At 42.5% G+C, this 144179-nt stretch overlaps 8 protein-coding genes across 10 annotated transcripts in view; 5 read left to right on the forward strand and 3 right to left on the reverse strand.

Moving 5' to 3' along the window:
* usp34 (ubiquitin specific peptidase 34) overlaps positions 1 to 5639 on the forward strand; it is a 50918-nt gene extending 45279 nt beyond the window's left edge. Inside the window, 10 exon segments of the mRNA XM_029435365.1 lie at positions 534 to 641; positions 811 to 915; positions 1006 to 1100; positions 1102 to 1131; positions 1711 to 1834; positions 1916 to 1995; positions 2474 to 2614; positions 3253 to 3393; positions 3701 to 3857; positions 4034 to 5639. Coding sequence (XP_029291225.1) covers positions 534 to 641; positions 811 to 915; positions 1006 to 1100; positions 1102 to 1131; positions 1711 to 1834; positions 1916 to 1995; positions 2474 to 2614; positions 3253 to 3393; positions 3701 to 3857; positions 4034 to 4761 — 1709 coding nt within the window. The 3' untranslated portion in view covers positions 4762 to 5639.
* Positions 5640 to 6052: 413 nt separating this feature from the next.
* On the reverse strand, positions 6053 to 18639 carry LOC115014888 (cadherin EGF LAG seven-pass G-type receptor 2-like). Its single transcript, XM_029442011.1, has 20 exons — positions 18632 to 18639; positions 18572 to 18599; positions 15940 to 16095; positions 15645 to 15825; positions 14615 to 14748; positions 13465 to 14415; positions 12709 to 12834; positions 11957 to 12208; positions 11776 to 11874; positions 11302 to 11474; positions 10779 to 10930; positions 10265 to 10572; positions 9830 to 9940; positions 9458 to 9649; positions 8839 to 8936; positions 8448 to 8609; positions 7884 to 8069; positions 7160 to 7237; positions 7049 to 7076; positions 6053 to 6472 (listed from the first exon to the last, which is right to left on the reverse strand). The coding sequence occupies exons 1-20, from the start codon at positions 18637 to 18639 to the stop codon at positions 6356 to 6358; spliced, it is 3540 nt and encodes a 1179-aa protein (XP_029297871.1). The 3' UTR covers positions 6053 to 6355.
* A 26073-nt stretch (positions 18640 to 44712) lies between these two features.
* Positions 44713 to 48997, reverse strand: LOC115012005 (uncharacterized). 2 transcript variants are annotated; one of them, XM_029437389.1, is made up of 3 exons: positions 48941 to 48997; positions 48528 to 48637; positions 44713 to 46210 (listed from the first exon to the last, which is right to left on the reverse strand). In XM_029437389.1, the coding sequence occupies exons 2-3, from the start codon at positions 48635 to 48637 to the stop codon at positions 45166 to 45168; spliced, it is 1155 nt and encodes a 384-aa protein (XP_029293249.1). In that variant the 5' UTR covers positions 48941 to 48997; the 3' UTR covers positions 44713 to 45165. The 2 variants fall into 2 exon arrangements, with proteins under 2 accessions (XP_029293249.1, XP_029293240.1); XM_029437380.1 differs by lacking the exon at positions 48941 to 48997 and adding an exon at positions 48784 to 48920.
* A 9277-nt stretch (positions 48998 to 58274) lies between these two features.
* Positions 58275 to 78827, reverse strand: LOC115010294 (uncharacterized). The gene is made up of 4 exons (XM_029434884.1): positions 78676 to 78827; positions 60416 to 60493; positions 59968 to 60083; positions 58275 to 59162 (listed from the first exon to the last, which is right to left on the reverse strand). The coding sequence occupies exons 3-4, from the start codon at positions 60081 to 60083 to the stop codon at positions 58565 to 58567; spliced, it is 714 nt and encodes a 237-aa protein (XP_029290744.1). The 5' UTR covers positions 60416 to 60493; positions 78676 to 78827; the 3' UTR covers positions 58275 to 58564.
* On the forward strand, positions 67337 to 69394 carry LOC115006961 (uncharacterized). Its single transcript, XM_029429596.1, has 3 exons — positions 67337 to 67533; positions 68286 to 68878; positions 68931 to 69394. Exons 1-3 carry the CDS (start codon positions 67424 to 67426, stop codon positions 69392 to 69394), a joined length of 1167 nt encoding a protein of 388 aa, XP_029285456.1. The 5' UTR covers positions 67337 to 67423.
* Positions 78828 to 79253: 426 nt separating the features above from the next.
* commd1 (copper metabolism (Murr1) domain containing 1) lies at positions 79254 to 86265 on the forward strand. Its single transcript, XM_029439039.1, has 3 exons — positions 79254 to 79467; positions 80487 to 80777; positions 84308 to 86265. Exons 1-3 carry the CDS (start codon positions 79294 to 79296, stop codon positions 84413 to 84415), a joined length of 573 nt encoding a protein of 190 aa, XP_029294899.1. The 5' UTR covers positions 79254 to 79293; the 3' UTR covers positions 84416 to 86265.
* A 145-nt stretch (positions 86266 to 86410) lies between these two features.
* b3gnt2a (UDP-GlcNAc:betaGal beta-1,3-N-acetylglucosaminyltransferase 2a) lies at positions 86411 to 92737 on the forward strand. The gene is made up of 3 exons (XM_029439026.1): positions 86411 to 87258; positions 87929 to 88056; positions 90453 to 92737. Exon 3 carries the CDS (start codon positions 90471 to 90473, stop codon positions 91665 to 91667), a length of 1197 nt encoding a protein of 398 aa, XP_029294886.1. The 5' UTR covers positions 86411 to 87258; positions 87929 to 88056; positions 90453 to 90470; the 3' UTR covers positions 91668 to 92737.
* Positions 92738 to 93570: 833 nt separating this feature from the next.
* Positions 93571 to 99371, forward strand: LOC115010987 (uncharacterized). 2 transcript variants are annotated; one of them, XM_029435916.1, is made up of 10 exons: positions 93571 to 93725; positions 93806 to 93836; positions 94649 to 95224; positions 95925 to 96357; positions 96490 to 96531; positions 97085 to 97185; positions 97294 to 97355; positions 97643 to 97809; positions 98613 to 98768; positions 98933 to 99371. In XM_029435916.1, the coding sequence occupies exons 3-10, from the start codon at positions 94649 to 94651 to the stop codon at positions 99295 to 99297; spliced, it is 1902 nt and encodes a 633-aa protein (XP_029291776.1). In that variant the 5' UTR covers positions 93571 to 93725; positions 93806 to 93836; the 3' UTR covers positions 99298 to 99371. The 2 variants fall into 2 exon arrangements, with proteins under 2 accessions (XP_029291776.1, XP_029291781.1); XM_029435921.1 differs by having other exon boundaries at positions 93572 to 93725; positions 98994 to 99145.
* Positions 99372 to 144179: the final 44808 nt, after the last annotated feature.

Raw genomic sequence — 144179 nt, forward strand, 5'->3', positions numbered from 1 at the left:
CGGTGAACTTACACCCTGTACGCACAGTCAGTGAGCTGGAGCCGGTCAGGAGAGTCGTACATCAACGAGACAAAACTTCATGACTATTTACTTATTGTTAAATCCGATTGTAAAGTCTATTTTATAATAATAAGCTGCTCTGTCACATGACGGGCAGCTCTGTCACGTGACCTGCAGCTGTGTCACGTGACCTGCAGCTGTGTCACGTGACCTGCAGCTGTGTCACGTGACCTGCAGCTGTGTCACGTGACCTGCAGCTGTGTCACGTGACCTGCAGCTGTGTCTGGTGAGTCGAGGTCAAAGTAAAATGTTTTCTTGACAAAAGAAACCAAATATTAAATTTGTATTTCCTCCTAAATTTCTCTGAATGTTTTTGTTTCTGAATTTTGGTGCACGCTGTCGGACTGAGCTGCTCTCTTGTACATATATTATGTTATGTTATATACTTCTAAATATTTATCTGCACTTATTTCTGTCCTGAGTTAAGTTTAAGATATTAATGATGTATTGATGTTTCTGCGTCTGTCGTCCAGATGTGAAGCAGGCTCTGATCCAGTGGCAGGAGAGGATCGACTTCGCCCACAAGCTGCTCACACTCCTCAACTCCTACAGCCCGCCTGAGCTCCGCAACGCCTGCCTGGGTAACACACACACACACGCACACACGCGCACACACACACACTCTTAGTGCTTGTTTTGAATGCACTTAATACACTCCAGTTTACAACAGCTGTTGAACTGAGCAGCTGTAGGAACATGTAAACATGATCTCCTCTGACTGTCGTGTTCTCTCTGCTCTGGCTCCTGCAGACGTTCTGAAGGAGCTCGTTCTGCTGAGTCCTCACGACTTCCTGCACACTCTGGTTCCCTTCCTGCAGCACAACCACTGCACCTACCACCACAGCAACATCCCCAGTGAGTCTCCTCCTCATCACCTTTTAAATCCTTCATAATTAAAACCTGATATTAAGAGCCGCTTCAGTGACCGCGTGTTTCTGTCCACAGTGTCGTTCGGTCCTTACCTGCCCTGCCGCGAGAACATCAAGCTGATGGGAGCCAAGAACAACATCCGACCTCCGAGACCCGAGCTCAACATGTGTCCTGCTGCCGTCCATGGTGGAGAGCAGCAAGGTACGTTCACTTGTCGCATGACCTGCAGCTGTGTCGCATGACCTGCAGCTGTGTCGCATGACCTGCAGCTGTGTCGCATTATCTGCAGCTGTGTCATATGACAGGCAGCTGTGTCACATGACCTGCAGCTGTGTCGCATGACCTGCAGCTGTGTCACATGACCTGCAGCTGTGTCAGGCAGCTGTGTCACATGACCTGCAGCTGTGTCGCATGACCTGCAGCTGTGTCACATGACCTGCAGCTGTGTCGCATGACCTGCAGCTGTGTCGCATGACCTGCAGCTGTGTCATATGACAGGCAGCTGTGTCACATGACCTGCAGCTGTGTCACATGACAGGCAGCGGTGTCACGTGACCTTTGAATTTGCAGATTAATCGATGATGAAAATAATAGTTTGTTGCAGCCCCTACTTTCTTTCCTTTCTTCCTTTTCCTGTGTTTGAAATAAAATTTAAAAGCGACAAAACGTAAGAATTTATTTTAAAAAGAATCTTCACTTTGGTTCTTTAAAACATACATACATGGAGCCTGGTGCTAGAAGTAAACTGTGTGTGTGTGTGTGTGTGTGTGTGTGTGTCAGGGTAAAGACGAGGTGTACGACCGGATGCTGCTGGATTACTTCCTGTCCTACCACCAGTTCAGTCACCTGCTGTGTCGCGTCGCCATCAACTGCGAGAAATTTACAGAAACACTCGTCAAACTGAGTAAATATAAAACTGTGTGTGAACTGAAAATAAACTATAATAAATACAAAGTCAGATATTTACATTTGAACTCTCTCTCAGGTGTATTGATTGCGTATGAAGGACTTCCTCTTCACCTCGCCATCTTCCCCAAACTGTGGACGGAGCTCTGCCAGTCTCAGGTTTGTCAGTTTCAACTTTGGAGGTTTGATAAGCGGACAAATGATTTAATCATCCAGCAGCGTATTGGGACCATTATGTAAACAATTAATTTAAAAATGTTTAATGAAATGCGGAGCCTGAGATATTTAGAGAATTTCTAAAATGATCAATTTACACGAGATTTAAGAGGAAAATTCACAAGAAAGAAATCACAAACGGACAAAAAGAAAACTTTTCTGAGATCAAAGTCTGAGAGAAACGACAAGAACAACATCGTTTACTTTCGTGCAACTTTATGATTTCATTTTTATTTATTCAATTTGTGTTTTTGTTTGTTGTGTAAATTTACCATTTTAATATCTAAATGTTATCACAGAATACATTTATGGCTTTAATCTATAAAATGCAGAATATTACTCCTCTCTCTCGCCGTGTTATGAGCCGTACTCGTCCAGTTCCCGTTTCCTGCACTGATGTCGTTGTTGTTGTTTCTCTCAGTCTGTTCTGGCGAAGACGTGTGTGAAGCTGCTGTGTGAGGACCCGGCCTTCAGCGAGTACATCAAGTGTATCCTGATGGACGAGAGGACGTTCCTCAACAACAACGTGGCGTACTCCTTCCTCACCTGCTTCCTGCACAAGGTACAAAAAACGCTTTTCTCTAAATTATATTTCGTGGTAAATTTACTAATTCTGTTTTCCACAACAATCATTTATTTTGGTGAAAAGAACATTAAATGAATTTCTGATATTTAGCATCTATAAACTGTTTGTTGCTGTAATACTCATTTCAGCCACAAGAGGCAGAAGTGCACCACGCCCCCCTGTTCTAAATATCATGTTGTCTCCATGAAGTCTAATCACAAGGTGTGTGTGTGTGTGTGTGTGTGTGTGTGTGTGTGTGTGTGTGTGTGTGTGTGTGTGTGTGTGTGTGTGTGTGTGTGTGTGTGTGTGTGTGTGTGTGTGTGTGTGTTAAATAACATTACTGTTGAAATCATCTTCTAATCAGCACATGGGGATGTGGTGCACTGCAGCCTCGTGTGGTCCAAAAGAGTATTACAACAACAAACAAGAAATCACCTGCCACCTGCTTTCACAGATTTAAAAATATATATTATTAATAATATCCTGATTTGTCTTTAACCTGTTTGTGAAACAGAGAAAACACTTCGATCACTCAGTAAATGCATCACCTCTTCAGTAGATTATCCTGTCTGTGGGAACATTTGTCCAGATGATGGCGCTATATCAACCCTGTGTGTGTGTGTGTGTGTGTGTAGGTCCAGGTGCTGTCCGGTCCCAGCTGCTCCAACCTGATTGGTGTTCTGGTGACGAACCTGCTGAGTGAACAGAGCAGCCTGCAGCCCGAACTGGCAGCTCACCGCCTGGAGCTCAGCAAGACCAGCGGCCTGCTGAACGCCGTACGAACACACACACTCCAAGACACACACTCCAAGACACACACCTTCTTACCTTCTGTTTAAGAATGAAAACTCATTCAAATAACTTTATTGACACGACCATAATGACGCACCACCAAAGCATTTACATTTCCAACAAACCTCTCTACATGATGTATATGGATACATCATGAATATACATCAGGTCACACACCTGGCACCTGAAGACGTATTTATCTGCCAGCGATGCCTTGATACGTTTATCGTCCTCGGTGTAGCCGTGAGTGCTGGTTTAGATTGTTAATGTCATTATATTCCCACGTGTCAGGAGCTGAGGGCGTTGGTGTTGCTGCTGTCCGTCCAGCCGCCGCAGGCCGTCGACCCGGCGCTCTGCCCCGCCCTGCAGGAGCTGCTGGGTCGCTGTCGTGTTTGTGTCCAGCAGCGCAGCGCTCTGGAGCTCGAGGCCAAGGACCACAAGGCCAAAGGTAAAAGTTTCTTCTGATTTATGGAGCGACGCAAAGACGCATCACAAATCCCCTCAACTCTTGTTTTCACATTAACTTTGATCCTGGCGTCCTCGCTCCACGCCTCACGCTCCACGCTCCACTCACCTCCGTTACAGTTAAAGATGAAACCAACATGTGTTTTCTTTGTGTGTCAGCGGAGGACGAAGGGGCGACTCCGGTGAAGCGGCGGAGGGTGAGCTGTGATGACGACAGAGCCGGTGACGCAGCGGTGGCCTCCACGTCTTCGGCGCTCCCGCCCTGCAGCGAGCAGAAGCCGGACCACCAGGAGGCGCTGACGCCCACCAGCACCTCGGACACGGAGACACGAGACTCGTCCTCGCTGATCGACCCGGGCACCGAGCAGGACCCGCCCTCTCCGGACCCCGGACACGCCTCCTCGGGAAACCTGGACTCTTCCCCTAAAGAGGAGAAAATGGAGGCGTCTTCATCGTCCTCTTCCTCGTTCTCCTCCTCCTCGTCCTCCCTGCTGCAGGAGGCGGGGGAGGGGTTTGTGCAGGGGGAGGAGCCTGACCTGCCGCGACACGTGGCGGCAGGTGAGGATGAAGAGGTGGAGCAGCGGGAGGGGGGGAGGGGCGAGGCGACGTCTGCCCAGTCAGAGGAGGTGCAGGTAGAGAAGGAGGCGGGCTCTAAGAACAGCGGCAGCTCGGTCCCGCCTCTCTCGGAGGACGCCGCCTACCCATCATCCCTTGGGCTGGTGGGGGAGGGGCCAGAGGGCTGCAGTAGCCACGCCTCCTCCTCTTCCTCACAGGCGTTTCCCAGCGCCGGCTCCCCACCTGACATGCTGGACATGCTGTACAGGACGGTGGAAGCCACCATCGCCATAGTTACCAAACTGTCTGTTAAAGGCCCGCCCTCTTCATGACATCATCAACTCACCGCCGCCATGAGATCTTTAACAAAAAACTTTTTCTCCTTTTTTTTTTCCCTCTCTTTGGAAATCTGAATTCTTCTTCTTCTGCTGTTTGTGTGCTGCTGTCCGTTGCCTTCTGCTGATGTTCAGTCGGTCGGTTTTTCCAGCTTCAGTGGCGCTCGCCGTGTCGTTTCGCTCAAAAAATAAATAAACTCCACGCACAGCCGACCCCCCCCCGTTTGACAAATAAAGAAGAAAACCAGAAAAAGTCGTACGAGCTATAGCACATGTTTTTCAAAGGGCAAAAAAAAAAAAAAGGATTTTTCTTTTTGTTGTTTTTTGTGTTTTATACTGATTTGAATTTGTTTTGAAAATGATTTTATTTGTTTGAGGTTTGCTGTAACGGGGAAAGGTTTACAGAACTTTTGTCTCCTCTGTATGTAATTTAATTTTATTGCATTTTTACTGTGTATAAAAATGGTCGTCCTCTGTGCCAGTTTTGTACTTTATGAACGAGGCAAAAGAAAGTTGCCTTGACTTCTTCTGTGGTTTAATTATCCAGAAACTACGTTTACCTGTAAATTAAGAGAACCACAAGAAACTTGATTCTGTAAAGAATCCTCTCGAGTCATTGCCTGAAGGTGTATATGAAAACTATATAAATATATATATAAATATCTTTATATATATATGAATATATAAAAGCGGTGCTTTATTTGACTGTGGTTGTAATAAAGCCCCCCCCATGTTGGACCAGCTGGAGCTTTTATTTTCTTTACTGAAGTACATTCCATAATCTATTGTTTATCTTCTGCTGTTCTGATTCTTTTCTGATTTTATTTTAATAGAGAATAAATGAATAAAGCAGTTTTAATATGAAGAATAATGAACTGCGATGTGAAGCTGTGAGCTTTTTATTTCCCTCGTAGACGTTTGAAATGATTTCAGGCTGCAGACGTTCACAGCAAGGTTTCTGCAGAGGAGACGAGCCGGACGCCACGTGCATCAAAGCCTGGAGCGCGTGAACGTAAGTACAGAATTATTTATATCGGGGGGGGGGGGCTGTTTATAACATTATTATTGCAGATTTTATGGCTTTAAGTGAAATGTTCAGTCGCAGCTCATGACAGTTCTGGAGATGACCTCACTGTTTTATATATTTATATTTATTTCATGTCGACGTGTGAAGAATGTCAGGAAAGTTTTGAGTTTTTATTTTTATTAGGAGCAAACATTACATCTAGAATCATTCATTTAAAAATACAAGGTATTATAAGAAATAAAACATTATTATTTACATTTCTGCTTAACGTGCAAAGATGGAAAATAAAGTGACATTTGAACATTTAATTTCCGTTAAATTATAAACATGAAAAACAAACGAAACGTAGGAAGATAATTTGTCTCTCACAATAAAGTTTAAAGTGTCATTTAACTGGTGATCGAAACGCAGCAGCTGATTGTTATTATATATATTATAAAATCAGTGCTGTGATGTTCGACCACGGGAATCATTTAAAGTAGACTTAAAGCTGCTCGACGAAGAATCAAAGCGCCTGCAGCGTCTTCACTATTCAGATGATTATTTTAGTGTCACTGCTTCAGATCAGAGAGCAGTTCGGCTTTCAGTCCTGTCGCTGTCCTCCGTCTGCGTGTCCCGTTTAAATCTCACGTTTTTATCGTCCGTCCCCTGCTGCTCGTCCTCCGCTGGCCTCGTCCGTCCCTCAAACACAAATGGAGATTTACAACTTTACATTTCTCCTCCGCTACATCTCAGAGGTAAATATTATACTTCTCCTGTCCAGTGTGAAGCCTGTACCTCCAGATGTGTGGAGTGTTTGTGATACACTGTGTGATGAAGTGTTCCTTTATGTGTTGAGAAGATTCCTCCTCCTCCTCCAGATAAATAAAGTGTTTAAAAAGCCTCTTGGATCAGCTGTAAAATGCATCGTCACAAAGCTGAAAACAGGCTGTTTTTGTGAGGAGCTCATGAAAAGTAGACTTTTTAGAGACACGTGGTTCTCACAGGACAGAGACGCTACAAACATATGATGATCTTATAGAATATGATGCATTGATGGAGATTACACTACCAACAGGATGTAAAGGAGGGAACATTAGAACAACCTTAAACATGTACAGCAGTAACACACAACACACACATTAATGCAGCAGGAATATTAATCCAGAAGCATCACATGTACTGAACCTCACAGGGAACATCTCACTGACGCTGTGGTGCATTACAACTTCTGAATCCTGATTGTATTCTTTTTATACTGACGTTTATTTTCTTTACCTGTTCAGGAATCTCCTGAGTCGAGTTCCTGAAAGGAAACCAAAGCATTTCCATTAAAAAGCGTCTTCAAGCTTGGAGCTGTGGCGAGAAGGTGAAGTTCAGACGACTCACGTGTAACCTTCAGCGTGTCGGTCGATGTCGAAGCTCTCTCTGTCAGAATCCTCGGGATGTTTCTGACTCCTCTTGAACCTGAGAGACAAACACGTGATGTTGAAGTCGTCTTCAGTACAGCTGGTTTGTAGAGCACTTTTACTTAATTACTAAGACTCTTCATTGTTATAACCTTTTATTTAAACATTTATATTCTGATTTGAACGATTCTTTATTATTTATTGATCGTTTTAGAGAACACAATATTCACAACAAGACGTATTTTATAAGTAATAAGAGTCTAAATGTAACAGTCCTGAGGAAACATTAAGATTGTTCTCAGTACACAGAGTGAACACCTTAAAGGGATAGTGTGGGGGTCGTATGAGGAACTTATCCGTGTGTGAGCGGCGAGATGTCTTTTAGTCAGACTCCTTTGTAAACAAAGCTTCACTTCACGAGGTAGACTGGGACGTAAAATGACTGTTTTTGTGAATGGAGTCTGGTGCTTCGAAGAGAGAAGGGTAACGCTGACGCTGGTAAAGAGGTTAAATATAGCGTACATCAGAGGGCCCAAAAGGGCACATTCACATTCCCTCCTCCGCTCTGACACACACACACACACACACACACACACACACACACACACACACACCTACAGTCAGAGGCAGAGCGGAGGAAACGTTTTGTGAAGAAAATACTGAAAGTTAATAAGATAAACTTGTGAGTGTCGATGTTTTCTCACCTGATGATCAAGGCAACAGTAACCATCAATCCCACCATGCTCAGGACCAACATGACGCCCAGAGCGATGACCACAGCCTGGTCGGAGGCGGCGCTCTGAGGCTTTATCTCCACGTCGAAATGAAGCCCCTCCCCGAACACTTTGACCAGCTCCGCCCTCACAGCGGCCGACTGACTCCGCAGCTTCCTGATGGAAGCGGAAGAGTTTCAGCTACGACTTACAAATGTTACGACGGCTGAGAGGAAGACGCTGATCGTGTGTGGGAGGAAGAAGTCAGACCCTGAAGTATCAGGAACATGTACTGATGTTTATCTGCAGGTTATCTCCATTGATGGGGAAACAGCATTACTCGTACAGTGTAATCATTAAAAGCTGGAACCATGAAATGTTTCGATCCTTTCGGCTGAACTTGTTTAAACTGTTTAATTTATAACAAAACATTATTATGTTCCTCAAATCACTAAGAAGTATGACGGCAGGCACGGAAAGTGAACACTTGTTTACGTCCCACAAGCTTTAATATAGTGAGAGGATCTGTCGACGTCGTAACATGAAAGCTCTTACTCTGTGACCTCTTCGGAGGAGACGACCTTTCCTCCGTCTACAGTGATGAAGCTGACCAAAGTCTTCACGCCGGCTCTCGGCGCTCTGGACTCGGAGGATCCTCCGTCAGCGCTCGACACCTCGATGATGTTCACGGTGAAGCCCAGAGCCGCACCCAGAGACCTGAGGGCACGAGATATAAAACCATTCTCAGCAAAGTGACCAAAGTGTGTGTGACTCTTGTGTTTCTGTATTTGCAGTGTGTTACAGTCTTATGAAATGAAAGCTGTGTGTTTGAACGGCACGAGTGGAGAATGAGCTGTGAACTCTGTTTATTGGGTCGATGCTGGACTACGTCGTCCCTCGTCATTAAAAACTGGAAGGGTTGAATCGAGAGATAAACGTCGCTCACTTCTCCAACGCCGGGACTTTCTTCTCCACGACGTTCGCTGGCTGGTTGAGGGAGATGACCACCACGTCGCCGCTGCTCGCACTTCCCTGCACGTCCACCTGGGGGCAGAAGAGCGGTAAGTATGTTCTTTAGTAGTTCACGTACAGTGCATCCTGAGAGCATCGATGTTCAGGACTGTACAAATGATGACGGTGGAAAAGCTCTTCACTTTAAATAAGATGAAGATGAAGAGGAGAAACGATGAAGTCAGGGAATTTAATTGAGTTAAAGGAATAATTGTCTTGTTGTGTAAGAGTACAGTGAGAATTAAAGTTGTTTAGGACGGATGTTAGAGGGTGTAAGTGTGTGTAATAATACAAAAGGTTTTCTGCACGTCCACAGAGGTACATATCTTTAACAGTATTTTGTCATATTCTGCTTGTATATTTGTTTTCTATAATAATTCTAATTATAGTTTATATATATTTATATTTTAATTTCTCTTCCTGTTTGTTATGCAACATTATTCACCAAATCAAATTCCTTTTTTTTCTGCTGGATGTTGATTTGCATTTTCTGACTTTTCAAAAAGCAAAGTTTATAATGTTCTCTCCGCCTGATGAAGAGGCCGCGCCCTCACCTGCACCGTGGTTGTAGCATGAAGTCCTCTGGGGTCCGTGACCTTCACCTCCACTGAAGCCGTCTGTCCAGCCAGAGCCCCTGCTGACACCACGTACAGCAGACCGGAGGACGCGTCCACGTCGAAGGAAGCGCTCTGCGCTGGCAGACTGTACACCAGACGACCCTCCTCCCCAACGTCGGGGTCTGAAGCCTGCGGGAACATCTTCCATCAGTGATTCAAAGTCCTGCTGTCTGTGTGTTTCATACATCTACAGATGCATCAACGTTCTCACACGGCTGGTTTGTTGTTATGTTACTGTGAAATTCTTTATATTATAAATAAGAAAGAAAATGACGTGAAGGTGAACTGACAGAAGCTGCGTGTGTTTACCTGGACTTGGACGACGGGGGTTTTGTACGGGGAGATGCTGAACACGGAGGCTTTATAGCCCTCCGAGGGAAACTGTGGAGCCTCGTTTACGTCCTCCACCTGAACTCTGACCTGAGAGGGAGAACAAAGGTCAAAGGTCAACACACTGAAGGTCATTCAGCTCAGGCTACGATTTCAAACAAACGTACCGGGACAAATTATTGTTGGATAATATTTAGAAAGTTTTTACTTTTTTACACATAAATGACAGATTTGAGTAACAAATCTTTATTAGAGAAGAGAAGGGGGGGGGGGCCTGAAAGACACCCCGGGTCTAGACAGCGGAGGCTACAAGACAAAACGTCAAAGCGCGCAGGTTACAGTTTCTTCAGTAATCAGAATCACCTGAAGGCAGGTAAACCCGTCTGTAGGATGAAGTTAAAAAGCAGACCGTACCAGTGCAGTGGCTGTCGTAGGGGGGGTCCTCGTGTCCACCGCCGCCACATCCAGGATGAACCAATCCTGCTCCTCCTTGTCCAGCTGAGCTTTGGCCAGGATGGCTCCGCTGACGTCGACGTCGAACAGGTCAGTGTGTGTTTTCAGAGTGTAGGCGACGTCGTAAAGGTCACTTCCTGAGGAGGCCATGACACTCCCCACCGCCGCCCCCACGGGCTGGTTCTCAGGCAGGCTGAAGTTGTAGGAGGAGCTACTGAAGGCCACGCCCTCCACCAGACTGACGACCCTCAGATTCACCACGACACGAGCTGCGAGACACACATACGGCACGTGCAGGTACTCGAGTAGCAACACAAGGATCTTTGTTCAACACTGGGACATGAAGTGATGAGCGTCACGTGAACGGAGAAGTTATTAACCTCCTGATCAGCGGCCGGACTTAAGACAATAAAGGCTTCAGTTTCTGACAGAACAGGAAACACAGAGTTGTAAAAGCACTCGCCGTCAGACGGACCTGTGGAGTTGAGAGGAGGCCGGCCGTGGTCTGCAGCCATCGCCGTCAGCACGAGCTCGGTGTCCTCTATGACATCAGCGACGTCAGAGGTCAAGGTCACTGCCCCGGTCTCACTGTTCAACGCCAAATACGGAGAACTTCCTGCACGGAAACTAGAACAGCAGAAAGAAATGACACGTTTTTATCTTAATAAATGAACTGACGGATACAAAGATGGAACAGTTTACGGAAAGTTAATCACGTTATGAAAGCGCAGACGAAGACGAGTGAGAGGATTCATAAAACCTAAAAAACTTCTCAGTAAACTGCGAAGCCATCGTGCGATGATATATAGTTAAAGGGATTCTCATTTTTAGAATTAAGTTTGTCCTAAATATACGTTTATTTTTATGAATTTCAGTGTCATGAAATGTAAAGATGTTCTTAAAGCACCTGGTAAACAAAGAGTCCGTTCCTAAATGATCTTAGAGACGGGAGTTCGAGCAGAAAGCGTTTATTCCAGCGTCGTGGTCTTAAGTCTGACCTGTAGGTGATGAGCGAGTTGTTCCCGGCGTCTCTGTCGATGGCGGACAGCGTCAGCAGCAGCTTCCCTTTCTCTGCGTCTTTCAGGAGGACGCTGCTGACGTAGCTGCTGGAGCTGAACTCAGGTGTGTTGTCATTGACGTCGACGAGGCTCATTCTGATCGTGGTGAAGGTCTGGTGCACAGAAGTCAGTTTACAAAGATTTAGATTGTAATTTGTTTTGTATAATTAAATACAATATAAATGATGTACATGTATTGTTCCTCTTGTTCCTCTGCGGCGTCAGTCACTGCTCCGATCAGACAAACAAAGCAGCGCTGATCCAATAAGAATATAGATTCTGTTGCTGCATGTCCAGCCTCAGATGTTTTCAGTGTCCTGTTTAGCTTTAAAATGAGTTATATTTCATAAAGTTACCAACTGTTAGCTTTAAGTTAAAATATCAGCAGAAACATATGACCGGTGTGTGTCTGACCTCCCTCTGTGGGACGCCTGCGTCTGACGCCTTCACAACCAGGTCGTACGTTTCCCTGCTCTCCCGATCCAGAGAGCCAACAGCCAGCAACGTCCCGTCCTGCAAGACAACTCGTGATCTTAGAGGCCGACACACAGCACAGGTTCAAAGCGTTCCCCATAGTGCGCTCTGTGGGCCTCACCTCTCTGAACCTGAAGAGTGGGTGAGGGGAGGGGAGGGAGAGGGTGACTTCTCCGTTGGGGCCGAGGTCGGCGTCGGTGGGCACGATGGTGAAAAGTTCTCCTGGAGTTTCCTCCGAGTAAACGCCCTCAGGGATCAGTAGGGGGTCGGGGATCCTCGGGAACTGTGGCACGTTGTCGTTGTAGTCGAGCACGGTGAGGTTGAGCCGAGCTGTGGCTCTCAGACCGTCACTGACGTGATCCACTGCCACCACCTGAACACAGACGCAGAGAACATCAGGAGTCCGCAGAGAAACTCTGTTTTATAAAACAAAGGCTTCTTCAGCGGACTTCCCCATCGCTGTGTCATAAGATATCGTACATGGCACAACATCGATCCTTTAAGTGTAAATTCAGTTGTGGTCACGTTTAAAAAGTTTAGTACAATTTTAAAGCAGAGTATTTTGGACGTTTATATTTAAGTTGTTGAACTCAATGCAAACTGTTACTGGAGCTGTGAAAAACCTCCGACTGCAACGTATGAAGACATTTATTTACAATAAAGATGGTTCAGAGGCTTCCTGACGTTTATATGTGAAACACGAGAAGTGGTTTCATGTACACAACTAATAGTTTGTGTAAAAGTGTCTTACTGGTGTCCTATTTATTTCAAACTGTACATTGTTTTTGTTGAAGATGTTTTGGAGAGACTGTCAAGTGTTTCATCTAAACAGGCAAAAAGCAGCAACACAATTGAATCCTGTAATGTTTGTACCTGAAATATGTAGCTGTCCTGTGCCTCTCGGTCCAAGGTGACGTCCTTCCTCAGCGACACCACGCCTTGTTTGTTAATGTCGAAGGTATCGTTGGTATAGAGGAAGTAGCCATCAGAGAATCCACCCTGAAGCAGAAGACGAGGTCAAAGTGTGAAATGACTCCGCTGACGTCAGCAGGTATCTGAAGCAACAAGTAGAATCTGAGTCTTCATAAATGACGATCATTTCCAAAGAGCCAAAGTCCAAACTGGGAGTTTATCTCATCTGTGTTTTAATCCGATACAAGTTTAAACATATAAGATAAAGAAACATGAATATTACAGCCGTCCTGTGGGAGCATACCAAGATTATCTGAAGGGGTGTGTTTATTTAGCATTTATGAGATCGACAGATAAGGAGGCCGCAGAGAATATAATAAATGAATACTTCGCAAACATTTTGGTTCAAAGGTTCTAGTCCGTTAATTAACAGAGATTTATGTTTCAGATATATTGGAACAATAATTGGATTTGGTTTATACTGTACTTCTTATATCCCTCCCCATATTAAAGGTACATTCCTCATAGTAGCGCTGTGGAGCAATGTTTCTGTACTCAGCAGCTACAGTTAGAGAATCACAGAGCTGGTAGCAAAGATGTCCTGCAACTGTACTGATTGTAAAGTAGTACAGAATGTATCTTCAGTACACGTGAGGACACGACTACACACAGTGTGATCTTATAGAGTTCAGAACCAAATCATTTGGTTCAGCTCACCTCATCCCTGTCAGTGACCTCCAGGGTCAGGATGGACGCACCGCTGGCCAGGTTCTCAGAGACGACCACGTCGTAGCTTTCCTTACTGAACTCGGGCGGGTTGTTGTTCACGTCTTTCACCTTCACCACCACAGAGCCGTTCCCTACCAGAGAGGGAATCCCCCCATCAGAGGCCTGAAGCTTGAGCCTGTACACTTTGACCTCACTGTAGTCCAGAGGCTGCGTCAGTCGCAGAGTCCCGCTGGAAGAGTCCAACTCAAACACAGAGGGGTCTGACGGGGGACTTTGCTGGAAAATACTGAAAGTAACTCTCCCATTTTCTCCTTCATCGGGGTCTACAGCTGAGCAGGTGAGCACGCTCGTACCCGCGGACACCATCTCTGAGACTTCCACCTGATACTCAGCCTCTGAGAACTCGGGGACGTTATCGTTGATGTCGGACACTTGGACCAGCAGGGAGGCTGTGGCCGACCGGGCTGGACGACCCTGATCTTCAGCCACCACCAGCAGGTTGTACTCGGCCTTAGTCTCCCTGTCGAGTGCACCAGCCACACTCATCATCCCAGACACAGGATCAACAGAGAACCTCCCCTCTCCTCCTCTCAGAGAGTATCTGATCTCCTTGTTGAAGCTGCTGTCTTTGTCTGTAGCTGGAACAACAGTGACGTTGGATCCTCTCTCTGCGTCCTCTGATACTGATACTGTGACAGAACTTGAGGTAAAGACAGGACTGTTGTCATTGATGTCAGTGACTTGAACCTCCACGACTGCACTGTCACGGTCGACTCCGTTAGAGATGGAGATGGTCACGGAGTAGTTGTGTGGAGCCTCATCGTAGTCCAGCTTCACTTTAGTGGTGAATTCACCGCTGGGGGAGATGGAGAACTTGTCGGCTTCTGTTTCAACAAGGAGAGTCACAGGAATCTCAGCAGCTATTGCGAGGAAGTCCACCTGAATACAGAAAGATTCAAGAGCAGGCTGTAAAACTGATTTCACTACTTCGTGGAGCATCAGAAGTTAATCATCCACTTTTTGAACAACAGTGAAAACCTAAATACAATCGACGTTAGACGAAGAGGTGTTTGGTTAAAAGATCTCTGACATTTTGATGTGGACTTGACCGTTCATAACAACTTAGTGAGAAACTTACCCTGAGAATCGCGACTCCTGAGTCCTGCTCTTCTTCGACGTTGCCACGATACAATGCTTTTAAAAACTGAGGTTTTGAGTTTCCCGGAGCTCGAATGTTCACCTGTGCCACGGAGGAGCGGGATATGGTGCCGCCTACATGAGAAGTGTGGAAGAATATCAGACTTATAATATTGATTGTGATAAATCTTTCTTTACCTTCCGTCTCTGTAGTTACATGTGTTCAGAATGAGCAACTGAGGCTACAAGGCTGGTGTGTGTTCAAGGAATCTTTAACACTCAGCTTCAAACTAACCAGGTGGTCTCGTCCAACAGCGTCTAAAGTAGTGCTGATTATTTCGTCTTAGTCACTTGACATTTTAGTCTCATCTTAGTCTGTAAACTAACTGTTTTAATCAATGAAAACATTATATTTTAGTAATTTCAGCCAAACTATCACCTTGTTTCTTTCCCCTCAGCCCTGTTGTTGTCATTGTTAACTTTAACTTCAGTTACTCCTGACGGTGCTCATTGTGTGTCCTGATATGGTGCAAAAAAACAACAGTCTATAATAATTTGTGTCCACGAAAATAAAGCAAGACTTTGGTAAAGTTTCTATTTTAGTTTCATGGTTTTGTCAAAAACATTGCATGTTGATATAACACAGTTCGTGTTTGGTGGCGTCTCGTCATCGTCTCGTCTTAGTCAAGGAAAAAAAGGTTGTTGACGAACATATTTAGTCCTAGTTTTGATAACGACTTAACACTCGTCTAAAGTCAAAATGTTCATGCTGCTCACAATGATCCCACTCACTACATCCCATTGCCTTTTGATTATGGATTAATCACACACACACATGGGGATAACACACTCTTTCAGGCACTCATGGCCTTGCAACACCTGAACAACCACAGTGTAAACTGTGGGATTGTTGGATTGTCTGTTTTGGCTCTTTTACGATAACTGAATCATCACAATCAGGTTAAGTGATTCTTGACTTTCTGTAACGCTGTAGGTCATGCGGGATACTCAGACATATTGTTCAGATCTACCATCTCTGGCTGTTATGTAGAGAGGGAACTGCAATATCTTGTTTTCCACCAGGGGAATGATTTTAGCCAGCGTGATGTCTCCACTGTTTTCTTCGAGTGAGAAGTAGCCGTCGTTGTTGCCAAAGTCAATAGAGTATGTGATTTGCCCGTTCTCGCCAGCATCTGGATCTTCGGCTTTAACCTTCGAGTTAAATAATACAAATGATCGTTTTAACAGCACTTCGAAAAACGTCAAATGGAAACAGATTCAGTACACGCTTGACTAATATTGAACAGAACTGTTGTAGTCACTCACCTGGACCAGCGACATTCCCTCCGTTTGATTAGCAAACACCTTCCCCTCGTACTTGTTACTGGTGAACGCAGGACTGTTGTCATTCTCGTCCAGAAGAGTCACCCTGACTCGCACCACTATAGCATTGTTGGGTGGATGAGTCTCGTTTGCTTCAATCTGTTAATTTACAAAAGAACAGCAAAGTTAAGCATACAATGTAAACAGGTCTGTTTACCATACATTTTAAAACGGTTGTAGCAGGATGAGCCTGGTGATATTCAAGGTTGTTTCTTATCAACAAATCCCACCAAAAGACCTAAACTGAGTACTGAGTGTGTATCACAGCTAATGTGTCTTATTCCTCTGTGTCAAAAACTATTAAAACTCATCAGTGAGCTTCACTGCTGCTCTGACATCCATCCATTGTCTACCGCTTATCCGGGGTCGGGTCGCGGGGGCAGCAGCTCCAGTAAGGAACCCCAAACTTCCCTTCTCCGGGCCACATCCTCCAGCTCCGGCTGGGGCATCCCGAGGCGTTCCCAGGCCAGTGAGGAGATATAATCTCTCCACCGAGTCCTGGGTCTTCCCCGGGGTCCCAGCTGGACGTGCCTGGAACACCTCCCTAGGGAGGCGCCCAGGTGGCATCCTTACTAGATGCCCGAACCACCTCAACTGGCTCCTTTCAACGTAAAGGAGCAGCGGCTCTACTCCGAGTCTCTCCATGATAGGCTGAGCTTCTCACCCTATCTCTAAGGGAGACGCCACCCGTCTGAGAAAACCCATTTTGGCCGCTTGGACCCGTGATCTCGTTCTTTCGGTCATGACCCAGCCTTCATGACCAAAGGTGAGGGTAGGAACGAAGATCGACCGGTAGATCGAGAGCTTTGCCTTCTGGCTCAACTCTCTTTTTGTCAGCAACGGTGCGGTAAAGTGACTGCAGTACCGCCCCCGCTGCTCCGATTCTCCAGCCAATCTCTCGCTCCATCGTCCCCTAACACGCGAACAAGACTCCGAGGTACTTAAACTCCTTCACTTGGGGTAAAGGCTCATTCCCTACCCGGAGTAGGCAATCCACCGGTTTCCTGCTGAGAGCCATGGCCTCAGATTTGGAGGTGCTGATCCTCATCCCAACCGCTGCACACTCGGCTGCGAACCGATCCAGTGACTGTTGAAGGTCACAGACCGATGATGCCATAAGGACCACATCATCTGCAAAGAGCAGCGATGAGATCCTCAGGTCACCGAACTGCAACCCCTCTCCTCCACGACTACGCCTCGAAATCCTGTCCATGAAAATCACGAACAGGATTGGTGATAAAGCGCAGCCCTGGCAGGAGGCCAACATTCACGGGAAACGAGTCCGACTTACTGCCGAGTATCTGGACACAACTCTCGCTTTGGGCGTACAGGGATTGGATGGCCCTCAGAAGTGACCCCCTCACCCCATACTCCCGCAGCACCTCCCACAGTATCACCCGGGGGACCCGGTCATACGCCTTCTCCAGATCCACAAAACACATGTAGACCGGATGGGCGTACTCCCAGGCCCCCTCCAGGATCCTTGCGAGAGTGAAGAGTTGGTCTGTTGTTCCACGACCAGGACGGAATCCGCATTGTTCCTCTTCAATCAGAGGTTCGACTACCGGCCGAACCCTCCTTTCCAGTACCTTGGAGTAGACTTTACCAGGGAGGTTGAAACGTGTGATACCCCTGTAGTTGGCACACATTCTCTGGTCCCCCTTTTTGAATAGGGGAACCACTACCCCTATGGCACCCCTAGGCACTGTCCCAGACTTCCACGCAATGTTGACGAGGCGTGTCAACCAAGACAGCCCCTCAACACCCAAAGCCTTCAGCATTTCTGGACGGATCTGATCAACCCCTGCGGCTTTGCCACTGTGGAGTTGTTTGACTACCTCAGTGACTTCCGTCAGGGAAATTGACGATGATCCCCCATCAGCTTCCAGCTCTGCCTCTACCATAGAGGGCGTGTTAGTCGGATTCAAGGAGTTCCTCAAAGGCGCTCCTTCCAGCGGCCGATAACCTTCTCAGTCAAAGTCAGCAGGGTCCCACCCTTGCTGTACACAGCTTGGATGGTTCCCCGCTTCCCCCTCCTGAGGTGCCAGATGGTTTTCCAGAAGCACCTTGGTGCCGACCGAAGCTCCATAGCTTCTCCTAACTTCTCACACACCCGCTGCTTTGCCTCTGACACGGCCGCCCTTCTAGTCCTTCGGTACCCTGCAACTGTTTCCAGAGTCCTCCCGGATAACATAACCCGGAAGGACTCCTTCTTCAGTCGGACGGCTTCCTTGACCACCGGGGTCCACCACGGTGTCACCGCAGCTTCAGCAATAGAGGTTTTGAACATCACCCACTCAGGTTCAATGCCCCCCACCTCCACAGGGTGCTCTGACATTATCAACACTCTTTAGTTTATTTTGACTCAATCCCACACACACACCGTCCTGCTGCACCAAATACTCACTCCAGCACCAATGTGGATTAATCCATCGCTGAAAGTAGTCCCCAACAAATGTTTTATTCCTTCCGTTTTTTAATGAAACTATATAGTTGAGACCTGTTTTTAAAGACATATGTCTTCAGTAGGAACCTGATAGTTTGTGGCTCATGTTAAATCAAACATCTAGTTCACCTGAAATGTGATGCTTTCAGTCTTCTCTCTGTCCAGAACTGTGGAGTTCTTCACTTTGACCGTCCCATCATAGTCAACAGAGAAAGGAGCAGATTCTGGAAGGATCCGCAAAGTTCCCACAAATCCTCCCTGGGGAACGAGGATCATGGAAGAAATTACTTAATAATAATTATCACTTCATTTATGATTGTGGTTTAATAAAGTCTACCTGGTCCAGGTCGGTGACGACGGCTTTGAACAGAACGGCATCCACAGGAGAATTTTCCAGAAGAGTTAAATCATAGTTGTTACGGTCAAACTCTGGAGGATTATCATTCACATCCTCAACAGTGACAGACAACACCGCATCAGCCGTCTTCGAACTGTCGTCTGTCTGGGCAGCCTGCAGAGGCAAAGTGGGACAGATCATCATTGATTAAGAATTGCTGTAGATGAACTGTGTTCTGTAAAACTCCAGATGAAGGCCACGTGTTGATGCATATTCTCATAATGCATAAATAAATGTCGCTTTAGTACCTTGAGGCTGACGGAGATCACACTGATGTTCATCTTCTCTCTGTCAAAGGCAGTGCGCACAGTCACAACCCCACTGCTGGAGTCAATGTGGAAGTTTCCCCGGTACTGGTCTGGAGACACTAAACACACAGAGACCATGTTAAATATTCTGTGTTTCGTCTCAAAGGTCAGATCTGAATTCAAAGCTTTTATTTCTTGTTATTTACCTGCTCTGATGCTGTAAATTAAAGATATGTTGATCCCACTGTCTCCGTCCTGAGCTTTTATCGCCTCTGGCTCAATGCTCTGGAAAGGCCCAATCTGAAATATATTATATAAAAAGGGATTCATATAAAGAATTCTGTAGATCAAATTCAAAAGCTACACTATATACCTAAATAATAATAATAATAATAATAATAATAATAATAATATAAATAATTCTTAAAATAAATGAATATTTAATAGTTACGATCAGGACTGATGTTAGTTAAAAGATTTAACTCAGTTTAAGTGGAAAATAATATATAATTTTCTGGCAGTTTTTTTGAAAGGATGCTCAGCGTTAAGAGACTCACCTGGTTCTCTTGAATGGGGGCCTGGTACACGTTGTGGCTGAAATACGGATTGAAGTTATCAAAGTCTTCTACGTCGATCATCACAGCGGCCGTGTCGTTCAGCCCCCAGTGATCCTGCAGGGACACAACACGGATCCATCAGGTGCTCATGTCGTCACGGCTCTGAATAATTCTCTCTGAGTCGATATGTTCACTTACCTGGGCCGTCACGATGAAGCTGTACTTTTGGACTAAATTGTAGTTCAAACGTCTCTTCAAAATAAAAGCCCCTGAGCTGGTCACAACAAAGTCCTCTGAAGTTGGTACCTGATGAAAGAAAGTCGACATCACAGATTTGTGTTCATCATCGAGACACTTGTGGAAGTCGAGAGAACCAACGATGACTCTTCATTTGATTTCATGTTCCCATTCCCATTATTTAGAAATCTTTTGTTTTCTTGTAATAATCATCACTGTTATATTTGTTTGTTGAATGAATAATTGATTGAATTTAATCTTACTTAACCATTTTGATTACCGGTACATGTATTTTTTGTATTTTTTATATATATATATATATATATATATATATATATATATATATAGTTTAAATAATTGTTAACAGGTGTTGGGTGTTTAGCCATTATCTCCAGTACAATCTGAATCATGCTTCCACATTGCTTAAACTGAAATAAACATCTTTAATCCATGTTCTCATGTGGTTGATGTTTTCAGTATTTGTAGTGTCTCCTGGAAATATCACTTTTTGTGACTTTCTGTATTTTTTGTTTTGTCAAACTGCTGCAAGTTGCTTGTGTTTCTGTATTTATCTTTCAAAGTCATTGTTATTAAAACACTTCAGGTACTCGTATTATAGGTGTAAACGGAAACTTTTGGATATATTATTATTACAATGGAGTATGTGACTCTGTTGTTTGCTGGGGAGCTGTCTCCGTCCACAGCTGTCACCGTGAGCACCGTGCTGTCCACACTTTGCGTCTGAAAGAAGACGAGACAGAAATGAGCCACAGATGGATAAATACACACATGTTGCTGCTGTTATTACAGTGATCTTCTGTCACGCTTCCCCTGCAGCCTGCTTCAGACACTGCCAGCTGCATGTTGGGTAAGTGAGTCCACAGCTGGTAGGTTTCAGTGATTTACCTCAGAGACGAGAGCGCTGTAGGTCTCCTGTGAAAATATCGGGCTGTTGTCATTGAGATCGTGGATTTTCAAAGTGCGTGTGTTGTTGTACTGCAAAGGTAAAAAAAACCAATGTGAAATATTTTATTAGTGAATAACAAACGTTGCATACTGTGACTTTAAAGTGTTACCCACCTTAATGTGGCCATCACACATGACGGAATAATACAAGGTGGCGTCAGACTGGAAGACATGAGCACAGTGTTGAGACGAAGACAAAGAGGGAAACTGAAGATGTGTTCGTTAGAATTTAAAGATCTATAAAGTCCACTAACTCAGACTGAAGCCTCACATCAGTAATCTCTCTGGCATGGAGAGAAGCGATAACGGCAACAAAAGTACTTCAGTTAAATATTAATAAAGTAATAAATCAATGTTGACCACATCCTTAACAAATACATAAACATAAAACATTGTAATAAATTCTTATGTTTGTACTTAATTTGTACTTTTCTCTCTGTGCTGTGTCTCTACTTATTTCTGTTCTTGTGCTGCTGGAACACGTGAATCTTCCCTCAGATCTCATCTTAGTAACGTTTCATGAACTTCATTCCCATGAGACGGGGTTTCCCAAACTCACGTCCGCCAGTTTGTCTGCGTCCAGCGGCTTCTTGGTGCGAACAGTCGCGTTGGTGTCGCCCAGCGTGAAGTTCAGCTCCAGGAACTCCAGGTGGGTCGGGAAGATGTAGGACACCAGCTTCACACTGCTTCCTGCTGATATCCCAGTCACCACCTCCACATCTCCTGCAGCATCATGGGAGCATTGTGAGAAGGACTACATAAACATTGCATCTGCACACACACACACACACACACACCCTGAAACAGGCTCAAATAAATGATGAAATCAGTCGATTCATTATTATTTGATCTTAACTTTTGTGTTTTGCTGCTGGAAGAAGTGACTTTAAATTAATCAAGTTTTGCAATGTGCAATTTAAATGAATGTTATATGTAACTTACCTGTGTATCCTTCATCTACTGCACCCACCATCACTACATCGCTACTCCGAGTACAATTTATGGTTGAAGTTCCTTGAGGAAGAAAACGATGACTTTACATACAAACAGTTTGTCACGTCTACGCATGCAGAATGTTTTGGTTTTATGTGCTCAGCTTTATCTGTTGCTTTCTGCCCCCACAACAACAATAATATCCATGTACTTCCTGTTGTGATCAGTATGAAAATAATAGCGTGGTTGTGTATCAGTGTATTCACCATTACACCAGCACCTGACATTGGACTTTGAAACAACAAAACTTTAGGAGGTGAACGGGATCAAACTGATATGACGGCTTAATTTCATTTAAATATAAGGTCGAGTTAAACCCCCCCGAGTGTCTGCTATATATGTAAACATATATATAAATAGATGGATCACTTTGGTCTTGACATGGGCCCTGTCCTCCACACACAGGAGGGCCCCGTCCTCCACACACAGGAGGGCCCAGCCCCGAAGCGACTGTTTGTATTTCCCTTTGATTTTTGGGCGGATGGAAATAACAGATGTATGTCTCGGTACTGACGCAATCAGCATAATGTAATTACAACTCCACGACCTTCAGCACAGAAAGAAAAGTCTTCCTCATTGTTCTTACTGTTTGTGGTTTTAAATCAAATCCATTTCTAGAATCTAAGAAACCCATCCATTACCGCTGCACTCACCTACAGGACTTCCAGTAACGACACACACACAGACGGAGAAAACGAGGAGGACCGTCCGGATCAAACCACCGGTGTCCATATCGACTCGGCTGTCTGAACACATGAACACTGAACTGATCCACTCAATCGCTGGTGATCAGAGTGCAGTTCCCCTGCCCTTCCCAGTGATCCTGTTTTATGGCTGGTTGTAAAGTATTACAGCATCACTGATGGCAGACTGTGTCAAAGAGCAGAGTCTGAGTTTCTTTTCCCCTGAAACAGTGTGGAAGACGTGGGTTTTAACTTCACAGGAGGAGAAGTTTGGGCTACAACAAGCTCTCAGTGAAGGCAGGCGAGGCCTCTGTGGTGCCGCTGAGTTCAGAAGAGAATTCTGACCTCGTTTGTGACTTTCACTTGATATTTATCGTGTTTTTCTTCCGTCATATCTTCTCGGAGTATCATAAAATGTTTATTGAACTTTGCAAACAAACGTTTCCTGTTCGAGGACTGACTGTCAGAAACGAATCTAAGAGTAAACTGATTCATGTTTTATGGTTAAAAATAACAAAGGGTACATTTTCTAACATGTTGAGGCCGTTATGAAATCACCTGAAGTTGTTATTCCTTCACGCCCCCCACGTGACGCTGCACTTTCCTTCTGTTTCTACTGAAATCCAGAATCTTTGAGTCAGGGTGAAGAGCACATTTAGTTTGACACTAAACCTAAAACACAAAACATTTTCCTACAGATGAAGCCGGAGCTGTACGAGGACCTTTCAGGTCACAGACGGCAAAAAACAGTGAAACGAATCGAACCACTGAAGGTCTGTCGAGTAAGAGCTGCTGTAAAAACTATTTATTTTAAAGCATTTCAAGTTTTCTTCATATACCGACTCAAAACATGTATTTTCTTACTTCATACGTACTCCAGAAATATTGTACTCCACTAGTTATTTAGCAGCCACACAGTAGTCACGAGTTACTTTGACTTAAACTTGTGTGTAAATGAGTTTATCTTTTAATCCAGTGCGCAACTTTTGAATAGTTTTACACTTAGAGAACAGAATGAAGACATTAGCAGTATGTGGTTTAATGTGTGTGTATGGTAGTTAATAGTGCTGCTACTATCTTTACTAATATATTTAAGTAATACATGCTGAGCAAAACAGTTTACTTTGTTTTGTTTGTATCGTACCCGGCAGCGTTAGCTAATGTTGGCTAATGCTAACGTTAGCTCTGCGTTTGTTTTGTTTGTTTTTCCTTTATCCCCGGTCACTGCACTTTCTGGTACATACAGTATAACAATACATGTTCTTGTCCACTGGTTGTGCATGTAGTAGTTTTGTACAGTAGCATGTTAGCCGCAACAACTTGGTAAGCCTATGATGGTAGGTGTGTGACTGTTACTAATACAGTGACACATGACAACAGAAGCATCTCATACAGGATAATAGGATGTCTCCTTGAATGCATTTTTGTAGATGCAGCTGTTTATTCATCAATTAGCTTTGTGATGAGTTTACTGCTTGGCCTATAATGGAGCTATACTGTTTCAGAACTAAACCACAGAAAAAGTGAAACTCATCTCAGTGGGTTTACTTTGGTCCAGGTGTAAAATCTGAGACACATTTCAAAGACACATACAGGTAGCAAGGCTGGACAAAGGAGGGCAGACCAACATAAGTTTATTTTTATTTTATATAAGTAAAAGGGAAATTAATTTAATGATGAACTTATGATTATACCAAAAATGCAACACGTAGCTGAACACTTAACGAAGACACAAAAGGACACATGACTAGAATACTGCTCTCCCCATAAGAACAAAACTCACGCATGATAATTCACACATTTGCATTTATATAAGTAGGCAGTCTGCCAGTTTGACCAAAGCCCCAGATGCCTACATACAAGTTAACAAACCCGATTGTAACAGAGAGCAACACACGGCAACAACTCAAACCAAACGGGCCAAATGACCACAAAGCCGAGGCTTCGTTTTAACAAAATGCTTCATTTGATCCCGGAAGAGAACCACACACGTCACAACCCGGCTCGAGGCTGACATGAGTAATTTAAAAGAATGTTTATTTTACATAACTAAAAGGAAATTAGTGTAAAGATAAACTAAATGTAACAAAACTAAAGCCAGGAGAGAGTCGGACCAGGTGAGGCATTAAATCAAATAGCAAGATGTCTCGTCTTCTTCAGTCTTCCTAAAATGAAAAACAAGTTCAAATAAGGTCATGTGCCGGCTGCTGGGGAGAGACAGGAGTGTCCCAGCTGGAGGCCAGACAGCTGAACGGAATCAGGTAATCAGTCACATAATAAATGCATGCTGGTGGCCTGGTTCTGTTCTCTTGCAGTAGGCTGGGTTCCAGAGGAGACGGAGACCGCCTTCAGCCACGACGCAGCGCAGCCACGGACAGGAGAGCTGTGCCTGTGCCTGTGATAGAAAGCTTACCTGTGTGCCAATAAAGCTGTGTGTGTGACACAACACCTCCTCTCTGTCATCCTTATCCCTGACTGTGGACAAGAGTCTCCACAGGCACATTTACACCCAACTGTACTTTATGTCTCGGCTGAGCGAGTAACTGATGGGCTGAAGGTTGATTTTGTGAACCTGCATGAAGCACAAACGTAACGGAGCGAACAAGTTCAATATCCCAAGGAGGAAACCTCCCTTTCAGCTCAGAGTACATATTTATCCTACGTCTGGTGATCTGTACCGAGCCAGAGCCTGTGGCTTCATGGCTGCTTCTAATCAAATACGACACAAGACGGACCTTGTGGTGTGACTTTCAGAGAAAGGTTTTAAAAGTCATTTTCTCCAGAATTACAGTAGCCTCACTAAACATCAGAGAGTAAACTATAACTGTAAAATGTCTTTTTGTGAATCTTCCAATATATTACATCTAAATATGAATGTAAAGCCAAAATATAATAAATGTGAAAGATATGTGGTGACATACCCTGTGTTCAATGAAACCACCGCTACACTGAACAACTGCTGCAGGTTATATGTTTGTAGTTAGAATGTGAGACTGGCAAACATGTGATCTGTTATTACTTTTAATCATTTTCATGATGATTTTGTTTGTGTGCAGATGGCTCTCCTGTGCTGGATGGCAGTGGTGCTGGCTTTCTTCCTGTCTGCTGATAACAGTGTGGATGCTGTGGACAGCAGCAGGCTTGCAACACTTGTAAATGGCATCTTGAGAGAGTGAGTTGATTTCTGAATCCTTCCCTGAAAGTCATTATTAGCACTTGGGAAAGACCTCACAAGGTGCTGTGACGTGTGGGATGTTGCTCTGGGGTATGGATAGCATATCAAATACTAACAAAGCAGTAATATTATGCTGGATCCCTGAAATAAAGAGTACAAGTCCCACAAACTGTCATTGGGTCAGAGGGGTTTGGTGCACACATGCAGGTACTGCAGCTTTGAGAATGTGAACTCATTTTTACAAAGGTGCCACGAGTAAGATATGGCTTTAACCCTACTGTTATCCTTGGGGTCAATTTGACCCCATTCAATGTTTAACGTATTCGTAACACAGACTCCTTTTGATTAATAACAAGACTAAAGGGCCTTTTCAATTTCCCAGTTTGTACATCCTTGATTCCTTTCCTTGCATCCTCTTCAAGGCAAGGACACCAGCATAACAAAGAAAAGAAGTATCTGTGCCTCTGAGCTGCCATTTTAAAGTGACATCAATTAAGTATGACGAGAGGCACAGCTGCATCATCTATCTATTGCTTGTTATATCTCTGAAGCGTTCAGATCCTTTACTTACGTAAGAGTTCAATGATCGGGGGGCTGCAGCTGCGGTATCGAGGTCCCGCCTGCACACCATGTCAAAAGTCTGGAGCTCTGAATGAGCAGGAATCACTTCATGATGTGAATGTGAAAGCTGCTCATTTAATTCTGAGTAAAAGGTTTTGGTACAATTCTATTATATTTGGCTTACAGGAGACACACTCTTACTTTGATGCACAGATTTGAACATTAGCAGGAATGTATCACAACAAGTGAAAGCAGTCATCTGTTTATTTGAATGTGAAATTGCAATAAACATATTTTGTCTCTTAAATCAATGAATACTGGTGATCTCAATGTTGATGGTGATACTAATCACAGAGCGTATGTGTTTGTTACATTTTAAAGCAGACTCAAATAACATCCAGCTGTCTGCTTGTGTGTGCAGTAAGAGTGGAAAGATTAGTTTAGTTTTTGGCCCCCATTGAAATCTGAAAATGTCCCTGTATTGGACTTTATCAAAGAAATACACATACAATGTGGCTCTGACAGCCCGTGGCCTCCCCCTTGCACATGGTGACGAAGGCTGACGGCAGTTGGCGCCCCTGCGGTGATTTCCGCCGCCTGAATAGCATTACGACCCCCGACCGGTACCCCGTCCCACACATTCAAGATCTTTCCGCCCACCTGGCGGGAACCACCATCTTCTCCAAGGTGGACTTGGTGCGTGGCTACCACCAGGTACCGGTCCACCCACGGGACGAAGACAGCAGTCATCACGCCGTTTGGACTCTTTGAGTTCCTGCGGATGCCTTTCGGCCTCAAGGGGGCAGCACAAACATTCCAGAGGCTTATGGACTCCGTACTGCGAGAAATGCCGTTCTTGTTTGTTTATTTAGACGACATTCTCGTAGCCAGCGCCTGTGCGGAGGAGCACCTGACACACCTCCGGCAGCTGTTCGAGTGGCTCAGTGCGCATGGGCTTATCGTTAACCCAGCAAAGTGCCAGTTCGGTGTGCCATCCATCAACTTTCTCGTACACCGTGTCTTGCCGGATGGAGCCGTTCCACTCCCCGCCAGGGTGGATGGCGTTGCCAGTTTACCACGCCCCCGCACCGTTAAGTCCCTGCAGGAGTTCCTGGGCATGGTGAACTTTTATAATAGGTTCATTCCCCGCGCGGCTCACCTCATGCGGCCCCTGTACGACGCGCTGCGGGGTAAAAACCCGAACGCCGATGTGGACTGGTCCCCTGATAGGGACATAGCCTTCGACGACGCCAAGGCTGCGCTGGCCAGCGCTGCTTTACTGGCCCACCCGTCTCCCACGACCCCGATCGCCCTCACTACTGACGCTTCCGACTACGCAGTGGGGGCTGTGTTCGAACAGTGGGTGAGTGGTGCCTGGCAGCCACTCGCTTTTTTCAGCCGCAAGCTACGCGACAACGAGAAGAATTACAGCACTTTCGACCGGGAGCTCCTAGGTCTCTTTCTCGCCATTCGGCACTTCAGGTTTCTGCTTGAGGGCCGACGCTTCACCGCCTTTGTGGACCACAAGCCACTGACGTTTGCTATGGCCAAGGTCGCTGAGCCACGGTCGCCAACAGCGCCACCTCTCTGCTATTTCAGAGTTAACCACAGATATACAGCACGTTGCCGGAAAGCACAATTTTGTCGCCGACTGCCTCTCTCGACATGTGGTAGCGGCCATCCATTTAGGCCTCGATTATGCTGTCATGGCTGCAGACCAGGCCACTGACATGGAAGTGCAGGCCTACCGGACAGCCGCCACTGGGCTGCTGTTAGAGGATGTGGAGTTTGATGACGTCAACACCACACTCTTCTGCGATGTCTCCACGGGTCAGTCCCGCCCTATGGTTCCCACTAGCTGGCGGCGCCGTGTTTTTGATGCCATTCACAGCCTTTCGCACCCAGGAGTGAAGGTTTCCACTAAGCTAGTGGGGGCTAAGTTTGTCTGGCCTGGCTTTCGGAAGGACGTCAAGAGCTGGGCTGGCTCCTGTGTGGCGTGCCAGCGTTCCAAGGTGTACCGTCACACAAAGGCCCCCTTGGCACCATTTCTCGTGCCTGAGAGGCGGTTCGATCACGTGAACGTAGACCTTGTGGGTCCCCTGCCCCCCTCCCGGGGGTTCACTCAACTCCTCACTATGGCGGACAGGACGACCAGGTGGCCATAGCCGGTTCCACTGTCATCGACTACGTCCGCGGACGAGGCTCGGCGTTTGTCGGATCCTGGGTGGCCCATTTTGGCACACCATTGGACCTCACCTCTGACAGGGGCCCCCAGTTTAAGTCTGAGCTCTGGACTGCTGTCGCTGAGAGCCTGGGGGTGAAACTCCACCGCACCACGGCATACAACCCACAGGCCAACGGGCTTTGCAAGCGGTTTTATCGCTCCATGAAAGCCGCTCTGCGGGCCAGCCTCACGGACAGCGGCCGGGTCGACCGACTCCCATGGGTCATGCTCGGCCTCCGCTTTGTCCCCAAGGAGGACCTTCAGGCCTCGTCTGTGGAGCTAGTTTACGGCCTGCCGCTTCGGGTCCCGGGTGAGTTTTTCCCGGTTGCTGCGGCTCCCTGGTCTGCTACATCACAACGAACTGTGCTACGGGACAGTGTTGGTGACTTTGCGCCTATCCCTACTTCTCACCACTGCCTCCCTCCGTCCTATGTCCCCAAGGATCTTCAGTCGGATCTGAACAAGCCAGACTGGCCGGTTGAGCTGGCCGTGCCCCCACGGCGAGGGTCGCCCCTCTGCCAGAATACAGCGTAGTCTGTAGGAGGGCACAGTTTGGAGGAGAACACATAGGCACTTGGTTTGAAGACGAGGTGATGAAAAACCACAGGGGACTGGGCCAAACTGCCCTTTGATGCTTGTAAGGTAATAGTTATATAAACAGAATATTGAGTGATACACTCACTATTCTGTTAATCAGTTTGATCAGGATTCGGCTGTGTCCTGTCTCTTGTTAGTTGATCAGTCTAATCAGGATGAGTCTGTCTTGTATTAACATGAAATGGCAGTTGGCCCTGGTTTGATCTAACCGACACTCCTATGTTAGCATCAAATGGCAGTTGGCTTGTTTAACATAGGAAACTTGTACATAATTAAACAGTAGACATTTAAATTGTTATTACAGTACATATTTATCCTGCGTCTGGTGATCTGTACCGAGCCAGAGCCTGTGGCCTCATGGCTGCTTCTTATCAAATACGACACAAGACGGACCTTGTGGTGTGACTTTCAGAGAAAGTTCAATATCCCAAGGAGGAAACCTCCCTTTCAGCTCAGAGTACATATTTATCCTACGTCTGGTGATCTGTACCGAGCCAGAGCCTGTGGCTTCATGGCTGCTTCTAATCAAATACGACACAAGACGGACCTTGTGGTGTGACTTTCAGAGAAAGGTTTTAAAAGTCATTTTCTCCAGAATTACAGTAGCCTCACTAAACATCAGAGAGTAAACTATAACTGTAAAATGTCTTTTTGTGAATCTTCCAATATATTCCATCTAAATATGAATGTAAAGCCAAAACATAATAAATGTGAAAAAAATGAGTGAAATAAAGAGTACAAGTCCCACACACTGCCATTGGGTCAGAGGGGTTTGGTGCACACATGCAGGTACTGCAGCCTTGAGAATGTGAACTCATTTAAAAAAAAGGTGCCACGAGTAACATATGGCTTTAACCCTCCTGTTATCCTTGGGGTCAACTTGACCCCATTCAATGTTTAACGTATCCAATGAGGACAAATGGATAAACATAAAATTAACATGATGACATGTATTCAATGTCCTGTACACACTTTGTACGCATCGGTGTTGCTTGGGACTGTTTTAGCTGTATAAAACATATAAAAATGTCACGATTTACACATATTTGTTTTGATCGTTTAGGATGATATTGAGGTGACATGCACATTTAAAATCATAAAAAAAACTTCCTTCCGCTTTAGTTATCTAATCTAACATACTATACCTGCAGTGCGAGAACCACTCATAATTCACAGGGGGAGGGGAGAATACTCACAAGAACTCTGATATTTCCCGTGAAATGGGGAGGGGGGCTTGTGCATGTAACCATTATCGTGAGAACTGATATTTCCCTCGACATTGGTAGTTTACACAACGTAGGGGAGGAAAACATATTGAAGCTTGCAGAGCAGCATTCTGAACCATTTTTCTTGGTGCTCTGTGTGAATTCTCCTAATTTTTCTCTCAAATGAAAATGAACTCGAAGAAAAGGTTTTCTGTCAGTGAAGTTTTGTCTCAGCTCTATGACGGTGAAAGTGACGTAGAAGAAATTGTGTCTGAGACTGAGGATTATGTTGAGGAGGACCCTGATTATGAGGCTTCCTCCTCGGATGACAATGAGACCCTTAGAGCAGATGCTCCTGTTGTCTCTCAACCACAAGCAGACACGTTACTTTCCAAAAAAGGAAAGTTAAGTTATGGTTCCGCTCCCACTTGAACATTTGGGATAGGGCAAACACAATACATGCAACTATCCTCGGTAATATAAATACTTTTTCAAATGGCCATTGGGTCAGAGGGGTTTGGTGCACACATGCAGGTACTGCAGCTTTGAGAATGTGAACTCATTTTTACAAAGGTGCCACGAGTAAGATATGGCTTTTAGTAACATCAAGTTACTCCCATCAGCAACACACTGCAAGTGAATACTAAACAATCTGAAGGTCTGCTAATTGGTACTGATTCTGTTTCAAACAATACTGTCTCCCATCTCAGTCCACTGATAGTAAACTTAAAACAGGCAGGTAGCAGTTGTTTGTGATCCACACCTTAACTTCAATCAGCACAGAGGAAGCACTTATTCAGCTTTGCTATCAACAAATAGAAATATTGTCAAACTCAGACACGTCTTCCCCACAAAGAAAGGTAAGCAATCCGTCCATGACTTCATTTGTTTTTCTGCAAAATAAAGTTGAACAGAATTGACATTTTACATGGAAAGACTTCAGAACTACGGAGTCTTGTGCAGACCAACTCAGAAATGCTGCATTCTCCAGAGTAACTGGTGTAACGCTGACACTTAGTGGTTACTTTAGGTAACGGCCTTCACATCTATGTATCACACAGCTGTAAACAAAAGGTTTTGTACTGAAAGATCTAAGAAACATGATGTTTTTTTCTTTCCTTTGACAGGTACGGAACACCTGGCATGTTCAGTCTGGCTGTAAGTATCCCAGATGACCAGAACCGGAACATTAAGGATATCCTTCAGGAAGTCTTCCTTAGTGATCCTGGTGACGACGTGAAGAATAAGATCAACAAAAACGAGGTGTACGTGGGCAGCAGGGTTGTTGCAGCCAAAGTTCTGAAACGGTCCAATGGAGGAGCGGATCATGCAGAGTCACGCGTTGTGGACCATCTGAGCAGATTGTTCAAGAAGAATAATCCCAATGATTTCTTGCTTTTCTATGTTTATGCCTCCCCATGTGTTGAAAAATGTTCAAGCGACACACATCACGAGAGCATCCTCAGAAGGATTAATGCCATACGGGAATGGAAAAGTTACGCTGTTGTGTTTTCTAAAATATTTAAACCCAGAAATGGTCAGGCCAATACTGAGCAAGAGCTGAGTGGAGCCCTTCAGCGACTCGGGACGTACCAGGGTACCGAAGGTCAAATCGGTCTAAACAACATATTCCGTTGTGACAAACGAAATAATTGGATGAAGTGCAAGAGCTGCCTCAAGTTAAGTGGTAATCAAGTTCAACCGTATTGTATTTCAGACGCTACAACGACTGAACGCAGCCAGAGACCGTATCAGCCTCAACAAGGCGGAGGTGGTTCCTCCTCACAAAGAGGTGGAGGTCAGGGTGGCAGAGGAAGGGGTGGTAGAGGTCAGGGTGGCAGAGGAAGGGGTGGCAGAGGAAGGGGTGGTAGAGGTCAGGGTGGCAGAGGAAGGGGTGGCAGAGGGAAAAGAGGCAACATTCATTACACAGGCTACGGTGTTAACCTCGACTAAAGCAGACTCCTTTTGATTAATAACAAGACTAAAGGGCCTTTTCCATTTCCCAGTTTGTACATCCTTGATTCCTTTCCTTGCATCCTCTTCAAGGCAAGGACACCAGCATAACAAAGAAAAGAAGTATCTGTGCCTCTGAGCTGCCATTTTAAAGTGACATCAATTAAGTATGACGAGAGGCACAGCTGCATCATCTATCTATTGCTTGTTATATCTCTGAAGCGTTCAGATCCTTTACTTACGTAAGAGTTCAATGATCGGGGGGCTGCAGCTGCGGTATCGAGGTCCCGCCTGCACACCATGTCAAAAGTCTGGAGCTCTGAATGAGCAGGAATCACTTCATGATGTGAATGTGAAAGCTGCTCATTTAATTCTGAGTAAAAGGTTTTGGTACAATTCTATTATATTTGGCTTACAGGAGACACACTCTTACTTTGATGCACAGATTTGAACATTAGCAGGAATGTATCACAACAAGTGAAAGCAGTCATCTGTTTATTTGAATGTGAAATTGCAATAAACATATTTTGTCTCTTAAATCAATGAATACTGGTGATCTCAATGTTGATGGTGATACTAATCACAGAGCGTATGTGTTTGTTACATTTTAAAGCAGACTCAAATAACATCCAGCTGTCTTGCTTGTGTGTGCAGTAAGAGTGGAAAGATTAGTTTAGTTTTTGGCCCCCATTGAAATCTGAAAATTTATCAAAGAAATACACATACAATATGAAGCCAGTTTAAATACCAATGAACATGGCATGAATGTATGTATCACTATTTAGAGAGAGACCCTGAAATAGGGTCAAATAAATGATTAAATCAGTCAATACATTATTATTTGATCTTAACTTTTGTGTTTTGCTGCTGGAAGAAGTGACTTTAAAGAGCCTACGAAATTATATTTCGTCAGTGTTATTGGGCTTGGTATATGATAGAGGTTGCATATCTATTGTGAAATGTGCCATATATATATTTTTTCTATTTATATTCTTTTAGCCATTTACCAATACTTGGACTGTTTACATTTCTCCATGAAAGTGCTATCATACGTGTTGCCTGTAGCAGATAGAGATTTAAAAAGATTTGTTCTTTCTTCCTTATGTTGTGTTCTTGTGGGTAACACCCTAACACAAGAAGCCTGGGCTCCATGCTTAACTGCAATGATAGAATCTCTTCTATCATACATTTAACCTCCTCCCAAAATGTTCTTATCTTGGTACACTCCCAAATACAATGGAAGAACGTTCCCTTGGATTGTCCACATTTAAAACATAAGTCTGGGATATTACCATTAAACTTGTTTAGCTTTTCTGGAGTAATATATGTACGCATTAGCCAATTATATTGTAAGAGCTTAAGACGGGTATTCGCTGTTTGTGATTGTGCTTTCTTGCAGGCACCTTCCCACTCATCAATTGAAAGGTCTTCTTGCAAATCCTCCAATGTTTAAGTTTCGATTCGGAGGACTCGGGGGACGCAGATATAAACAAGTTATAAAGTGCAGAAATTAAGTTTTTCCCCCTACAGTCCTTTAATATTATATTCTCTAGTGGTGAGTATGGAGGTATAGATAATAATTGTTTTTGGTTTGCTCCAATAAAGCTTCTAATTTGAAAAAATGTTTCTGTGGAATGTTGTGTTTACTTGCAAGCTCCTCAAACAGCTGGGGACATGCGTCCAGTCATTATGTTCTGCGATGGCTACGCCGCGGGGCCAGGCCGCTACCGGTCAAGGTGCGGTGGTCATCCCTCCCGTCACCACGGCTACTCCCCAGCCAATGATTCGTCTCTCCAGACCCCAATGCTTCTCTGGAGATTTGGAGAATTGCAGAGCGTTCTTAACCCAATGTTATTTACATTTTGAATTACAAGCTGCTTCTTTTCCAACTGAGCGTCAGGACGGGCAGAGGCTTGGGCTACGGCAGAATGGGCCAGGGAGGCACCAATTTGTCAATCCTTAGGAGCCTTCACAGAGACTCTAAGGAAGATCTTCGACCACACGGCTCCGGGTCGAGAGGCAGCCCGTGCACTCACCAGTATTCGACAGGGGAACCGGCTGACTTCGGACTATGCTGTGGAATTCAGGACATTGGCGGCCGACAGTGGATGGAATAAGCAGGCGTTGTTCGACGCATTCAGGAGTGGACTCTCGGATCGTATCAAGGATGAGCTAGCACCATTGGAATTGCCCACAGGTCTGGACTCTCTTATTGCCCAGTGCATCCGAATCGACAACCGATTCCGGGAACGAGGACTATCGACGGTCGCAGCTCACAGATACGAGGGACGGGGTGGTTCCAGTCACACTTTCGCCCAAGGTCCGGGGTATTCTCGGATTCAGAGACCACCTTATTCGGCGACAGTAACCTCACCAGACGAGGAGATGCAGTTGGGCCGCACCAGACTGTCTCAAGCGGAGAGACGGCACCGGATGAGAGAGGGTCGCTGCATCTATTGCGCTGAGTTTGGACATTTTGTTAATAGATGTCCAGTAAAAGCCAAGGCTCACCAGTGAAGAGGGCACTGGTGAGCCGAGCAGTTTCTGGAGGAAGACCCTCTCGAGCGCTGACATCTGCCGCGCTCATCTCGTCGTCAGAGACCATGATTCATCCCGTGCTGATCGATTCCGGAGCAGACGAGAGTTTTATGGATGAGGAAATGGCTAAGAGGTTGGGTTTTAAGTTGCACTCATTACCCGAGGTGTTGGAAGCCAAGGCTCTGGACGACAGAGTACTGTGTCGAGTTTACCTTTCCATCAACCTGTGCAACTGGTCATGGCTAATGGACATTCAGAACAGATTGAGTTCCATGTGTTTTGAAGCTCCCACACACCCGATAATTCTGGGGTATCCGTGCCTAGTCCAGCACAACCCTCACATGGACTGGGCCGGAGGAGAGGTATTGGGATGGCACCAGAGGTGTTCAACCACGTGTTTTCCAGGCTGCAAGGAATGAGGTCTGGGAATGACTACTTTGGACAAAAGACCCAGTGGAAGTCTGGAGAGGGACTTTCAGGATTTGGCCAAGGTTCCGGCGTGCTACTTGGGGTTTAAAGAGGTCTTCAGTAAGACCCGGGCCACGGCTCTGCCACCTCACCGAGAGTATGACTGCCCGGTTGACCTACTTCCGGGCACTGCACCTCCGAAGGGTCATTTGTATTCCCTGTCTGCGCCAGAGAGAGACTATGAGGGAGTACATCGAGGGAGCCTTGAAAGCTGGGATTATTTGTCCTTCGTCTTCACCCGCTGGTGCGGGATTCTTTTTCGTGGAGAAGAAGGACAAGTCCTTACGACCCTGTATTGACTATCGAGGTTTGAACAAAATCACTGAAGAATCGGTATCCCCTTCCACTTATTTCTTCGGCATTTGCGCTGTTACAAGGGGCCAAGATATTCACCAAACTGGACCTACGCAACGCGTATCATTTGGTGAGGATAAGGGAGGGGGATGAGTGGAAGACCGCATTCAATACTCCCAGTGGACACTACGAATACCTTGTAATGCCTTTTGGACTGACCAACGCTGCAGCGGTGTTCCAGGCCCTGGTTAATGACGTTCTCCGGGATATGCTTAATCGATTTGTGTTCGTGTATCTGGATGACATCCTCATTTTTTCACCAGATGAGGAGACCCACATACAGCACGTCGGTCAAGTGTTACGATGCCTTCTCGACAACCTGCTGTTTGTCAAGGCGGAGAAATGTGAGTTCCATGTCAAGACTGTTTCGTTTCTGGGATTTATCTTCGCTGAGGATAGCATTCGAATGGATGAGGCGAAGGTCAGTGTGGTCACTCAGTGGCCTACCCCCACCAGTCGGAAGCTGGTGCAAAGGTCCCTGGGGTTTTCAAACTTTTATCGAAGATTCATTAGGAATTACAGCACTGTCGCAGCACCTCTACACGCCTTGACCTCGCTTTCTGTCAAGTTCTGTTGGAATGAGGGGGCTGAGAAGGCATTTCAACAACTGAAGACAAGCTTTGTTTCCGCTCCCATCCTGACCTTGCCAGACCCCCAGAGACAGTTTGTGGTGGAGGTGGACGCGTCAGATGTGGGGGTGGGAGCAGTTCTGTCCCAACAATCTGTTTCGGACAATTAATTGCACCCATGTGCATTTTTGTCCAAGAAGCTGTCACAGCAGAAAGAAATTACGATGTTGGCAACAGGGAGTTACTTGCCATTAAGGTGGCGCTCGAGGAGTGGCGACACTGGCTGGAAGCAGCAGAGCAGCCATTCCTGATTCTTACGGACCACAAGAACTTGCAGTACATTCAGTCGGCGAAGAGACTGAATTCCCGGCAAGCCCGATGGGCTTTGTTTTTCACCCGCTTCAAGTTCACACTAACCTATCGGCCGGGGTCTAAGAACATTAAGGCGGACGCACTATCCCGCCTTTTTGATCCCAACCCGACCCCCAGACTCCCTTCATTCGTGTTGCCGCCTTCTCGTGTTGTGGGAGCGGTAACCTGGGGAATCGAGGAGAAGGTAAGAAAGGTCAATATAGACATTCAGATTCCTGAGGGGGGTCCCGATAATCGTCTGTTTATGTAAGAGCAGTTGTGCCCACAGGTGATTCATTGAGCCCATACATCCCTCGTTTCCTGTCATCCCGGGGTTCGGAGGACCCTGTTCGTCATTCGGCAGCGGTTCTGGTGGCCGTCCATGGAGAGGGCGGTCAGGGAGTACGTGGCTGCCTGTCCGGTGTGTGCACGCAACAAGTCCTCACGTCAACCGCCATCGGGTCTTCTACGACCCCTTCAAGTGCCACATCGTCTTTGGGCAGAGATTTCTATGGATTTCATCACTGGACTACCCATTTCAGAGGGACAATCCACTATCCTAACCGTGGTTGACAGGTTCAGTAAAATGGCACATTTCATTGCATTGCCCAAACTTCCATCGGCGAAAGTACTTCTCTCTCAGGTGTTCCGGATCCATGGTTTCCCGAGGGATGTGGTTTCCAATCGGGGTCCTCAATTTGTCTCTCGTTTTTGGAAAGATTTTTGTGAACTTTTGGGAGCCAAGGTTAGCCTTACATCTGGGTACCATCCCCAGTCAAACGGACAGTCTGAGAGGATGAACCAGGAGTTAGAGACTTGTCTACGGTGTCTCATCTCCCAAAACCCCACAACCTGGAGCAAGCACCTAATCTGGGTTGAGTATGCCCATAATACCTTACCTGTCTCTTCTTCTGGTTTGTCCCCTTTCCAGTGTGCGTATGGGTATCAGCCACCTCTGTTTCCGGACCAGGAGTTGGAGGCCAGTGTTCCGTCAGCCCAAGCTATGGTTTGTCGTTGTCGTCGGATGTGGAGTCGGGCAAGACAAGCTCTCCTCTGCAGCTCCGCCACCTATAAAAGGGCAGCTGATAAGAGGAGAATGCCATGGTCCATGAGAGTACACCCCACCTTTCATGTGTCTAGAATAAAACCTGTGAAGGAGAGTAATTTGGTTCCCACAACCAAACCCCCACCTCCCCCCCGGTTCTTCGAGGGGGGGAACGTCTACACGGTCAAGCGTCTCCTGGCGGTGAGAAAGAGGGGCAGGGGTCGTCAATACCTGGTGGATTGGGAGGGGTATGGTCCTGAGGAGAGACAGTGGGTGGCTACCAAGAACATTGTGGACCATACTCTGATCCAGGATTTCTACCGCCAGCATCCTGATGCACCTGGGATGTCAGGTGCCGTCCCTAGAGGGGGGGGGGGGGGTACTATTAGGTCTCGGCCTGTTCGCTAGATGTTTTGTGTTGTGTTTGTACTTCCTGTTTTATTTTGTTAATTACCTGTTCTCTGTTGTTTCTACTTCCTACCCCCAGGTGTTCCCAATCTGTTCGTTAGTGTCCTCACCTGTGTCTCGTTCCCTCTCACTTCTTGGTGTGTGTATATAGAGTCTGTTTTGTTTGTCTCTCATTGCCAGTTCGTCTTCGTACTTCGATGTCAAGAGTTCCAGCATTAGTCCCGTCTTCCTGTTTCCCAAGCGTTTGATTCCCCGGCTTCCTCAACCTTGTTTCCGTGACTCGATTCTGCCCTTGCCTGATCCTTGTCTGCTGTGCTGTTACGCTGAGTATCTGCCCGTGTACCAAACTTGTTTCCGTGACCCGACTCTGCTCCTGGATTACCCCTTGATACTTTGTATGTTCACCTGTCTATGCGTGTACCATAGCAACTGCAACCCTTTCAGTAAAGACCAGTTCCATTCAACATTTATCTGCCTCTGTCGTGCAATTGAGTCCCACCTCCCTTCTGTCTTGATCGTACTGTTACAGAGGCTTCGTTTTAACAAAATGCTTAATTTGATCCCGGAAGAGAACCACACATGTCACAACCCGGCTCGAGGCTGACATGAGTAATTTAAAAGAAGTTTATTTGACATAACTAAAAGGAAATGAGTGTAAAGATAAACAAAATAATTAATAAAACTAAAGCCAGGAAAGAGTCGGACCAGGTGAGGCATTAAATCAAATAGCAAGATGTCTCGTCTTCTTCAGTCTTCCTAATTCATGAAAAACAAGTTCAAATAAAGTCATGTGCCACTCAATGGGTTTGGCCATGTTTAACTTCTCCTCTGTAAAAACCCCTCTTCCTTCTTACTGTGTTTACTGACACGGCACATTTACACCCAACTGTACTTTGTCTCGGCTGAGCGAGTAACTGATGGGCTGATGGTTGATTTTGTGAACCTGCATGAAGCACAAACGTAACGGCGCGAACAAGTTCAATATCCCAAAGAGGAAACCTCCCTTTCAGCTCAGAGTACATATTTATCCTGCGTCTGGTGATCTGTACCGAGCCAGAGCCTGTCGCTTCATGGCTGCTTCTAACCTGTCTGCTGATAACAGTGTGGATGCTGTGGACAGCAGCAGGCTTGCAATACTTGTAAATGGCATCAGGAGAGAGTGAGTCGATTTCTGAATCCTTCCCTGAAAGTCATTATTAGCACTTGGGAAAGACCTCACAAGGTGCTGTGACGTGTGGGATGTTGCTCTGGGGTATGGATAGCAAATCAAATACTAACAAAGCAGTAATATTATGCTGGATCCCTGAAATAAAGAGTACAAGTCCCACACACTGCCATTGGGTCAGAGGGGTTTGGTGCACGCATGCAGGTACTGCAGCTTTGAGAATGTGAACTCATTTGTACAAAAGGTGCCACGAGTAAGATATGGCTTTTAGTAACATCAAGTTACTCCCATCAGCAACACACTGCAAGTGAATACTAAACAATCTGAAGGTCTGCTAATTGGTACTGATTCTGTTTCAAACAATACTGTCTCCCATCTCAGTCCACTGATAGTAAACTTAAAACAGGCAGGTAGCAGTTGTTTGTGATCCACACCTTAACTTCAATCAGCACAGAGGAAGCACTTATTCAGCTTTGCTATCAACAAATAGAAATATTGTCAAACTCAGACACGTCTTCCCCACAAAGAAAGGTAAGCAATCCGTCCATGACTTCATTTGTTTTTCTGCAAAATAAAGTTGAACAGAATTAACATTTTACATGGAAAGACTTCTGAACTACGGAGTCTTGTGCAGACCAACTCAGAAATGCTGCATTCTCCAGAGTAACTGGTGTAACGCTGACACTTAGTGGTTACTTTAGGTAACGGCCTTCACATCTATGTATCACACAGCTGTAAACAAAAGGTTTTGTACTGAAAGATCTAAGAAACATGATGTTTTTTTCTTTCCTTTGACAGGTACGGAACACCTGGCATGTTCAGTCTGGCTGTAAGTATCCCAGATGACCAGAACCGGAACATTGAGGATATCCTTCAGGAAGTCTTCCTTAGTGATCCTGGTGACGACGTGAAGAATAACAACAAAAACGAGGTGTACGTGGGCAGCAGGGTTGTTGCAGCCAAAGTTCTGAAACGGCCCAATAGAGGAGCGGATCATGCAGAGTCACGCGTTGTGGACCATCTGAGCAGATTGTTCAAGAAGAATAATCGCGATGATTTCTTGCTTTTCTATGTTTATGCCTCCCCATGTGTTGAAAAATGTTCAAACGACACACATCACGAGAGCATCCTCAGAAGGATTAATGCCATACGGGAATGGAAAAGTTACGCTGTTGTGTTTTCTAAAATATTTAAACCCAAAAATGGTCAGGCCAATACTGAGCAAGAGCTGAGTGGAGCTCTTCAGCGACTCGGGACGTACCAGGGTACCAAAGGTCAAATCGGTCTAAACAACATATTCCGTTGTGACAAACGAAATAATTGGATGCAGTGCAATAGCTGCCTCAGTGGTAATCAAGTTCAACAGTATTGTATTTCAGATCCAAAGACTGGCAGCAGCCAAAGCCAGTCATCCACTTCATTCATACAGCCTCAACAAGGCGGAGGTGGTTCCTCCTCACAAAGAGGTGGAAGTCAGGGTGGCAGAGGAAGGGGTGGCAGAGGTCAGGGTGGCAGAGGTCAGGGTGGCAGAGGAAGGGGTGGCAGAGGTCAGGGTGGCAGAGGTTAGGGTGGCAGAGGTCAGGGTGGCAGAGGGAAAAGAGGCAACATTCATTACACAGGCTACGGTGTTAACCTCGACTAAAGCAGACTCCTTTTGATTAATAACAAGACTAAAGGGCCTTTTCCATTTCCAAGTTTGTACATCTTTGATTCCTTTCCTTGCATCCTCTTCAAGGCAAGGACACCAGCATAACAAAGAAAAGAAGTATCTGTGCCTCTGAGCTGCCATTTTAAAGTGACATCAATTAAGTATGACGAGAGGCACAGCTGCATCATCTATCTATTGCTTGTTATATCTCTGAAGCGTTCAGATCCTTTACTTACGTAAGAGTTCAATGATCGGGGGGCTGCAGCTGCGGTATCGAGGTCCCGCCTGCACACCATGTCAAAAGTCTGGAGCTCTGAATGAGCAGGAATCACTTCATGATGTGAATGTGAAAGCTGCTCATTTAATTCTGAGTAAAAGGTTTTGGTACAATTCTATTATATTTGGCTTACAGGAGACACACTCTTACTTTGATGCACAGATTTGAACATTAGCAGGAATGTATCACAACAAGTGAAAGCAGTCATCTGTTTATTTGAATGTGAAATTGCAATAAACATATTTTGTCTCTTAAATCAATGAATACTGGTGATCTCAATGTTGATGGTGATACTAATCACAGAGCGTATGTGTTTGTTACATTTTAAAGCAGACTCAAATAACATCCAGCTGTCTTGCTTGTGTGTGCAGTAAGAGTGGAAAGATTAGTTTAGTTTTTGGCCCCCATTGAAATCTGAAAATTTATCAAAGAAATACACATACAATATGAAGCCAGTTTAAATACCAATGAACATGGCATGAATGTATGTATCACTATTTAGAGAGAGACCCTGAAATAGGGTCAAATAAATGATTAAATCAGTCAATACATTATTATTTGATCTTAACTTTTGTGTTTTGCTGCTGGAAGAAGTGACTTTAAAGAGCCTACGAAATTATATTTCGTCAGTGTTATTGGGCTTGGTATATGATAGAGGTTGCATATCTATTGTGAAATGTGCCATATATATATTTTTTCTATTTATATTCTTTTAGCCATTTACCAATACTTGGACTGTTTACATTTCTCCATGAAAGTGCTATCATACGTGTTGCCTGTAGCAGATAGAGATTTAAAAAGATTTGTTCTTTCTTCCTTATGTTGTGTTCTTGTGGGTAACACCCTAACACAAGAAGCCTGGGCTCCATGCTTAACTGCAATGATAGAATCTCTTCTATCATACATTTAACCTCCTCCCAAAATGTTCTTATCTTGGTACACTCCCAAATACAATGGAAGAACGTTCCCTTGGATTGTCCACATTTAAAACATAAGTCTGGGATATTACCATTAAACTTGTTTAGCTTTTCTGGAGTAATATATGTACGCATTAGCCAATTATATTGTAAGAGCTTAAGACGGGTATTCGCTGTTTGTGATTGTGCTTTCTTGCAGGCACCTTCCCACTCATCAATTGAAAGGTCTTCTTGCAAATCCTCCAATGTTTAAGTTTCGATTCGGAGGACTCGGGGGACGCAGATATAAACAAGTTATAAAGTGCAGAAATTAAGTTTTTCCCCCTACAGTCCTTTAACCCTTTAACACCTAAGGCAAAAAAGCCTCAACATTTTCGCCTGGACTTTTTTGCTTATTTTGACTATAAAAAAGGTCAGGAAATGTCCTGTGAGTAAGTGCTTTTGCCCATTTTCCAACAATAACTGGAACTTTCCATATCTGGCAGTCATTTACAATTTATTGCATGTTATGAGAGTGTAATAACAGTTTAAAATGAAGAGAAATACAAAAGCGGAATTTGAGTTTAGTGGTTTAGTGAACAAAAAACACAGCAAATGTACATGAATAAGAGATTTAACATGTTACATTTGAAGTTTGAAATGTATACAACTATATCCAGTAAAAGTTTTGAGTCTTTTACTCTTACATCTGCAAAAACAGGCCATAAAATGGAAAATATGTCCAGGCGTTTTTCCCCACACAGGGTAATTCTCTCCTCTCTCAGTGTCCCTTCACATGCAGAGGTCTTGGTGGTACTGCCAGTGACTGTTCCTGTTGCTCCTGTTTTCTCTGGGTCACTCAGATGAAGATTAGATCAAATGGCCATGAACTGTCTGGGGACATGACAGTGGCAGGGAATGACACATGGAAAATGGTTTGCTTACACCAAAAGTTGCTCATCTTTGTGCAGGTCCAAAAATGACATGTACAGCAACATGCCTGTGGACTTCTTCATTTCTTCTGGAGTTATTTCAGTCCAGGTGAACTGTCTCCCTCTCTCCAGGCTTTTGGCTGCATTCTTGTTTGTGTATTCAGAGAGGAGTTTGAAAACTGCAGCATCAAAGTGGGAATAAATGTCACCTGGTGCTGGGTTTCCCATATCGAGAGGGGGTTGGGCGCCTGGGGTGGTTGAGGGACTCATCATCGGGCTCTGCCTCAGTCTGCCATCTTGTGGTGTGATGTGGTGAGGGGCTTCTGTGTCTGACAGCGTCACCAGATCATCCAGCATCCCCACAGCTCCATCTACAGGCCTGAATGTGATCTCTGGTGAGACCTCGTGATCTCTGGTAACACCTCCTCCTCTCCAGCTAAAGCTTGTACACAGCCTCGGCTAGGACGCAAGCTACTTGAAGAAGACGCGCACATTTACGCATATAAAGTACAATTACACACCTAGTACAATCTTACAGACTTGGTACACTGTTCTAAACAAGTCACAACGCTATACAAGTGTTGATTTACATACCGTCTTGCTTCCATTTGAATTCAATCCGCTGTTTTCCGGCTCTATTTCTCCGCGGTGTTGTTTGTGTCTCTCCAGCGCTCTGTGTGTATTCGCTCACAACGAAGGCGCTGTTTCGCGGGCTTCCGGAGGGCCGTAAGTGAAGTTACCGTAATGAGTTGATATATGCCGCAAAGCGCAGAGTCTCAGCTTTCAGAAACCGTTGAAATTTTTTTCGATTGCGCAAACTTTGACATAGTTACGGTAATCCAAAGTTTTGCTTGCAAAATGTGTCGTCGACGACACATTCGGTGTTAAATGCATTTTGGGACAATAGGATTCTCATTAGAATGACTAAATACAGCCAAGTGAAAATCTGTTACCTTCTTTGTTGGAAAATATGTCTGTAGATGCTGTCCAGTTTTTCTGTTTTCTTAGAGTTGGGTGTAAATGTGCTGCTTCTGTGAATACAGTAAGAGGAAGAGGTGTTTTTATAGAGGAGAAGTTAAACATGGCCAAACCCATTGAGTGGCACATGACCTTATTTAAACTTGTTTTTCAAGAATTAAGAAGACGTACAAAGATGAGATATCTTGCTATTTGGTTTAGGAAATTTATGACAAATATCTCTGAGCAGGCCTCACCTGGACCGACTCTCTCCGGGCTTTAGTTTTGTTAAATGTTGTTTATCTTTACACTAATGTGTCATTAGTTATGTAAAATAAACATTATTTTTAGTTACTCAGGTCAGCCTCGAGCCGGGTTGTGACATGTGGTTTTCTTCCGGCATCAAATGATGATGATTTGTTTGTGTAGGCTGTCTTTGGGGATTGTGTGTTTTGTATCAAGTTTGTGGACAGTAGCGTGCCACATGCCCTCAGGCAGGTGTGGGGAACCTCCGGCACAACATCTGGCCAATTTATCTCCAAATATTCAAAGATAATGTGAAATCAGAGACATTTATTTCTGCATTGTGAGAATATGCATCGTGAGCGTCAAAGCCTGTTGCTGTTCCTGGAGCTTTGTTAACAATCGGCTGTTAGCATGCAACATCGTACATATGGAATATCGTGGTATGGGAGTTACAGTAATTATTCCTGACTTGTAAATACAGTTTGCATCAACAACAAAATTATATGATTAGTCTCTATTTAACAGTCAACTAATTACAGGGCTCTACGCTTACATTTATATTTAGGGCATAGTACTGGAATGCAGGAGTTCCCAAATGATTGACACACAGACAGACCAGAATAGATGCTGAGCTAAGCTTTAATCTGAAAGAACACAAACATCAGAAGTTTTGTTACAGCAAGGCTTTACAGAAGTACAGAGTACAATTATATAATCACAAAAGATACTGAGGTGAATTTACATGAACCCTTCTTTTTTGCCTCAGTGTAATAATGTAAGTCAAGAACATCAGTTCAATTTGGATACAAAAATTGAAATAAGCCGTTGAGTGTGAATGTGTGAACGCAGCATCAGGTAACAAAAACATTGGATGTGAACAAGAATGGATCCTTTCCGTATCAGAGCCAAAACTCAGGTGTTTTATTAAAAATGTCAAATGGGCGAGAAGGGAGTCATTAAATCTGTACGAAGGGAAAGAAATGCGTGCATTTTTATTAAGCATAAGGCACTGTTTTGTCTCAGTAAGCTTCATTGGGGTGCTGCTCAGTCCTTACAAAGTTATTATCCTTGTATTATTGCAGTCCCCACCCACGCCTGCTTCTACGCCTGTTCCTGCTTCTACCTCCTGCTCTACGGTTGCTGCGTCTTCTAAAATTGCCCCTTCGTTTACCTTTGCCTCTGCGCCCCCCTCGAGGGTTACCCCTTCTTCCACCTCTTCCTCCTCTTCTTTGCTTCCGCACTTTCCTAACCCTGCCACCTCTACCACGCCGACCGCCACCTCTACGCTTACAGCCTCTGGTACGTTTGCATTGTCTCTTAACCCCACCTCTTACACGCCGTCCGCCACCTCTACGCTTACAGCCTCCGGTACGTTTGCATTGTCTCTTAACCCCACCTCTTCCACGCCGACCGCCGCCTCTACGCTTACAGCCTCCTTTACGACTGCCACGTCCTTTGCACCTGCTCACTCGTCCGCCTGTTCCTCCACCTATGCCTGCGCCCATTTCTTCTCCTGGTGCTGTTTCTTCGCCTGTGTCTGTGCCTGTTGACTCACTTACGCCCTGTTCTTGATTTGACTGGGCATCGTTTGCAACACATGAAGGTGTAACATCTCCACCTGAGGAGCAGCTGCTGCACTGAAAAGGATCATCTCTAGGTTTATAACAACGGAATATGTTATCAAGCCCAAGTTTAGAAATCCCAAGTCGTTTAAAGGATTCAGACAGTTGAGACGTGTCTGCAGCAGGAACTTTGACTACTCTAGAAAACACAAACGCATAACCACTCCAGTTCTGAATGATGTCGTTTATCTCGCCAGAGGTACTGTTATCATTTGCATTTGTTGTACACGTCGGGCCACATGGGGATTTTTCAGAGTAGATGATGAGGAAATTGCCCTGACTGCTTTTAACGAAGGGTTGTATGTTTTCTAGAACACGTGACACTGCCTGTGATTGTGCTGCTGCCACCACCCGTGTGCCCCGGTACACTTGACCCTGTGAAACCGTTTGTTTCACTTTGTCTGCTGGATCATCCTGAAAGACTTGCTGAAGATCATTTATGTCTTGGTTCTGTGGGACGTTCACAGCCAGACTGAAGGTGTCACCGAGTGCATACCTGCCAAAAGAAAACATTTAATGAGCAATCCAATCCAATACATAAAATAGTGCTAGTGTTAAAATATAAAATGAAATAATAAATATTTGTGGTAGATAGATGTAATGTAAATGCATAAAGAATAAACTGAATGTAAACAGGAATATAGTTAATGCCAATACACTTAATGAGAAGTGAATATATATATATATATATATATATATATATATATATATATATATATATATATATATATATATATAAATAAAAACTGGTTATACTGGTTAATAAAAAGTATATACTTTTTAAAGGTCCTATGGTATGTAGATAACTTATGTGAATTTAGAAAAAGAAAACCACTGAATTATCTGACTGAATCAAGTTGTGCAGAAAACGACATGCAAGAAAATGGATATTGAAATTAATATTCTGTATAATCAATGTGTATTTTATGTATTTCCAAAAAACAAAGGTTTCTTTCTAAAATTGCCGTTTTTCACTAATTTTATCATTAACGTATGAAGAAATCTGTTGTTTAAGAGTCACAGGTAGTAGTAGTAGTAGTAGTCGTAGTAGTAGTCGTAGTAGTAGTAAGTAGTAGTAGTAGTCGTAGTAGTAGTAGTAGTAGTAGTAGTCGTAGTAGTAGTAGTAGTAGTAGTAGTAGTAGTAGTAGTAGTAGTAGTAGTAGTAGTAGTAGTAGTAAGTAGTAGTAGTAGTAAGTAGTAGTAGTAGTAGTAGGTAGTAGTAAGTAGTAGTAGTAGTAGTCGTAGTAAGTAATAAGTAGAATTAGTAAGTAGTAGTAGTAGTAAGTAGTAGTAGTAAGTAATAAGTAGTAGTAGTAGTAATAAGTAGTAAGTAGTAAGTAATAAGTAGTAAGTAGTAAGTAGTAAGTAATAAGTAGTAGTAGTAGTAGTAAGTAGTAGTAGTAGTAATAAGTAGTAAGTAGTAAGTAATAAGTAGTAGTAGTAGTAGTAGTAAGTAGTAATAAGTAGTAGTAGTAGTAGTAGTAAGTAATAAGTAGTAGTAGTAGTAGTAGTAAGTAATAAGTAGTAGTAGTAGTAGTAGTAAGTAGTAATAAGAAGTAGTAGTAGTAGTAGTAAGTAGTAATAAGAAGTAGTAGTAGTAGTAGTAGTAATAAGTAGAATTAGTAAGTAGTAGTAGTAGTAAGTAGTAGTAGTAAGTAATAAGTAGTAGTAATAAGTAGTAAGTAGTAAGTAGTAAGTAATAAGTAGTAGTAGTAGTAGTAGTAGTAAGTAATAAGTAGTAGTAGTAGTAGTAAGTAATAAGTAGTAGTAGTAGTAGTAATAAGTAGTAGTAGTAGTAAGTAATAAGTAGTAGTAGTAGTAGTAGTAAGTAGTAATAAGAAGTAGTAGTAGTAGTAGTAAGTAGTAATAAGAAGTAGTAGTAGTAGTAGTAGTAATAAGTAGAATTAGTAAGTAGTAGTAGTAGTAAGTAGTAGTAGTAAGTAATAAGTAGTAGTAATAAGTAGTAAGTAGTAAGTAGTAAGTAATAAGTAGTAGTAGTAGTCGTAGTAAGTAATAAGTAGAATTAGTAAGTAGTAGTAGTAGTAAGTAGTAGTAGTAAGTAATAAGTAGTAGTAATAAGTAGTAAGTAGTAAGTAGTAAGTAATAAGTAGTAGTAGTAGTAGTAGTAGTAGTAGTAGTAAGTAATAAGTAGTAGTAGTAGTAGTAAGTAGTAAGTAGTAAGTAATAAGTAGTAGTAGTAGTAGTAGTAGTAAGTAATAAGTAGTAGTAGTAGTAGTAGTAGTAGTAAGTAATAAGTAGTAGTAGTAGTAATAAGTAGTAAGTAGTAAGTAATAAGTAGTAGTAGTAGTAAGTAATAAGTAGTAGTAGTAATAAGTAGTAGTAGTAGTAGTAAGTAGTAATAAGAAGTAGTAGTAGTAGTAAGTAGTAATAAGAAGTAGTAGTAGTAGTAGTAGTAGTAATAAGTAGTAGTAGTAGTAGTAGTAATAAGTAGTAGTAGTAGTAGTAAGTAGTAATAAGTAGTAGTAGTAGTAGTAGTAATAAGTAGTAGTAGTAGTAGTAAGTAGTAATAAGTAGTAGTAGTAGTAGTAGTAAGTAGTAGTAGTAATAAGTAATAAGTAGTAGTAGTAGTAAGTAGTAGTAATAAGTAGTAGTAGTAGTAGTAAGTAGTAATAAGTAGTAGTAGTAGTAGTAAGTAGTAATAAGTAGTAGTAGTAGTAGTAGTAGTAATAAGTAGTAAGTAGTAAGTAGTAAGTAGTAATAAGTAATAAGTAGTAGTAGTAAGTAGTAAGTAATAAGTAGTAGTAGTAGTAGTAAGTAGTAATAAGTAGTAGTAGTAGTAGTAGTGGACTTACTCATTCTTGATGCCTTCTATGACACTTGCGAGCCAGCTCTGGTCCACAGCAGCCAAACTGTCTCCAGCAGACAGGAAGAAGGCCAGAGCCATCCAGCACAGGCCGGCCATCTGCACACAGATCAGGTTTATTAGCCGAGTGGTTTTAACATGCAGCACTGATGAGTCTGCTGCAGGTGGGGGCCGTGTTTAGTCCATTCAACACAATGTTGGATACAATTAAAAATATCTTTACAAAGAAGATGATAATTAAATACCTTTTTCATTTCTGTTGCCAGCAGGGTCTAATTGGTATATTTCACTATCTTCTGATACTTTACAGAACAAATTATTAATTCTGAAAATCATCAGCAGATAAATCATTAATGAAAATAATAATTAGTTTCAGTATTTACACCTTCTGATTGCGTTTACCTGCTTTGGTGGTGAACGATGTACGACAGATGCTGCTGCAGTGAACAGTCAGATGGAAGGAACCTTTTGTTTATAGAGGGACAGGCGGAACATGGCCAAACCCCTCACCCCTATTCATACCCTTATTAGAACATGTCTTTCAAAAAGTAGAAAGAGGAAGATTAGAAAAAGGGGTACGGTGTTTTCTCAGCATGATTTGAGAAGTTAAAGAGGAAGGTAGAGATGCACAGTCATGTTTGCCTAAATAACGGAGCAAAAGCTAACGTTAACTGAGGTTGCATTGAGTTGCATTATGATGTGTTCAAGTTCTATTCAGTAAAAATGACTATTGTGCAAAGGTTAAACATTATTAAGATGTGTTCAAATGTAATCTTATAAAATTTAGTTTTTGGCAAGAAACTTGAAAAAATACAGATGTTTTCAGAGCAATATAAAAGAGATTTATATTACGCCCTTTTTAACATCCTAAAGAAAACCAATATGCAAACTAAAATAATGGAGTGTGTGTTGAAGTACATGGGATCTTTTAATTTCATTTATCAAATCGGGTATTGAGAATCTTGGAATACACTTCTACATTTCTGGTATTGTGACGTCCCTAGACAGAAGTGCACTTTTGCTTTTAAACCTAAAGTGAAGAAGAATACAGTAGGCATTAGCTCTTCTGGGCGTAAATGTAGAAGCAAATCATCAAATAGTGATTAATATCAGCAAACCTTGTCAACACAACCCATTCACACTTACAGTAGACGTCACATAGCAAGGATGTTTTTGTAAATGTATTGTCCGATTCCACGGAAACTACAGTCGACCTTATAGTATATAAACTTTAGCTTTCAACTTTACATGCTGATAGGAATATGTACAGTTAAAGATTAGTAAGCTTGACAACAACCTATCTATATACATGTCAGCTTTTTTGCTAAATACTGTATATACAGGCTCATAATACTGGTAGTTTACTTGATCTAAGAGCTCTACAGTATGTATATAAAACTATATGTAGTGTGTGTTTTGAAGCATCAATGCTGGAAGCAAAGCAAAATGCAGAAATATAATACCTTTCCATAAAGGCTCCTGCTCTGAGGGTTCACATAAGAAAACATCACCAACTGCACAAAGAGCTGAAACAATTCCTCAATAGCCAGAAACTCTTATCAAATTGAATTAAATCAGGCAACCATTGTGATTATTGTTTAATTGATTTACTTAACTTTTAAGCATAAATGCTAAACATTCCCTCGTTCCAGCTCCAAAACAGTTTATTTTTTGTCCTCCAGGATGAAATTATTTTCCACTGTAGATACACACATAGCGCAAACAAGTAAGACATACAAAATTATACAAAAAAAAGACATGGAGATAATAAGCTGAATATATAAACAGTTTTTTGACTGATGAGACAATATGAAGACGTCATCTTGGGTTCTGGGACATTGGGATTGACATTTCTCATCATTCTAAACACTTTATTGACCATATTATTTAATGCTTGCTTGAAAAAAATGTCTAACAAAGAGCAAAACTCGACGTCAGCGTGTCAACACATCATGCTTTAGTTTAGCCTTCAGAGAGGATCATATGTACGAGACGATGCTTTATTCTTAGTCTTGTATCCCCCGAAGACGTACAATAAGTTGTAGGTGGCTATGAAACCAGATGTGGCCTTTATGTCAAAGACGATGTGCCTTCGTGCAACAACAAACACACTTCAGTGGGAACGCCCTGCAGCAGAGCGTTGTGTGAGCTCGTTAATAGCTTAGTCAACAAGAGATAAAGATAAGACGAAGACTTCTGCTTGTTGGATGACTAGCAGATTCACCTCAACACCCAAACCTTCCTGTTTTCATCTGGCCTCTCCCTTTGTTCATGAGAAACTAAGAAAGAAAGAATGGGGCCTAAACTTATACGTTGCTAAAGTTGTAGTATTTGAGCAATTGCACACGATAATATAATGCGTCAAAACTGAGCCCATTAGTCCGTTTAAGTGCCTTATTACATTCTGGGTTAGAAAGGAAAACAATTCTGAAATGCAAGAAGAAATAAATAATAAAGATAATATCTAATTAATTATAGTTACAGATCTCATGGGCTGGGATGACTTGTTCGAATTCAAAATTGATATTAATTTATTAATATTCAGGCATCTTGCTTTAAATGTTAAGACTTGTGCTTTGAAAGTACTCAGTTCAAGAAGAAATGTTACTAAACTTAAGAGACCAGCCTTAGGTTGTGAAAGTTGGTTTTGAAAGGCACATTTGTTAAGCCAGGTGTTTAATTTGCAATTTATCACTGTGTTCCTAGTTTATAAACCGTAAATCCAAGTTGCATGTGAATCCTGGGTTGAGGTGAAGTGGTACCACCGTGGCCGAGTGTAAATTATTGATAGACGTTTCAGTCCAGGCAAACAGGCTCTAAAACCTGCCTTAATATCTTCTTCGTTCAATTTCCTTTGCACACCACAAAAAGTAACATCCTGACACCTTAACTACGTATCAACACTGCTCAGGTGAGACGTAGACGTAGAAAAACTGGCTTTAACCGATAGAAGACGACCAGGAATGTGTAGCAAAGGGAGTAAACCAGCTGAAGGATCACAAGGGCCCATTGTGGATCTCATGCTTTCAGAATATGGCTCTGATCGTTTAAAACATTTACAAGAATGGTGATGAATGTGGTTTCAGGAGGGTCGTTAAGTACGGCACAGATACGGAAACTAGGCATGATCTCCAATGTTATGTTATATTATTTTAATTCTGCTATTTTATATCATTTTAATTCTGCTATTCTATATTATTTTAATTCTGCTATTTTATATCATTTTAATTCTGCTATTCTATATTATTTTAATTCTGCTATTCTATATTATTTTAATTCTGCTATTCTATATTATTTTAATTCTGCTATTCTATATTATTTTAATTCTGCTATTCTATATTATTTTAATTCTGCTATTTTATACTATTTTAATTCTGCTATTTTATATTTTAATTCTGCTATTTTATACTATTTTAATTCTGCTATTTTATATTATTTTAATTCTGCTATTCTATATTATTTTAATTCTGCTATTCTATATTATTTTAATTCTGCTATTCTATATTATTTTAATTCTGCTATTCTATATTATTTTAATTCTGCTATTTTATACTATTTTAATTCTGCTATTTTATATTTTAGTTCTGCTATTTTATATTTTAATTCTGCTATTTTATACTATTTTAATTCTGCTATTTTATATTATTTTAATTCTGCTTTTTTATATTTTAGTTCTGCTATTTTATATTATTTTAGTTCTGCTATTTTATATTATTTTAATTCTGCTATTTTATATTATTTTAATTCTGCTATTCTATATTATTTTAATTCTGCTATTTTATACTATTTTAATTCTGCTATTTTATATTTTAGTTCTGCTATTTTATATTATTTGAATTCTGCTTTTTTATATTTTAGTTCTGCTATTTTATATTATTTTAGTTCTGCTATTTTATATTATTTTAATTCTGCTATTTTATACTATTTTAATTCTGCTATTTTATATTTTAGTTCTGCTATTTTATATTATTTTAATTCTGCTTTTTTATATTTTAATTCTGCTATTTTATATTTTAGTTCTGCTATTTTATACTATTTTAATTCTGCTATTTTATACTATTTTAATTCTGCTATTTTATATTATTTTAGTTCTGCTATTTTATATTATTTTAATTCTGCTATTTTATACTATTTTAATTCTGCTATTTTATATTTTAGTTCTGCTATTTTATATTATTTTAATTCTGCTTTTTTATATTTCAATTCTGCTATTTTATATTTTAGTTCTGCTATTTTAAAATCATCACGATTTGTTCTCTTCAGACCATTATTATCCACAGCAAAACTTACGAAAATTGTTTTAAAGGACACATTTATCTAATTCTGAGGGTTTGTCTTGTTTTTTTATATTTTAAAATGATTTATTTTGAGTATTTTCTTAGACTGTTTGCTTTTATTTGAACCTTAAAGGCCTTTTGAGAGCTTGTGCTGCATGACTTGCAGATTGAGGATGTTGATTTCTGCACAAAGAGGAAGAACTTTTTAACAACGTATGAACAGGTCAAATACACAAACACCCTTTTTTAAATAGATGAATTCAATTATTAGTTTTTAAATGATAAAATACACTGAAAGCTGAACAACACTCAGCTGCCAGTTTATTAGGAACAGCTACGTGAAACTGATGCAGTCTAACAGCAGTGCAATAAATCCTCCCGTCACGAAGGTCACATGTTGTCAGAGGTGTTGATTCGACTGTTTGATCATGTTGGAGGATGCACTTTGTGGTGCTGTCGAAGTGTACTGTGAGCTATAATAAAATGTATCTGCTGGCTGAATCACGTTGTTAATCAGCTTAATAAACACGTTTTAAATGCAACATCGTATTTAATTAGTTTTCCTACAATAAACAATATCTTTCAAAAAGCAACTAAAGCACGACTAATAACACATGACGTGGTTAAAGGATACGTCCACACTTCTGGGACGGGAGACCATGGCCACACCGTGGAACAGAGTGGCACCACAACCTTATCTGAACATTTCAAATCTTTAAACTGTATTCAAATGTTAAAATTAGGAACGAGCTAAAACAAAAAGGCTTCCAGTGAAGTGTGAGTGATGACGTGACAGGGAGACTTCAGCAACAGGACTTTCAGGTTTCGTGACGTCAACACTTTAAGTCCTGCATCTCGCACGAAATGAAGCGATTAACACGACTTTCATGGAATCACCATCTTCATCACTAACATCAACATCTTCACTCCCCGAGACCCTGTCGCAGTCGGCAGTAATGTGCGATGCATATTCATTTACTCATGGTGTTTCCCCAGTAGCCGCTGGGCTCCCTTACATCCCCCTGGCACAGCTCGGCCTGCTTTCACTCACTTCTAGGCGTCTTTGTTTGAGCTACTTTCCTTTTTAAATGACTCGTTCATTCCTTTGGCTGTTTGACTTGTTTATGGTTTAATAGTTTTGGTTTAGTCGTGTTAGCTTGTTCAGATGGTGCCTCAGTTTTTCATAAAGTGCTTCTGGAGTAACGAAGGACACGAACACGTACTTCAGGGGGCAGATATTGTGTGGCATGTATGTTGTAAATTAGAATTAATTCTTTCAAAATAATGTTATAATTTCACAATCATAGTTGGTTTGGGTTCGCTGTGAGGAAACTTAAGTTCCTGCATGTTCGTGTGCTTCAGTGCCTGACTTTGTTATATCACCAGTTTAACATCATATTATAACGTGAGGCAGAGCCGTTACACAAAGTACTGTTCAACACCTTCAGCATGGCACCAAGCCTTATCTGAACATTCAAATGAACTTATGAAGAGGAGAACAGAAAGGTGTTGTCTTTCAAATGTTATCTTTTAAAATAAGCAAACTAACTAAATAATCTAAACTGTAAAACGATGATCGTTATGCATTGCAGGCGCTCCGTACTGACGCACACACAGACCAGAGTAGATGCTGAGCCAAGCTTTAATCACAAAGAACAGAAGATCAGATGCTTTACAGGCAGTAGCTCAGTCCGTGGGGACCTGGCCTGGTGATCAGAGGGTCGCAGGTTCAAGTCCCTGCACGGACCATGTACAGAGTGTAGCCTGGTGGACCAGGCTGCTGTACAGTAGCTGCCTGGGAGCACCTACATACTCCGGTATATGCTAAATGTTGCTGTGTTGTGCATGTGTGACAATAAAGTTCATTCCATTTCTAAGTAAAGTAAAACAACAGACTTGAGTACTGTAAATTCTGACCTTAGTTAATAAGTTAGAATCTAAATGAATCCTCTCTTGACACACAGACCTAATCGTTTATCACAGGGTATCAAATGCACTGAATGTTGTAGCATTGTTACGGCACACTAATGTTTTTAAATACTATGACCTAACATGTGTCTCCTCTCACACACGTTGCTGTGTGGTAGTAAATATGAAGAACTCATCAAATGGCGGATCAGCTACAAAGCATCTGTTCTGCTGTACTAATTATTTATTAGTGCAAGAAAAAGAAAAATCAATTGCTCTCGTGTTCGATCCCATGAAGACTTGTTAGTGCTGCACTGTTTGTTCAGCTCTTCAATCGCTAATCAACACACATTTCTATACCGTACATTATATTTCTTTATCTTTAAAGAAAATCAAAAGTAATAAGACCCCCTACGCCTTAGTAGCCCTTGCCCCCCTTGCCCCCCTGTTGTTTTCTTGGTCTCTGTCTGACACGTTGAGGCTGTATGAAGGAAGTGGATGTCGAGTTAGGGCCAGGTTGTTAATGGTATGAATAACAATAAGGAGTAACTTGATTATTACTAGAGCAGCTTGTGCACCGCCCTCCATCTTCTTTGGTGCAACGGAATATGTTGCTGAGACCAATCGATGTCCCGAGCCGCTCCAGGGATTCACGTAGTTCAGTCTCCGGTATGGCTTTGCCATTTCTGGGCATGAATACATCGGAAAACACAACAGCATAGTTATCCCAGCTCAGAATGTGTTTTATGTTATTGAGAATGTTCCATTTATCGAATTTGTTGGTGCATCTTCCACCACACGGGGAAGAAAGAACGTAGAAAAGCAGCAAATCATTTCTGTTCAAATGTGTTGTTAAGCTGTTCAAGTGCTGCAGAGTACGATACTCTGCATGATCAGCGCTACCCTCATACACTGCACGAGGGCACTGTTTATTAACATCAGCCCATGTCATAGATGTTTTACCACATCGTGTCAGAACATCAGGCCATTGCACACGTTCATTAGGACACTGATACAAAACATTAGGCCACCTCAGAACTGTGGCTGCAACCACCCTGGTGCCGGTGTACACGTCACATTGTAGAATGGTATCCCTCACTTGGTCAGCAGGGTCAGTGACTTCACTGAAGTCGTACGTGTTGCTGTTACTGTTGTATGGGATGCTGACAGCCAGACTGAACATGGGGTTTCTGTCAAAGGAAACAAAAAACTGTAAAGCAAATGTTAAAATAATATTGAATCTTTTTTCCATCCATTACTTAATCACTGACTGACCTTGGTCTGGAGTTGACGTGGTAGCTTGGTGTGTACCTGCCAAATACAGATGGATACAAAATGTGTTTAATCATTTGATACCGAACACAAGTTCAGAAGGTTTGATAGATGGAAGATTGTACTGATTATAGAATTGACAGAAACAGGCTGAATATTAGAAAGAGTGTAATAAATAAGGTGTTTGATGTCATAATGTAGCTTTAAATGCTACGAGACCAATTCAGCATGAACAAATAAAAGCACAAGATTAGCTGCTCTTCAGACTGCTCACTCTTTCTCATCATGAAATACAATTATGAAGGTAACTTGATGTAGTTTGTCATGTAAACCGTGTTCTTTTTGTTTTTATGCATTTAGTATATGTCTTCTATGGGACAATACGTTAAACAGAGTTTCTTATATTTAGAAATGATTAATCCAACAGCTGTTGCAAAAAGGAGTGTCGTCGTAGTATCGCTTTAGATTGTTTAGTATTTTATGTGCGTACATAAGCAACAGAATGAAACCAGAAACAAAAGTGTATCTGTGTCGCAGCTCTCCAGAGGAGACGCCACAAAGTGCTTCTCAATAAAAGGCAAAGCAACAGAAACAACACGCAGACATCAAGCTAAAGACATAAATGGAAGAAAGATCAAATAGTCTGAACAAACGAGTGTTGAGCTGCTTTTTAAAGGTGTCCACAGAACAGCGCGACGTCTGAGGGAATATTGGCACAGTTTCGTTTAGTGAAAAGGAAGATAAAGATGGCCGACTCACCTGTTCAACATCTCAACAACAATTCTTGCAAGTTGGTTTTGGTCCACAGCAGCCGAACTGTTTCCAGCTGACAGCAACACGCCGAGTGTTACAGCCATCCAGCACAGGCCGGCCACCTGCGTGTGTTACCAGACATCCTCAGGGACAATAATGCAGACGACTTTACAATACATCACACGCAGGCTTCACCACATGCTACCGGTTACACTTTAAAAGTATTTATTTCAACTTTTGATGAATCTACTTTGTTTTAGTTTTAAAGGTCAAACTTTTACAATCTGTCTCTCAGACTCGTCCCGTTCTTCAATTCTGCAGTTTCTACAAAGGTTGACTTTCCAGAGAAAAGGGGAATAAAGCAATTAAATAGGATCAGGATGTTGAGGATGCTCACCCTCACTGCTGCTGCCATCATCATCTGAAAGCCTTAAAGTAGAAAAGACACAAAAACAATTGTCTGAGGCTCAACAGGCTCAGTTGTCACGGCCAAATCAAGTGTGTATCGTCCAAACTGAAGTCTTTTCACACTGTCCAGGGAAATACAAAAAAGAGGGGATTTTGCACTCAACAGACTTGTTTTGACTAACTGTAGGTATTTGTGCACCTTTCCTTTAAGCAGGTAGTGCCACTAAGTACTCTACTCTGACATATTCCTCTAGATACTTTGTCTTTCAGGGAGTGACAGAATTCCTCCAGTATTAGAAGAATTGTTGAACATCCTTCAATAAATTCCTTTCTTATACAAATATGTCTCGTCTCGTACCGAAGTAAAAGAGAGAATCTTTAAATAATTAAGTCAAGAAAGGACATTGGAATGGAAATTAATACTACCCCCCCCCCCCCCCTTTACCTGCCTGAGTTTATTCTTTAAGTTATGATTTGTACTAAATCCAGTCAAGTGAAAATCTTTTACCTGCTTTGGTGGAGTAAGATGTGGATTAAATGCGGTTTGCTTCTCAGTGCAAGGTGCTACCGCAGTGAATGCAGTCAGAAGGAAGTGACATTTATATAAAGGAGTCGGACCGCGGCCGAACCCTCCAAGTGGCAACATGCCCTTATTGGAACATCTCGAAGAAATGACGTAGAAGGAAGAACTGGAGAAATTCAGCGGTTTCATTTTGGAACTTGATCCTTATACAGTTAGTGTTGATATGTAGCCCTGACTCATAACCTTTGGAGGCCTGCTGATTCAATGCTTAAGGAAAGGCATTGTGGGTATTAGTTTCAGTTATGATTGATCTCCTGTGAGACTTACCCCAAAGTTCAAACGGAAGAAACACAGCTATACTTTTCCTTAAACCGGACATTTAGATTCTTAGTTGTCTTAGTGAAGCCAAACATTTAATATCTATAATGAGAGTAAGACAGAGGTCCTTGTATGGGGTCCTGACGATGTCACTAATGATGCAGCTTCAAACGTCCACACAAGCAAGACAGCTGGATGTTATTTGAGTCTGCTTTAAAATGTAACAAACACATACGCTCTGTGATTAGTATCACCATCAACATTGAGATCACCAGTATTCATTGATTTAAGAGACAAAATATGTTTATTGCAATTTCACATTCAAATAAACAGATGACTGCTTTCACTTGTTGTGATACATTCCTGCTAATGTTCAAATCTGTGCATCAAAGTAAGAGTGTGTCTCCTGTAAGCCAAATATAATAGAATTGTACCAAAACCTTTTACTCAGAATTAAATGAGCAGCTTTCACATTCACATCATGAAGTGATTCCTGCTCATTCAGAGCTCCAGACTTTTGACATGGTGTGCAGGCGGGACCTCGATACCGCAGCTGCAGCCCCCCGATCATTGAATCTTTGGATCTGAAATACAATACTGTTGAACTTGATTACCACTGAGGCAGCTATTGCACTGCATCCAATTATTTCGTTTGTCACAACGGAATATGTTGTTTAGACCGATTTGACCTTCGGTACCCTGGTACGTCCCGAGTCGCTGAAGGGCTCCACTCAGCTCTTGCTCAGTATTGGCCTGACCATTTCTGGGTTTAAATATTTTAGAAAACACAACAGCGTAACTTTTCCATTCCCGTATGGCATTAATCCTTCTGAGGATGCTCTCGTGATGTGTGTCGCTTGAACATTTTTCAACACATGGGGAGGCATAAACATAGAAAAGCAAGAAATCATTGGAATTATTCTTCTTGAACAATTCGCTCAGATGGTCCACAACGCGTGACTCTGCATGATCCGCTCCTCTATTGGACCGTTCCAGAACTTTGGCTGCAACAACCCTGCTGCCCACGTACACCTCGTTTTTGTTGTTATTCTTCACGTCGTCACCAGGATCACTAAGGAAGACTTCCTGAAGGATATCCTCAATGTTCCGGTTCTGGTCCTCTGGGATACTTACAGCCAGACTGAACATGCCAGGTGTTCTGTACCTGTCAAAGGAAAGAAAAAAACATCATGTTTCTTAGATCTTTCAGTACAAAACCTTTTGTTTACAGCTGTGTGATACATAGATGTGAAGGCCGTTACCTAAAGTAACCACTAAGTGTCAGCGTTACACCAGTTACTCTGGAGAATGCAGCATTTCTGAGTTGGTCTGCACAAGACTCTGTAGTTCAGAAGTCTTTCCATGTAAAATGTCAATTCTGTTCAACTTTATTTTGCAGAAAAACAAATGAAGTCATGGACGGATTGCTTACCTTTCTTTGTGGGGAAGACGTGTCTGAGTTTGACAATATTTCTATTTGTTGATAGCAAAGCTGAATAAGTGCTTCCTCTGTGCTGATTGAAGTTAAGGTGTGGATCACAAACAACTGCTACCTGCCTGTTTTAAGTTTACTATCAGTGGACTGAGATGGGAGACAGTATTGTTTGAAACAGAATCAGTACCAATTAGCAGACCTTCAGATTGTTTAGTATTCACTTGCAGTGTGTTGCTGATGGGAGTAACTTGATGTTACTAAAAGCCATATCTTACTCGTGGCACCTTTTGTAAAAATGAGTTCACATTCTCAAAGCTGCAGTACCTGCATGCTGTGCACCAAACCCCTCTGACCCAATGACAGTGTGTGGGACTTGTACTCTTTATTTCAGGGATCCAGCATAATATTACTGCTTTGTTAGTATTTGATATGCTATCCATACCCCAGAGCAACATCCCACACGTCACAGCACCTTGTGAGGTCTTTCCCAAGTGCTAATAATGACTTTTAGGGAAGGATTCAGAAATCAACTCACTCTCTCAAGATGCCATTTACAAGTGTTGCAAGCCTGCTGCTGTCCACAGCATCCACACTGTTATCAGCAGACAGGAAGAAAGCCAGCACCACTGCCATCCAGCACAGGAGAGCCATCTGCACACAAACAAAATCATTATGAAAATGATTAAAAGTAATAACAGATCACATGTTTGCCAGTCTCACATTCTAACTACATAAACAGAAAACAGAGTTACTTGTGCTTAATGCACAATATATGTCAATTAAACTGCGACACAATCAGACATCAGAGGACTTCTTTAGGTTTCAGCTGTTTTACCAGCATCCACAAATACAGATTATTATTATTATTATAATTCAAATGTTAGCAGCTGTGAGTGAAGCCTCCTGTTCTTTTGTTTAATGCATTTTGGGACAATAGGATTCTCATTAGAATGACTAAATACAGCCAAGTGAAAATCTGTTACCTTCTTTGTTGGAAAATATGTCTGTAGATGCTGTCCAGTTCTTCTGTTTTCTTAGAGTTGGGTGTAAATGTGCTGCTTCTGTGAATACAGTAAGAGGAAGAGGTGTTTTTATAGAGGAGAAGTTAAACATGGCCAAACCCATTGAGTGGCACATGACCTTATTTAAACTTGTTTTTCAAGAATTAAGAAGACGGAAGAAGACGAGACATCTTGCTATTTGATTTAGGAAATTTATGACAAATTTCTCTGAGCAGGCCTCACCTGGACCGACTCTCTCCGGGCTTTAGTTTTGTTACATTTAATTTGTCTTTACACTTATTTCCCTTTTAGTTATGTAAAATAAACATTAATTTTAGTTACCACTCAGTAACCACTAAGTGTCAGCGTTACACCAGTTACTCTGGAGAATGCAGCATTTCTGAGTTGGTCTGCACAAGACTCCTGTAGTTCATGAAGTCTTTCCATGTAAAATGTCAATTCTGTTCAACTTTATTTTGCAGAAAAACAAATGAAGTCATGGACGGATTGCTTACCTTTCTTTGTGGGGAAGACGTGTCTGAGTTTGACAATATTTCTATTTGTTGATAGCAAAGCTGAATAAGTGCTTCCTCTGTGCTGATTGAAGTTAAGGTGTGGATCACAAACAACTGCTACCTGCCTGTTTTAAGTTTACTATCAGTGGACTGAGATGGGAGACAGTATTGTTTGAAACAGAATCAGTACCAATTAGCAGACCTTCAGATTGTTTAGTATTCACTTGCAGTGTGTTGCTGATGGGAGTAACTTGATGTTACTAAAAGCCATATCTTACTCGTGGCACCTTTTGTAAAAATGAGTTCACATTCTCAAAGCTGCAGTACCTGCATGTGTGCACCAAACCCCTCTGACCCAATGGCAGTGTGTGGGACTTGTACTCTTTATTTCAGGGATCCAGCATAATATTACTGCTTTGTTAGTATTTGATTTGCTATCCATACCCCAGAGCAACATCCCACACGTCACAGCACCTTGTGAGGTCTTTCCCAAGTGCTAATAATGACTTTCAGGGAAGGATTCAGAAATCGACTCACTCTCTCCTGATGCCATTTACAAGTATTGCAAGCCTGCTGCTGTCCACAGCATCCACACTGTTATCAGCAGACAGGTTAGAAGCAGCCATGAAGCGACAGGCTCTGGCTCGGTACAGATCACCAGACGCAGGATAAATATGTACTCTGAGCTGAAAGGGAGGTTTCCTCTTTGGGATATTGAACTTGTTCGCGCCGTTACGTTTGTGCTTCATGCAGGTTCACAAAATCAACCATCAGCCCATCAGTTACTCGCTCAGCCGAGACAAAGTACAGTTGGGTGTAAATGTGCCGTGTCAGTAAACACAGTAAGAAGGAAGAGGGGTTTTTACAGAGGAGAAGTTAAACATGGCCAAACCCATTGAGTGGCACATGACTTTATTTGAACTTGTTTTTCATGAATTAGGAAGACTGAAGAAGACGAGACATCTTGCTATTTGATTTAATGCCTCACCTGGTCCGACTCTTTCCTGGCTTTAGTTTTATTAATTATTTTGTTTATCTTTACACTCATTTCCTTTTAGTTATGTCAAATAAACTTCTTTTAAATTACTCATGTCAGCCTCGAGCCGGGTTGTGACATGTGTGGTTCTCTTCCGGGATCAAATTAAGCATTTTGTTAAAACGAAGCCTCTGTAACAGTACGATCAAGACAGAAGGGAGGTGGGACTCAATTGCACGACAGAGGCAGATAAATGTTGAATGGAACTGGTCTTTACTGAAAGGGTTGCAGTTGCTATGGTACACGCATAGACAGGTGAACATACAAAGTATCAAGGGGTAATCCAGGAGCAGAGTCGGGTCACGGAAACAAGTTTGGTACACGGGCAGATACTCAGCGTAACAGCACAGCAGACAAGGATCAGGCAAGGGCAGAATCGAGTCACGGAAACAAGGTTGAGGAAGCCGGGGAATCAAACGCTTGGGAAACAGGAAGACGGGACTAATGCTGGAACTCTTGACATCGAAGTACGAAGACGAACTGGCAATGAGAGACAAACAAAACAGACTCTATATACACACACCAAGAAGTGAGAGGGAACGAGACACAGGTGAGGACACTAACGAACAGATTGGGAACACCTGGGGGTAGGAAGTAGAAACAACAGAGAACAGGTAATTAACAAAATAAAACAGGAAGTACAAACACAACACAAAACATCTAGCGAACAGGCCGAGACCTAATAGTACCCCCCCCCCCCCTCTAGGGACGGCACCTGACATCCCAGGTGCATCAGGATGCTGGCGGTAGAAATCCTGGATCAGAGTATGGTCCACAATGTTCTTGGTAGCCACCCACTGTCTCTCCTCAGGACCATACCCCTCCCAATCCACCAGGTATTGACGACCCCTGCCCCTCTTTCTCACCGCCAGGAGACGCTTGACCGTGTAGACGTTCCCCCCCTCGAAGAACCGGGGGGGAGGTGGGGGTTTGGTTGTGGGAACCAAATTACTCTCCTTCACAGGTTTTATTCTAGACACATGAAAGGTGGGGTGTACTCTCATGGACCATGGCATTCTCCTCTTATCAGCTGCCCTTTTATAGGTGGCGGAGCTGCAGAGGAGAGCTTGTCTTGCCCGACTCCACATCCGACGACAACGACAAACCATAGCTTGGGCTGACGGAACACTGGCCTCCAACTCCTGGTCCGGAAACAGAGGTGGCTGATACCCATACGCACACTGGAAAGGGGACAAACCAGAAGAAGAGACAGGTAAGGTATTATGGGCATACTCAACCCAGATTAGGTGCTTGCTCCAGGTTGTGGGGTTTTGGGAGATGAGACACCGTAGACAAGTCTCTAACTCCTGGTTCATCCTCTCAGACTGTCCGTTTGACTGGGGATGGTACCCAGATGTAAGGCTAACCTTGGCTCCCAAAAGTTCACAAAAATCTTTCCAAAAACGAGAGACAAATTGAGGACCCCGATTGGAAACCACATCCCTCGGGAAACCATGGATCCGGAACACCTGAGAGAGAAGTACTTTCGCCGATGGAAGTTTGGGCAATGCAATGAAATGTGCCATTTTACTGAACCTGTCAACCACGGTTAGGATAGTGGATTGTCCCTCTGAAATGGGTAGTCCAGTGATGAAATCCATAGAAATCTCTGCCCAAAGACGATGTGGCACTTGAAGGGGTCGTAGAAGACCCGATGGCGGTTGACGTGAGGACTTGTTGCGTGCACACACCGGACAGGCAGCCACGTACTCCCTGACCGCCCTCTCCATGGACGGCCACCAGAACCGCTGCCGAATGACGAACAGGGTCCTCCGAACCCCGGGATGACAGGAAACGAGGGATGTATGGGCTCAATGAATCACCTGTGGGCACAACTGCTCTTACATAAACAGACGATTATCGGGACCCCCCTCAGGAATCTGAATGTCTATATTGACCTTTCTTACCTTCTCCTCGATTCCCCAGGTTACCGCTCCCACAACACGAGAAGGCGGCAACACGAATGAAGGGAGTCTGGGGGTCGGGTTGGGATCAAAAAGGCGGGATAGTGCGTCCGCCTTAATGTTCTTAGACCCCGGCCGATAGGTTAGTGTGAACTTGAAGCGGGTGAAAAACAAAGCCCATCGGGCTTGCCGGGAATTCAGTCTCTTCGCCGACTGAATGTACTGCAAGTTCTTGTGGTCCGTAAGAATCAGGAATGGCTGCTCTGCTGCTTCCAGCCAGTGTCGCCACTCCTCGAGCGCCACCTTAATGGCAAGTAACTCCCTGTTGCCAACATCGTAATTTCTTTCTGCTGTGACAGCTTCTTGGACAAAAATGCACATGGGTGCAATTAATTGTCCGAAACAGATTGTTGGGACAGAACTGCTCCCACCCCCACATCTGACGCGTCCACCTCCACCACAAACTGTCTCTGGGGGTCTGGCAAGGTCAGGATGGGAGCGGAAACAAAGCTTGTCTTCAGTTGTTGAAATGCCTTCTCAGCCCCCTCATTCCAACAGAACTTGACAGAAAGCGAGGTCAAGGCGTGTAGAGGTGCTGCGACAGTGCTGTAATTCCTAATGAATCTTCGATAAAAGTTTGAAAACCCCAGGGACCTTTGCACCAGCTTCCGACTGGTGGGGGTAGGCCACTGAGTGACCACACTGACCTTCGCCTCATCCATTCGAATGCTATCCTCAGCGAAGATAAATCCCAGAAACGAAACAGTCTTGACATGGAACTCACATTTCTCCGCCTTGACAAACAGCAGGTTGTCGAGAAGGCATCGTAACACTTGACCGACGTGCTGTATGTGGGTCTCCTCATCTGGTGAAAAAATGAGGATGTCATCCAGATACACGAACACAAATCGATTAAGCATATCCCGGAGAACGTCATTAACCAGGGCCTGGAACACCGCTGCAGCGTTGGTCAGTCCAAAAGGCATTACAAGGTATTCGTAGTGTCCACTGGGAGTATTGAATGCGGTCTTCCACTCATCCCCCTCCCTTATCCTCACCAAATGATACGCGTTGCGTAGGTCCAGTTTGGTGAATATCTTGGCCCCTTGTAACAGCGCAAATGCCGAAGAAATAAGTGGAAGGGGATACCGATTCTTCAGTGATTTTGTTCAAACCTCGATAGTCAATACAGGGTCGTAAGGACTTGTCCTTCTTCTCCACGAAAAAGAATCCCGCACCAGCGGGTGAAGACGAAGGACAAATAATCCCAGCTTTCAAGGCTCCCTCGATGTACTCCCTCATAGTCTCTCTCTGGCGCAGACAGGGAATACAAATGACCCTTCGGAGGTGCAGTGCCCGGAAGTAGGTCAACCGGGCAGTCATACTCTCGGTGAGGTGGCAGAGCCGTGGCCCGGGTCTTACTGAAGACCTCTTTAAACCCCAAGTAGCACGCCGGAACCTTGGCCAAATCCTGAAAGTCCCTCTCCAGACTTCCACTGGGTCTTTTGTCCAAAGTAGTCATTCCCAGACCTCATTCCTTGCAGCCTGGAAAACACGTGGTTGAACACCTCTGGTGCCATCCCAATACCTCTCCTCCGGCCCAGTCCATGTGAGGGTTGTGCTGGACTAGGCACGGATACCCCAGAATTATCGGGTGTGTGGGAGCTTCAAAACACATGGAACTCAATCTGTTCTGAATGTCCATTAGCCATGACCAGTTGCACAGGTTGATGGAAAGGTAAACTCGACACAGTACTCTGTCGTCCAGAGCCTTGGCTTCCAACACCTCGGGTAATGAGTGCAACTTAAAACCCAACCTCTTAGCCATTTCCTCATCCATAAAACTCTCGTCTGCTCCGGAATCGATCAGCACGGGATGAATCATGGTCTCTGACGACGAGATGAGCGCGGCAGATGTCAGCGCTCGAGAGGGTCTTCCTCCAGAAACTGCTCGGCTCACCAGTGCCCTCTTCACTGGTGAGCCTTGGCTTTTACTGGACATCTATTAACAAAATGTCCAAACTCAGCGCAATAGATGCAGCGACCCTCTCTCATCCGGTGCCGTCTCTCCGCTTGAGACAGTCTGGTGCGGCCCAACTGCATCTCCTCGTCTGGTGAGGTTACTGTCGCCGAATAAGGTGGTCTCTGAATCCGAGAATACCCCGGACCTTGGGCGAAAGTGTGACTGGAACCACCCCGTCCCTCGTATCTGTGAGCTGCGACCGTCGATAGTCCTCGTTCCCGGAATCGGTTGTCGATTCGGATGCACTGGGCAATAAGAGAGTCCAGACCTGTGGGCAATTCCAATGGTGCTAGCTCATCCTTGATACGATCCGAGAGTCCACTCCTGAATGCGTCGAACAACGCCTGCTTATTCCATCCACTGTCGGCCGCCAATGTCCTGAATTCCACAGCATAGTCCGAAGTCAGCCGGTTCCCCTGTCGAATACTGGTGAGTGCACGGGCTGCCTCTCGACCCGGAGCCGTGTGGTCGAAGATCTTCCTTAGAGTCTCTGTGAAGGCTCCTAAGGATTGACAAATTGGTGCCTCCCTGGCCCATTCTGCCGTAGCCCAAGCCTCTGCCCGTCCTGACGCTCAGTTGGAAAAGAAGCAGCTTGTAATTCAAAATGTAAATAACATTGGGTTAAGAACGCTCTGCAATTCTCCAAATCTCCAGAGAAGCATTGGGGTCTGGAGAGACGAATCATTGGCTGGGGAGTAGCCGTGGTGACGGGAGGGATGACCACCGCACCTTGACCGGTAGCGGCCTGGCCCCGCGGCGTAGCCATCGCAGAACATAATGACTGGACGCATGTCCCCAGCTGTTTGAGGAGCTTGCAAGTAAACACAACATTCCACAGAAACATTTTTTCAAATTAGAAGCTTTATTGGAGCAAACCAAAAACAATTATTATCTATACCTCCATACTCACCACTAGAGAATATAATATTAACAAAAGAACAGGAGGCTTCACTCACAGCTGCTAACATTTGAATATAATAATAATAATAATAATAATAATAATAATAATAATAATAATATTTTGTATTTGTGGATGCTGGTAAAACAGCTGAAACCTAAAGAAGTCCTCTGATGTCTGATTGTGTCGCAGTTTAATTGACATATATTGTGCATTAAGCACAAGCAACACTCTGTTTTCTGTTGCTGTAAAACAGTTAAATATGACTATTTGTTTGTCAACAGATTTCTGAAACATTTCTAGAAATACAAATATTAATGCCTATTTATGTCCTTTCTATAGGGTGTTAGAAACAGCAGACCCTGCTGGCAACAGAAATGAAAAAGGTATTTAATTATCATCTTCTTTGTAAAGATATTTTTAATTGTATCCAACATTGTGTTGAATGGACTAAACACGGCCCCCACCTGCAGCAGACTCATCTGCCCGCCGGCTATAAGATATTTCCGTGGAATCTACATTTTGAGTTCTTTATATTGTCATTATTTAATATCTGTTTTGTGACAGTGCTGCATGTTAAAACCACTCGGCTAATAAACCTGATCTGTGTGCAGATGGCCGGCCTGTGCTGGATGGCTCTGGCCTTCTTCCTGTCTGCTGGAGACAGTTTGGCTGCTGTGGACCAGAGCTGGCTCGCAAGTGTCATAGAAGGCATCAAGAATGAGTAAGTCCACTACTACTACTACTACTACTACTTATTACTACTTACTACTACTACTACTACTTATTACTTACTACTTACTACTACTACTTATTACTTATTACTTATTACTACTTACTACTTACTACTTACTACTTACTACTACTACTACTACTACTACTACTACTACTACTACTTACTAATTCTACTTATTACTTACTACTACTACTACGACTACTACTACTACTACTACCTGTGACTCTTAAACAACAGATTTCTTCATACGTTAATGATAAAATTAGTGAAAAACGGCAATTTTAGAAAGAAACCTTTGTTTTTTGGAAATACATAAAATACACATTGATTATACAGAATATTAATTTCAATATCCATTTTCTTGCATGTCGTTTTCTGCACAACTTGATTCAGTCAGATAATTCAGTGGTTTTCTTTTTCTAAATTCACATAAGTTATCTACATACCATAGGACCTTTAAAAAGTATATACTTTTTATTAACCAGTATAACCAGTTTTTATTTATATATATATATATATATATATATATATATATATATATATATATATATATATATATATATTCACTTCTCATTAAGTGTATTGGCATTAACTATATTCCTGTTTACATTCAGTTTATTCTTTATGCATTTACATTACATCTATCTACCACAAATATTTATTATTTCATTTTATATTTTAACACTAGCACTATTTTATGTATTGGATTGGATTGCTCATTAAATGTTTTCTTTTGGCAGGTATGCACTCGGTGACACCTTCAGTCTGGCTGTGAACGTCCCACAGAACCAAGACATAAATGATCTTCAGCAAGTCTTTCAGGATGATCCAGCAGACAAAGTGAAACAAACGGTTTCACAGGGTCAAGTGTACCGGGGCACACGGGTGGTGGCAGCAGCACAATCACAGGCAGTGTCACGTGTTCTAGAAAACATACAACCCTTCGTTAAAAGCAGTCAGGGCAATTTCCTCATCATCTACTCTGAAAAATCCCCATGTGGCCCGACGTGTACAACAAATGCAAATGATGACAGTACCTCTGGCGAGATAAACGACATCATTCAGAACTGGAGTGGTTATGCGTTTGTGTTTTCTAGAGTAGTCAAAGTTCCTGCTGCAGACACGTCTCAACTGTCTGAATCCTTTAAACGACTTGGGATTTCTAAACTTGGGCTTGATAACATATTCCGTTGTTATAAACCTAGAGATGATCCTTTTCAGTGCAGCAGCTGCTCCTCAGGTGGAGATGTTACACCTTCATGTGTTGCAAACGATGCCCAGTCAAATCAAGAACAGGGCGTAAGTGAGTCAACAGGCACAGAAATAGGCATAGGTGGAGGAACAGGCACAGGCATAGGTGAACGGTGTGTAAGACGTGGTGTTAGAAGACATTGCAAGCGTAGAGGCGGCCGTCGGCATGGAAGAGGTTGGATTAGAAGACATTGCAGACATAAGGGAGATTGCAAGCGTAGAGGCGGCCGTCGGCATGGAAGAGGTTGGATTAGAAGACATTGCAGACATAAGGGAGGCTGCAAGCGTAGAGGCGGCCGTCGGCATGGACGAGGTTGGATTAGAAGACATTGCAGACATAAGGGAGATTGCAAGCGTAGAGGCGGCCGTCGGCATGGAAGAGGTTGGATTAGAAGACATTGCAGACATAAGGGAGGCTGCAAGCGTAGAGGCGGCCGTCGGCATGGACGAGGTTGGATTAGAAGACATTGCAGACATAAGGGAGATTGCAAGCGTAGAGGCGGCCGTCGGCATGGAAGAGGTTGGATTAGAAGACATTGCAGACATAAGGGAGATTGCAAGCGTAGAGGCGGCGGTCGGCGTGGAAGAGGTGGGTTAGGAGACAATGCAAACGAACCGGAGGATGTAAGCGTAGAGGAGGCGGTCGGCGTGGAAGAGGTGGGGTTAGGAGACAATGCAATCTTACCGGAGGCTGTAAGAATAGAGACGGCAGACGGCGTGGAAGAGGTGGGGTTAGGAGACATTGCAAACGAATCGGAGGCTGTAAGCGTAGAGGAGGGGGTCGGCGTGGAAGAGGTGGGGTTAGGAGACAATACAAACGAATCGGAGGCTGTAAGCGTAGAGGAGGCGGTCGGCGTAGAAGATGTAGCAGGGTAAGGAAAGTGTGGAAGCAAAGAAGAGGAGGCAGAGGTTGAAGAAGGGGTAACCCTCGAGGGGGGCGCAGAGGCAATGGTAAAATAAGGGGCAATTTTAGAAGACGCAGCAACCGTAGAGCAGGAGGTAGAAGCAGGAACAGGCGTAGAAGCAGGCGTGGGTGGGGACTGCAATAATACAAGGATAATAACTTTGTAAGGACTGAGCAGCACCCCAATGAAGCTTACTGAGACAAAACAGTGCCTTATGCTTAATAAAAATGCACGCATTTCTTTCCCTTCGTACAGATTTAATGACTCCCTTCTCGCCCATTTGACATTTTTAATAAAACACCTGAGTTTTGGCTCTGATACGGAAAGGATCCATTCTTGTTCACATCCAATGTTTTTGTTACCTGATGCTGCGTTCACACATTCACACTCAACGGCTTATTTCAATTTTTGTATCCAAATTGAACTGATGTTCTTGACTTACATTATTACACTGAGGCAAAAAAGAAGGGTTCATGTAAATTCACCTCAGTATCTTTTGTGATTATATAATTGTACTCTGTACTTCTGTAAAGCCTTGCTGTAACAAAACTTCTGATGTTTGTGTTCTTTCAGATTAAAGCTTAGCTCAGCATCTATTCTGGTCTGTCTGTGTGTCAATCATTTGGGAACTCCTGCATTCCAGTACTATGCCCTAAATATAAATGTAAGCGTAGAGCCCTGTAATTAGTTGACTGTTAAATAGAGACTAATCATATAATTTTGTTGTTGATGCAAACTGTATTTACAAGTCAGGAATAATTACTGTAACTCCCATACCACGATATTCCATATGTACGATGTTGCATGCTAACAGCCGATTGTTAACAAAGCCCCAGGAACAGCAACAGGCTTTGACGCTCACGATGCATATTCTCACAATGCAGAAATAAATGTCTCTGATTTCACATTATCTTTGAATATTTGGAGATAAATTGGCCAGATGTTGTGCCGGAGGTTCCCCACACCTGCCTGAGGGCATGTGGCACGCTACTGTCCACAAACTTGATACAAAACACACAATCCCCAAAGACAGCCTACACAAACAAATCATCATCATTTGATGCCGGAAGAAAACCACATGTCACAACCCGGCTCGAGGCTGACCTGAGTAACTAAAAATAATGTTTATTTTACATAACTAATGACACATTAGTGTAAAGATAAACAACATTTAACAAAACTAAAGCCCGGAGAGAGTCGGTCCAGGTGAGGCCTGCTCAGAGATATTTGTCATAAATTTCCTAAACCAAATAGCAAGATATCTCATCTTTGTACGTCTTCTTAATTCTTGAAAAACAAGTTTAAATAAGGTCAAGGTCAATGGGTTTGGCCATGTTTAAGTTCTCCTCTATAAAAACACCTCTTCCTCTTACTGTATTCACAGAAGCAGCACATTTACACCCAACTCTAAGAAAACAGAAAAACTGGACAGCATCTACAGACATATTTTCCAACAAAGAAGGTAACAGATTTTCACTTGGCTGTATTTAGTCATTCTAATGAGAATCCTATTGTCCCAAAATGCATTTAACAAAAGAACAGGAGGCTTCACTCACAGCTGCTAACATTTGAATTATAATAATAATAATAATAATAATAATAATAATAATAATAATATTTTGTATTTGTGGATGCTGGTAAAACAGCTGAAACCTAAAGAAGTCCTCTGATGTCTGATTGTGTCGCAGTTTAATTGACATATATTGTGCATTAAGCACAAGCAACACTCTGTTTTCTGTTGCTGTAAAACAGTTAAATATGACTATTTGTTTGTCAACAGATTTCTGAAACATTTCTAGAAATACAAATATTAATGCCTATTTATGTCCTTTCTATAGGGTGTTAGAAACAGCAGACCCTGCTGGCAACAGAAATGAAAAAGGTATTTAATTATCATCTTCTTTGTAAAGATATTTTTAATTGTATCCAACATTGTGTTGAATGGACTAAACACGGCCCCCACCTGCAGCAGACTCATCTGCCCTCCGGCTATAAGATATTTCCGTGGAATCTACATTTTGAGTTCTTTATATTGTCATTATTTAATATCTGTTTTGTGACAGTGCTGCATGTTAAAACCACTCGGCTAATAAACCTGATCTGTGTGCAGATGGCCGGCCTGTGCTGGATGGCTCTGGCCTTCTTCCTGTCTGCTGGAGACAGTTTGGCTGCTGTGGACCAGAGCTGGCTCGCAAGTGTCATAGAAGGCATCAAGAATGAGTAAGTCCACTACTACTACTACTACTACTTATTACTACTTACTACTACTTACTACTACTAATTACTTACTACTTACTACTACTACTTATTACTTATTACTACTTACTACTTACTACTACTTATTACTACTACTACTACTACTACTTATTACTTACTACTACTACTACTACTACTTACTAATTCTACTTATTACTTACTACTACTACTACGACTACTACTACTACTACTACCTGTGACTCTTAAACAACAGATTTCTTCATACGTTAATGATAAAATTAGTGAAAAACGGCAATTTTAGAAAGAAACCTTTGTTTTTTGGAAATACATAAAATACACATTGATTATACAGAATATTAATTTCAATATCCATTTTCTTGCATGTCGTTTTCTGCACAACTTGATTCAGTCAGATAATTCAGTGGTTTTCTTTTTCTAAATTCACATAAGTTATCTACATACCATAGGACCTTTAAAAAGTATATACTTTTTATTAACCAGTATAACCAGTTTTTATTTATATATATATATATATATATATATATATATATATATATATATATATATATATATATATATATATATATTCACTTCTCATTAAGTGTATTGGCATTAACTATATTCCTGTTTACATTCAGTTTATTCTTTATGCATTTACATTACATCTATCTACCACAAATATTTATTATTTCATTTTATATTTTAACACTAGCACTATTTTATGTATTGGATTGGATTGCTCATTAAATGTTTTCTTTTGGCAGGTATGCACTCGGTGACACCTTCAGTCTGGCTGTGAACGTCCCACAGAACCAAGACATAAATGATCTTCAGCAAGTCTTTCAGGATGATCCAGCAGACAAAGTGAAACAAACGGTTTCACAGGGTCAAGTGTACCGGGGCACACGGGTGGTGGCAGCAGCACAATCACAGGCAGTGTCACGTGTTCTAGAAAACATACAACCCTTCGTTAAAAGCAGTCAGGGCAATTTCCTCATCATCTACTCTGAAAAATCCCCATGTGGCCCGACGTGTACAACAAATGCAAATGATAACAGTACCTCTGGCGAGATAAACGACATCATTCAGAACTGGAGTGGTTATGCGTTTGTGTTTTCTAGAGTAGTCAAAGTTCCTGCTGCAGACACGTCTCAACTGTCTGAATCCTTTAAACGACTTGGGATTTCTAAACTTGGGCTTGATAACATATTCCGTTGTTATAAACCTAGAGATGATCCTTTTCAGTGCAGCAGCTGCTCCTCAGGTGGAGATGTTACACCTTCATGTGTTGCAAACGATGCCCAGTCAAATCAAGAACAGGGCGTAAGTGAGTCAACAGGCACAGAAATAGGCATAGGTGGAGGAACAGGCACAGGCATAGGTGAACGGTGTGTAAGACGTGGTGTTAGAAGACATTGCAAGCGTAGAGGCGGCCGTCGGCATGGAAGAGGTTGGATTAGAAGACATTGCAGACATAAGGGAGGCTGCAAGCGTAGAGGCGGCAGTCGGCATGGAAGAGGTTGGATTAGAAGACATTGCAGACATAAGGGAGGCTGCAAGCGTAGAGGCGGCCGTCGGCATGGAAGAGGTTGGATTAGAAGACATTGCAGACATAAGGGAGGCTGCAAGCGTAGAGGCGGCCGTCGGCATGGACGAGGTTGGATTAGAAGACATTGCAGACATAAGGGAGATTGCAAGCGTAGAGGCGGCCGTCGGCATGGAAGAGGTTGGATTAGAAGACATTGCAGACATAAGGGAGGCTGCAAGCGTAGAGGCGGCAGTCGGCATGGAAGAGGTTGGATTAGAAGACATTGCAGACATAAGGGAGGCTGCAAGCGTAGAGGCGGCCGTCGGCATGGAAGAGGTTGGATTAGAAGACATTGCAGACATAAGGGAGGCTGCAAGCGTAGAGGCGGCCGTCGGCATGGACGAGGTTGGATTAGAAGACATTGCAGACATAAGGGAGATTGCAAGCGTAGAGGCGGCCGTCGGCATGGAAGAGGTTGGATTAGAAGACATTGCAGACATAAGGGAGGCTGCAAGCGTAGAGGCGGCCGTCGGCATGGACGAGGTTGGATTAGAAGACATTGCAGACATAAGGGAGATTGCAAGCGTAGAGGCGGCGGTCGGCGTGGAAGAGGTGGGTTAGGAGACAATGCAAACGAACCGGAGGATGTAAGCGTAGAGGAGGCGGTCGGCGTGGAAGAGGTGGGGTTAGGAGACAATGCAATCTTACCGGAGGCTGTAAGAATAGAGACGGCAGACGGCGTGGAAGAGGTGGGGTTAGGAGACATTGCAAACGAATCGGAGGCTGTAAGCGTAGAGGAGGGGGTCGGCGTGGAAGAGGTGGGGTTAGGAGACAATACAAACGAATCGGAGGCTGTAAGCGTAGAGGAGGCGGTCGGCGTAGAAGATGTAGCAGGGTAAGGAAAGTGTGGAAGCAAAGAAGAGGAGGCAGAGGTTGAAGAAGGGGTAACCCTCGAGGGGGGCGCAGAGGCAATGGTAAAATAAGGGGCAATTTTAGAAGACGCAGCAACCGTAGAGCAGGAGGTAGAAGCAGGAACAGGCGTAGAAGCAGGCGTGGGTGGGGACTGCAATAATACAAGGATAATAACTTTGTAAGGACTGAGCAGCACCCCAATGAAGCTTACTGAGACAAAACAGTGCCTTATGCTTAATAAAAATGCACGCATTTCTTTCCCTTCGTACAGATTTAATGACTCCCTTCTCGCCCATTTGACATTTTTAATAAAACACCTGAGTTTTGGCTCTGATACGGAAAGGATCCATTCTTGTTCACATCCAATGTTTTTGTTACCTGATGCTGCGTTCACACATTCACACTCAACGGCTTATTTCAATTTTTGTATCCAAATTGAACTGATGTTCTTGACTTACATTATTACACTGAGGCAAAAAAGAAGGGTTCATGTAAATTCACCTCAGTATCTTTTGTGATTATATAATTGTACTCTGTACTTCTGTAAAGCCTTGCTGTAACAAAACTTCTGATGTTTGTGTTCTTTCAGATTAAAGCTTAGCTCAGCATCTATTCTGGTCTGTCTGTGTGTCAATCATTTGGGAACTCCTGCATTCCAGTACTATGCCCTAAATATAAATGTAAGCGTAGAGCCCTGTAATTAGTTGACTGTTAAATAGAGACTAATCATATAATTTTGTTGTTGATGCAAACTGTATTTACAAGTCAGGAATAATTACTGTAACTCCCATACCACGATATTCCATATGTACGATGTTGCATGCTAACAGCCGATTGTTAACAAAGCCCCAGGAACAGCAACAGGCTTTGACGCTCACGATGCATATTCTCACAATGCAGAAATAAATGTCTCTGATTTCACATTATCTTTGAATATTTGGAGATAAATTGGCCAGATGTTGTGCCGGAGGTTCCCCACACCTGCCTGAGGGCATGTGGCACGCTACTGTCCACAAACTTGATACAAAACACACAATCCCCAAAGACAGCCTACACAAACAAATCATCATCATTTGATGCCGGAAGAAAACCACATGTCACAACCCGGCTCGAGGCTGACCTGAGTAACTAAAAATAATGTTTATTTTACATAACTAATGACACATTAGTGTAAAGATAAACAACATTTAACAAAACTAAAGCCCGGAGAGAGTCGGTCCAGGTGAGGCCTGCTCAGAGATATTTGTCATAAATTTCCTAAATCAAATAGCAAGATATCTCATCTTTGTACACAACATGGCATGGTGCGCCACAGGCCTGGAATCATTGCGATCAGTGACATGGGACCGCGTCAGGTAGACCACCAGCAGCAACGGCAATATGGACATGTTGGAGGAAATGGCAGTGGACGGCATCCCCGACTCAAAGATCGAGATGCTAATGGCCATTCGCCACTTTCACCACTACCGCGAAAACATTACATCGACAGACGGAGTAATCCTATACAATGACAGAGTAGTCATACCACCCTCACTCCACGGCGAGGTACTGAGCGCCCTACATGCTGCCCACCAGGGTATATCGATGATGACCGCCCGCGCAGAATCCTCTGTGTTCTGGCCAGGTATGTCGGCCGATATCAGCACCACTCGGAGAAACTGCAAACACTGCCACCGGATGGCACCATCCCAGCCTGGAGCTCAACCTACCCCACCTGTCCCGGTCGTTTACCCCTTTCAGGCAGTGTGCTCAGACTTCTTCGTACACAGGGGTGTACATTACCTCGTGACGGTAGACCGATACTCGAACTGGCCGATCATCTCGACGTCGACAGGTGGCGCCACTGGCCTTATAAACCACTTACGCCGCGTCTGCGTGACGTATGGGACGCCAGAAGAGCTCGCATCGGACGGGACCAGAGTTCATTTCCACCGAGACCAGGTCGTTCCTCCACAGATGGGGCGTTCACCACCGCCTATCATCGGTGGCTTTCCCCCACAGCAACTGTTGAAACGACTCATCACTGACAACACCGGCCCGAAGGGAGAACTTGACACTGACGCTGTGCAGAGAGCGATATTACAATATCGTAACACGCCAGACCCTGACACAAAGATCTCCCCGGCCATGTGTGTTTTCGGCCGCCCGGTACGCGATTTCATCCCGATCTACCCCGGGAAGTACAGCCCGCACGAGACTTGCCGTGAGACCCTGAAAGCAAGAGTGGAGGCCCTTCGCAAACGTCACATTTGCATGTCTGACACCTGGGCAGAGCACACTAAACGTCTTCTGCCACTCGCGGTAGGGGACTTAGTCCGCGTACAGAACCAGGCAGGACCCTAAGAGCACCACCCCCACCGGAGCCCGCCGTGAGACCGCCAGCACCAGCGATGGGTCAACGCCGATCCACCAGGGCGACCAGCGTGCCTACCTGGCACAAGGACTATTCCATGGGCTAGTCATACAATGAGTTCGATAGACGTTCGTTCATATTCATTGAACTTCAAGTTTTTCAGCCTTAACCCGTTGGCTTAATAAAGACTCGGAGGGAGATAGAGAACATTGTACTATACGGATGCATAAATGAACGGTCCCTTGTATGGGAGCATGCGCGACCGGAACCCGGAACCAGATTGAGTTGTAAACACGTCTGTGTTTCAGCCTGTATGTACGTGTTTGGTTATTGTAATTTCACGCTGATATTATTTACAGTAAAAGCAATCGAACAAATAGAACTCTGTTCTTATTTAGGAAGAAGATCATTCAGATGAACCACGTGAGTTAAACACCAATTCCTCCCATCAAAGGGCTGAAAAAGAGGCAAACTGTCCATCAGAAGATATTCATCTACATTAAAGACAAATAACAAGGAGTGAAAACATTTTTTGCTTGCAAATCCTGGAACACAGTAGTATTTAACATTCTCTCACAAAACAAGAAAATAACCCTTAAACAAAACCTTTTTATGCAGAGAAGTAGTACTTACAAACACAATTGAACCTGTAGGGAACAACAATAACACATTTTCTCTGCAGAAATATTAGCAAAAACACATAATATAACAATAAAATATAATCTATAAAAAGATGCATTTCTGTGGGGTTGCATAAGATAAAGTGCTACGGTCCTAAGAGTGAGCATTGCACAGCTGCACACCATTACAGTAATTACATTTTCAATTGTATTATCTCCTGAAGCCGACACTAATGGCCTCATTAAATGGATATAATAATATAAGACGGTCTTTTTGGTTTAGAGTCCAAGATTATGCAAGGGGGCCATATCACTTCAAGAGTAGAAGAGAAATTGTAGCTAATAATAATCACAAGAAGTTAATGCTAATTCATACAATAACATAACCTTCAAAATTATTTTACAATGACCTTTTGTTGTCAATCTTTTCATTTTTAACGAGGTCAAACCAATGTTTTTTATGTTTGAAAAACACTTGAATATTAGCTTCTTTCTGCCATAGTATAGTACGCAAGATTCAAAATAATAAAAACAGACTTTAACTACATGTATGTTTAGTAGCCGTTATAAACTACATTATTTACCAATTCTTACTGTACAATGATCAGTGGTGAAAGTATTCAAATCCTTAACTTAGCCTAAGTAAAAGTATCAATACCACACTGTGATAATACTCCATTACGCTTAAAATGTAAGTTATCAGCAAACTGTACTTAAAGTATGAAAAGTAAAAGTACTCATTATGCAGTTAATTGTTCCCTTACAATGTTTTACTATTTATATATGATGTTTTTGGATTACCATTATGCTGCATTAATGTGTATGTTGCATTTAACTGCTGTAGATGTTTAAATTTGTACTGTTTTTTTAACTCCTTTATATACAATTAGGAAGCATTTTCCAGCTGATCAAAGAGGAATACATCCTTCAGTTTATCACAAACATATTTAAAATCACCAAACCTGGAGCTACATGGTTTTTACTGGACAGGAAGGGTATGAAAGATTGTAATCTGAAAAGTAACTAAAGCGGAGTAAGAATTCCAATATTTGTATTTGAAATGTAGTGGAGTAGAAGAATGAAGTTGCATACAAAGGGAATACTCAGGTACAGCACAAGAAAATTACCTCAAATTAACATTTAAGTACAGTGGTCCTACATGAGTTAATGTACTAGCGTGAGGTTAGTTAACTACAGTCCACATAAACGGCCGTTAGCCCGAGACCAGCACGAGACAGGTGCCGCTCACTTAGCTAACGTTAATGTTAATCACTGTAAGCTAACAGCTCATTTTAACCACTGTTTTTCTCAAAGATAAATAAAATCCCCCTTGAGGACACTTACCGCTATTTGACGATATTTCCATGTTCACCTCAAAAACCTTTATCCAGCTGGAACAAAGATAAACCGAAGAGGATTTATTTTATCAACCTTCTCCAAAGTTGCAAACCGTTCCAAACAAAGATGGCAGCCGGAAGTGTCGCCTTCTTGGTCGTTTTGTTCTATGCGAGCAAATCACAATACAGTTAATGTATGTATATGATATAAATATAAAAAAGTTAGCAAATTTTATTTTAGGGAAAATTAAAAAAGGTTTTAAACTAGCTAATGGGGCTAGAATTGAATCTAAAAATATATTCTTAAATGTTCTTAAAATGTCCTTAAATATATTTCTTATCTCAAAATATTTCAATGTTATTTCATATTTAATTAATTGTTAATATAATATAAATGTAAACACATTTTACCTGGCTGTACATTGAATTTTGTTTGAAATTTAGAGAAATGTTAAAAACGAATAATACCTGGACCTTATTATACCCATGCATTAGTTAATAACTCATCTTTGGTGATAACGTTTCAGGCACTGTAAAACTACAACTCCCACAATGCCGTGTAGGGACAGACTTGATACACGTGATACGATCCATCCGCTTCATGTGACCACATTGACAAGCAAACATGGCGGATGTAGAGCCGACGAAGTCTCTGAGCGGACTGTTGAATGGAATAGCTCAAAACGTGTATTATAACAACACCGACATCACAGAGCAGCTGCTGAAAGATGAGTTGTACCCCGAGCTGTCCCAGGACGAGTTCAAGGCTGTGCATGAGAAAATGAAAGGCCTCATTAAGGTAATAAAACACCGTCATCCTGGAAGTACAGCAGACATAGTAACCACATTATAATGTTATAATGTGTGTGCGTGTGATTGATATGACAACTGGAAATATCTGTTCAACCTTTTAGACTTTTTAGTAGAAGCTGTAGCCAAAGTGTCTTATAAAAGTACATTTATTCAAGAACTGCAGGCCTACTTAAGTACACATTTGAAGTTTATATTAACAAGGAAGCACACACAAAATAAGTGCAATATCAGTGTAATAACATGTGAGTTATAGTGCAAAAAGATGTATGGTAGTAGTGGGAATGAGGATAGTGCAAAGCTAATGGTAATGTGCAAAAGATGAGCAACACAATAGCTCCATGAAAGATTCTGCTTTGTAAAGGTTTTCAGGTATATATCAGTTTATAACTTGTGTATATGAATCTTGATTAGACTGTGTTAAATGTAAATGTCGACAGGTAAAACTTATTAAAACTGAGATGTTTACATTCATTAGTCTATCTCTGTGTGTCTCACCTGTAGTCAGCAGGGGGCAGCACTAACATACATTACATACCTGTCATCTGTGACCTGCACAAGATCAACCACAACTACAGCCGTGGTGTCAAAATGAAAATATTAGCAGATTTAGAAAGTAGTTAGTAGGTTTTCACATACAAGTAAGTTGATTTTCTTACATAAACACATAAAAATAAGAGCAAATATTGAAATCATAACATTAAAAAACATTTGTACAAAAGAATTTGACAAACTACTGTGCAATGTTTCACATTAAGCAAAAGAGAAGACAGTTAAAATGCAAAGAGTCAAATCAGCGAGTTTTGTCAGAGAGCACGATAATGTGCAGCTTTAATGTGTGAAATATATAAAACAGCACAACAATAAAATAATTACTTTGACATATAACTTATAACACGTCGATGATGGACAACTCTGACTCTGAATTTAGGTTTTTCTAAGATTAAATCCTGACAGTGGCATCCCTTATTGTTGCTGCTCCTCATCCTCTTTTCCTCCATCTCTCAGTCTATCGCCACAGCAGACATGGACCATGCCCAGCTGGAGGCCTTCCTCACAGCCCAGACGAAGAGGCAGGGGAGCGGTGGGGTGAATGGCGAGCAGGCTACCGCCCTCTCTCGCTTCTGGAAGAGCCAGCGGCTCCGGGTGAGGGAGAGCTTGCTGGCTCAGAGCCGCTGGGAGCCCGGCCTCAGGGGCCTCTCCTGGAGGGTGGACCTCCACACTGCAGACAGCCGGGGGGACGCGGCCCACAGCTGCCCCGTAGCCCTGATGGAGCTGGAGCTTGGGAGAGCCGGACAGGTGAGACTGAGTGTAATCTTTCTTTAATAAGTGGCAGAAAATGCTGTTTTCATTCTCTCAAATATGGACTTTGAGAAACTGGGATTGACATTTTTCACTATTTTCAGATTAATTGATAATAAAAATAATCATTTGTTGCAGCTGCAGAAGTGCATTCACATTGGAAACGTCTAAGACACCAATATAGAGTCTAATGTTGCTTTCATTTTGAGTTTGTTGTTGTTTGACATTATTGCCCCACAATGCAGCAACAGAAGAAACAGACAAAATGAAGGACGTGGCCCAACAACAGCCTTGAATTGTTTTTGGGGGCTGAGGCCTGGCTCTGGATGTGGACGGATTACTGGTCTGTTTCAATAAGCCCCGCCCCCGGTCCCATGAGAAAGCTAAATTTACTGAATCTGGGTCCTGGGCTGAAAACAGTTTCAGATTCCCTCCCAGAGGATTACAGCGCTGATGCATTGCTACTCTTAATATAGTGACGTTCACTACAAACAAACACATTCCAGTGTGTGTCACTGAAAGTCATTGTGACGTGACACGGGGCGGCAAGCAAAGTGGGAAAACTTGCTAAACTTGCCAAACGAGCCGACCTGAACAGGCGAGCAAGTTTCTCCGTCTTTTACTTTGTCAGATGAGAATACTGGAGGTGCTGGAAATGAAACAACCCTGTCTCCAACTAAAATAAATTGCAGCAAATCCAAAATGCAACAGAACGAAGTCTGTCTTCTTGGATTCTGTCTCCGTCACAGTTTTAAAGAGCGCTGCAGAGTTCAGGTGTTGCATAAAGTTAGGACACTTGCGAGACTCACATTTATAAAAGAATCGTGTAAATTGAAACAGCTGAGGTTGACATCATATACATACATATAAAATATGAAAATGTTATATATATGAAAGTTCTATAGGCCTACTGTGTATACATTCGGGATGAATGCCAGTTGTATCGGTGCTCCTGACTTCGGGCTGTAATATTTTAGGAGGTAAAACTAGAAAATGGACCAAAACGTTTGTCTGGATCTAAATTGTTCTGGGATTTTATGGGCTTTTCATTGTGAAGGTCAAGATGGCGTCCTGGTGAGTTGACATTGTGTGTGATGTTGACGACAGTCTGTCCTCATTCTGTGTGAATGTGACCCAGTCTGCAGGTCCCACCGCTCAGAGAAAGCAGGTCAGCAGACTGGAGCATCGCTCGGCTGTATTCTACTTGACAACTGTAGGAAACACACGCTGTTATTGGTCCATTCCATTCTGATCTAATTATAGCCAACAGAAGAAGTAGGTGGAGGACGTGACATTAAACACCAAGGTGTCCTTAAACTCTTAGATCCCAGAGGAGCTGGATGAGACGATGCCCTTCATCCGTGTGGAGGAACTTCATACTGAAAACGAGGCCAAAATGTATTTTATTCACTTCATTATCATGTTTTCTGTTGAGATTAGTTGATTAGTCAATTAATCCATCAACAGAACATTAATAACCAATGATTTTGTTGATGTTTTCATAATTTAAGTCGGGTTTTTTAAGTACAAATTGCCAAACTCTCTGTGATTCCAGCTTCTCATCCGGATTTGTTATTTTGCTCTATTTTATACTTAAGAATATTTCATAGTTACAGTGAATCCATTTGGGTTTTTGGGACTGCTTTCTCAATTTAGCAATAACAAAAACACCCACATGCTTTATATTAGCGTCTGTGTAATGATGGCTTTAGTGTCTCATGTTCTGCACGAAGAGACACACCCAACAATAGGCGATAGCTGTATCCATGGAGAGGGATCATCCCGGTGTGACGTCCATCCTTGAGAACAATTAGAGGAAACAATGCCGGGACAGACGGGATACCCTCATCTTATAGCTCACGTACACTTCATCCATTTTTAAGTAGCATGTAATGACAGTCTGTGAGAAGAGGTTATGTTGCAGATAGAGAGTATCAGCTCTGAGGGTTTTTAAAGTACCACGAGCCCCCGCTGCAGACCCAACTGATAAGTGTTTAAAACATCATGTCCCGTTCACCTCGTGCAGTATCTTTATCTCCTCACCTGGTCCTTCAACTCTCCCACGCTCTCCTGGGCAGTTTGTCCATGTCATGAGACCAGATATCGTCTTAGATTTTGGATATCGTAATCTGGCATAAGTGTCTTATCCTGGTTTTAAAGGCTGCAGTACAGTGAAGTGATGTCATCTGAACCTACCAGAAGGTTTAAGTCAGGGGTCGGCAACCTTTACTATCTAAAGAGCCATGTTGCCCCTCTTCCACCAAATAAGATTTGTCTGGAGCCGCAAAACATATTTGATAACAGCTTATAGATTTAATATATAGTTATACTACATTTGTTGCATTTATGAAATTACAGAATGACAATAAAAGAAACTGTTGCTATGTTTACCTGTTTTAACAAATGAAAACACCAAACTCTTGTGAAGAGAAGGAAACAATACACTGGCATGTTTAGTCCTACTTAAATAAATTAAACACAGAACTATGCAGACATATTTGTTGAATAAAATAAATATAATATAAAAATGCATAAAACAATAAATACAATATAAAAATTAAATGAATAAAAAAAGTAGCCCACTTTGAAAAAAACAAACGTATAGCTGCAGCCTAATATCTTAAAGAGGAAACATAAACAAATCGGTCAGTTTGTATTTAATTATGTGCGTGTCAGTGTGTTTCCATCCACATGGAGGTGCTGATCATTTCTTTGGCTTTTAAACAGACAACAGCCTCACAAATGTCCCACAACATGTCTTTCAACATCACATCTTCTGTTTGCTCATTTCTCTCCACATATGAAGCACACAGGTCAGCCAGCATCGTTATCAGGGAAAGCAAATGTATCTGTCCGCGCAGAGTTAAAGAACTTTCCTCTGAAACTCATCTTTTTTTGGTTTTATCCATGGTTAGCACACCGAGTTAGTATATAGTATATATATATATATATAGTACTGTATGTGTGTATATATATATATATATATATATATATATATATATATATATATATATATATATATATATATATATAATCATAATAGCCTTTTCTATTCTTTATCTTTATTTATTCAGCTTGTTTGACTGTTATTTCATTTCTTTGTGTAAGTACGTACATTGAGTCAAGCGCATACTTGGCCAATAAAACTGATTCTGATATTTTGATTCTTTTCACCAAAACAAAATACAGTTTATACAAGTTTTAAAGCAGTATGTTCAAATATTGCATCCCATTGCTAAACAGAATAAAACAATTCAAGCTAAATGTTATTTAGTTTAAAGTGATACTCAAAGAGAAAGCAGCAATAACAGAGTTTAATATGGTGCAGAGAGACATGTTGTCCTGGTTCCACAAGGCTACAACAAAAAGCTTTGAAAAGTTCTTATTATGGTGGCAATGTTTCTGACACTGACATCAACCGAGACACTTTGCTGTCAAAGCTAATAAACCGAAATCCCATCTGTGTACTTATACGAGTAGTAATAATGTGTTGTAATGAAATGTCTTCCTTCTCCTTCCTCTCTCAGGACTCAGAGTTTATATGTCTGGAGTTTGATGAAACCAAAGTCAACCAGGTGCTGAAGAAGATGTCTGATATCCAGGAGAGCATTGACAGAATCGTTCACCGCACCTGAAACTGTGAGATGCTTCCCCAGACAGAGAAACAGGAAGGTGTGACTCTGACTGAGAGACGACGTAGGACCAGTCCATCTGTCTCCTCCTGAACACGCCTGTTTCCTCTCGGCAGAGGTGCCACAATGGATCCAACGCGGCTTTTTGCACCTACAGACTCGGAGAAGACACACTGTATAAGATATATGATCCTCTCAATGTAAAACTCCGAATTTAGACGTGTTCACCTATTAGGGGTCTGACTTGTTGAATTATTTACTTTGTTAACCGACCAAAACACCGGGGCGATCCTTCCTCTAATGGGAACATGTTGCCCACTGATTATAGCAGCAACAAACTGCAGCACTGCCCTTTGGAGAGAACGGGAAGATGAGGTCATTGAAGAAAGGATTAATTTGCTAATAAAGTCGTTTAAACCCAGTTTGAAGCAGGGATTTAAAAAGAGGATGATACAATGTTCGATCTAAACTTCAGACAGAAGTGAATGTTTGAGATGGAAAGACTTCAAGTCCATGCAAAGATGCAAAGATTCAAAAACATGGAGATTCACAGGCGGCACAAACTTCTCAGAGTTTATTGAGAAAACAAATTAAATCAATGTGAACGTCTTTTATACGTCCTGATGACGTCACACCGAACACATCTATGCTGATGTATGATCAACACAAGCTGCCATAACATGCTAACATTAGCATCACATGTTAATGTTGGAGCGCTAACATGCTAGTTTTTTAGCTTGAATTAAAAAATGCTAATTGTAGCTAATGTTAGCATATTGATTCTGTCCCTCTGAGAATGCTAACTGAGTAGCTAATGCTAACATTATTATGAGAATGTGCTAAATGTAAGCATTTCATTCAAATATTTAATTCAATACAACTTTATTCATCCCTGCAAGTGACACACAGACACCCTTATATATATATATATAACAATGTGAGCACATTAGCAAGGTAGCATAAGCATTTAGCTCAAAGTACAGCAGACAAAGTCCAGGTTAGACTGATAAAAGTCGACAGCTGAAAAGAGTTCAGAGCGTCCTGCTCCTTTTTAAGAAGGTGGTGTCGTCCATTTATGAGCCGCCCTGGTGTCAGGTGGCTTCAGGTACAGATCACACGTGGCTCATTCATTCTTAAGAGGAACAAAAGCCTGCAGGACTTCAGCAGCACTGGAGTTTTTAATCCATTCATTAGTTACTCTACTTCCTTTAAAGAGATAGTTCAGATGTATTGAAGTGGGGCTGAGGTTCTTCTCTACAGTCAGTGTATTACCTGCAGTCGACTAGTTTCTCACAGTTTGGAGATATAACTAAAGCCGTTATATTCTCTCTACACAGCCACCAGACTCCATTCAGAAAAACAGTCATTTTACCTCGCAGAGCACGGGACTTACTTAGTTTGATTGTGTTCATTTGTGAATCTGAATAAACCTATAAAACACCAAAGTCACACAATAAAAATGACTGTTCTTGTCAAAGGAGTCTGGTGTCTTCAGTTCCCCGTCAGAAAGGCCTGTCTTACGGCAAAGTAAAGGGGTGAACATATTCTTAGTATAGCGTACACTTAAACTTTTTTAAGTAGGCCTAAAATACGTTTTGCTGCTGCTATGTGGCTTCACTTTCGTGCAGTAACTTCTGTCTGTTTCTCCAAACGGGGCTTGCTGACCACCAACTTCTGCACACTATCCCTCTGAACTGTCCCTTTAAATAATACTTGTGTTGCATTATGAAAATAACACCAGCAGTTTTTTATCTTGTTGTTCTGTGGCAGTGAGGAGGCTCCATTACTCCAGAGGTGGATGACACTGACTAGATATCTAACATGCAATAAAGGTCTGATATCAGCTTGATGAATAAACTCCTAAAGTAAAGTTTAAATCATATAACACCTGGTTCAGGTCACAGTTTATGCTCGGAGATTATTGTTATAAACTGTAGCCTATAATAAATGTTCTTACGCATGTTTTTGTGCCAATTAAGATTAAAAGATTCAGTCCTAACAAAACAAACTCAAACAAAAGTCGGTTTTATAAATAAATAAAGGATAATGTAATCTTTCTTAAAGCCTGTGATTCAGGGTGCAGACATGTCTCTGCTGTTACTGATTTGTAATAAACGTCGAGTCTTCACTTCATGTCTGGTAACTGTTGAGTGGCCCGATAAGGCCCGGGGATGGTTTATGGGTGGAGATAAGACTGCTCCACCCTGCACACGAGTTTCCTCTACTTAATGAACTTTGTTTCTCTGCTAGTTTCAGATAAAAACGACTAAACTAAATTCAAAGTACTTGTTCATACTTCAACTCCTCTCCATCTCAGAGGAAGAATATTTACGTACATCTCCAGATGTGTGGAGTGTTTGTGATACACTGTGTGATGAAGTGTTCCTTTATGTGTTGAGAAGATTCCTCCTCCTCCTCCAGATAAATAAAGTGTTTAAAAAGCCTCTTGGATCAGCTGGAAATGGTAGATGGTATTCAGGCTGTTGAACACCTGACATTCCTGGAGCACATTTCAGAATGCAGTCAGCTCCCATTCAAGCCGAGGGAGGAGTCACTGCGCGCGCATGGCACAGGAGACACGCACATTTGTACAGAACCAACCTTTATACCTTTCTCCCCTCAGTCAACAGAGGATGTGACTTTCATGTCGGAGATTTTAGGATTAACGAGGATTTGGTGTTTCACGTATATTACAATGAGGATTAGTGCGCGTCCAGAGCTCCAAACACGCGCGTGAAGGATGAGGAGGGAGCTTTAGATCAGGTGCACTAGCTGCAGCCTGTTGATCTCAACTCTGTGCTTCACTTTTGATTTCACAACGAGGGCTTGAGGAGCCGGTCTGAAAGGTTTGTTAGTCACAGAATAGAATGACTTTGTTGTATTTGTGAGGGAAATAACCGGAAACTCACCTCAGACCGCGGAACACATCTACAAATAATACACAGAAAGTGCAGTTTGACTTTGTGCTTGAGGACACTGTGTATCACAGCCTGGATGACATATGTTGCATTGATCGTTTATTCCTAATTATCCTATAAGAGATTGTAGAATAGTGTGTAGAGTACGGATGTAGCCTCCTGCAGAGTGAGGGACCTCACGCATTAATAAGCATAATGTCCGTGTTAATACAAGTTATGGGAGAGGATTAGGACCACATGTGCAAACGTGTGGGAAATGTGTGCAACATTAAATATCCCCTGCCCTAAAATTAAAACACATAGCAATCATTTGTTAAATTAAGAAACTCTTTAATTCAGGTATCTTTCAATAAAAATATGTTTTAAAAACCCCCATTAGCAGTGAGTTTCCCAGCTCTGCAGAGCAAGTCATGAGCTGACAGTAATTCTATAGCTGCTATATCAACTCCTACGACACGTTGGTCCGGCTCTATGACAGGCGGTACATTACATGTGTCCTTAACATAACAGGTGTTGCTTCACTTCCGTGCATCAGTCGAAAGGCATGTAACGGGATGATCATCATCATGAGCTAATGTGTCTTTGTGTTAAACTGCAGATGGCTCCAGAAATGACAACGTGGTTCTTGTTGGAGACGTCCTCCTCCACCCTGCAGCTCCTCCACATGAGGCCAGGAGAGATCTGCGTCTTCCCCGCAGCCAACTGACCAATCGTCTGCAGTCACAGGTAACACGTGAGACAAGGTGTCCTGATGCAAATGTGTTCCTAAAAGCTGAATAAGAGAAAGATAAGGACAAAGCTCCAGGACATTTATATTAATGAGGGACTAAATATTACAGTTCTGCAGCACCACAAACTGCCAGAGGTAGAAGAAGTACAAGTGTAGAAATACTAAAACATAAAAGCTGTGCATTCTGTACAACATGATCAGCATCAAAACAAACTTAAAGTACAAAAAGTAAAGGGACTCATAATGCAGCTCATTTTACAATAATATATATGTATTGGATTAATATAGTCATTTTAATTACCTCATAAACTGCCGGGGAGCTTGTTAAGTTTGACATAATGAAGAGTATCTTGATCTATAATAATACATTATTATATATGTGTTGATTATAGTTTGTATTGTACTTAAGTGCAGTACTTGAATACATTCTTTCTATGCTAATATTTTGGATTGAAAACCAGACAGCCAACACCCGGAGTTACTGAGCAAACTAATCAAACCCTTCCGATAAGATAACGCTTCGTTTATCCTGAAGGGAAACTGTTGTGTTGCAGTACAAAGTGTGAATATATGGAGTGCAAATGAACAAGATATAAACAGATTATCAATAAGCTGCAATAAAAGTAAACCGGTAAACGGTGTGGTAACCAAAAGTGAACGTCAGCGTTGAGGATCATAAAGGTAAAGTGCAATCTGAACTGAGCTGAAAGGGGCTAAAACGGAGACTGGAGCCACCTCATGTGGATTAAAATGATTTATTTTAATGTGTATACTCTGCCCTGGTAGAAAAAGAAGCAAAGGGGGTGGGGGGATAAATATGACGGGATAAAACGATACGAGCGGCATAAAAACAAACATAAAGTGCATAAAACACTCAGCATTACGCTGAAGTAGTGGGGGCCCTGAGCTCGTGTCTCTAATGAGCCGGTCCAATACAGAGGGATAACTTCTGCACCAGCAGTAAAAGGTTTCTTCTCTTAGCGACACGGTTACTCACTAAGTACGACCTCCGTGCACTCGCATGTGTTGATGTGGTGCCATCAGTCATTCTTTATGTGCTTCTTGTTCATGTTTCTATCTTTTAAACAACTCCAAGGGTTTGTCTGTTAACGCCGTTCTGAAGGCTTCGTTGCCTCATGAGAATCACCTGTACAGGTAAACACGTCTTTTAAATGTCTCATTGGGTCTTTCCCCTTTTCCAACAAAGCTCTTTAAAGACGTTTGTTTAGCCTCATTGTTGCTTGTGGGCTTCATTTTTTTAAGTAAAGTATCACGTGACAGACGAGCGTCTTGGCATGTGTCAAGAGACACAGACGCACAGACAGATGTATCCGGTGATTTTTCAAAATAAAACCTTTCAAAATAAAATATTTTTTTATTCAATCTTTCTGTGCGGCCCGGTACCAAATGACCCACGTACCGGTCCGCGGACCGGTGGTTGGGGACCACTGGTTTCAATGACTCCAACCTTTTGAAATGTATAGACTTTGTTTTTATTATTTTACTTCCCCTGCTGTCTCTGGTGCGTTCACGCTGTAAGTGCATATTAATACGCATGTTTCTTTTTGTTGTTTTGATTAATATGTTATTGTCACGTTTTTACTTATAGTACATTTACATCTGTACACACATGTATTTTTCCTTTTCCTTTCTTTGAATACTAAACAGTGGTATTTTTATTTGATTAGACTTCTAATAATTATTTTATTTATTATTTATCTGTTATCTCTGTTTTGTTCCACTAATAAAGATACTTTAGAAGAAACAAAACTTTATGAATCTAACATATTGCATTTGCACCTTAAATCAAGCATCTTCTGTGTTTTCAATAAAACAAATCTTTACCAAAACAAAGAAACTTAGTAGTGACATCAAGTGGTAACTCTGTGTAAAGTTTCTACATGTATTAAGTAACTGAAAAACTTTATTAGTTTTGCATCGCTGTGTCGTCAATCTGTTGTTGAAGAATCGAGGTCGTTACATATCTGTGTGTAATGTGTGTGTCAGTCAGCAGACAAAGACTGCTGCCAGTAAACGGGCGTCATGTGCACGACTGAATTGAAAACGTGTGATTCCTGTCTGAATGAAGAGGAGGAGGGAGTAAAGAGGGGATGAGGAAAAACGCTCACAGGCCCGTTCTTGCAGGATTAGAGATAGAAATGCGGCCTTGTGTGCAGCAGGTCTGAGCTCTGAAACCAAACGGGGGGAATCAAGCTTCCCGTTGATTTGCTTTACCAGATTCTTCCGGTCGTATTCTTGCTAAAAGACCGGTCTCTATGTTTCCAAATGTCCCTTTATACCCCGGCTTTGTTGTAAGTCTTGATTCTGCAGATTTGAACTTGTTCCTTGTGGATTTTCAGTGATTTCCTTTATTTGTTGTCCTTTTGTGTAGCTGCAGCGGGGAGGCAACATGCCTGCGGCTCGCAGAAAACTCTGCATGATGATGATGATGTTCAGCATCTTCATCTGCGTGCTGGTGAGCGTGTCGTGGAACCTTCGACACAGAAGTGTCCAAGAGAAGATTCGAATCCCTTCACAGAGGTTTTGGCACCAGCACGTAGTGAGCGAATCTTTCTGGAACAAGGAGCAGCAGCGCCTGGACTTCATCTTCAACCCCATCGTCAACTTCGTGCTCTCCCGGAACTCTCTCGTCGAGCTGCCCGATTGGCTGAATGACACCGGACCGCTCGACCCCTGTGTACCAGACGACAGAGTCCCCATGCAGATATTGGACTACAACTCCCTGACGCAAGGCTTCAAGGATTTCCTTTTGCACATGCGCTGCAGGACATACCCCATGCTGATAAATCAGCCCCGTATTTGTGATGGAAAGCCCTTCCTGCTGCTGGTGGTCAAATCACAGATCCCACATTTTGACCGGCGGCAGGCCATTCGTGAAACATGGGGTCGTGCCGGCGTCTTAGCAAATCGCACTGTGGCGACGGTGTTCCTGCTAGGCAACGCTTTGCCAGTGGACCACTTCCCAGACCTGCTGGGGATGCTGGGCCACGAGGCGGAGCTCCACAAAGACCTCCTCCAATGGGACTACAGGGACACCTTCTACAACCTCACCCTGAAGGAGGTCCTCTTCCTGGAGTGGTTCAGCCAAAACTGTCCCCACGCCCAGTACATCCTCAAGGGTGACGATGACGTCTTTGTCAACACCTTGCGAATTATCGACTTCCTGGAAGGCCTGTCGGAGATGAAAGCCAAGGATTTGTTCATAGGTGATGTTATCAGGGACGCAGGTCCACTCAGAAACCCAAAACTCAAGTACTTTGTCCCAGAGAGTGTGTTTCTGGGGCAGTATCCACCTTACGCCGGAGGCGGAGGATATCTGCTCTCACGGGAGATAGCGCTGCGCCTTCACAACGCATCTCGGCAGGTAGTCCTGTATCCCATTGACGATGTCTATACGGGGATGTGTCTGAAAAAGCTGGGCCTGGCTCCCGACAAGCACAGCGGCTTCAGGACGTTTGACATTGAGGTGAAGAACAGGAACAACCCCTGCATCTACAGGAGCCTGATGCTGGTTCACAGCAGGACGCCACAGGAGATGTTGACGATCTGGCCGTGGATTATCCACCCGGAGCTGGACTGCCAGTGAACACCTTCATCTTTGTTTGCACTGTAAAATTATGTTAAATCCTCACGTCTAAGCAAAACGTCTGAGTTAGTATTTCAAAGTCATCAAAATGATTTATTATACTCATATTAAAGAAAGCATTTGATAAACGAGTGCTCTGAAACATGCATGTCCCTCGCTAATGCTAATGTTAGCGAGATAGCACGTGTACACGATACATGCAATGCTAACTGTAACTCCCATACCAGGATATTCCATGTGTACGATGTTGCATGCTAATGCTAACAGCCGATCGTTAACAAAGCCCCAGGAACAGCGACAGGCTTTGACGCTCACGATGTCACGTGACCACAGTCTTACAATGATGTCTGGAAATCAGCTGTTTGTTTTTGTATGAACTCTTAAATATCCATTATTGAAATCATTAGGTCCTCAGAGTTGTTTCCTTTCCTCCGGTCGTGTGAATGATGGGATGCAGAAGGTCGAGGTTATTTTATACTCGGTAGACGAACCATTTTGTCTTCATGCCCCACTGAGCAACTTTTATAGGAATGAACCGGGCCCCGCCTCCGACGCTGTATCCAGTTCTCGTTATACAACATGTTTGTACGCATACAATAAGCATACATCAATTTTAAAATGTATCCGTTCATGAACTCTAGTTTTGGACAAGTGGAAGTTCTGACCTTCTGATGGCATCAAGTCAGAGGATCTCTAAAGTCTTTAGGATTCAACCTCTTGTGAATGTCTGTCAATGTTTACGGCAATCCATGCAATAGCACACACATTGCCAGCGCCGCGCTAATATAGTGCATGTGGCAAAAAACTAATGGACATAATCGTGCATATGGATTTCACTGGTGCATGTTTCTTTAAATGTCGACATGAACGTAAAATAAAATAATCCTTTATTGATCCGCAGAGGGTTACAGCTGTTGTAGTAAGAATAAGATAATAGGTAAAAATAAAAACTATGCAAAAGCAATTCAACTTAAACTTACAAGGCAAGCAGTACACACACACACACACACACACACCACACACACACACACACACACACACACACACACACACACACACACACACACACACACACACACACAAAATAATAAATGATGATACTTAGAGTTTAGTTATTATAATATAATGTAGGATGGGATATAAACACACAGTGTGTACAATAAGTAGATTGATCACACAGCAACACCACGCAGACTTTCTGAATTAAAGTTTTACATTTGTAGTTATGAAACGCTCGCTGTTGTGTTCAACATGTAAGTGTGCTGTTACTGTTACTGGACATCCCAAACAGAGAATCAGAGACGACTCTGTCTGTTAAAATGGTTTTGTAAATCTTTTCCGATTAATAACAAAATAAAGAAATCTATTGTGCTTTTGTCTTTTTGTAAAGATAAAACGGATTTGATCCTATTTTTGATTTGTTTTCAATACAAATGACTTTATTTAGGATCCCATTAGTAAATTCCACATTTGCTTTACATTACTTTTCACCTTTAAGTTATTTTTTTGTTTGAAAGGTATTTAATAAATGTTATTAAAACAAATATGTAAACACATTTTTTAGCTTCGCAGTGCTGCAGACACAGACGCTCAACATGATGCTTTTTTATATTAATTTAACAAATCGATAATTTCTTCTTTCTGTAAGAAAATTAGGAAACAGAAACTAAAACAGCGACTACATTTATGTGATTTGTAAGTCTAAAAACTATGCATTTTACACAGCCACATAAAGGAACTGTACATGTGGAGCTTTTCTATGAGAAGTCTAATGAAACGACTGAATGTGAAATACAACAGCGACCTCTGGTGGACAAAGCTGATGTTCACGTGCAGCAAAAGGAAACGCAATCAGCTAATTGATGGTTTTCAGCTGCTCACACAAAAGGAAAACAGCAGTTTAACTGAAGCTGTGAAGCTCGACTTCCTTCATTCCCCCGCACGTGTAAGTAGTGAAACAGACTCAGTTCTGGGAGTGAAATGCAACAAAAGAACAGCTTTAGCTTTAAAAGTGTGCTGCTCATATTTGGGATATTTTGGAAACACTGTGCCTCACAGGTAAGGCTGTGAAATCAGCTGCTTTTGTGTTAATACTTTGAAATTGCTGCAACTTAATTGTTGCTTTCTTGTGTTTGCAGGTGATAAAAGAAGCAGCCAACAAGCCTCCAGGTGAGATTCATTAATGAAAGCAAGCGTACCCAACCCCTTCTCTATAAGCTTCAATATTGATTCTGATGTTCGCTGTGAATCCTGGTATTGCAGTTGATATTGGTGATCTCTCTCTTTGTATGTTTGACTCCTGTTTTTAAAGCTTGTACGTCCACAAATTCTAAATCTAAACAAATGAAACTGTTTTTTTCTAACTTGAAAGGCGAGCTCAATAAACCAAAAGCATTATTAGCAAGTAAACGACTGTTCCCCTTCTCCACCTTGAGATCCTGCACAGCTACTTTGACCTTGTTGGTCTTTGTTTACATCAAAACAATAGTGCATTTAGTTCTTTGCTGCATTTAATTTGATGATTAACTAAATTACTTTTCCTGCATGTGAAGTTTTAAAACTAGTTGACAGCCCATAAAGTCCTTTTTTTAAATTGCATTTTAATACAGTACTGAAACAAGTGACTATACCTGCAGTGGTGGAAAGTAAAAGTCTTCACTTAAAATCTTGTATTATACATATTATTGTATGTTATGTACTAGCTGCAATAGAACTATTGTGTCTTTCTACTGTTGGGTGACTTTAGTTACTGTATTAGAATGCATTGCATTTTAAAATGTGCAGCTGTAGTAAAATCATCAGTTAAATGTAGTGGAGTAGAATACTGCGGGGAAGGTACCTCGAAATTGTACAGTACTTGAGTAAATGTACTAAATGCCTAAACATTAAAGGTGCTTTCGGAAATGTTTGGCAGTTGTGTTCACACCAAACATGTGACGCCGCTGGTGTGTTTCTCTACCGCTGGTGTGTTTCTTCCTCAGATGGGCGCGGCGGGGACGGCAGTGCCTTCTTCGCCCTGCGGAGCTGCCACCAGCAGCTGCATGACGACGGCTGGCGAGTTCTTCTCCCCGGACTACCTGTGCTCCAACCCGCCTCTGTGGTGCAACTGGACCATCCAGGTGGATCCTGCAAAGAGGATCCACCTGCACCTGGAGGACCTGACCCCCGATGACTCCTGCCACCTCAAAAACGACCAGATCCACATGGACGAGCCCGCCGGACATTATCAGGGTGACAATGTCCTGCAGAAGTGCTGGCGTGAGGCCAAGTACACGTCCTCCTCCAACACGCTGTATGTGGTGCTGCTGATCGGCGGCTGGCCCAGCCCGCCCTACAGGGGCTTCTACGGCCGCTACCAGGCGTTTGGACCCCCGAGAGTTTACAACCCTCAGGAGGGATCACCAGAGACAAACAGGAAGTCCCAGGCGTCTCCTGGACTCGTGGACTTCATTGAGCTTGTTGAGGAGGCAGAACATCCTTCATATGATTATTTAACTCAACCTTCAGCCGCTACGACTAAACCGCCCTGGAAGCCCGAGGAGGCCGCACGCACTGAGGTGTGGGCTAATGCCTGGCTCTACCAGAACACGCTCCAGCCACACTTATACATTTAAGCCTTGGTCATAGAGGATCTGTTTTAAAGGGAAACTACGCCTATTTTCTTAACTCCATGCATGTTATTACTCTGACGGTCCATAAAATATCAACATGGACAAAACGGTGAATTAATAAATTGCGGTCGCTATTAACAGTAGCTATTTAAACAATGGGGTGTTTTGGCAGGATGTCGTCCAAGTGACGGTTCTCTCCGCCCAATCAGTGGTCTGCAGTGTTTTAACTCCACCTTCAAGCATCGGCTCACCTTGACCGAGGTGGTGCTAAAACAGTTCCAGGTACTTTCCACAACGGAAAACCAAAATAAAGTTGAGCCGCACCGTGCAGTGCAAGTAAACTGCATTTAGTCACGTCCTGCATTTAAAGTGCTGTAAAAAATATATATTTACATTTTATGCAGCTTTATACTTCTACATTGCGGAACCTAATATTATCTATTATTAATTCTGAAATGTGTCACTTTTCATAATGAGTACTTTTACTAAAGTATGATTTGAATGCAGGACTTTTGTTAAACGATATAAAGTTGCAGCAAATAATAATTCTAGAATATTTTCACCTGGATTTATTTTCATTATTGAATTCACTTAACATTTTAAAATGAGTTTTAAAAGCACTGATCCGTTCTCTATCTTCACTCAGGTGGGTGAAATCCACCATCCGGCCTCGAGGAACTCCAGCCTGTCCACAGCCGTGCCCACAGCCCCCCCCACAGCCGTGCCCACAGCGGCAGCATCCACTCAGGGCTCCTCTCGCCCGGGAAGAGGTGTCGCTCACACCCCTTCAGGCCCGTCTGTCTCGACCGTCCCTCCTGAATCTCCGCAGCAGAGACACGACGGTCAGAACCAGGCGCTCAAACCCACCACGAGCAGCCCAACGACTAATGTGCAGGAAGCGTCGACGCATCGAGAGGAAGCTGCTGTTCCAGAGGAGGAGAAGTCTGCAGACGGGGAGAACAGGATGGAGGTCGGCGAGGTCTCGGATCAACTTCCTGCCACCTCTGAAGCACCAGAACCAGAGGAGCCTCATCCTCAGCCCAACATGGTGGAGCCGCTCTCAGACCACAGAGGGCAGCGTGAGTGCTTCTGTGTTTCATGTGCACGCTGACGCTTTAAATGATGCAATGATCACTTGTACTGTAGGAGCAGTATCACACAACACAAGAAGTATAAACATTTCAATCTGTTTGACTTTGTTTCTCTTGTAGTCGACCTTAGAAATGACTCTGAGGTTTCACATCTTCCTGGAGGTGAGTGAGTAAAGTTCAAAGCCTATGGTATCCAACACACAGATGATGAGAGAAATGATTTGAATGTGTTCCTGTTGGTCAGCTTTACACTGTGCAGCTTGCTTTAGCATTACTCTGGAGATGAGATGTATACTTGTACTGTTGAGAGGAGCTTTGTTGATCCCACGACGAGGAAATGTAGTTTCTGCAGCTCAGTCTGTAATGATGTAGCTTGGAAACGGAGGGGCGCCGGTTCAAGTCCGTGCACAGATCAAGTATGGAGTTTTCCAGTTTGCTTCCTCTGAACTGCCGGGGTGCCCTCGAGCAAGACACTGGCCCGTCCAGGGGCTGTTTAGTAGCTGCCCACTGCTCCTTATACTAGGATGGGTTAAATGCAGAGTCTAATTTTCATGCGTGACGATAAAAAGTTGATATTCATAAACGCACTGTACAATAAATTGATCCATGATGGATAATAGATTTTCTACACGTCGTACTAGGACCAGGAAAACGTTTAATATAATCACACATGGAAAGCAGGATGCTTTGGTGCTTTGACATGTCTCCCCGACAGATCACCTGTTTGAAGTGGCTGTTGAAGTGAACTTCAGTCAGGATGCGGAGGAGAGCTGGGACAACCTGGCCATGTCCCTGCTGCTGTCAGTGGAGGCGTTGGTATGTGAATGACATGACTGTGCTACGTGTAGCATGCTAGCATCATTATAAAGAAACTGCAGCGTCACTGATCCCTGAAGATGCAGTGACCTCGTTGTGTTTCTGCAGATCAGCAAGCGGCTGGAGGCTCTGCCCACGCCGCTGTCCATGTCTTCTGAGAGAATCAAAAGGTTGGTGCACAACTCTCTCAAAACTGCTGCGATGCAAGCTGAAGGTTTGTGTTTACGTACATCAGAAACAGAGGGAGCACGCAGAGTGTCAGCTTGTACAACTCCCCTCACATATTTATTCATTCCCCTGAATGTTCGCATCGTCTTCTGCATCTTCAGATCTCTCACTACATACGTGGTGAGAGATGCAAGACAATCAAATGAGCATGTTCTTATGACATGAAGCTCCCTTTCCAGTTTCTAACATTACAGTTTGAGTTGACTTGTGATGCATCCTGTCTGTGCAGGCTGAGTGCAGGAGTGCTGTACATCCTCTGGCTGCAGATCGGACAGGGGCCTGGAGGTCTGCAGGTCCACAGGACCGTCCACGCCGCCCTGCAGGGCCTCATCGCCACGCGAATCGGCGGCCGAGAAAACCGCAAGAAGGCCATGATCCTCTCCGTGTCGACTGCAGGTACAGCAGGGAAACAAACACTGCTGTGACGAGTGTGTTCACACACACACTCAGTGGTGGAGGAAGTATTCAGTGGAACTAATGACGCTGTAAAAATACACAAGTAAAAGTCCTGCATTGGAAATGTTGCGTAAGTTAAAGTATTTAAGTATAATAAGAAATGTTCCCTTATTTTATTATTATTATTGCTCATGCATTAATGTAAAAGCAGGACTTTACTGTTGTAGCTCATTTTAAACTAATCATTAATTTCATTATGGATTAATCTGCTGATTATTTTCTCCATTAATCGATTGTTTGGTTTGTAAACATTAAAATAAAAACAGAAACATATCATCAGAATAGTGACTTATTGTTTCAGCTTGCATAAAGTGTTGGGTTTAATATTTAACAAAGAATATTTTATAAGTTCCTCTTATGTGTTAAAAAAGCTTTTGTTGTAAAGTAACAAAGCTTTCAAATAAAGTTTGTGAAGCAACGATATATTTCCCTCTGAGATACTTAAAGTTCACACTTTTGAATGTTTATGTAACTTGTATTAAGTCTGCGCGTTGGCTTTCTACACACCCGACCTGCGTCCCACACGGACATGTTCCTCTGTATGCTGCGGCGCCTCGCGTGCTGGCCCTCTACAGGAGGATCTCATGACCTCTACAGGAGGATCTCATGACCTCTACAGGAGGATCTCATGACCTCTACAGGAGGATCTCATGACCTCTACAGGAGGATCTCATGACCTCTACAGTTCATTAGAACATTTAGAAACGGTTATCAGGAGTCCTTTCTCTCCCCGTGTGTTTCAGATGTAAACGAGTGCGAGACCCAGCTGGTGAGGTGTCACGTTAACGCAGACTGCGTGAACCGCTTCGGATCGTACTCGTGCCGCTGCAGGCCGGGCTTCCAGGACGAGTCCCCCCCGGGGTCAGGAGGCACCGTCTGCGCTGGTGCTGCGGCTGCAGGTGAATTGAACTCTCGGCCGCACTGCTTCATTATAGATGCGCAAAACTAAAATAATCCAGAGCCCCCCCCCCCCCTGGCCTTCATTTATAACATGTCTGTGTGTAGGGGCTCATTGTGTGGTCGTTCGGAGGTGAACAGCTTCTGACTTCCTGTTTGCCTGCAGGTTGCAGCTCAGGCCTCTCCGCTGAGACTAAAGGCGTCTACGTGCTTTTCTTCCTGCTCAGCTCCCTCATCCTGATGCTGCTGGGGGCGGCCTGCCTGCTGTACCACCGTCACCGCCGGGGGGGCTTCCTAGTCCGGTGCCACAGCAGCATGCCTCCGCCTGACCCCAACAACAACCACCATCATCATCATGATGACAGCTGCTCCAGACCCGTTGACCTGCCCCCCCCACCGCCCCCCTCCCGGGGCTCCAGGGAGGGCTGGCCCCAGGTGAAGGAGCGCTGCCCGGCCGTGGACCTGCCGCTGCTGCGCTTCAGCCCGCTGCTGCCGCCGGACATGGAGCCGCAGGAGGGCAGGAAGATGTGAAGAACCGCGTCTCCGTCTTTTCATTCTGTTTTCTCATTCTGTCCACGGTTTGAATTAAACTCGCAACAAAACAGCTTTTGATCTTTTACTTAAGAATACAGGTTGATTTATTTGTTATGTACAACACAGTGTAAGTAAGACAGATGAATGTAAAATAAGAGAGAACATAGGATGCATGAGATGGAGAATAAAACCCACCGTTACAAATCTGTCCCATTGCAGCATGCACATAGTCACTCTCTTCTTTACTAAATCATGTTTCTACAGGTGGGGATTTGAATTTTAAAGACTAACTCAAAGTATGTCACCTGAAGTGCACGCTCTACCTGTGAACCTACTTGGTGTTGAGAAATAGCAAGAAACACATTTAGTCTTTTGTGTTGTTGCAATCTTCCACTATGAGTCATTTAAATGGAGGAATGTTCTGGATTTATTCAGAGTGACTCTCTGGCTCAAGGACACTCCAGCAGCAGGACACCTGGCCTATTGTGACCTCTCGGTTTCAAGCTGGCCACCCTGCATCAGTGTGTGTGCAGGGAGTGAAGTGTAGTCTTGCGCTGGCCCACCTAGTCCAGCACTATAATAGGCTTACAGCGGCTAATCCAGGGCGGTGTGCTGTCACATGGGGAGTCTGCTGACCTTACTCTGCTTTATTACAGGTGCTTGTTTCCTTCAGCCCTTCTGCTAGAAAAACAACGAGGCTTTTCTTTCCCCATCAACAGTTTCTTCATGCCTCCAGGCTCTGAGAAACATTAACAGGCATGTGCGATGCATCTATTGCAACGGTTTCCTGCTCAGTGTTCCAAGCACTGAAAGCCTCTTAACCCTGCTCGGTGTTCCAGGCACTGAGCAGCCTCTGTGACCTGCTCAGTGTTTCCAGGAGCAGCTGAAGCAGCCTCTGTGAACCTGCTCGTGTTTTCCAGGAGCAGCTGAAGCAGCCTCTGTGAACCTGCTCGGTGTTTCCATGAAGCAGCTTGTGAACGCAGCCGAAGAAGCCTCTGTGAACCTCTCGGTGGTTTCCAGGAGCAGCTGAAGCAGCCTCTGTGAACCTGCTCGGTGTTCCAGACATAAGCGCCTCTGTGAACCTCTGGTGAGACAGAGGAAACAAGCAGATGTTTCCCTCAGGAGTTGGTGGAGACCAAAATCAGAGCTAAAAGAGTTAATATTGGACTTGCATTCTTCAGATGGACAAAACCAGCTGTTTTTAAAGACTAAGTAGATGTGCATTATCCCCCCCCCAGCCTGCAGATGCTTCTAAACTTGCTCAATATAAACGAGAGCTCTCACTGATCGATCAAGATTCAGTAAATGTTTTGCCGTTTGTACTAAAGGAAAGAATATTTGTTTTTACAGAACTCTTCAGCACAAAGTGCGTGTTTGAACCAGGATTTAAACTTCAGGGCAGCAATGAGAAAAATAAAATCACACAATTAAAATAAAATAGAATTAATGTAAAGCTTTTTTTATTTTTAAAGATGCTCTTTGACAAGTGGTGTAAAAGCTGCGAGGCTTCTTCTCTGTCCACAGCGTGCGGGTGGTGGTGGGGATCCACCCTCCACCCTTGGCCTCCTTCCTCTGCTGGCAGCCGGAGGTCGAGGAGGGCGCTCCTCCTTCGTCGCTCCCCACGCTGAGCTTCACCTGCCAGGCATCATCCTTCACCCATAATCCCCTGCTCCCCCCAGCTCCTGTTACTGTGTATGAAGGTCTGTGTGCGAGGAGCACCTGCAGAATCCTGTTTATTCAACACTAAAGTCATGATTCTTAAACACCTCCAAGGTACAGAATAAAAACAATCCATAAATAATATAATAAGCAAACTACATATTTATTCACTTGTCTGTCTTGATTGACAGAAGAGGGCAACATCGTTACAGCTTCTAACAGATTTCTTCTTCCTGTATGAAAACCAAACATTGATTTTAAAATGCTGTTCTAAAAACACGTCCTTGTTTATGCTGAATGTTTTACGTCTGTGGGAACTTCTCCGCTGAAACGGCTCGAAGAACAAAGAGCATTCGGAGAATAAAACAAACTACATGAGCAGAAAGTCTCATGTATTTCCTAAACCCTTCGCACTGCAGTGTGCCACAGACACGTTTACACGTGGGGGTGTAATGAACCGTTCAGCCTCTAGGGGGTGCTAGTGACGATTCAGACTTTTTTCAACCTAACAATTAACATTTGTAGGAGAGAAGCATGAAGAAGTAATGCTACGTTACTGAGATCAGTTGGGAAACATGATGCCAAAGATCATTTCCATTCTCGTACAAGAAATATGCGTTTCAACAAAACATTAATTGCAGTTTGCAGAACATGGTGGATAAAGAGCGCGTTATGACTTGTTTAGGACTGAGAACGACCAGTTCAACAGACCAGGATGTCCTTCTGTATCCGGACGCATTTTGCAGTATGCAAGCCGGCGTGCTTTTCTGGCTTTTCTGGCTTTTCTGACCCACAATCCTTTGTGCAGTGGATATATGAGCAAGGGGGTGAAAGTTCAAAGCACCATGTTATGACGAAGTTGTTTGTCCCAATTGTGTGCAGACTGCATGCGACAGTGCAGCTGCAGTATGTACTAAAAGTGAAAAGAAAAAGTATGTGATTTGGAAAGCAGCTAATGATTTTGGTTCCACCTCTGGTTCAAAGTCTTTCAGACGCCTCTTTGTCTCCATCAGCAGTGTGGCGCTCTCTGCGTGCAGTGTGAGGCCACCGGGCTGCGTGTTGTGGACCACAGTGGCAGAAAATCAGCGATCTGCTCCGTTACCGCCACATGAACGCCACACAGACGGAGCCTAATGAGCCTCTGCAGCAGCAGCGGTGTGGGTGGCCAGCAGGCCTCGGGTTTATATGTCCGCCACTTAACGGCCACTCGTATCCAAAGGCGGCGTTTGTTCAAAGTAACTAGTAATCCAACATCACAGGCAGGGATGTGACACATGTAACTATTCACCAGCTGAAAGTAGGCTGAGATTAAAGACCCTAAAAAGCAGCTTGTTACTTTGACTGACGATGAGCTGCCGTACTCCACCTGTCCACCAGATTACACAAACAATGAGAGGTAAAGAAATGTTTCAGTGCTCTAATGTGGACGAGAGGCCAAAACAGAGACATAAAAACCTCTGAATACGAGGGGAGAAGGTGAAAGATGGAACTAACAAGGTCGTATTTAAGTGTTCAGTTGGATGAATGTTAATTCTTTGCACATCAAGTTTCTTGTGCTTTGAAGAGGAATTGTTTTTGTATTTGTTTTACTGTAAATATCACAGTGAGCTGAGGGGTCAGAGGTCAAACTGGTTTTTGATGAAAGAGGAATATTTAGTTGATTCTTTTATAATTACATTTAATGGAGAGTTTTAAAGTGTTAATATGAAAGAAGATGACATGGCTATACCTCGGAGGGTCACAGTATGTTTTCCTGTGTGTGTGTGTGTGTGTCCACATTTCGCCTGTTCTGACCAAACAGCTGAGCACTGCTGACCTTGCATCTCCCATCAGGATGAGCCGGTCAGTAATCCCATCAGTGTTTAATAACCTGATCCGAGTGTTATGGGCTTCATTATATCAGAGGAATCCGGCGCCGGTTTTTCTTCTCGTGGCTCACCGTGTTGGAATTGGCTCCCCGGCAATTTATTTTTCTATTAGCCGAGCCGTGTGAAGTGTGATTGAGCCACGGGTTTGTGGAGGAGCTGCTCGGCCCGATAAGAGGAGAGTCAGAGATCCTGCTCAGCACGGCGACTCTGCGCTGATGGTGAGAAGATATGAAGCGGCGGACGGACACCCTGACCAAGCAAGAAAATATCAACTCAGCATTTTTATTAGGGTACAATTCAAGATGCATTCTCTGATTCTGTTATAATACCTGGTGATAGGATTAAAACAAAAACATTTAGGCAGGTTATAAATGTGGGATTTATTTTGGTGCTGTAACAAACTTTGGGAGGACGTCAGATGAACTCGGTTCTTCTCTCATGCACCAACGTTTCTCTGCCTTTTTGGTGAAATGGGACTTTAACTGGATAAAGTTGCACAACGAACAACTGGAAAACGTTGACCCCTGATTTAGATCGTTCTAACGTGCCATAAAAAGTAATGCTTGTTATTTGTTTTAACTGGTTCTTAAATATTGCAGTAGTGGAATACACATTTAATCCTGTCCTTAAGGAGAATGTGGGGTATTTGTGCTTTTATTTCCAATGTATGGTTCTTTATCCTCCACTACATTTCACCGCAGTACATTTATTTGAGAGGTACAATTTTACATACAAAATGTAGTTTTGAAACCTGATGCATCAGTATTGATTAGATGTCATGCAGGTGGTGCAAAGCTCTGCAGAGGTCAACGTGTAATGATATAAAGATAAGGTGGAAAAATAAATATGATCTTTTTTGACTCTGAAAAGGTCCATTTGACTACTTTTAGTTTTGATACTAAGTTGCCTTTTCCTACGTCGCCGTCACGCTAAAAGTTTTACTGGAGCTCTTTCAATGACGTCATCTCATTGTCCCCTCTTCTTCTGCAATGATATGATGGTAGCTAACTGGAGAATTAGCGCCACACACTGTTTATCTCAAAGAACCAATTTCTAAAATTCAAAACAGTCGATGGAAATGCTCCTAAAAATATAAATGTCAGGAAACTGGTGGATTGCCTACTCCGGGTAGGGAATGAGCCATTACCCCAAGTGAAGGAGTTCAAGTACCTCGGGGTCTTGTTCGCGAGTGAGGGGACAATGGAGCGAGAGATTGACCGGAGAATCGGAGCAGCGGGGGCGGTATTACAGTCACTTTACCGCACCGTTGTGACGAAAAGAGAGCTGAGCCAGAAGGCAAAGCTCTCGATCTACCGGGCGATCTTCGTTCCTACTCTCACCTATGGTCATGAAGGCTGGGTCATGACTTAAAGAACGAGGTCACGGGTACAAGCGGCCGAAATGTGTTTTCTCAGACGGGTGGCGTCTCCCTTAGAGATCGGGTGAGAAGCTCAGCCATCAGGAGAGACTCGGAGTAGAGCCGCTGCTGCTTTACGTTGAAAGGAGCCAAGTTGAGGTGGTTCATCTAGTAAGGATGCCACCTGGGCGCCTCCCTAGGGAGGTGTTCCAGGCACGTCCAGCTGGGAGGAGACCCCGGGGAAGACCCAGGACTCGGTGGAGAGATTATATCTCCTCACTGGGAACGCCTCAGGATCCCCCCAGTCGGAGCTGGAGGATGTGGCCCGGAGAAGGGAAGTTTGGGGTTCCTTACTGGAGCTGCTGCCCCCGCGACCCGATCCCGGATAAGCGGTAGACGATGGATGGATGGATGGATAAAATGTAGACTATATTTAGATGTAAACCTGATTCATGAGTAAAAACAATGTACGGTACTTTCACAATTCAGAACCAGAAAAGGCTCCTCCCATCACAACTCTGTGTGGAAACACAACAGATTCCTCTAGCGTCACCATCAGGCCAACATGTCTTTGAACACAACATAATAACAGCTTGTTATACTCCCCAGAAGATGAACCCCTCTGATGTTAATCCCTCTATGACAGGGGTCTTCAACAGGGGGTCTGTGACCCCTACAGGGTCCTCAGAGTTACTGCAGGGGGGTAAACATTCTAATATATCTGAAAATACACATTACAGTAAAATGAATCCAACATATTATGTTGATAAATCGGCGTGTGTGTGTGTGTGTGTGTGTGTGTGTGTGTGTGTGTGTGTGTTGCAGATACATGTTGCAAAAGGCCCAAACCTCTCTTGGCATCACCTTTAAAATACCATAACCCTTTTTTTAACTGAAACACGTCTTAGTGAGATGAGGGGTCTGTAAGCTTGTTGTTGGTTTCATCACAGTTTCGGTGACAATAGCTTGAGCTCAAACCTCACCACGACGCAGGGAACAGTAAGCCCATTCAGCGCGGTAGTAGTCCTACACATCCCCCACATAAAGCATGTCACCGGCACTACCGCTCAGAGACGATGCCAAAAATAAATCACAGCCAGAGCTGCTGTGAGCAGGATCGTCCAACAGGGGGCAGTGCGTCCCTCCGCCTCTCTGCGTCTCCCTCCTCAGGCTTTAATCATTCGTCAGGCATAATAAGAGAAGCATTTATAGTCATATCCCTGTAATAAAGGAGGTGTCTCTTTGTCCTTTTTCATTCAACACATTGTCACAACCCAGAGCCTTAATCCTGCAAACTGACGGACAGTTGCATCCTGGGAAAAGAGCCGCATGCCATTGTTTGAGTGAGTCAAATCTGTTAAGCCCTAATTCTTTTGTGGGCATTTGCATACTCGGAAGTATTCTTTTACTGAAGGGCCAAATCCTCCTTGTGTATGATGCGAGGCATTTTTAGTATCATTTGTGAAGTATCTACATGCACTATTAGCGCTGCATAATACCCACATATAATACCGCGGCATAATCTTGCAGATAAGAAGGGTTTCTCTAAAGTGTAGCATTACGTCGAGATGAGACGCTCCAATTTCAAGCAGATTCAAACGGGCTCAAATGTCATCAGAAATGTCAAGTGGCTCTGCAGTGGCAGGATACCAGGATGCCTGTTTTATCGTTTTCATCATTCGCTTGAATCCTAAAATGTACCTCCCAGTTGAAAGGCCTGGCTCGGCTCAGACCGCTGCGATGTAATGGGTCTGGTGCTGTAATAAAGACGGGTACCTCTGACTCACCTGGCCTCTCTTTCCTCTTTCTTCCTGCTTCTTTTCCTCTTGCTCTTTCCATTTCTTCCCCCTCTTCACCCCCGTCTCCAACTCTCTCCTCTGATTATAGCAGGATGGCTTTCCCACTTCCAACAGAGTTTCTCTGGCTCACTGATAAACTGTTTGTTATCTGTCCGTGGCGTTCGGCACAGTGTGCTTCACTCATTCACTTCCTCTGCAGGAATTTTCTCTGCTGCTCTCTGGAGTCCCTTCTGCAGAAGCTCTGATAAGATTGTTGGGTTGAGATGGCAGATGGAGAACGCGGAGTGGCGGTGTATTCTGTTAAAGCTGAAACTGTGACAAACCTTTAGTTCTCCAAAATGTACCAAACATAGATATATTACACTGACTTTATTATCTGAAGTGGCACGAAAAGTGAAGAAATCTACGTCAAGGTTTAAGTTTGATAATCAGAAACAGGTTTATTTCCAAGTAGGTTTTAACATACAAGGAATGTGTCTTGGTTCTTTGGTTCATAGTGCTCACAAGAAAGAAAACAATACAATAAAATAAAATACTGGGTTTCATTTTGTGACTGTTGAGCCCCCAAACTGGCAGTCCAAATGACTTCGGGTTGGAAATCTATGATCACCATGAACATATAATGAATGTATCTTTGGACTGAGATGTTCCCCATGTGTAACTTTATGTGATATCTGATAAAACACGATGCTGTCTGTTCCTGCCGGTGCGCATGTTACACACCGCACGTTGTCTTTCGAGTGAAACGTCTTCGGACTCATTGCAGCGCTGGATACTGTCTCTGGTTCTTAGTTGATCCCTGGCGAATTGTTCACTGTATGAATTGAAATGCAGTGATAGTATATGTTTCACGTACGTGCACACTGGTGGATGACAGCAGGCTGAGTGGAGTCTTGTGCAGTCAGTGTTGCCAACTTGGCGACTTTCTCGCTAAATCTGGCGACTTTCTTTTGTCAAAAGCTACTAGCGACAAATGACTAGTGACTTTTTATTTTGAGAAGTGAAACAAAACCAAGAATCTAGTTAATTTGTAGTTCTAAGTTTTTTTTTACACTTTTTGTCTTTCCCACGACGTTATTCCTCGATTATGCAAATCAGGCGATGACGTCATTTAGCGACTTCTAGGTCAGCCAATAGCTGCTTTCCTTACTGAGGACACTGTGTGCAGCAGGTATTAAACACTTTTTTTCTACGTCAACCTAGTTTGTTTGAAGGCTATTGAAGTCTTTACTTTATTGTTCATTTCTTCACATCGATTTTAGAAAAACGTTGTATTCCAACGGGTCAAGAAACACAAACGTATGATGAGACAAACAAACCCTCAAGGTAGCCAAGCTTACTTGGAAAAGAAATGATCACCTGTTGTAAGGATCGCTAACGCTACAACAATATGATCTAAACTGTAATAAACTGGAATTATCCTTTAGGATTTAAAGGCAGGGTGTGTAAAGCTCATGTACGTATGTAAGCAGCCGTGGCTCAGTGTCTTTGTTGTGAAGGATGTTTCACGGTGTTGCACCATCACTTTTCTCTCCCGGTCTTTCCAATGTCACACAGTTAGAGGGAGAGAGACGGAGGAATTTGCAGCCGCTCTGCATCTGTTCTCTGGCTGCTGTTTGTCTGTTTGTTTTGTTCTTTCCTCCTGTGTATTTAAGCGTCAATTTCTGCCGGCGAGGGACACATGAAAAGAGCCATGGCACGAACAGAAAACAAGCCCTCAGAGACGAGGAGGAGGAGGAGGAGGAAATGACAACACGAGGAAGGAAACAAGGCCCGGGAATAAGCTGCGATTAAACCGAAAAACAATCAAACTGCAGAGATGAGAAGAAGAAGAAAAAAACACACAGACACACACAACAATGAAAGCAAATAAAACAGGCAAACAGGGAATGCAGTGTGTTTGTGAAAAGACCCTGGTGAGGGCAAATTACACCGAGTGCCAGTTCTGGATGCCTGGCATCAAAGAGAAGCAGAAGAGTTTAGTTGGAGCCGCTTTGCTGTCTAAATGACACCATTGGATATCGTTGTACGAGACGGAAACTGGGATCAGGGGACGCAGCAGTGTCGTTAACGCACAATATCAAACAACACATTCATTACGTCCTCACATCAGAGGTGAGAGTGGAGGCCGCGCTCGTGCAGATGAATCTGGAAAACATTTAAGTGTCCAAAGATTTCTGCTTTTTACTGGTTTTACTTGTAACCACAAACACAACACATTTCTTTACTGCTTATTTTCACGTTCAGCTGTTACAGAGCAACATGATGATTCATTTGTGTCCAATATTTAATCTCTTTTAGCTGTTTTTGGTCTCAAAAACAAACTTAATCCGCGACAATGCAACATAATGGTAATCGGCAATGCTACTTGTATGGGAACGTCATTTTTAGAACCACGCTGCCACCAGACGCCCTCAACTTTTGTAACAGTCATCTGACAATGTGACTGACTGTCACCACGTCCACCTGCCTGACACACCTGCTTCTCGTTATCTCGTCAGTCCTTCAAGTGTTAATAACCAGCTCCACAGCAGTTTGTCATGTTGATACTGTAGGGGGGGGGGGGACAAAATCCAAAACTGTTTCAAAAATGCAAATTAAGGTTTTTATGAGGCTTATGAGGTTATTTACCAGTTAAACTCTTTTTAGAACCAAACTAGAGAGAGAGAGAATCAAGAAACTGCTGTGTGTGGAGGAACAAAGACATGGATGTTGTGTTAAGATAGACTTGATATGAACCTATTCTTTCATATGAAGTGGAATACATTACTGGTTCATGTCCTCCCTGCACATTATCGTAAGAAGCAACATATGAGCTGCTTTGTACTGGCACAAACACTTTATGAACACAACGCAGATATTCCACCAGCATCTGCTTTTGTTTTTAAATGTGGAAGGAAACTTAAAAAGATACATTATTGGCGGAGGGGTCTGGACCTCCCCTAGAATAATAACAAGGGATTAAAACAGATTTTCCTGCATTTCTAAACCTCGTAATCTCTTAGATTATGTCAAGAAAAACAGCCACCTGCACTACTTACACTAACGTCCCATCTCCTGAGCCCAATCCTGCCTGAGAGCTAACGTTAGGAGGGCTAGCTCGCAAAGTTAGCTAACGTCGACTCGCTAATCAGTGGACCACGCAGATTCATTCAACACACACTAAACTAACTTTTCCTATATTTTCAGTGCAAACGATCAGTGAGGGGTAGGGATGTGTCCTTCCGTGTCGAGGCTTCGAAGCGTGTGTCGAGTAATGCTTGCCGCAGCGGCCCGGGGTTCGAAACAGACCTGCTGCTATTTGCTGCACGTCATTCCCCTTCTCTCTGTCTGATCTTGAACTGCATCATTTAAGGCGTAAATCGCCCACATTTCTTTCCAGGCACTCTCTTCTCAATAACACGTAAAAACATCAATCTTTATTTTTAAATAGAACATTTTTCTTTGACGAACACATCTAAGACTGAATATCTTAGATGTGTTCGTCAAAGAATCTTCAGGGCAAAGATACTTTAAATCCACTGCAGCCTTGCACGTCGCCGGTTTTACATTTATTGTCCACTTGATGGCGCAGTAGAGCAAATGAAGCACCATGAAGCTTCGGCCCATGTGCAAACCCATTGGATGGAAAGCTTCAATGCTTCATGAAGCTTCATCTCGCCATCACTAGTGAGGGGTTCGACTAAACCAACTCAAAGCTGAGCCGCTAAAAAGGTCCAGTAAATAGACACTCCCCAGATCTGCTTTACTCATATCAGCGCTCTCTCTCTCCTACAAACACGCGTAAACTAAGAGACTTATGCAGCATAGCATGAAACTCACTCCAACAGTAGCTAATAGTTAGATTCGATCAGAACATTTCTCAGGTCATGTGGTCGACCGTGCATACAAACATTTTATTTTATAGGGTTTTTATTACGAAACCGGCTTCATTTGACTTATTTTTGTTGTTTTAATAAGTAATCCCCAATATTTTGGTTAAAAATGAAATGTAGTTATTTTTGCTTATATTTCGGATGAACATGATTATTGCTGGCCTCGATGCCCCCCCTCCCCCCTGCTGAGAAAATATGATCCTCTTTTTAGCCCCTTATGAGCGGCCCTGATGCGTGTTATGGATTTCGTTTGGCAGCTTAAACCACTCAAGGTTTATCAGACGTAATATTATTCTACTTTTTTTATTATACATTTCATGCCGAGGGGACAAACTGTGGCCTTGGAGAAACATGTTTTTAGTTTGAAAAATAGAGAAGGGATTGTAGAAACCCGATGAGCAGTACTTCTGCCTGGGAAAGTTACGTCTTCTACAACTTCTATAAAAGACTAAGGTTCAGTGATTGACTGAAGCTCTGCAGTTGCAGTATTTTTGTTCATTTTGAAAGAAAGTTACCTAATTAGCTCGTTACATTAGCTTAAAATGAGCTAATGTTATTACAGGCCATGCTAGAGCAATGAAAAGGCCGTGATTTATCTAAATGTGTAGCTTATGAATAAATTTGACAGCCGTGTATCGCCTCGCTTGTCCCTCCGGCGCGGCAGCTCTCTGGTTTTTGTGTAGTTCCAGTTCAGCGGCTCTCTGACGTCCCGACACCGAGGCTTTTATGACAGATGAAGACTTTTTAACCGCCTCTGTGTGGAGGCAGTGGACTGGCTCCTCTTAATTAGCACTTTGTCTCTGCTCAGAAGTGACCTTTTCTCTTTTGCACTTTGGTTAAATTGACTCCCACTTCTCTTGCTGTGTGTTTCCTGCGTTCTACTTGGCTGCTGGTGCGTGGCTCTCTGGGTGCCGCAGAACTTCGTGCAGTTTGGGTTCAACTGACATAGAAAGCTGATGTTAGCGTCTATTTCCCCTTTTATTCAATATTAACTGATGACCCTGCGTGGTGTCCACGTCAAACCTCCTTCCTTCATAACTTTTAAATGTTTTTTTGTTTGTTTTTCTTTACCTGGAGGGGGAGGATGGTTTTATTTTAGGAGGTAATGTCCGTCCTCTTCTTTTACACAGTCTGTTGCCAAACAATCAGTCGTAGGCGAAATAAAAAGATCACCAAGTGTTCTGGACTTTCTCTTGAATATTTTGAGGGGAAACACAGCAGTGACAGACACACACACGCACACACACACACACACACACACAGTGTTTTCCAGGCTCCACCATGTCTCTCCAGCTCGGAGACCCTCCACAACCATCGCCTCCTCCATTTCCAGAATCAGAGATGACCTTTGCATGAATAAAGTCAAAGAGGATTAAGGCAGAAGAGACCTTCGCAATGTCGGCCGAGGGGAGAAGCGGGGGCATCCTCATTTGAACGTGGCTTGTGTGTCGATGTCTCCACCTGCCTGAAGGCCACACTGTGTGTGGGTGTGTGTGTGTGTGTGTGTGTGTGTGTGTGTGTGTGTGTGTGTGTGTGTGTGTGTGTGTGTGTTTGCATGGAGGTTGCAGACACACAAAAGAAAACACACCTTTATGAAATATGTTTCTAATCACATTCTGATAGAAAACGTTCCTGTCAAAGTCTTTCATCCGTTATCTCCCGTTAACATTATTATCTGATTTACATTGAACCTAATCCATATGTTACAAGATGTACAAACACAATCTATTTGCTCAAGTGTCCATCATAGCACCAGGATTACTACATTTTAGATTAGCAACCTTTCTTTAGCGGGATGTCTGCTGTCCTCGGCTCCCATCAGGATTAAAGAAATCATTATTACCTTTAAAATACCTGTCAGAGTCATCCGGAGCTGAGGAACACACACCTTCTAGCGTCAAGCGTGTTGCAATGATGAGATTAAATTAAAAAGACAACACTGTCATTAGGAAATTATTTCAGGAGATACGAGTCTGAAAATGAAAAGCCGTGTTGTGACGTTCACGTTGTCACATAAGTTGTGTCTGTTAATTACAGAACGCCTGAAACACGTACGTGTAACCGAAGTTCACCAGAAGTGAGAAAACTTTATTTAAAATCATGTTGACGTTCGTAATAATGCAAAATACGAAAAGTCCAGTTTACTCAAGCTGTCCAGAGACTTTTAAAAGACAATCTGTTGTTTTTAGTTGCTGTCACACCATTTTCCACAAGCCCAACACGTCACCAGTTGGCTTTAAATTGAAATGCTGTTGTTGTTGTTTCTTTGCCAGTTTTATCTTCTTATGTATTTCTTGGTGTCTAAGATCTTTTCTTTATTTTTTATTCGGGTATATTGTAAATGTAGTCTTGACCTCAATGGACTTCTGAGTTAACATAATGAATAAAGAAACGGCTTTAACGTCACCAGGCCAGTGGAGTGGCAGCGAGATTAAATGACAAATTTGGTGGATGTAAAGAATGAGGAAGGAACCAAGTCGCTGCCGCTTTAAACTGAGACATGAATAGTTGTTTGTTAAAGGTCCAGTGTGTAGGAGATCTACAGGTCAGGTTGCAGATTAGAGCCTCTTTAGTGTTTGGTTTGTCCGTTCTGGGCCACTGTAGAAACATGGCGGGGCATTGCGTACATAAAGCCCCCTGAATCCTACACGCTGGACCTTTAGGATCTCAACAGTGTTGAAGCTGACAGCAATCTGTCGTAGAACATCGAAGTAAACTCCAGAAACACGCTTCATTCTTTCAGAAACACGCTGAAATAAAAACCCAATCCAGAAGCTAATGGAAGCGAGGCAGGAAATGACATCAGGACTTTGGCTCTCTATCAAAATAAAAGTCAGATTTTCTATTATTTTGATTCCAACAATCTAAAAGAGGAATTGAAAACAAAATTGCCAAAGATTAAAAAAAATTAAATGTTCTTGTTTTCTTTTTATTGGTTTATAAAAATAAAAATAAACTACAGAATTACACAAAGTGTTTGTGTGACATTTCCTAACTTTCCCAACTTTTACAAGAAACGCCTGAATGCACCATTAAACAAGTGAGGACAACGGAAACATTCAAATAAAGAGTATTGGTTGTGCAACACGTGCAATTTTGATGGACTTTATCCTGTGTGTGTGTGTGCACCTCACTGTGTGTGTGTGTGTGTGTGTGCACCTCACTGTGTGTGTGTGTACATTTAAAAAATACATATTTAGCTGCAAATCACCAAAACCCTGCTTACTGTCACAGCTCTCTCGGTTCCACTAGTGCTGCCCGGGGAGGAACAACATGACCCACAAATTGGTATAAAACACACAATTGTCTTTGGGCCCCCGCTCCTCTCTCTGCAGACTGGGGGCCATCGCTGAAACATTTTGCGAGATCACTTACCAGAAAAACAAAAGGAGGAAAAGAAAACTGTAGAGCGGGCAGGCCACAGCCCGGAGGATTATTCTCCTAGTGTTACATGGATTAGCAGCAGCCCAACCTTTGACTCCTGTTAGGGACGACTTGACTTATGGCTCTGTTCAGGTGGGGAGGGGCCCCTCTCATTATTATGGTATGTACACAGGACTCAGTCGGAGCAGGAAAACCTGCAGGTGACCTTATAGCGACTGTCCGGCCCTAAAGCAGCCAGAATGGAAGCTGCATCAGTAGAAGACAACACCTTGTTGTTTGATACAATATGTCGCTGACAATATATTTCTAAACATGTTGTAAAAAAGAAAGAAATAATCCGGCACCTACTGATAACAGTAAAACAGTTCAAACTAACATGCTAATTAGTGATGTTTAAAGGGGCTGGTAGGCTAGCTGTTTCCCCCTGCAGCCAGTCTTTGTGCTAAGCTAAGCTAACCAGGTCAATCTCATCTCAGAAGGAATATTTCCATAAACTCTTTATTTCACTTTCTGTATATATTTATTATTTATTATCATCATGCATATATTTATTATATCCCTATTTACATTACAGTTCATGCACTTTACAGTTATCGTGTCTACCACACATATATTCTACTTTATTTGATATATTTTATCACTTCATGTCTTGATTTCTACGTGTTTAATGAGCATTGTTGGAGAAATCCTGAGAGAAATTAATTTCCAACGCTTGTAATTGTTGTGCATATGACAATAAATAAGTCATTTAAATGCTGTATGCATCTGAATAAATGTCACTTTTCAACAAGATGTAGTTTTTATCTGGACTCACCTTAATAATTGCTCACTGGATCGTCTCAACACATTTTCATGTTTCCTTATTCAGACGCACAAAAGCAAACATCTCATCACTCTTGTGTTTTTTTTAATCTTCATTTCTCTTTGTATCCACTCCTTGACTTCAGTTTGTGCGAGGCTAAACCCCTTCATGTTCTCAGTCAACACAAGTGGAGTAAGAATAGCACACAGAAATGATGCTCAACTCGTGTGTGTGTGTGTGTGTGTGTGTGTTCAGTTCTCGTGTTAAGTCCCTACAGATCTCCCAAATACCCATGCACATGTGCATAGAAACAATTTACAAAGCCCTGTGTAATCTTCCTTTTTACTGCGCTCTTAGTTTCATCTGCAGGGGATTACTGTACCACTTTTTTCTGTGTGGAATCTGCAAAAGGAGGAGGGACATACAAAATGGCGGAAAAGGAAAACAAATTGTAGCGTAATCTCTGCAGAGAAAGGACGGCTGAGCGAGGGAGTCCCCCAGACCCTCCATCTTCTTTCGGGCCAGAAAATCCCATAATCCTCCATGTTTGATGTCTCAAAGCTAATGGCGTTTATTAGGACTGCCCAAAAGGCGCTTTGTCCGCAGTGCGGTTGCCGTTGAGGTTTTGAATGACATTGCAGGGAGAGAGCTGGTAACTTTAGCTTAATCTGGGCTTATCCGGCCCCGATGCATGCACAGGTGTGTGGCCCTTAAGCCCAGAGGAGGCCGCGCTCTCCTGTGCGAGCCAAAGATCAATCCTGCTCCGGGGCAGAAGACGTCCAGAGGAACACACACTGCACCTTTAACCCACGAGGCTTTAGCCCCCTCATGAACCGGACGGCCTATTATCACATTTTAATTAAACGACTGCTCCGCTTCCCTCTGGCTGCTCAATAAGATATGGAACGACCTTTTCCTGCTGAATCAGTTTACATTTCATGAAGCGAGTCATGCAGGTTGAGTTGCATATATTCATCTGGAGGATTTTAGTTTCGGCCCCTTGTGTTCACCCTAAAGCCTCCTGCTTTGTGCCGCGGCCCTCAATCCTGTCAGTTCATAAACATATCTGGTATTAGTGTTAATGTTTTCTGCTCGGCTTGTCAGAAGAATTACAGGAAACCTTCCATGAAACCTGGTGGAAGGGTGTCGCATGGGCCAAGAGAGAAGCTATCAAAGGCATCAAAGGAATAACTCATTATTTGTCACTTTTCTTACCGATAATGCATTTGTGCTGCATTCATGTAGTTTCGGAACAATCTAAGAAAACGTGTTTCCAACTGGGAAAATCCACATGAACGTGTCTTCAAGTTGGAACAACAACGTGTTGTTTAAACACGTTGTTGTTCCACATTAATCATGAACACTCAACAGTCGGAAGAACGATTTCCCAAATCAGGAAACGGGATGATCCGAGGAGCACCTGAAGGCACCACTTGGTGTCAGTTTAGGTTATTTATGTTCTACAGCAATGATCAGTACCTATAGAAGAATAATATATATATTTAATAATGTTCCAGACATAATGTCACAAACACAGTCGGTCCAATGATCACTCTTCTACCTCCGGTTTGGGCTCCACCGACTCTTCAGCTGCTAAAAGGTTGTTGGGACATTAAACGTCTTCATGAAGCATTTACTCAACAAACATTTGAAGGTATTTGTACTTTACTTGAGTATTTCCAATGTATACTACTACTCAGCGACAAATATTGTACTTTTTACTCCACTACATTTATGAGATTATGAGCCGAGATTAATAATACAAAATATAATTAAACTATTAATTACTTTGTATTATTACAGGTTAAGAAAAGACATAAAGGATCCCCAATGTGAAATGTCTCATTCTGCATAATGAGAACCTTTTGTACATTTTGATGCCAATACTTTTGTACTTTTACTTCTGAATTCTTCTTTTACTTGTAACCTTTTTTAAAGTACTGCAACAACAGATTTGCCTAAAACTGATTATGTGTATTTATGTGTATGAAAGTTTGTTCCTTTAAATGATTTAGTTGTGATTCTGAGCCGTCTACAGAGCGCATCTAAATGAAATGATCAAGGTTTGTAGTGTAAGTGTACAACACTAAATAAGCATGTGTTACTACAGCATACAGCACCTTTAAGTTCTACTTCAATGAGATAATGTTGGACAACCAGAGCAGGGATGTTAAAGGTGGAATAAATGTGTAAATATTACTTAAATATTTATCAAATGAACGTAAAGAAAAGCAAGTAACAGTGTAAAGAGGTGCAAAGGTGGTCTGACTGAAGCGACTGACGGAGAGTAAAGACAGTGAAGTAGAAACACTGATGATGAAACATCCTCTTCCTCTTGATGTACTCTCGCTCTCACTCCCCGAGAGAGTTTGTAACATCAGTTTGTAATCTCTGCTTTTTAAGCCTTTGGGGGTTTTTTTTTGTTGCACATTTTTAGAAACAGAAGCGTCGTCCATGTTTCCAGCATGTCGGAGGAGAATGACTTTGCTGCTGCGTCTGAATGGCGAAGGCTTTCTGACCAAGGACTGCTGACTGTCTTATTGGATTTGGAAGCCACTCCTTCAATAAAAAGAATGAATTTCCCATAATTCAATAACAGAAATCAAGGCCAGAGGCCCAGTGATCCATAAACACTACGATGATGAGGTCACCCCCCCCCAGCACATGATGCAATATGATCATCAGCTTCAGAGCGGCTGAGGAAACACACTAAATGACAACATTTGTTTGATTTTCAGATTTAAATACAGTAATGTGATATTTACAGTCCAAGGCCACGGAGATGTTCTTCTATCTTCACACCTTTGGGCGTCCCCGGCATTTTCACCAAAACCCTTCATGATGTGTCCAAACCCTGTGTTTCTTCAATTGCTACCATCATCCCTCAAATAACATGCTTCATGCTTTTACTTTCCTGCAGGGGGGGGGGAGGAGTGGCCCCTCGGCCCTGCGGTCACACTCCCTGTGGATTTACACAACCCTCATTTTCCTTTCTCTTTCCCCACAGAAGGACTGAAACACGCTTCACTTGCTGCCAGGTAGAGAAATGTATCAGCATCATAAATGTTTCACTGTTTATGTTTAAACTGTCTCACCTCTCGCCTCGCAGACGCCGCTGTCTGCCGTTCACGAGTCAAAGCTTCTTTGCACCTTTTTTGGGCAAAGAAGGAAGATTTCACATCCACAGTTCAGAGCGTGTGACGACCAACAGGGGGCGTCAGCCGGCAGCTTAACGGCAGCTGCTGCTTTAACGCTTCCTTCAGCGAGAAGCTCAAACTGCTGAAGCTGCTGAAACTGAAGCTGAAGCTGCTGAAGCTGCTGAAGCTGCTGAAGCTGCTGAAGCTGCTCAGCTACAGGCTGCAAAGTTAGCTTTTAAACTGAAACACAGTCAGAAGACGGGGATCAGGATTTCTGTTGTAACTCCAGTAACCCTCTCAGTGGTGGGGGAGGTGTTTAATTATATTAATTAAAAATGTAAGTATGTAAGTATACTCATGAAAATGTACTTAAAGTATAAAAATGTCATACTATGTTATATGTTATATGTTATACTATTATAACTTATATCATTAGATTATTATTATAGATGCAAAGTGACACTTTCATAATTACATATAAGTACAATTAGAGTCCGATGAGAAGCTGTTATATTATTGGATAATAAAGATTTAAGCATCACTAATGTTGCAGCTGTTAGAGGTGGAGTTAAAGGAATCCTTAAGCTTAATATAATAAAACATAATCATCTCAACACTAGAGGTAACTCATGTTTTCAGAGGAATGCAGCGGAAGTGCAATATCTCCCTGTGAGATGTGGTGAAGAAGTTGTAGAACATGGAAATACCTCAGCACTGACCCGAAGCACAATCTTCTTTCATCCATCGTTTCATCAGCCGTGACGGCAATCTTCCTCTCCATATTGCCCTGCATGGATACAAGAAGCGCTGGCACTGGATGTAAAAATGTCATTAAACATATTCTGTGGTTTCGCAGAATCGTTTCATAGTCTGGAAAACAGTTCACCACAGACGCCTCTGAAAACAGGGTAATGCATTTCCTATTCTGATCTGTATTGTTGTGTACGGATGTCCAGAGCAAGTCTATTTATATATATTTATATGTGTGTGTGTGTGTGTGTGTGTGTGTGTGTGTGTGAGCAGCGTAGATGTTTGTCATTAATAACAAGTTCTCCTGAATCCTGACGTTCTCAGACCAGCTGCTTCATTCTGTAATCCAGCAGCTGATAAGGCTTCAAAGCAACACGACATTAATGATATCTTTAATGCCCCTTTAATGTGAGTCATTACTGTATTTCTAACGTTTGCCTGCAGGGCTGTACTGTTTTATTACAGGCGACATCCGGAATCAACCATTTCTGCCTCCCTGAGCGTCGAGTCTGACGTAAGAGATGTTACTTTGGTGTGTTCAGCCACATGAAGAATACCTGAGAGAAGGTTTAGTGCTGCATGTGCAAAGGGACACTTTAAAGGACCATATCACTTCAACCTTCAGCCCCTTTAATCGTGTTTTTCTTCTTCTAACTAAGTACATTTACTCAAGTACTGTACAAAACAATTTAGACGTTCTTGTGCTTAAGCTGAGTGTTTTCATTTAATGCTAATTCAAACTCAACAAACTCTCGTGAGTTAACATTCGTCAAACTGTGTCAAGATTTTAAGCTAACGTCCACTGAAGTTCTCCGCTAACTGCTCTTCTTAATACTAAACATGTTTGTTAGCTGTTTAAATGTCTAATGTTAGCTAAATAAAATATGAATACATAAGACCACGCCCATTTAGGAGACAGGAAGTGTTTCATACCGTTGTCTTTACTTATAGAATATCTTTGGTTGCTCCAGTTTCTCCTCTTGCACAGTCCGATAGAAGACTTGTTCACGTCCACATCACTTGTTTAAACTTCCAGAAGGAGCAGGATGGGACTTAATCCAGAAAGGAATCTAGTTGTAGTCAGTAAACAGCAACTCTGTAAGATCCCCAGGCTTTGCACAATCATCGAGTCTGTGATTAAAAACTCTTTGACTTATGAAACCTTGTCTTTAGATGTGAGGGGGTGTCAAAGTATTCGTGTACGCTCGGCATAAGTTGAACTGGCTTCGTGATGCAGGCCCGAGTTGACGACTGATGTTTTTGTAAATAAACTGTCAATGTGTGGAGCATCAGGCTGCCTCGGGTCTTGTGTGTCCCAAACAGGCGCAGTGAGGGAGTCGCCCCGCCATGTGCTCCTAACGTGCCGTGCTAATTGCAGCCTTTTGTGCTAAATCAGACTCCTGCTCCGCTGCTTTTTGATGTGACTACACTCGTTTCTCTCTCCGTCGAGCACTCGCTCCAGCCATGCGTGGCTCACTGTGTTCTCTGCGAGCCTTTGAAAGCGGCGCAGTAGCGTTAATTGTTTTGTACTGTTTGGCGGCCACTAGCCGTAGGTGGGCTCCATAATCTAGACCGACACCAGAGATAGACTCCTGTGTGATGTCAAGGCCCCCCGCTCTGAGAAAATTGGTAATTAGGGGACTGACGTTTGGAGCAAAAGATGACTCTTATTTGTGTTTCTGTTTGAAGGAATGATGGAGCGTCAGAGGCCTTTGATTCTTCTTAAACTGTGACATGTACTGTCAAGGATTTCACTTTATTTTATCTTCCTTTTGGTTTCCACACGCTGCATTTTGAGTTCCTCTTTCCCCCGATCATGCTAACTACCCAGTTCTTTTCATGGATGTATTGAGTCCTTGGCTGACTTCCTGCTGACACATTTCTACACCAGTCGGCACGTCTAAAAATATGCAGCTGTTCACATATTCAAAATGTTAGTTTTGAATATGATTTGTGAGGAAGGAAATGCATTCAGCTCACACAGCTCTATGTTTGTACAAGAACACTTTAATTATTGTAGCTAGCTCTAGATAAAGGTCTCAGTGTTAAATCTAAAAAGTTAAATGCTTTGTAGCACCTCAATTAAATGCTAAATAGTTTTGTGAGCTGTCGCTGAAACAAGAATGTGTCCTCAACAGGCCGTTAGCACATCGAAGCGGCAGATTCCCAAGGCTTTTTGGTCGGGGTAATTAGCGTCCCAGGAGTCATGGAGGCAGAGGCATGTCCCCGAACAGAGGAGAGTCCAGGTGAGCCTCCTCCTCGTGATCACTGGCATGTTAGAATCAGTTTAATTGGGCTCTGTTTGATTTTCACCGACGACAGCCACAGCGCCCCTCCACCGCCTCCAAACACTCCCACACACCAGCAGACAGAGGACCCCTCTCCTCCTCCTCCCCCGAACCTAATGGCGGAGCGGTGACTCGTCAGAGTTGACAGTGACCTCGCTGTCGGAGGGAGGCGAGCGGCTCAGAAACTCCTTTGAAGTGTCAGCGACTCCCCTTCGGTCTGCTTCTTTAAAGAGCCACATTTTTGTCTTTCTGGACGGGCGGCTTCAAAAGAGATTGACACCTGCAGGCCTCGCTGTGCTTTAACCACCACAAGGTGCTTCTCTGGTGCCTTCAGTGTGATCATTACTCTCTTTAAAGAACACTTTCATTCTCTGATTGCTTTTTCCTGCTTTTCTTCAAGACATGTAAAAACCTGCACCCTCGAAACCTCCTGGAGTTCATGTGATTGTGATTCAAAGTGAAAGCTGAGATCCCACAGCAGTCGTGTTTCTGTGATGCTAATATAGCAAAACTTTTTACTTTACACAATATAACTGCGTGGAGATGTCGCCTGTTTTCACACATGATCGGACTGCTGCTGATGTGCACTTTGGATGTTAGCATCATTAGCTTAAACGGTACCAGGGGTGCCCCCCCCCCTTCCGACAAAGCTTAGAAAAAGGCCCCTCACCCCCCTTTAGTCTACTTGCTTAGTTTCGCTTAATTCCTGGAGGCCTATGGGATCATGATTATGTTTTTTTATCCTATAGACACTAAATAGATGTTTGACTTCAGACTGCATTCAAACAAAAAGTCCAACATTTTGCATTTGTTAGTTTCTAGTAACAACTGTGTCTCTGAACTTTGTCTTTACCCAAGTTACACACATCTCTCTCACTCTCTCACACACACACACACACACACACACACACACACACACACACACACACACACACACACACACACACACACACACACTGGTGTTTCCTCTCATTTAACTAATCAGACCGCTCTCTCCTGTTAGTGTTGCAGCACCTGTTTGACACATTTAAGCTTTATCTTTTGGTACATGTACTTTAGTGACCTCCAGTGCATCCAAAATATGTGAAACACCTCTGTGTGTGTGAGTGTGTGTGTGTGTGTGTGTGTGTGTGTGTGTGTGTGTGTGTGCCTTTCGTTCTCTGATTCAACTGTACATTAAAGGAACATTTCACCCACAACATGATCATTTGTATATTAAGCAAAGTCTCGATGAAGTAAAGTTAAAGGAGGCATTTAACATCTATATCACCCGTTTACAAACACAACTTACTTCAGTCTTTAAGTCTCATTTATCCGGTCGTATGCTCACTACCGCCCAAACACATGCATTTTGATTAAAACCTTACAGTTTAAAACACGTTGTTCATCGAAGAGGCACGCGAGACTAAGTTACCTTCAAGAATTCAAGGTGAACCGCGGAAGAAACTGATATAAATTATCAATTTGTCGGTGAATTATTCCTTCAAGAGGACGTTCCAAGTGAACGATGAGACTGCTTTAATGCAACACAACATATATTTGATCATTCTTTAAGAACCTCTATTTGCTTTCTTCTCAGTTCTTGTCGAGACGCTTCACCTGAATGAATATTTAATTCACTGCATATCTTTCTAACCTTGTTGTATAAACTCCTACCTGACATGCTCAGACGTTCATTATGTTATTAGAAACACCAGAGCAACACAGTGCAGAGCTCCACAGATGTAAACTACTTTTAAAGAACATTGCATACTTTGACTGGAACTTTTTAAATCCATCCAATGACCATCCAATTTAGGGTCATTATTATTTCCATGGCTGCTCTGCCGCTAATTGGAGTGGTTTGTTTCCATAAAGTGATGATAAAAAAGAGCCGGAGGGGCGGCGGGGTGCTACCAGCTCATCGACGCGTCATGCTCGCTGGACATTTTTCCATTTAAAGAGGCCAATTAGAGTTGCAGACCTCCCCGCTCATCACATGCCGATCAGGTCGAGGGCACAAACAAACACACCCAGGACCCTATTATCCTCCTGCACTCTCCAAAGGCAGTCAAGCAATGTCTTTTCTTAAAGTGATACTCCACCCAAAAACTATCTATTGAGCATCAAACACTTGAAAGGTGGCTATAAAAGACCTGGAGTTTTCACTCAGAGTTGTAAACAAAACCGCTTTCTCTTCTCCCGACGTCTATAACTCCACTCAAGGAAACTTGTTTACGTAGTTCATAGGACGGAGGCGCTGTTGAATCTAGTTTGATCTCCAGGTTTTTAAATTGCCTATGTATTTATATCTTTGTTTGTATTTTACATTGCATTTACCCAACTCTTAAGTCTCGTGAACAACTCTGTCACTTTGCTTTTCTGTCTTGACCTGGCACACTTTCTGAATAATACTTTTAATGTCCCTACGAGACATTTAGACATTTCATTACTTTGTGCAGCATCGACGCATCGAAGTGCAACAGAGTATGAGTTCAAAAGCATGATTACGTCATTATAAACTAAAATCTGAATTGTCAGATTGAGTGAACTTTCCAAAAAACAATTGCCGTGGATCTGCCGTCCAATAGAAAGATAACAATATAAGAAGTGTGGACACAAGCTGTCTGAGATGGAGCGGCCATTTGCAGATAATTGTAACTCTGTAGGAGAGGAATAACGTCGTGGGAAACACCCTAAATATGTTTAGAACTACAAATTAACTTTCTTCTGTTGATACTTGTTTTGTTTTTGTTTTTTTGCCATTGAAAGAGCCCATCACTTCTCAAAATAAAAAGTCGCTAGATTTGTAGCTTTTGACAAAGAAAGTCGCCACGTGGCTAGCGTTGGTTAGGTTTAGGCAACAAAACTAAACTTCTAGAATAAAGATCAGTATACAGCCAGTGAGAACGGAGTACAGCGTTGTTGTGAAATGCAAAATGTAACGCCATGAAAGTCCTGCAAAGCAATGCGGAAGTAAGTGCAATAAATGTGCTTAATTTGCCCTGAACCTTGACTTGTCTGCACTGCTCGACAGCGACATTGCAACAGAGAAGCACAAAGTTCTGTGGAGGGACTTTCAGGCTTTAACCCCCCCTTCCCTCTCTCTGTGGAATCTGCCCTAAATGAAAGCACATAGTTTAGCCGGGGACCTGGGGGCCGTGCAGGCTGGGCATCGGGGTGTTTCGTGCCGCCCCATCAGTTGGTGTTCAGGAATCAGTTTGAAGGCAGATCAAAGGCGTTTCTCTCCCTGAGCTGGAGTCCGGTCGGGCGGACAGGCGAGCTCCTGCGCCTCAGCTGACGATCGAAGCGTCAGGCGGAGCTGAGCGTCCTGTCTGTCCGCTACACCGCAGGGATAACTGCTGGACCTGGACATGGGAACGATTTCTCACTTTGACCTTTTCCTCATGGTGTGCGATGGCTGCGTAGCTGGACACAACATATTTGGACAAATGATATTGTTAGCAGGAGAAACCCTTGAGATGCATCAACAGGGTTCTGACAAGACTTCTCCACAGACAAAAACAAATGAAGTTCAGAATAAAAAGGGAAAAAACAGAAAACTGTAATACAATCAGCGTTAGGATGCTACATTTCAATAAGAACAAACATGAGAAGCAAGAGAAACTTTAATTTATGAAGAAGAAAAAGCTCAAATTCAAATGTTATTTTATGTTATTGAGTTCATCTGTGATGGTTAGTTATTGTTTTTGTTTTGTACTGCGACCAGCAGCTCTGTAGCTCGCTCTGTCCAACCCAACACATTTCCCCTCCCTTTGGCGGCCATGTTTTTCGCCCTAAGAGGCTGAAATTTAACACGGAGGTCAAGTGTTTGTGAAGTTGTGTGTGTGTGAATGCATGTGTGTATGTGGCCAATTCATGCTTGTTTATATTATTATTAGTTTTATTGCTGAAATCACAAGTAAAACTAAAACAGCTGGAAATGATGAGGAATATTTTGCCGATGTCCACCTCTACTCTACGCTTTCGAGTCCGACTTAAGTCACAGAAATAAGCAACACAACCTAAATATTTATGTATTGAAAGGACTCGGTTGCATCGGTGTAAAAAGAAGAACAACACAGGTCTGAATGAAAATGTTCACTTGCTGAGTCGCCGTGTGATTTGCCTCTTCGAGTTCTCGTCAAGGACTTTAGATTTTAGTCGAGACTTTTGAGACTGGACTTGGACTTGCATTGTCTCGAGTGACTTGAGACTTGGACTCATCACTGCATGTACATACACACATTGGTACACTGCAAGCTTATCGGGCGCTGTCGTGCCAAGTGTCACTAGACTGAAGTTAGACTTGATTTTAGACCTGGACTTGTCTTGGGTGGAGTAATGTTAAATGTCTTGGGACTTGGACTTTACTAGAACGACTTGGCCTTTAGACTTGAACATACTTCGAGACTTGACTCGGACTAGTTTTGGAATACTTGACACTTTATTTAACATTTGGATTTGACTTGTTTTGAATTACGTGAGACTTGAACCAGGACTTGTTTCGGATGACTTCAGACTTCGACTTCCCATCGAATATTTTAGACTAGATTAAAGACTTGACTAGGACTTGTTTCAAATGATTTGAGACTTGACTTGAATCTGACTTTTGTGATTTGATTCTTGAACTTTCAAATGACTTGAAACTTGGACCCAAAATGAAAACCCCAAACCAGTGAAGCTTTCTTTGTTAAAAAACATAAAATCACAAAATTACGAGTCAAACACGAACATGCTGACGTCACCATTCAGGAATTCTGGGTATTGTAGTTCACATTTTTGCTCCCTTTCACTGCCATTTGGGGCAAACTGTCCCTGCTCAGCTTTACCCTGAACCCACTCCCCCCCCTCTCTCCTGGCTCTCCTGCAGCCTCGCACCACTCCAGTCCCGCCGTATCATCCTCTCACACACACGCCGCATCATAATTAGGCCATGTACCGAGTTCCCTGATAACGCGTACAGTTTATTTTCTGTCTTAATTCCTTATCAGATGCATTGATCGCGCAGTGCGTTGACTGATCTGGGGCGGCTGTCTGGAGAGCAGCGATAAGCCACGTTATGTGTGTGTCTCTCTGCAGCTCGCCCTGTGTGTTCAGCCTCTGTTGGGGTGGAGGATGGTGTGTGTGTGTGCAGCAGTTTGGGATTAGCACCTTATTAGCTCCGCAGCCTCTGCCTTTTTTTAACAAGGCTGACACCTCCATGCCTGACAGGCTAAAAATGAACAAATACTCCAAAAGAAGAGCTGAAGAGGTGAAACGCTACCTTTCAACATTTTGGACAAAATGGACGGGTTCTGCAAAGAGCTTGTTTTTTTGTTTTGTTTTTTTATACTCATATTAATACGATAACCAAGTTTGGTACCAATAACAAGAAATATAAAAACATTCTTCTACAAAAGCCTTTCATTTTCATTTTCATGTAAGAAAAGTTCTCAAATCGTTGACAATAAATTTAACCTCAAGCTCCATTTAGTAGCTGTTGTGTAGCTCTCTGTAGACCACATCACATGTTCTTCATTGTTGCTTATTTGTCGCTGACTTGTAGGCGTTCAAATTGGCAGTTTTTTTCCGAGCACTTTTAGGAGTTCTCGTCCATTTTGACCTTGGAAACAACAGTTGATTTAAAACAACAACAAGAGCCACCACGATAGCTAGATTAGTGGTGTTGTTGCCATCACTATATTCCCTTTCACACACACACACACACTGCAACCCTGACATTATCTAGACATTACCCGGAGGAGCTGAATGTGAGAATGCAAATGTCCAAATTAGTTGAACCGGATATTAAAGGGACTGCCAGCTCCTGAGAACAAAGTCCGTGTGATGTCCGATTGAGCTCATGTGCAAGACACTCATTGTGAGGAGAGTTCAAGGCGAGCGAGTGGGCGTGCTGATGCCGTTGCTATCGCGACTGCTGGGTAAACCGGAAGAAAACAAACATCAGAGGGTGAAGAAGAAGGAGGAGGGTCATTTACACGAAGACGCCAACGTCTAACTAGAAAGATGATTCTGTAACTTCTGTCTGTAGCTGAAGTCGATATCGTAAGAAAAACTTATCGCGTCATGACGTACCTCCTGCACGCTCTACCCAGGCGCCATCTCGCCTAAACGGAAACAATCTGAGAGGGAAACTCCAGGTGAATGACATCGCACGGAGGCTCAAGTTTCACAAGAGTAAATAGTAAAACTGATATACCGGCACACCTCTGCTTCCAAGCCTTTGCTGCAGCTTTCAGTCATTCTACATCACATATGTCAGAGTCAAGGCCCGCGGGCCACATCCGGCCCGCGAGAAGGTTTTTTACGGCCCCTGGGATGATCTTGATTTATTATTAGAACCGGCCCGCAGCCCGCAGATCTTTTACACGCACCAATACTACATTTCCCACAATGCAACGGTGACGCACCGAGCAGTAGGCTGCTTCATTTCAATATTTATTGGCACAGCAGTCGTCAGCATCACAGTAAAATTAACTTTCAGATACCCATCAAAAATGGCAAAACGGAAGGTGGACACTGAGAACCGGGGGTTTCAAACAAGGTGGGAGTCGGAGTATATGTTCACGGAGGTAGCTGGAAAACCTGTGTGTCTTCTGTGTGGAGAAAGTGTGGCGGTACTGAAAGAGTATAATCTGAGACGACATTATGAAACGAAACACGCGGACAAAAACAAGAATATGAGCGCACAGTTGGCTGATAAAATAGGTATGCTTGCCGCTGACTTTCGACGCCGATTTGCTGACTTTGAAGCACAAAAAAGCAGGTTGGAACTGCTCGGTAACCCATTTGCTGTTGACGTGGAAAGCTCACCACCAAACCTCCAAATGGAGTTGATTGACCTCCAATGCAATGATGCACTGAGGGCAAAATATGCGGCAGTGGGTGCTGCGGAGTTCGCCCGTTTCCTCCCCGACACAATGCCCCAGCTGCGCATCCAGGCTGCTCAAACGTTGTCTATGTTTGGCAGCACATACCTGTGTGAACAACTGTTTTCTTTGATGAACCTGAACAAAACATCACACAGAAGTCGACTTACTGCTGAACACCTCCACTCAATTCTGAGGATTTCCTCAGCTCAGAGCCTTACCCCGAACATTGATGAACTTGTGGAAAAGATGGGACACCACCAAGTATCACCCTCAACCTCAAACAAGTGAACATTACTGTGCAATCACATATTTAGAGTTTTTACTCAGTTCAAGTTTAAAAGTTAAAGTTTAATATTTGTTTTCACTGCATGTTACTTCTCCTTAAACAAAGTGTTGTTTTTGATTAATAGATTTTTGCACTTTATTTTATTGTATTTCAATCCAATTATATTTTAAAAATATTTCAGTTGAGTGGATGATAGAAAATTGCTATTATTGTTTTTTTCTTTGAAGTAAATTTAGCCCACTTTTGCTAAAATAGAAAATATAGGCTACTGATGGTGCCTTGAATACCGGTTTCTTTCATTTAATGTTCATGTTATGGGGATTTTTATATAAAGGAAATTTGTCTTTTGTGTCTGTTGAAAATTAAAGATTACTGACAGAGCCATAAGAAAATATTGCTTTATTTATCTGATCATATTGGAATATATTTGTTAGGTTTTCAGTAGGTTCAATTAGGTTCACTAGACTATATGCGTCATTTAAAAAATTTTCAATGAACATTCGAACAGTCCGGCCCTCGGCTTGTAGCTAAATTTTTTATTTGGCCCTCCGTCCATTTGACTTTGACACCCCTGTTCTACATGGTCTTCATGTGAGCCCAGAAGCTGCCATGACTCCATCCACAAACTGCAAATATTTATAAAGACATTGTTGTATGGTGGAAAGCAAAAACAATGAAGAGGACTATTTATCTTCCCACTTTGTCAACAGACTCACATCTCCATCCAGGTTCTGAAGAACTCACAGCTCATAATCATCAGACGCAGCTTCCTGTGAGAACCTGCAGCTTTAACTTTAACTTGTGACAAAAGCATTTGTCAATATAAAGCTAGACTTGTGGCGACCAGTTATTTGTATACAGCATGTACATATGGTAATGTTTACTGTTGAATAGCAGGCAGCGACTGAGACGTTCAAGTGGATATACAACAGGATATAAGTTCCTTTCTAAATGTTTTGCATAAAAACAAATGAAGGTTTGAGTGATTATTACAAAAGGTTAGAGTTTGGTGGCGTCCATGGGAGTTCGGAGTCGGAGCTCGTCCTCCTCAACACTAAATAAAGAAAATCAGTGTTTCCCCGGCGGACACGTGACGGAGGGGCTACGAGCTAAAGGATAACGTTAGCTTGTTTCTCTGGTAACTTAAGATTCATGCGTCCAATAACTATTATCTTTCCTCCAGTTAAAATGTATAGATAAAAACGATCAAGATCTAAGAAGTGTATCACATGCGACCAAACGAAACAGAACGTTGAATAAAGTTACAGATTTTAGACATTTTCATGCAGAAATGTTACATATTATACCATTAATTAAAAGTACTATCAGCAAAATATACATATAAGTACTCATTTTGCAGTAAAACGTATTTTACTGTTATATGTGTTAGTACGTGCAGTGAGATGTTCCCTGTGAGGTTCATTACACGTGATGCTTCTGGATTAATATTCCTGCTGCATTAATGTGTGTGTTGTGTGTTACTGCTGTACATGTTTAAGGTTGTTCTAATGTTCCCTCCTTTACATCCTGTTGGTAGTGTAATCTCCATCAATGCATCATATTCTATAAGATCATCATATGTTTGTAGCGTCTCTGTCCTGTGAGAACCACGTGTCTCTAAAAAGTCTACTTTTCATGAGCTCCTCACAAAAACAGCCTGTTTTCAGCTTTGTGACGATGCATTTTACAGCTGATCCAAGAGGCTTTTTAAACACTTTATTTATCTGGAGGAGGAGGAGAATCTTCTCAACACATAAAGGAACACTTCATCACACAGTGTATCACAAACACTCCACACATCTGGAGGTACAGGCTTCACAGTAACTGAAGCTGTCAGACTAATGTCGTGGAGGAAAAGTAAATATTTACCTCTAAAATGTAGTGGAGTAGAAGTATAAAGGTGCATAAATTGGAAATACTCAAGTAAAGTACTTCAAATTTGTCAGTACAGTTCTTGAGGATTTGTACTTCATCAACTAACACATGTTGTTTTTAGCATTTTCTGAGGAAGACTGTTTACTCTGAGCTTTCTCTCTCTGGGGATTCATGTGTTGTAACCTGCCTTTTCTCCAGCCTGAGAATACCTCCATCCCTGGGGGGTGTGTGGGGGGGGGGAGGCTGAATCCTTGAGGCCTCTGGGTTAACGGCTGTGAATGGACTCCCATTAGGACACTGTTATTGGGACTCCTTCATTAGCATCTCTGCCCATTGTCTACTCAAACAATGGCCACAAACAAAACATTAACATGGAAATGGGTGAAATGTACCTAATTAGTTTTCTCTGCTGCTATTGTTAGGCAGAATAAAGATAGGGTTAAATTGCTTTCGGATCCGCCTGCGTGAGCTCTGAAGCCCCACAGCAGCAGCCCTGCAGTGGATTCTGGGAACTCAACAGAATCTTTTTTTTTTATTGTTGTGTCCATGTTGACGTCTCAATCGAGGAACAAGAGCCGTCCAGATGCTAAATGTAAGCGTGGTGTATCAGGACCCTGAAGAGTAGGTGGAGGTTAAAGGTCAGAGCTACAGTATCTTAAATTAAGATTTTAAAATGATTTATTTCAATATGTTTTCCCTGGATGAGGTTAATTTATTTTACCTTCAACCTTCATTGGATTTTTCATTCTACTTTTATGACCTTATTTATTATCTTTATTTATATTTGTTAATACTGTAAATCACTTTGGGCTGTATTTTATGTAGGACAGGTGCTAAACAAATAAACGTATATTATAAAAGTTATTATGACAAGTTGCTGCCATCCAACTGCTCTACTAGTGCAGGGAACGATTAATAATATAACTTGATTAATATAGCGATAATCTAACACAGTTTATTATCTGTATGTTTTCTTCAGTAATAAATAACCGTGCACATATTCTCTAGTTGTCTCGGGGGGGGGGGGGAGTGAATTGGTCCCTGACAATTTGTGCCACGAAAAAAAACTCTAAAGTATTTTTGACAACAATGCACCAACAAAGGCGTGGAAGAGTTCGACTGCATCATAGCTAAAGCTATAACTAAAATGCTGAGTTTTAAACGTGTTATGAGGTTTCATTGAATACGGCCTTCAGGACACACAGCGGTTTGTGGTGAGAAACACTGAATGTAAACATAAACTCCACAGGGCATCTTTCATTTGTTGTTCAAGGCTTATTGTAAATTATTAAATTGTGAAGTTCCTCACATCTGAGATCAGTCCGAATATGACCAAATGTTCAGAGGTGATCCAAGAGATCTACAGTAGGTTGGCAGTGTGGGCTTGTGTTTAAACATATTACTTAAAAGCTGTTTACCGAGACCGAGTTACTCAGAGATTCCCTGCAAATCAATAAGGCGTCTGGAGGACCCCGGTAAACATTTAGCAACCTTTGACAGAAAGTGGAAATCTGTAGGATCACAAATATAAATTTGAAGACAAAATCAGCTGCTTAATAAGATGTTTAATAAAGCTTTGCATCGGAAACACTATGTGACCGAATCACAGACCCTGGTTTGAGGATGTTATATTCATATCAATATTTCCTGGATCTTTGCAGGTAAGAGCTGCTCCTCTGCAACAGTTTGGTTTATTTTTCCCCTGATGATGAACGTTAGAAAGTAAGCTGATCGTGGATCAACGCCTCCGGGAGCCGGCTGCCGAGCAGCGCTGAAGAGCAGGATTAGGCCTGTTCATAGGCTTTACTGGGCTTTAATCTTTAATCCAAAACCATAATATAGACCGCACCTTCAGTGTCTGTCGCTCATTGCAACATAAGATAAAATCATCGCACAAACACTTGAGTGTCAGAGGCTACTCAAACAAAAGCTGTTTGTTTTAAATCCCCAGAGCCCGGCGGTGCTTTAACTGTGAGTATGAAGTGACCACACAGATATGAAGCCTGCAGGGATCACAAGTCTTTAATATGAACACGTGGGGGGAACTGGTTCCTACAGGTGAGACACTCACAACCATTTTTATTGAAATCAGCGTTAGCACAAAAAATACAGCTGACATGAAAATTAGGATTTAAATTCTGCACCGTGAGATGATAAAGTGTAAATTGTTCAGGACCAGACAGTTTGAACATTACATTTCAAATACATGGTGACGCTCACTGGCACTTTATATGCTGGCCTTGTTAAATATGTTTTATATACTTTAGCTATATAGTTATTGTTTGGACGAAATGTATCGCTGTCTGGAATATGTTTACAGGCAGAGAGAGAAACTTTGTTCAAGAGTAGAACAGCATAAACACTGAGGAACCAGCAGCTTGAAGCTTGATGACAAAGTGAGCATGTTTGGCTTTTTGGTGAGATGCTAGCGCTGCCGAACCAACACATAGGAGCTAACATATATGAGCTAACACATATGAGCTAACACATAGGAACTAACATGTAGGAGCTAACACATAGGACTACAAGCTCAAACATAGGAGCTAACACATAGGAGCTAGCTAACACATAGGAGCTAACACATATGAGCTAACACATAGGCCTACAAGCTCAAACATAGGAGCTAACACATAGGAGCTAACACATAGGCCTACAAGCTCAAACATAGGAGCTAACACATAGGAGCTAACACATAGGCCTACAAGCTCAAACATAGGAGCTAACACATAGGCGCTAGCTAACACATAGGAGCTAACACATATGAGCTAACACATAGGCCTACAAGCTCAAACATAGGAGCTAACACATAGGAGCTAACATATAGGAACTAAGACATAGGCTTACAAGCTCAAACATAGGAGCTAACACATAGGAGCTAACACATAGGACTACAAGCTCAAACATAGGAGCTAACACATAGGAGCTAACACATAGGGTCTACGAGCTAGCACATACAAGCTATCACATAGGAGATAAGATATAGGCCTACAAGCTCAAACATAGGAGCTAACACATAGGGTCTACGAGCTAGCACATACAAGCTAACACATAGGAGCTAACTCATAGGCCTACAAGCTCAAACATAGGAGCTAACACATACGACCTAACAATAACATGCTGATGTTTTGACCTCACCAATCTAATACATCTGCTGCCTGTTAGCAAGCTAGTCCGGTCGCTTTCTGGAAGACAACATGATTAATTTGAGGAAACTTAGTTATATCATCCACAAGGGCGGCCAACTTTTCAATTTAGCTTGGAGTTAGAAACTAATATAGCTTCAGATGTTACATGGTCATAGTCGGGGTCCTCTAGAGCAGGATTACATTGAAAATCTCAGCAAAGCTCTGAAGGAAAATATTTTATGAGAGGTTACGATATAGTTTGAGCTGGCTTTCCCGGGACAGTAGCCTTAATGTGCAGGGCATTTCTACTACATCAACCACTTCAAATGTTAAAATCAGGCACAGAAAACCTTTAAGCTGCTCAGAACTGATGCAAACTGTTTTATTAAATCTGGACTTCTTTCGTGACCGTTTCATTTGATATATTATATAGAAATGTGAAAAAGTATTGCGAGTCTTTCTTCGTCCTTTTTCGGCTGCTCCAAACTCTTTACAAGCAGCCTGGAAATGAGCCGTGCTGATGAGCCTCTGGGAAATAAAGTTATCGTACTCAAGTGGAATCCTTTCTTCACGCTCTTGTTTTTTTTACTTACATTTACAATCACAGAGTGAAAGAAGCTGTGCAGAGCCAGCTGGAAAACACAAGAGAGATAACAGAGACTGATGGGAAGTTAACGATGAGCGTCCACTACGTTAAAGTCTCTGTTTCACAATGGAAGGAGGTCACAGAGGTGACAGGCTGGTGTTTCCCTGTCACAGTTTATTGTGAGGAGACAACTTGTTGCCTGGTTGCTAATTAGGGTGATTGCATCAACAATAAACTGAAAGGGAAGTATTCAGATCCTTCACTTAAGGAAAAGTACTAAAACCACACTGTGAAAATATTCCACTTCAAGTAAAAGAGTTGCATTAAAAACGTAAACTATGTATCAGCAAAATGTACTTAAAGTATGAAAAGTAAAAGTAGTCATTGTGCAGTGAGATGTTCCCTGTGAGGTTCATTACATGTGATGCTTCTGGATTAATATTCCTGCTGCATTAATGTGTGTGTTGTGTGTTACTGCTGTACATGTTTAAGGTTGTTCTAATGTTCCCTCCTTTACATCCTGTTGGTAGTGTAATCTCCATCAATGCATCATATTCTATAAGATCATCATATGTTTGTAGCGTCTCTGTCCTGTGAGAACCACGTGTCTCTAAAAAGTCTACTTTTCATGAGCTCCTCACAAAAACAGCCTGTTTTCAGCTTTGTGACGATGCATTTTACAGCTGATCCAAGAGGCTTTTTAAACACTTTATTTATCTTTACTGGAGGTGAAAAACTGTAATCTGAAAAGTAACTAAAGCTGTCAGATAAATGTATTGGAGTATACAGTTAAATAAAATGGAAATACTCAAGTAAAGTACCTCTAATGTGTACTTAAGTACAGCACATGAGCTTTATCAACAATATATATTTGATTAATACATTTATTGATATTTGAGGACCTTTATGTACCATTCTGTGCCACTGAAGTAAGTGTGAAGGGGAAACAAAGATATATAATTCCATAAAATGACTTACAAATGTACACTGACATAGACTTCATTTCCTGTTTCCCAACATTAACGGTGTTTAAGATCATTTATTGTCAGGTTATATAAATATCAGATCCCAAAGGTTTTTTGGTTGTGCAGATTTTTTAATAAAGTTATTTTATATTTGTTTGCTTGATGTTGGTGTCGCCCATTTACTGAATCCGTAAAAGTGAAAACAGGCGTGCATCATCACCCTCTGAGCAACGTCTGGACCGTACCAACTGGCAGAAGGTAAAACTGAAATTACATTCTGTCCAAATGTACTGTGAAAGTTCAATCCTAATGTCAGCCATTAACTAAGAAAGCTTAACTCATAGTATTGTTTAATATAGTTTCATCCCTTGTCTGTGTGTAGTTCACCCTGTGCTCACTTTAAACCAAATAATAATACGAGACATAAAGAGGCTACAACCAGCCAATCATACACACAACATACACCATGTAAGGTGACTTCATCACATAAATAACTCTAAAGTGTGGAAATATATTGAGCAAGTGTGTACCATGTTTAATACATGCATACCATACAAGGACATGTACTATAGCTGTAAATGATTGGCTGTCCTCAAACTGGTCAAATTTAAAGGAATATTACACACAGTCCAGGTAAAATAAATAATGTACGTGTGCTGTGTCTGAGTTAACGTCACGACCCTCATCATGTCTTTCTGACTCATCTCTCCTGTAAGAGGCAATCTTCCAGAAAGTCTCTATTTAATGGGAACATGAGGATTTCTTGATTGACTACCTTCACGATATTTACACACATCCCAAAACCTGCTGATATCGAAGTCTCTCCTAATGTTCAAAAGTAGGTGACCAGACATGTGGTCTTTACTTCTGAGCATGGATCTCTCGTTGGTTTGGGTTCAACTGTGGTTAAAACCCCATTTGAGACGCATATTCTGAATAATATCGGCTATGCACGAGGACAGACTCCGACGTAGTCATCAGGTAAGAGGCCATGTGTCGCAAACTGCGGTAAAAACCCCAATTGAAACGTTTACTCTGCATGCGCTGTAAAGATGTTCAAAGAATGCTCCTACAACCTGAATAATGTCAACACATCCCAAATGTCTTCATCGGGAAAATATGCTACATTCGGAATAAATCCTAATTCTGAATATCTGAACATGCTGTTAACGTGACACGTGGCATATCAGTCGCTAAATGTGTCGCACATTTTAACCAAACTTTGACAAGATCGACCAAAGAAAAAGCTTCCACATCCGTTATGCGATTATCAGGAGGTAAGCAGGAGGTGGAGACATGTTTCCATGTTCAAGAGGGCGCAACAAGACGAGGTGAGTTAAAGAGCGCCGGTCGGACCTCAAACAGTGAAATGTTACATCAGATCTGTGTGCAGACGTTATTAATCCGCCGCCATTTTTTGTCTCTTCAGCAAAGCAGAAGATTCAGTGGACTTTGAGGTCACAAGCTTTACGTACGTCATCACACACACACACACACACACACACACACACACACACACACACACACACACACACACACACACACACACACACACACAGCATTTCACTTCCTGCATCAACAGTCTCTCCAGGTTCATCAAAGCCCTTTCGTTGTCTCCACCTCTCAGAGTCGGAGCTCCTGGGGGAGAAGGTGGAGGGAGTTTCCCAGCCTGCCTCTGTGCTGCCCGCCCCGGGGTTAATAGGTGTTCAACCCTCCTATTATCCATGAGCGTTTGTGAATTACCAGCCGAGTGATGTTTACCACTGATATCATATATATGCTAATGTGGAGGCTTAATTGGAGGGGAGGGGCCGCCGGGCAGGAGGGCGCGAGGTTGCGATCATGTGTAAAATTGATTTGTGAGGGTTGATATTTAATGGACGGCGGGGGGGCCGGGGCTGCAGTGTGGGTGGGGGTCTGGTGCCACAAACTTCTTCCTTCTTCTCCTGCTGAAACATATATGTGGTCGTCCGCCCCTGAATGAAGGAATTAAAGCATTTCTTATCATTTGTGGGGGAGGACGAGGATTCTCATGTAAATCTGAAGGATTAATTGTCCTTCACTTTGCATAATTCCAGCATTTAAAGGTTATTGTTTCTGCGGTTTTTAACTTGTATTAATTAGTAATGGGTAGTTGTTAAATTTGCCAATTGATGGTGAGAGAATTCCCCAAACGGGAATTGGCGGCTGTGGCTCAGGAGGTGGAGAGGTTCGATCCCCTGCGGTCAACATGTCGAAGTGTCCTTGTGCAAGACACTGAACCCCAAATTGCTCCCGATGGCCGACGATGTGTGTGTGAATGTTAATCGCTCCTGATGAGCAGGTGGCACCTTGTAGCCTCTGAGTCTGTGTCTGTTTACCAAACAACTTCTGTTCATTTGTGTAAAACGTCAGCGAGAGTCACCGGAGAGCTGAGGGACGCCACGTTGAAGAATGAAGCTTTTGAGTTGTTACTGAAAAAGCTCAGAGGTCATGCACATGCATTCATACATTACATTATACATACATTCATTCATTCATAGTGTATGAGTAGGATTTAGTTTGCAGTTATAGTGTTTTGAGCATTTACTTTTGATGTGAAGATGATCAGTAAAGTGAAGTAATCCCAAAAGATCAAAGAGATCTGGCCGTTTCATTTCGTACAAGCAAGTCAGTGAGATGTGTGTGTGTGTGTGTGTGTGTGTGTGTGTGTGTGTACTGTACTTATATATATGTATATATACTTATATATATGCCACCGCTTAGAGTTTTGTATCATTTTAGTATTAGGAGTAAACAGAGCTTTACAGTAATCTAACTTACTGCTGATATCTTATTATTTTGAGATGGAGGGTGACAGGATGAAGTTAGGGTTAGGGTTAGGGTAACTCTAAATGACTTGTTTTGGGTTTTTAATTGACAGGAAGTCACACTGATTTTCAGCCTTTCTCTTACAGGATACTTTTTGTCATTTCTTGCAGCTGTAACCCTGTATTTCTAAAACACCAAGAAGTACAACCCTGCTTTCAACTTTTTGGCATTTTTCAGACAATAAAAAGGGTTTTTAAAAGGTTTTATTTGAGTTCGCTACGAGGAGTTTATCCCAAAAGTTTCAAAAACAGCAGGTTTGTGCAACAGTCAAGGCTCTGGTGCACGTGTTTTAAAGGAAACTTCACATGCAGAATTTAAAGAGATGATCAATAAACCCCCCAATGGTTTTCTCACAGTTGTATAACTTTTATTCCAACACTGACTGAGCCACTGAATTAAATAATCTGGATCAAAAACCTTTCTCTTGGACAAAATCTTCCTCTTCCAGCTCGTCAGCTCCAAACTGAAAATCCCAACCAAAGTTTTCCACATTCTCAGAGACTCAAACTGCGAGTCTTAATGTGTAAATCAAGCATACTGAGACAAATATGTTTTACTTTGATAAGTTGAATTTCACTTGTGCTGCCAGCCGCTGCTCGCTCATTGTGGCTGCAGCCGAAGGTTTTAAGCCGGCGTACGTGAGCCGCATGGCTAAACGTCTGCTGGCTTTGAAACAAACAGCCCGCAAACGCTTTAAGTATATTATCAGCCAAGTTCTTTTAGGAACGTATTGCTAAAGGAGCTTACCATTTAATTAATGTAACTTCAGCGAGATTACACCCGGCCCAGCCTTGTAAGCAGAGGCAGAGTCTTATTGACCTCCTATGCAAGAGCTTAAAGACACAAGAATGGCGTTTTTACTCAACTTTGATGGGATAACTAGTATAATCTTTCACAGGGAAGGGAGGAATAAAGTGTTTTAAACATAATACCCTTCCAAACTCTGAGTGTGCCTGTGTTGTCGCTCAAGTGCCACACTGACACAGCAACTTTGTCGTTTTATCAACCTTGACATTTTAAAATCTCCTTTTTGTTTTTCTCTTTCATCAGGATCGACTTAAAGCTTCTTCAGAACTGTTTAGCTGTGAAATGGTGCAGACGAAGCCGCTTCCAGGAAAAATGCTTTTCTTTTGTTATTTTCGAGCTCAATCTGAAACAAATCGTGACGATCTTTAGTTTCGTGTTCTATAAATACGTCTTTTCTGAGGATGTCCTCCTGTGCAGCATTTATAAGCAGTATATAAACATTAAATATATGGTTACATCACGGTGCAATGTAGCAGTATGTTTATTAATGTATTCATCAACAACTATAACTCTATAAAGTGTTCCTGCTTTATAAACAGATACGATAGTAAAACACGTTTTAATAATATAAAATGTCTAATACATGTCAAAACGTCCTGCTTAACGTTATAAATAATGTATTAAATATGAATATACTGTTTATTGATGCTAAGCTGGTGGATACATATTTTATTTTCACTAATGTTTGATTTTAAATTAAATTGCTGGAAATCTTTTTTTTTGTAATTATAAGATTTTTATTCACATACACAACAATAAAAATCTAAAATAATTTAAAATAATTAAAATCAAATGTTATGATTATAATTTAGTTTTTTTCTCTTTGCTTCTAAATTTAAATGATAAAATCCAACAGTTATTATTATTATTCCTTTTTCTACGTTTTGTGTCCTCCACCCCCGTCTTACTCCACATACCGTCCCAGATGTTACCGACCCCCCTCTCTCACCCTCTTTGGTCACCCCCTTTTTTTTTTTTTTTTTTTTGTTTTTGGTGTCGCCCTTTCAAACATTCTTTAACAGTGGGAGAAAGGGGACGGGGGGGGGATTGGAGAGATTAGGCTACGGGATCCTCCAGGCATTGTCTGAGAATCTGCAGATAAAAAAAGCATTGCTTTGGTTTTGATTTGGTGGGATGGGGGAGGGAGGGAGGAGGGAGGAGGGGTGGAGTTTGCAGATTCGGGGGGGGCAGGTGGTGTTATTGGTTGGTCGGCTGCTGTTTTCAGGATATATTTGGATGTGATAGACGGAGGAGACGCTGCAGATCTCTGCTTCCTGTTTGTTGTCAGAGAAAGATTAGTTTCCTGTTTTCATTCTCTGGAGGACTTCCAGAAGTTTAATCCCTGATCCAGATCCTTCTCACAGATTATTTATTTATCGTGGTTATTAATCCCAGCGATTAAAAGAGCAAACTGCTACTTTTATTTTGATTATTCTCTGACTTTCTGACTGAAACTAAGAGTTTCAATACTCACGTTGGACGTTTGGCATCGTTACCTGTAAATATATATAAATGTGTATAAATCCACAGACGTGGTGGAAACAGTCGTTTCCCTTTCTGAAAGTGCCGTGACACAACTTTTGCCAGATTAAGCTCCTTATGAGAACAGTTTTAAGGGAAATGCGTAAAATGAGAGGATTGATTCACACATTAAATCCTCATGACTCCTGCATGAACTGTCAGTCAGTAGCCAGGTACAAACGTACTGCAGTAAACGTGCATGATTGTGTGTTTGTGTGCACATACTGCACATCCACAGGCCTCACAACACATGACATAGAGCATTGCAGTAGTGAAACATATATATATAGCAAACAAAGAACTTTGTCTCCCTCACATAAGGTGAAATGTACCAAAAAGTAATCTCCTAAATCCTTACATATGGAGCACTAAGACAGAAAATACACTTCATCTAACCTCCATAACAAACAGGGTGAAAACACCTTTTACTGTATGTGCAGCGGAAGCAGCTGTGCACACACAGATGTGTTGACCTCCAAACTTAAGTCCAGTACTGGAGTTAATACACTGCAGCTCAGCGACACACAGCCACACAGCCCTGTCCTCAAACAAAGTCCACACTAAAGGCTGCCATGGATACAGAACCACAGGAAGAGAAACCGTCATGTGAAGGGAAACCTTGAACCCACAGAACTTTATTTTGAATTCTGGGGAATAAACTTTTATTTTGAAGTTGTCTCAGACGGCTCATTAAGGAAAGTCATCGTTTAACAGCTGTGTGTGTGTGTGTGTGTGTGTGTGTGTGTGTGTATTGATCTGCTCGTGTACAGCTCAGTCTACTTGTATTGATGAACCCATTAACACTGATCAGAGGTGGAAGACAGTAAGGAGGTGATGGATCAGCTGCTGGAGACAAAGTGGATGAATTTAAAAGATAATTATCTTTATCTTTCTGCAAAGACATCACTTCTGTCTATTAAATCACTTAACATAATATAAAAATAGCTGCATGAGAGTCCAGTTCACTGTATAGTATTAACATAATTGTGCATAAATCAGCATCATAGTTCCTCTGATGATCTGATCACCTGATCACCTGTTCACCTGATCACCTGTTCACCTGATCACCTGTTCACCTGATCACCTGTTCACCTGATCACCTGTTCACCTGATCACCTGTTCACCTGATCACCTGTTCACCTGATCACCTGTGTTGTTCCTGCTCGTCAGCAGCTGCATCCAGACATCAGTTAATGAGCACCGACTGAATCCCTCCCAATAATCTGTCTCCATTCACGTGCTAAAGCTCCGTCACTTTACTGAAGTAGTTGTTATTTCCTTTTGTCTTTACATCCTCATGCCACGCATTGTGACAAACCTTCGATTCAACAGGAAGAGGATTTAGTGTTTCAGTGAAATCTGTAGTCGGCGCCATTTATCAGAAGATATTGTTGGTTACTCACATTTTTATTGCTTTTCTTTGCTTTTATTCATCAGAGGTGAATTGTTTTAATTGTTTTAGTTTAAAGTCACACATCTTTCTCTGTAATTACACACATTTCCTGTTTAAAGCAAATCTCACAACACTCAGCTTTACTGGTCTGGATTCTTCCAAATGAATAAACTCAATTCAAAGTCTCCAAACATGGATATATTTCAACACAATAAAGTGATATTGTCAGATTAACAGTATTGCATTGCACAAAGTCACCACTAAAACACACTGCTTAACTTAACTTGATGTTAAATAAACATAAAAATGCAGGAAAATGCAGTTTCTTTCGACTTTTATTGTGAAATCACGTCCGTTTCCTTTCATCGTGTCGGCCTCATTGATGCAGATGATAAAACAGACATTATTCAGAAGCCTTGAGATGCAAAATCTGCCTGTTTTTTATATTTCATTTGAATATTTCTTTAGTTTTTCATTCTTTCCATGATGTGTGTGGTGAGCTGGAATATTTCCTCCCTGCTGGAATCCTTCGCCTCAGACGCCTGCGTGTCCTAATGGAGTTAGTTCAGCCATTAGCCGAGCAGATTGATTCATTACGCTAATGTGAGTCTAACCCTGTTGGCCCTGTTGAAATGCGTGCAATATGACACTCCTCAAATTTGTTCTAACACATGCCCTGGGGAGCCAAACAGAGCCGCTGCTAATGGGGGAGGTGGAGCCAATTATGCAGAGAAGAGCTGACTGTCAACAGATATTAGGACAATATCTGCTCTGTGTGCTATCAGCCCGCCCGCCTCCTCAAACACAACAACTCTCCTCCCAAAGCTGCTCTGCTCAGCGTGGGGAGAACAGGTCCACCGGAGGAGCAGCGGCAAACATTAGCCAGGTGAAAAGCAGATTTCCTTTAATGTGTCTTTAACTTCTGATCTGAGGTGGAATATCCCTCACTCATCCTTCAGGTACTTTACGTCGACTCTTCTGCAGCTCAGAGGCCGATGTTGGACTTTTTACTTTGTTGCTTTTGACTGTTGATGCAAAATATAAATCAACTTATAAATCATGAAGCGTGTTTATGGATTGAGCTGCGCAGCATATAAAGTTGACCTTTAACCCCACCTTTACCTGCTGCAACATCAAAGCGACGCAGACAGCAATGCACCAATAATCTAGTGATTTAATAAAGACCTTTACTTTAGTGGAATAAACCATGATGAGTACTTTCACTTAATGTTCTTCTTCTAACTCAAAATGATGTTTATTCACTTAAACTCACATTTTTATTTACAAGTTTGCAGATTTGTCACATTTATTTTCCTCTTTGGTGAGTAAAATGTGAATTTATTATGTCCACATTAAAGTTCACATGTAGGCGTGTGTATATGTGTTTTTCATTAAACCAACCTTCAATATAAAGTATATATTATAATATATAATATATAATATTATATAATAATAATAATAATAATATCTGCACATGTTTATAATCTCACAAGTTAAAACATGATTTATTTTAATTAATATATATTAATATGAATATTTTAACATTAAAGTACCGTTCACACAGGATTTCATAAATGATAATACAACTTCATACTTTTACCTCTATAAGTAATAATAATAAAATACTTTTATTTATAAAGCACTTTTCAAGCCATAAGGGAAACAGACAAACAACAGTAGAAAGCAGAACTTTTACTTATAATAATAATAATATAATATTTGTATTGTGTATTTCTGAATAAAAGGAAACGTCTTCAGACACTTCCTGCTTCAACTTTGACCCACACAAGTTACATTTCAGTTTCAGTTTATTTTATTTGAATAATCTGACGTCATTGAGTTAAATACATTTTACAAAAAGATCTGTAATAAAGCAGAATGATCCTTTAATATGTTCATATCTGAGATTAATACTGTTATACGAGAGAAGAGAGACGCTTCTCTTCGTCCCCGCTGCGAAACAAGACGACTGAATGATGCAACATTAAGACACGTGACGCGTTCACGTCATGAAACTAAGACGGGTACACGAACACAACGTGAACAGTTGTGATGTCAGAATAAATATAAATATTGTGCTTTGAATGAGAACGATTAACGATTATCGTCGCTGAAATAATGATGTCATCGCGATATATATAGAATATTAAAACAGATTAATACTTTGTTTATTCTGCAGGTTTTTTATTTTGTTTTGGCAAATGTATTACGGTTATCGTCAAACCCATGTCAGGGGACATGTCAGGGGACATGTCAGGGGACATGTCAGGTGACATGTCAGGTGACATGTCAGGGGACATGTCAGGTGACATGTCAGGTGACTCTGAACAACAACACATAATGAGTCACATTTAAGATCTTGAATGTGTTGCTGGGGGATGAAAGCCTTGAGTTTGAGGACGGATTCCTCTTTATTTATCCCACCTCTCCTGCTTTATCTCCCATCGGCGGGTGGAGGGAAGAGGCGTCTGCGGCGGGTGGAGATAAGGCCTGTTGTTGTGGATGTGGGGATGGGTGGGCTTATTTACCTGTAGCTGAAGGGGCTTTCAGCTCCCTGCAGGCCGCCGCTTTACATTGTGTCCCCCGCTGCTCTGTCAACACTCATCCTGAGCACCAGAGTCAACGGCCGCGTGCACGAGGACCTGAGGAACATATGGCTCCACGTGCACGCTCACACACAAACAATGACGCTGTCAAAATGTCGCTCAAAGTCTGGCACGTAGATTGTGCCTGTGTGGCAGCAGTGAAATGCAACGTGGACTAAAAAGGTTTAGTTTCATGTTATAATGCAGCATTTTAGATATTCTAGATTTATATTTGTCAACATGAAACATCACAAGCAGTAATTTCCTAGAACAGCCCCTCCCTGTAGTTTTAATCAAACGGGAGGAAATGGGGCATTTGTTGGGGACTATTTTCAGCGGCGGATGAATCCACATTTGGCGCAGTGGTGAGTATTTGTGTGGGATTCAAATAAACTGCAGTTTGTGTTATTTTTGGGGCTATTATGAATCATTTAAATGTAGAAGAATTCACAATACAATAAGGAGACAAAGTTTTATATATTATATTATAAATGATGTTTGTTATATAAATATAATTTGTTTTTAGATTAGGATTAAGTATATTTCTTGTTTTGTCGTAAATTACAAAATCTTCTGCCAAGTTATTGTTTTATTTTCTATTTTCCGCAGCTTTACTTTATTGTTTGTAATCCGCAGCTTCTTCTGGTTTCCCTCCTCACTTTCTTTCACTGGAGGACATTTCTGAGCTCCGAACATCTGACGCTGAACCTGCGGAGGAGACGTTACAATACATCATTTAATCTTTCAACATCTGGAACGTTTTCTTTCTCGAAATTCATTCTTTAAAGAAAATCTTGATTATATTTCCTTCTGAAAGTTCTCAAAAGTGGAAAACAACGAGTCGTATTTACCTTTGAAAAGATCGCACCAGCGTTCATTCACAATAATCTCAGTTTATTTATTTCTCTTTTAGATTAAATCAGGTAATCCATCACAGTGTACATCGTTTAGGTTTGTAATAGTTGTATTATTGTTGTTTTATGTTATATCACACAACCATTACTGTTCAGATTGTCCATTATTATTAATAATACACTGATTAATTGTTCGGTTAATAAAAGATTATAAGAATTATGTTCATTTATACCCAATCTGACGTCTTCAGATTACTAG

Source organism: Cottoperca gobio, chromosome 1 (genome assembly GCF_900634415.1).
Source record: "Cottoperca gobio chromosome 1, fCotGob3.1, whole genome shotgun sequence".
Lineage (NCBI taxonomy): Eukaryota > Metazoa > Chordata > Actinopteri > Perciformes > Bovichtidae > Cottoperca > Cottoperca gobio.

Excerpts from the sequence above, each read along its gene's own strand:
- LOC115014888 (XM_029442011.1), bottom strand. Across the intron at positions 16,096-18,571 it reads CTGAAAGCATCACATTTCAG|ATTGAAGCAAACGAGACTCA; the intron begins GTGAACTAGATG and ends GTAAATTAACAG. Across the intron at positions 9,941-10,264 it reads CTACGACAGCCACTGCACTG|GTCAGAGTTCAGGTGGAGGA; the intron begins GTACGGTCTGCT and ends TCTCCCTCTCAG.
- LOC115012005 (XM_029437380.1), bottom strand. Across the intron at positions 46,211-48,527 it reads ATAGAAGGCATCAAGAATGA|GTATGCACTCGGTGACACCT; the intron begins GTAAGTCCACTA and ends TTCTTTTGGCAG.
- LOC115010294 (XM_029434884.1), bottom strand. The coding sequence starts at position 60,083 with ATGGCTCTCCTGTGCTGGATGGCAGTGGTGCTGGCTTTCTTCCTGTCT. Across the intron at positions 59,163-59,967 it reads GTAAATGGCATCTTGAGAGA|GTACAGAACACCTGGCATGT; the intron begins GTGAGTTGATTT and ends TTCCTTTGACAG.
- LOC115006961 (XM_029429596.1), top strand. The coding sequence starts at position 67,424 with ATGGCCGGCCTGTGCTGGATGGCTCTGGCCTTCTTCCTGTCTGCTGGA. Across the intron at positions 67,534-68,285 it reads ATAGAAGGCATCAAGAATGA|GTATGCACTCGGTGACACCT; the intron begins GTAAGTCCACTA and ends TTCTTTTGGCAG. Across the intron at positions 68,879-68,930 it reads AGGCACAGAAATAGGCATAG|AAGACATTGCAAGCGTAGAG; the intron begins GTGGAGGAACAG and ends ACGTGGTGTTAG.
- commd1 (XM_029439039.1), top strand. The coding sequence starts at position 79,294 with ATGGCGGATGTAGAGCCGACGAAGTCTCTGAGCGGACTGTTGAATGGA. Across the intron at positions 79,468-80,486 it reads AAATGAAAGGCCTCATTAAG|TCTATCGCCACAGCAGACAT; the intron begins GTAATAAAACAC and ends TCCATCTCTCAG. Across the intron at positions 80,778-84,307 it reads AGCTTGGGAGAGCCGGACAG|GACTCAGAGTTTATATGTCT; the intron begins GTGAGACTGAGT and ends TTCCTCTCTCAG.
- b3gnt2a (XM_029439026.1), top strand. The coding sequence starts at position 90,471 with ATGCCTGCGGCTCGCAGAAAACTCTGCATGATGATGATGATGTTCAGC.
- LOC115010987 (XM_029435916.1), top strand. The coding sequence starts at position 94,649 with ATGGGCGCGGCGGGGACGGCAGTGCCTTCTTCGCCCTGCGGAGCTGCC. Across the intron at positions 97,186-97,293 it reads TGCTGTCAGTGGAGGCGTTG|ATCAGCAAGCGGCTGGAGGC; the intron begins GTATGTGAATGA and ends GTGTTTCTGCAG. Across the intron at positions 97,356-97,642 it reads TCTTCTGAGAGAATCAAAAG|GCTGAGTGCAGGAGTGCTGT; the intron begins GTTGGTGCACAA and ends CTGTCTGTGCAG.